General features: G+C 40.5%; 2 protein-coding genes and 1 long non-coding RNA gene across 19 annotated transcripts; 2 read left to right on the top strand and 1 right to left on the bottom strand.

The window, feature by feature from the left end:
- The first annotated feature begins 4,581 nt into the window (after window positions 1-4,581).
- LOC116597206 lies at window positions 4,582-16,523 on the top strand. The gene is made up of 4 exons (XR_004288498.1): window positions 4,582-5,088; window positions 7,108-7,161; window positions 15,477-15,506; window positions 16,123-16,523. It is a non-coding gene; the product is annotated as an uncharacterized LOC116597206 (long non-coding RNA).
- A 47,573-nt stretch (window positions 16,524-64,096) lies between these two features.
- METTL21A (methyltransferase like 21A) lies at window positions 64,097-71,599 on the top strand. Of its 11 annotated transcripts, none has more exons than XM_032354591.1 (4): window positions 64,097-64,189; window positions 65,279-65,458; window positions 65,858-65,988; window positions 70,965-71,599. In XM_032354591.1, the coding sequence occupies exons 2-4, from the start codon at window positions 65,312-65,314 to the stop codon at window positions 71,368-71,370; spliced, it is 684 nt and encodes a 227-aa protein (XP_032210482.1). In that variant the 5' UTR covers window positions 64,097-64,189; window positions 65,279-65,311; the 3' UTR covers window positions 71,371-71,599. The 11 variants fall into 11 exon arrangements, with proteins under 11 accessions (XP_032210482.1, XP_032210481.1, XP_032210478.1 ...); XM_032354590.1 differs by having other exon boundaries at window positions 64,106-64,189; window positions 65,249-65,458; XM_032354587.1 differs by lacking the exon at window positions 64,097-64,189 and adding an exon at window positions 64,312-64,367 and having other exon boundaries at window positions 65,249-65,458.
- An 8,854-nt stretch (window positions 71,600-80,453) lies between these two features.
- On the bottom strand, window positions 80,454-139,225 carry CREB1 (cAMP responsive element binding protein 1). Of its 7 annotated transcripts, none has more exons than XR_004288496.1 (10): window positions 139,025-139,216; window positions 121,347-121,468; window positions 115,187-115,333; window positions 114,409-114,450; window positions 108,350-108,450; window positions 103,104-103,246; window positions 98,278-98,460; window positions 96,116-96,266; window positions 83,732-84,300; window positions 80,454-82,436 (listed from the first exon to the last, which is right to left on the bottom strand). XR_004288496.1 is itself a non-coding variant. In XM_032354579.1 (9 exons), the coding sequence occupies exons 2-9, from the start codon at window positions 121,458-121,460 to the stop codon at window positions 84,156-84,158; spliced, it is 1,026 nt and encodes a 341-aa protein (XP_032210470.1). In that variant the 5' UTR covers window positions 121,461-121,468; window positions 139,141-139,225; the 3' UTR covers window positions 80,454-84,155. The 7 variants fall into 7 exon arrangements, 5 of the variants coding, with proteins under 5 accessions (XP_032210470.1, XP_032210469.1, XP_032210472.1 ...); XR_004288497.1 differs by lacking the exons at window positions 80,454-82,436; window positions 83,732-84,300 and adding exons at window positions 96,560-96,674; window positions 97,078-97,140 and having other exon boundaries at window positions 96,159-96,266; window positions 139,025-139,218; XM_032354579.1 differs by having other exon boundaries at window positions 80,454-84,300; window positions 139,141-139,225.
- Window positions 139,226-144,179: the final 4,954 nt, after the last annotated feature.

Raw genomic sequence — 144,179 nt, 5'->3', positions numbered from 1 at the left:
GTCAGTGCGGGAGCTGCCCCAGCTGGGCCATTCGGTCAACCTCTACTCATGCTCTGGGGCTTGTATCCAGCAGAGCCTGCTGCCAAGCTTCTCGGACTCCCTTAAGCCTGGAAAATTCTGCATCTTGGGTGCAGTCATTGCGTGATGCAGCCTTGTATCACATTGTATGAAAGCTGCTTCCTTGTTTGATCCCCACCCCCCACAGTAAACTAGGCACACCCCCCAGGGCAGAGCTATTTTATTCAGGTTGCAAAACTCAGGCTAAGTAAGATGCCTGGTTTGCAGCCGCCTCAGACACTTCTTGAACGAATGGATACATGAATGAAAAGTTGCATCTGAGAAGAGCAACAATCACAATTCAAGAGCGATTATACCCATTCCTTATTTTTCAGTATTCTCTATTCTCTTTTGTGCCTCTGCTCCTAGTTTCTGCTGCCTGATAGCATTTTTTCCAACAACAGCTATTTTCTGATGCTCTCGAGTGTGTAGGTGAGGACTGCGCATGCGCCCCAGCACCGCCGAGGCCGCAGTGCAGCCGGAGCGAGTCCCGCCCGGGAGCGGCTGAGGGCCGCTCACCTGGGGGTGTAGGTCTGGACCCGCAGTTCTGGCTGTCAGCCGGACTCCTCCAGGTTTCCGCAGGTCGTGCCTTCTGAGGCCTGAACATCTGGGCAGCTTCTTCATTCCTCCAGCAGGGGCCTCCATGCCGAGGCCGGAACACCTGGGACTGGTTGTGTATCCCTCGGGGTGTGATGGCCTCAGAGTGCTCGGGCTTCTTATTGGACACAAATATAAAATCCCAGTGGGTTTCACTTTTCTGGTAAACACGATTAAAATTAAAATGTAGGGAAGGAAGGGAGAGGTATGGGGAGCAACCTTTCTTCTCCCCACCCCCAAAGCTAGCTCCTTCACTTTCTGAAGTTGGTGGAGATCATCACCTTACCGCGGATCGTGGTAAATTTGCTGTCGCCAAATCTCAGTCTTCGGCACTACCTGGCTTCGAGGCAGCCCCCCCCACCCCCCACCACCACTCCCGCTTGTTAGAAATCCATGTTAGGAAGAACATGGATTTCTGCAGGTGCTTCCAGAACCAAATTTGCCATTGGTTATGTGCATTTTGTGATGTTTTGAATTGAACATTTGAAAATAACATTTACATTAAATCAAATTCAGGAGCAGTCAGAGAAAATCTCCTAAAATCTACATGCTGAAAACATCACATTTTTCTAGTGATTACTTCGGTAGAGCAACTTAGAATCTGTGGTTTCAGCAAATGAAGTGTCCAGTGTAAAATGAAACCATCGTGTGAAAAGAAGACTTTAAGTGTTTCTGTCATTGCTACATTTAACTAGTAATTTCCCTGCGAACGTGCACTGGGAAGTTCTTTACATGCATATATAATAATTAGCCTCCAAAATCTCTGGATGCGGTGATATGAAAGGCCCTCAGGGCAACTCTCCACCTGGCACCACTGACCCATCTGATCCCATTACGTAAGGATTTTCCCTTCTCCTGGGAAGTAGGTGGAAGGGGCATGCTGTTTGCTATTGCCTATTTAAAATTTTTTTTTAAATTTATTTGACAAACAGAGATCACAAGTAGGCAGAGAGGCAGGCAGAGAGAGAGAGCGCAGGTAGCAGGCTCCCCGCTGAGCAGATAGCCCAATTCGGGGCTCTATCCCAGGACCCTGACATCATGATCTGACGGCAGAAGCTCAACCCACTGAGTGACCCAGGCGCCTCTACCGCCTATTTCTGAAGCAAAGTATGCCAAGGTCTGTGTGCCCTTCCCCCAGGAATATCAGGGGAGGAGCCTGCCACATCTGCAAACTCTGCTTAGCTCTCTTTGGGGTAGAAATCATGCTTTGCTGGCAATTTATGTTTCTATAAAAGAATAGGGAGACGCTTGCCCCTCAGAGTCTATGGTGAGGTAAGAAGGCTGATTAGTGGGCAGTTGTGATTAGGTCTCTTTAGAGGAGAAAGAAAGAAACGGTCAGAAAAATACACCTTTCCCTGTGGGTATCCCTACAGGAGCTTGACTAGAGGCCAAACAATCAGAGTGAACAATGGCGATTCTGAGGCTTAGGGCCGTTTGGATAATTAATTATAATTAAGCAGTAATTAATAATGATTTGGATAATTGCAGGTTCCCTACCTTCAGGCTGTGGTTTGGAAGCAGCAACACATTGAGCCATAATGGAGCCCGAGGCAAAGGGGAAATTGGCAATACTTATCCCATCTTCACTAAAATTGTTGGTATTTTGTTCAATATAGATTTTTAAAATAATTTTATTTTTCAAAACATGCTATTTATTTGTTATCTTAATTACTGAGTGTTTGTGCCCCCTTACATAGGGATCCTATGGCAGGTGTCTCACTTACCTCTCCTCAGGCCAGGTCTTAAGCCCAGAAACAATAGGAGGGGGTATCTGGATATGGCTTGGCCTGCCCTGGACAGGGAAAAGAGGGAGAGTCAAACCCTTGGACTGGTCTCTCTGATCCTTGGTGTCTTGAAATTGCCAAATCACTGAGATGAGAATAATCCAATTCTAGTCAGGGATGGAAGACAGCCCAGGTCTTCTGTGGACCACTGTTACCACATTATACAGATGAGAAACAGGGGGTCAGTGCATGTGACTGACATGCCTGAGAAGAGAGATCCAGAAAGTGGAAAGTGAGGACTTGATTCCATACCAGGTCGACTCTGGGAGTCTGTGCTCTGAGAGACTGCCCATTCACTGTGTCCCCACAAAAATGATTAATGATGTATTTATTTTCTCTGAACATCAGGCCAGCTAAACGTCACAACAAAAATATCTTCTGTTAATTTTAACAACTTTTTTCCTGGTACAGAAGTAATATATATTCATTGAAGAGAAATAAGAAAACACACAGAAGTGAGAGAAATCAAAATAAATCAAAATTCTACCCCAAGAACCACCATTAGCATTTTGTTGCATCTCCAAGTTTTATTTTAATAAAGATAAATTATATGCATACGATTTAAAAATAAAATGATGATACACACGCAGTTGTTAACATACTTTCTTAACAGCATCCGTGAGTATCTGTTCCTGTCGTTGATTTTTTGCAGAGTAATTTGCAATAGATTCATAATATGCATTCACCCATTCATGAATATTTATTGAGGGCCTACTACTCTCCAGGCAGCGACTAGGCAGGCACTAGAGATGCATCAGTTAACAAAATAAAGAATTTTTCCCTCTAGGGTTGACCTTTAAATGGAGGAAGACCTTTGACAAATGAATGAATGTGTCAGTTAGGGGCACCTGGGTGGCTCAGTCGGTTGAGTGTCTGCCTTCAGCTCAGGGCTCAGGTCATGATCCCAGGGTCTTGGGATCAAGCCCTGCATTGAGATCCTTACTCAACAGGGAGCCTTCTTCTACCTCTGCCTGCTGCTCGTGCTCGCTTGTGCTCGCTCTATGACAAAAAAATAAATAAATAAAATCTTTTTACAGGAATGTGTGTCAGTTAATAGGGACACTGTTTTGGATGTTGTAAGGGAGTCTTCTGTGATTAGAAGCTGTTTGGGGCTGAACTGTATCCTCCCCCACTCCATTCATACGCTGAAGTCGTGACCTCCACTGTATTTGGAGTGTATTTGGAGATAGTGTCCTTATGACTATAGTGTCCTTATGACTGTCTTTGGAGATAGTGTCCTTAGAGAGGTAATAAGTTAAAATTAGATCATTAGGGTGAGCCTTAATCCAAAACTGGTGCCCTTTGAAGAAGTCTGGACACAGACATACATCGAGGGAAGATCATGTGAAGACACAGGGAGAAGACAGTCATCTATAAATCAAGGAGAGGGACCTAGAACAGATTTTTCTCACATGTGCCTCAGAGAAAACCAGACCTGTCTCACTGTCTGGACTTCCAGTCTCTGAAGCTGTGAGCGAATTCGTTCCTATTGTTTAAGTCGCAGTCTGGGGGCTTTGTTAGGGTAGCCCCAGCAGACTAACGGGGGCAGAGAGTGGTCTGGGCGCAGCGAGAGGGTTCAAATCCTGCAGGATCCAGGGAATGGTGAGTGCCAGGGCCCTACAGTGGAGTTTGCTTGCTTTGCTTTAGAGGAAAGCAAGGAAGCCAGGTATTCTGGAAGGGTCACTGAGGGGAGAACGGAAGGAGATGAGGTTAGAGGAGGAAGCAGGTACCACTAGGTCCTAAAGCAGCCTGCCGGCCTCACAAAGGACTTCAGAGTATATTCTGGGAAATAGGAAACTGCTGGAGAACCTCTGGACCTGACATATTTTAACAAAGGGCCTTGGCTCTGTGAGGAGTCCGGTCTAGATGTATCAGAAAGTGTGTAACCCTCTTATCAATCAGTGAAATTATGTAGCAGGGCCTGGTAAAGGTTTGCAGGGAGAGGCAGGGGGCGGGGCTTCAGGGACACTGGCCCCGAGTCCTAAGCCCTGGCTGTTCCTGCAGCATCCCACTGGGCTGTCCCACCCCCCATCTGAGAAACTGGATAAACTATCATTTTAAACCAGCCTCAGACTTTTTTCCATGAGTCCTTTTCCACAGGGTCATTCACTGAGATTCCTCCGCCCTGTTAAGGTGTTAACCCTTCCTCTTGCTTATCTCTTTTCCCTCTTTCTGGAGCTTACACCCAAGTTCCCAATCCTCAAGCTCCCTCTACCCCAACTCAAGCCTTCCTAGCTCACCGGCATCAACTGCCATCGGCCAGAATTCCGTCTTCCTCTCCCCCCCACCCCCTGCCTCCCATTCCCTCACGCCTGGCTTCCTCTAGGGAAAGGAGAAATGGAAGTGTTATCCCAGATCTGCAAGTGAAATTTCAGGGAAGTAGACAGTGTCCATCAGTCAGTCAGGGGACTGAAGTCATGGCCACTCCGCTCAATTTGAAGCCTCACGCCTTTCTGTCAAATCAGATGTAATGGTCCCAGGGGCAGTAACTAGCTTAGGGTTGGACCGAACTTCGACCTGTGCACCCCTCTAAGGAAGCTTTTGTTAGTTTCCAGACTCTTCTTAGGCTCCTGAGGGGTTTTCTGTCTTGGCAGGAGCCCTCATCAGTAGCTTCCTTTAACGATGTGCATACGTTTGCCTCCTGCTGAAGGTCAGTACTGTCCTCCCCACAAGGCCAACTGCCTCTATCAACCTATACTTAATCTGCTCTAGGCTGTGTTTTGACTGTTACTTGCTTCATGAAACTAAGGGATCAATCTGATTCTCTTTCTCCAGTGCAATAGAAACACACAAAACTGGAAAAAAAAAAACCAAAAACAAATGGATGCCATTAGTAAGGGTCCCAGTTCAGCCCAGACGCTTGGGCTGATCTGTTCACCTGAGCACAGGTGACAGCTGACGTTATAAAGACAGGCAGCTGGATAGAGCCAAGGGCAAACACCCCAGGCTTAAGAAAGGGAACACCAGGAGGGTCACTGGCTGGGATCCTTGTGGTCACAAAGGACCTCAGTGCCTCCAGGTTATACCTATAAGTACAGAGAAGCATTGGTGGATTTGAAGAAGGAAGATGATTTCCTCCCAACTTAACTCTGTGTCTCATTACTGGGCCATATCTACCGTGAATGATGAAACAGTAGTTTTAATAAATCCTCTAATAATTCCCTTAATCATCTTGGGAATACCATAACTGCATTGAACTGAATGTGTGTGGGGTGGGTGGGTACACGTGAGTTGAAATTGTTTACTTCTTAGATACATTTAAAATACACCACAAACATGGTAACCCTATTTTGGCATTTCTTTTTCTTCTTCCTTTTGTTCGGTGTTGGTTTGGTTTGCTTTAATATGGAAGTGGCCTGTGCCTCTCTTGACCTCTGAAAGGCCGTATGAAAACCTGAAACCGAGGCAAGGTGACAAAGTCTGGTCATTCACCAGACGGGCCTCCTCATGTTACTTCTTTACTTAGAAAAATAGAGTGTTGTTGCAGAAGATCCAGAGTCGCAAATGTTCTGCCCAGACCAGCCGGTTTCTGAATGCTTAGATTTTTCATTTCACTGAGCTGTCAGGGAATTTTCTAGACTAGAAATATCTAAGCGAGACCAAAACAAAACCTCCAGTGTGAATGCACATCCTCCAGGTTGAGGGAGAATCAGATAAGCCTTTGGGGTGAAGTGAGAGCAAGGCAGCTGATTTTCACCCTCCGTGGTCATCTCACAATCAGGTAAGGTGAGTGGAAAATTACACAGGTTTTGCTGTATATTACCAGATTCTCAGTCTTCTTTGCTTGAGCAAAATGGCAAAATACCTTGTGTACTCTGTGAAGAATGCTCATAAAATTATAGTTTGATCCTTGTAACTGCCATTGCTATCTTAGACACTAACGTGCCTCTGTGTTCAGGCGAGAAATGACAGCATAAAACTTATTAGCGATGCTTGTACTTCAAAATATTGCTGTCATCTTGAGTTTGAGGGATCATGACCCTGGCTGTATGTAGTTTTAGGTTCCCCAGTGATGCCAAATATATTTGTGTCAACAAACACCGTTCCAAAATACCGGAGTTCAATTTAGCTAAATACCAGGGGACTGACTCAAATTACGTTGAAGGAAAAAAAAAATGTATCTTTAACTCAGATGGCAAAACATTGAAAACTCAGAAAATCTGTTTTAGGGACTTGGAAAGTAGTAAAATGAGACATTTCCATAAAGGCTAATACATTTTGTATTTTGTTTAGTTCTATTATTGCAACCCTTTTTAATTCCACATGTGAAAATGCTGTTTATACCAACTCATGGCAGTGTCTAAGTAATTACTCTGTAACACATCATTGTTGTTAGAAATGCACAAGTTTGCCTTCTATTGCAGAACTATACAATATAGTGAGATACCAATAATCATAGTAGTAATCATCATCAATGTAGTAAGTAACTCTAATCGAGTACTTAATATGATTTGCTAAAGGTTTGTTAGTTAAGCACTCCCATGGGTTATTTTATATAAGCCTCCCAACAATCTCATGGGCTAGGAAAAGTAATTTGTTAATTCTTATTCTAGTGAATGGCTGAGATTTTTATCGAGAACTTACGATGTGCCAGGCGCTGTACAGATATTAACTCATTCATTCCTCATGACTCTCCACAAAGTAGGTGCTCTCATTCTTCCCATTTTAGGGATGAGAAGACTAAGGTACAGAGCTGAAGTGACCTGCCAAAGGCCACAAATCTGTAAGTCACATGATGAACCCTTAACTCTGGCTCTAAGCTTTACCTCTTCCTTACTAAACAGCTGCCCAACACAAATTACATTTTCTTTGAGCCTTTTAGGTGCCAGGCTCTGTATCAAATGATCTTCGTGTGGTCATTATTTTTCCTGGAGGAGCTCATTGTTTTCCCATTTTTCAGATGAAAAAAGTCAGGCATAGACCATTTGCTCAGGGTTCAAAGCCTAGTCTGGCCTGATTCCCAAGCTCATTCTCTTTCCATTTTATTGCACAGAAAAAGTTGGTATGGTTTCTAAAGTGAATGGTGACTCCAAGGGAAAAGTCAACACCTAGTGGGAACCCAATTAATCAGATCCTGAAGTAGGAGAAACACTGCCTAAACACAGCATGCTGTCCATTAGACACACAGGAGCGGAGAACTGGATGACACCCTCTCCCTGTGTCACCCTGCCCCTTCCAGGGTGAGCACGTGAGGCTGCCGTCTCTAGAAACCAGCCCTCGCAGGCCTCCAGCAGCCCTGGGGCAAGTCTGACTTGTTCCGGGCTTGCCCAGGTTGGACGACATATGGTCAGAATCCATCCCCACGGGTCCCAACTCCACATGTTTTTAAGTCATTTGTGTAGGCCAGTAGTTGGAAAGGTCCAAGTGACAGGCCAGCCGTAGGAGGCACCGGAGCAACCGTTTCTGCGGAGTGAAAACCAGCCTGTAGCTTTCCTGTTATTCATTTTGGGCTTCCTCTTCCTTACCATTGAACATTGTTTGAGGACTTACTTAAGTGCTAAGCTGCAGTCACTTCTATTTTCTTAAATTACTTCTTGACATACATTCTTAGCCTCAGCTTTTGACAGCAACCTTTCAAAAATTTGGCAATGGTGCCAGCCCAGATGTGTGCACTGCACAAAAGAGTATCACCCCTGAAAAAGAGATGTTGCATTTTCCCGAACTGTATATACACCCCTGTCCCTTTTCTTTTCTCTTCAGCAATGAGTCTTTTCACACAATCATCCGCGTCATTTCTTCTTTCTTCTTCTTTTTTCCTTAGAGATTTTATGTATTTATTTGACACAGAGAGAGACACACAGAGAGAGGGAACGCAAGCAGGGGAAGGGAGGAGAGAGAAACAGGCTCTCCAGTGAGTAGGGAGCCCGATGTGGGGCTTGATCCCAGCACCATGACCTGAGCCGAAAGCAGATGTTTCGCTGACTTGAGCCACCCAGGTGCCCCTCAGTTCTTCTTTCTGAAGTTATCTCAGTCTATTGTAGTTTACATATATGTATAGACATTTACATAATCACAAATTGACTTACAATTCTTGAGGCCTCAGCCGGGGCTCACTGTGAATGATGGCCCCTAGGATTATTCCATATGCAAGTGCATAACCATACCCACCGCCCCCAAACCCCCATAGCTTTGTACTAGAAGAACCAAGCACTGGAGCAAAGAACACAGCAACAGAAATTTCCTTTCCTTATTTCTCCTCTGCTTTATCCACAACCCCTTCCCTTATTTCTAGGTTTTAGCATTGTGACTTCTAAATTCTTTCTCTGCTATTGCAGAACCTGAACAGACAAACAAAATAGTGTATCTACTTATGTGCCCAAGACAGAATCAGTTTTTGGCTTATTTGAAATAGGTTCCATTTATTCGTATTATTTAATTAAGGTTTTCTGGGAGATTATTGCTGTGGAGTAAATTTGGTTCATTTGCCAAGGTTACTGTTGCTTCTCTTATTGGAGATAGGTCATGAAGTGCTGGAGTTTGCAGACTTGGTCCTGAGAGGTGTTATGTTTTGGTTGAATAGATATTTTGTAAAGTTAACATAGTTTTTGAAAGCAGCTACAAAAGTTGTCATCAAATCCTAGTATTATAATAGGAAGAAAGTCTGGGAAGGGGGTCATGTGATGCATTGCTGATTTAACGCAGGCCTATTCTATTTATTTATTTATTTATTTGACAGAGATCATGTGATGCATTGCTGATTTAACGCAGGCCTATTCTATTTATTTATTTATTTATTTGACAGAGATCACAAGTAAACAGAGAGGCAGGCAGAGAGAGAGGTAAGCAGGCTCCCTGCTGAGCAGAGAGCCTGATGTGGGCTTCATCCCAGGACCCTGGGATCATAATCTGAGCCGAAGGCAGAGGCTTTAACCCACTGAGCCACCCAGGCGCCCCAACGCAGGCCTATTCTAAGGCTCAAATAGATTAAAACAACACTCACCTTTCCACCTAATCAGGAAATTTGTTTCGTAAAATTTTTAAGTGCCCCACAAAAATTAGAGTTTTCTCTTTGCTGACTTGGATCCTAAAAGCTGAACATAGAAGGTAGCTGAATTTCCTCATGCTTCCTTTTTCCTACTCTTGCCTTTTTAGACACACACACACACACACACACACACACACACAGAAACATACAAGTATTCATGAATGCATGTCAAATTTTCTACAGGACATATGATGATTCTGACAATCAAAAGAAAAAGAAACACAATAATAGGTATATACAGAAAGGTTACATGGCACATAGCAGGTACTTAATGAATTTTGTTGAAGTGAAGTAAAACACATTTGAAAACATAAATTGTAAAACATCAAGGCTTGTCCCTCCTTCTTTTTAAGAAATTATCTCTATACCCAACATGGGACTTGAACTTACAACCCTGAGATCAAGTATTGTGTGTTCTTCCAACTGAGCCAGTCAGGTGCTCCAAATTGTCCCTTGGTTTAAGAACATGGATATAGCCTCAGGACATAGTCAATCCCATAAGCCAAGATATATGCACAGGTATTTATTGCAGAGTTAGAGCAATGAAAACATGGAGGCATTGTAAATAAATAATTAAAAGAGAATTATGAAACAAATGGTATATCCTTGAGGAAATTTTTAAAAAATATTTTACTTATTTGAGAGAGAAAGAGAGAGCAAGCAGGGAGAGGCGCAGAGAGAGAATCTCAAGCAGTCTCCACGGTGAGTACAGAGCCTGACACAGGACTCGATCTCACAACCCTGAGATCATGACCTGAGCAGAAACCAAGAGATGGATGCTTAACCAACTGGCCACCCAGGCAACTCTATCCATAAGAAAATATTATGCAGCCATGCAAACTATACTAATAGCATGTTTTAGAATATGGAAATATGCCTATGACATAATGTAGAATTTACAAAATAAAAGGAATAACAATTTTATTTCAGTATAAGTTGAGCTCCATAAGGGTACACTGAATAGAAGCGAAACTGGAAAGGAATATGCTAAAATGTGAACAGTGTTTACTGTGAGAACAGTGAGACTCTTTATTTCTGCTTATCATATTTCAAAATTTGTCTCAAATAATGAAGATGTATTAATTTGATAATTAGAAAGAAATTAAAAACTAGAAGACATTCCTATGGACAAAATTTATCCATACAGCAGCTCAAAATCAGTGAAAACATTCTACATTTATGATATAAACTAAGCCCATCGGGGAGTTTTAACTATAATCTTCTGAGAATCACATAATCAAGTTTCCATAATTCCTGCAGGTAATCTATTCTCAAGTAGAGTGATTAAAAAATTTCAAGCTTACCTTCAAATGTTTTGGTTTCAGTTTCAATCCATCATGAACTGGTGACTTACGGGAATATGTGTGCTGTCGTATTCTAACATCTTTCTTTTGCTAACAACCTACCATACCATCTCTTCCTCTGTTTTCTTATTTTATGATCTCTGGATTGTTTTACTGTATCATTCTATTATCTCAAGTTCTTGGGGTGCTCATTCTCCCACTTACTATCTCCTGACTCCCTCCCGTTGGATCCTTTCCCCATGTGGTCTGTAATTTTTTGTTGTGAGCATATCTTTAGCGAGGTGCATTGTTTCTTTAAATGTTCCATGGGCCTTGAGTTATAAAAGTGCCCTCAAAGAGAGATTTTGCATTTGCTTCAGCCACGGCTCTCTGGGACTCCATCCCTTTCAGGCCCCGCCCCCTTTTTTTAAAAGATGTTATTTATTTATTTGACGGAGAGAGATAGAGATCACAAGTAGGCAGAGAGGCAGGCAGAGAGAGAGGGGGAGGCAGGCTCCCCGCTGAGCAGAGAGACTGATGCCGACCTCTATCCCAGGACCCTGGGATCATGACCTGAGCTGAAGGCAAAGGCTTAACCCACTGAGCCACCTAGGCGCCCCTCAGGGCCCATTTTTATACTAACCTCTAGGGTTGGGAGTCTTATCTCATGTGGACAGTATAAATTCAGATCTTAGATCTTTGCATGGGGTTTCCACGTCTTACACACAAAGTGGCAGAGGCATAAGCTTCCTGTGGGCCCTGGGTATGGTGTGGGTAACATTTTTTTCACAGAGGGGTCAGGTCTCCCTGGGCTGTGCTCTGAAGCAGAGGTCTTGATTCCAGCTTCCTACCTGGTGTGAGCCCTTGGTCATAGCCTCTGTCTTCGTAATGCCAGCCCATGGCCCTTAGGACCTATGTCTGGGTATCGCGGCCCTGGGACTTCGTTGTCATCTCATACCCCTGTTGCTCTTGTTTTGAGTTCCATCTTTTGTTCGGTCATCTAGGCATTTCCTTTCAAAAACTATCTATACATTTTTAAGATTATTGCATTTTATTCAGGAATCCTGTGGCTTGGAGTGGAAAGAGCTGCCCCAGCTAAATGTTGAGTCCTCAAACAGTGTTCAAGAGAAGAACGCCTCAGACTGCCTTATTAGCACACCTGCTCTGTTGCTGTCCCCTTTGAAGAGAGTCACAAGAGACTAATCATTAACAACAGTTAGAGCGTCTAAGTTTTCCCAATTTTTCATCTTTTGAAATAAACTCAAGGCTCAGGGCACCTGGCTGGCTCAGTTGGTAGAGCGTGTGACTCTTGATCATAGGTCACGAGAACAAGGACCACGTTGGGTGGAGAGATTAAAATAAATAAATTAACTAAAAAAATAAAGGCTCTTTGATGTATAATAGCATGATCTTCATTTCCTTAAATTCTTCACTGGGTAGAAATGCTCTAAGAAGGTCACACTTTATGTGTGTTGAGGCTAAGAAGCGTCTCTGAACTCTATTCACCACCCTCTTCACGTCATCAAAAGACACCTTCAACACCAAACCATTATCAAATTCATTCTTAAAAAGCAAATACCATGCTTCATCACAACAAGCAGGAAACTAAATTTACCTTCTGCATCTTTCCCACAATTTTTCTTATGATTAATTCCAAAGTGTGACTTCACTCAGATGAAACATATTGCATAAAGTATGTGGCCGTGGCTGCCCAGTTACCATAATAGGGACCTGAACTGGGCTTCCTCCCTCACGGTGAGTCCAGCCCTGGGCTGAGGCAAAGAGCCCGACAGAAGGAAAGTGAAACCTACCTCAATGGGGCATCCCTCACCTTCTGCCTCCGCTCCATGACAGTGGTCACTGTCACTCCTGAGATCTCGGGCATTTGCACCTACGTCCTCCTTATTGGTGGAGGAAAACTCAAGGTAGGGGTGGGGAGAGTCCCGGGGATAGACAAGCACAACCCAGGGACAACTGGTCAAGAGGTTCTGATTTTTATCTACATCAATAAAATGAGTTTTACTCAAATATGTGACACCTAAGGAAAGGGTAATGATTTAAAAAAAAAAAGGCATAAAATTTTATTCTTGCTGGGTAGAACATTACCAAGACTTTTGTAAGCTATTTTTGTTACCTGTCACCTCAGTGGCTCATTACTACATTTTTGTTACCTGTCACCTCAGCAGCTGCAGAAGCTGCTCAGTGCTGAAGGATCCCAGGTGTTTCCCCAGCAAACCCGGGGCATCCAAGTCAGCCCCGACCTGAAGCCTTCATCTGCCGCAAGTTTTCCTTTGCAACCATGATTTCCACTCAGTGCTTCTCTCCAGACTTTCTCTTAGCTCAGTCGGTGGATCTAACCTTCTGATTGCCCCGAGTCCCAGCTCCACCACGGCTAGAATTCCCACAGATGTCACTGCCCCACCACCGTAAATCTTCCCCCTGTTATTCCTGAAATGAGTCCACAGGGGTTTTCACACGAGCCAGCTGTGCATTTGTCACTTTGGCTTCCGTGGACCATTGGCCACAATGTTCTAAGTCATAACAGATGAACCAGTGTGATTCATGCAGGAATGGTAGAAATGACTGTGACAAGTCTTCGGAAAGATAAACATTACTGGGTACCTCACTTGCGATGGAAAACTATTCCGACATAGAAAAGGCATCTGAATTTATGAGGCTGGCATAGCTATGGTGTAGCTACTAATAGATGGGGGTTTTCTCACAGTGTGGTAACAGCTTTATTGCACGATAGCCCTTGTCATTTATTGCTTCCTATGGCTATAAACACTGAAACGAGCATATTAAGCCTTGACTGGCTGACTTGGATTTGTGATATATTGGATCAGAAATGGGTGCTTGAACCATAGCCTTTTAATTTATGGTGGTGATTGGCTGGAGTGTAAATTAAAAACATAACTAGAGAGCACGTAGGAAATGGAGCTGCTTCCCTAAATTAGAATTTCTGATTTGCTTGTTATTTCAGCCCCAAACACTGCTTGAGTTTTGATTTTGGCCCTATAATTTTGTAAAAGTTATATGGACGAGTCAAAAGGGCTAAGTAGATAATTTAGAGCCCGGGAAGGCTCTTCACATGGCTTCAGCCTAAAGAGAAGGACCTGTCCAGGGTCATAGTTCCATGGGTGATGGACGAACAGGAAACAGCAGGGAGTGGAAAGGGAAGGGGCCATGAGCAACAAGTCTATGGTACAAAGAGGAACGGAGCTGAGCCGGTGACAGAAAGCTAGCAGAGAAGAGAGGGGCCAGGCCTCCAGGTTTGGCCCATGCCTGGGCACAGGATGGTGATGCAGCATGGGCCAAGAGCACACGAAAAACGCAGATCTGCAAGGTCATGGCGCCGAGGGATGGCTAGTGTGTATGTTGGAGAGATGGTCTGGGGTCACCTGATGATCCCAGAGGAGAGCAACTGAACCTGGCAGGAAAACCACTCCGAGAAGGATTATTGATTATTGGCTTCTTTGCAATATTTAGTGGATATACTGGATCTGGTTTTAAATATTCCCCCGCCCCCTTTTTTCTCTTTCAATTCAAGGATTGGTTGAAGCTGAGACAGTGACTTTTGGGAATAGGTGGGAAATTCTAAGTTGGCACTCATGGGTCCTTATTCAGAAAAATCATAAAAATCCCGAGTAGACACAAGGTTGAAACACGAGAGGCAGTAACACAAGATAGAAGCTGAAATAGGGGGAGGAGGTCAAAAGAGAAGACACTGAAGTCCCTTCAAATGGTATTTCTCCCAGCATTTGAACTTTTCAAAATCTCACTCTTCTCAGGTGATCCTCAAAAACATAATTCATTTTCTACTTAATGGCTGACGAAGGGCCATCAATTTCCCACACAGGCCACGTGATAGCTAATTTTATGTGTCGACATGACTGGGCTAAAGAATGCCCAGGTAGCTGGTAAAGTATTATTTATGGGTGTTGTCCACAAGGGCGTCTCTGGAAGAATGAGTATCTGATTCAGTAGACTGGGTGAAGGAGACCCACCCTCACTGGGGTGGGTGGGCAGCATCCAATCTGCTGAGGGACTGAATGGAGCAGAAAAAGGTGAAGGAAAGACAAATCCTTGGCCTTCTCTTCTCAAGCTGGGATGTCTACCTTCCCTTGGAGTCAGAGATCTTGGTTCTTGGGCCTTTGGACCACAGGACTTACGCTAGGCCCACCATTACCCACCCCACACACTTCGGACAGACTCAATTATACCACTGGTTTTCCTGATTCTCCAGCTTGCAGAGGTCAGACTGTGGGACTTCTTAACCTCCATAGTCACACGAGGCAATTGCTATAATTCCTACAATTCCTACAACGTATACACTATGATACATGCACATACAATGTATATATATTATCACACACACACACACACACACACACACATTATATCCTATTGGTTCTGTTTCTCTGGAGAATTCTTTTTTTTTTTTTTTAAGATTTTATTTATTTGTTTGACAGACAGAGATCACAAGTGGGCAGAGAGGCAGGCAGAGAGAGAGAGGAGGAAGCAGGCTCCCCGCTGAGCAGAGAGCCCGAAGCAGGGCTCGATCCCAGGACCCTGGGATCATGACCTGAGCTGAAGGCAGAGGCTTTAACCCACTGAGCCACCCAGGCGTCCCTCTCTGGAGAATTCTAACACAGGTCATTTCCTCACATAAAAATCTACTCTAGGGAGAATGGAAGACACACTTAAGAGAATAATCACTCTTCTTCTATTTCTCTTCCTTCCTTTCTCTTCTCATCCTAAATAATTCAGTCTTGAACCCATGAAGTGGAGCAAAATAAGGTATGTGTCTGCAGTGGTAGGAGGTTGTGTGGGGAGCTGCAGTGGTCCAGTGAGGGGTACTAGAGTCTGAGCAGAGAGAACGGGTAGCCCACCAGGGGGGCAGCCTGGTGCAGATGTCAGAGCCGCCCTGGAGGTTTGAGCCTGCCCAGGAAGAGGTGGCCTGGGAGATCAGGGGTGAAGGTCCTGGCCTGTGTGGGGTGAGGAGATAGGGTTACCAGATTTAGGGAAAAAAAAAAAAGAAAGTTAGTAAAGCAAAACATGACACCCAGTTAAGTTTGAATTTCAGATAAACAATGAATATTTTGTTAGTATAAATGTGTCTCAAATCTTATATGAATTATTTGTAGTTTATCTGAAATTCAAATGTAACTGGACAATCCTGTCTTTTATCTGGCCACATTGTGAGGAGGACATCAACACAGAAGGTGGTCTGGAGTGGGGTGTGTTAGCTCCAGTGGGGGGTGAAGAGGGTACCCACGAGGGAGGTGGGAAGTGGCCCAAAATGGGGGGCTTAGAGCCCAAGCCAAGAAAGGAGAGCCTCGGCCCGGGAGATGGGGCAGCAGAGGGACTGTGAGGTTCCTAGGGCTGCTGTAACACATGACCACCTATTTGATAGCTTGAAAGGAGAGAAATCTATTCTCTCCCAGATCCGAAGGACAGAAGTCTGAAAATGAGATGTCTGCAGAGCCCTGCCACCTCCGAAGCCTCTAGGGGAGAATCCTCCTCGCCTCTTCCAGCTTCAGTCCGTTAGCGGCATCTCTAGGCTTACGGCTGCTGTACTCCAGTCTGCCTCTGTCTCTAGGTGGCCTTCCCCTCTTCTCCCTGTGTGTCACCCTGTGTGTGTGTCTTTTATAAAGACAGTGGTCCTTGCATTTAGGGCTTACTTATAATCCAACATGATCTCATCTGCAGAGCTCCATTTTCCAAATAAAGTCACATCCACAGTCTCCAGGGCTTAGGATGTGACCAAATCTTTTTTTTTTGGGGGGGAGGGTGGTGCCTACCATTCAACCAAGGACAGTATCATATAGGGAACTGATCAAATAAGCAAATATTTTAAAGATCATGCAAGCCTGGTTTTTCCTACAGGAGAACAGTATGGAAAGACATTGAATTGGAATTAGGTGGATCAGGGTTAACTGATGGTTTAATAGATGAGAATAGAAATAATTCTAGATATAACTGTCTGCCTGTGTGTGTTTGTGCTGTCTATTGGCCAGTGAAATGCCAATAGCAAAGAGTACATCTAGTGCCTGGATCTTGGCTTTTAAATACCACTTCCCACTAAAGGGGGTCAGATTTCCTTGGAGAAATAGTTGATTCCAGGGTTGGTACAAGGAAAGTGCAAGGAAAGCCTACAATATTTTGCTATACCACAAAACAAAAAGATACTCAAAGAATGAAGGGGATATGCCAGAGGACATAAAAGCCAGCTGAACGGGCTCCCCAATTGCCAAATCAAGGACAATTTGAGCATGAATGAGAATATCAGTGGATTATAACCCAATGAATACCACAAGAATCTACAAATCCACACCAAGGTGCAAGGATGAATAAATAAATGGAAAGTTTAATAAGAAATGGGATCTTTGTATACTTTTAAAGGACAATCCCACAAAATATTTCCCACCTACAAAGGGGAAAAGAGTAGTTTTACAGTGAGGAAGCCTGGCAGACACGGCTTAATGAGATGATCCTAGTGGACGTCAGCAGTAACGAGACAAAGTTAAATCATGCACCACCTGTGGGGATCCAATGAGAGCTCAGCCTCAGTCCTGGGTTCTTCTTGCCAAAAATCCAAGGTAAACTTGAGTTTAATCATGAGGAAACATCAATCAAACCCAAACTGAGGGTCATCCTACAAAATAACGGGCTGTATTCTTCTAGATTATCGAGTCCAGGAGATTAAGAAAAGGCTGAGCCAGTGTTCCAGTGTGTAGCCGCTAAAGAGACGCAGGTTATCACCCAAGGTAAGACCTGATTCTGAATTGGATGCTTCTGCTCTCATGGCAGCACTGGCAGATTTAGGCAGAGTTGAATGAGCACTAAGTGTTATTAAGCGGTAGTGGTATATCAGTGTGACTTTCTAGGTTTGGGTTGTTATTTTACGGTAATGTAGGAGAGTGTTCTTAGGGAAACAAATATGTAGGAGTGATGTAGAATCAGGTTGGTATCTCAACCTGATTCCCTAATCTCAAATGATTAGGGAAAACAAAACTCTTTGAACTGCCCTTCCAACTTTCCTGTAACTGTTTGTTTAAATCTATTGTTATTGCAAAATTTCAAAAGTGAAAAGGTATAGTTGGACAGGTCAAGAATTACGTTCATATACGTCCACCGCAGCATTATTTATAATACCAGGAAAAGGAAAACATGTGACAATTCATACAGGCTGATCTCAGCTGTGTTTAAAAAATAGAAAAAAAGAGGGGCATGTGGATGGCTTATTTGGTTAAGTGTCGGATTGATTTTGGCTCAGGTCATGATCTCAGGGTTGTGAGATCCAGCCCTGTGTTGGGCTCTGCAGTGGGCACGGAGCCGGCTTAGGGTTCTCTCTCGTCCTCCCTCTGCCCCACACCTCCCCGCTTCTGCCCTCCCCAAACCCCACTCATACGCTCTCTCTTTAAAAAAAAAAAAAAATGGGTTAGGCGTGCCTGGGTCAGTCTGTGGGTTAAAGCCTCTGCCTTCGGCTCAGGTCATGATCCCAGGGTCCTGGGATCGAGCCCCACATCGGGCTCTCTGCTCAGCAGGGAGCCTGCTTCCTCCTCTCTCTCTGCCTGCCTCTCTGCCTACTTGTGATCTCTGTCAAATAAATAAATACAATGTTAAAAAAATTTTTTAAAAATTAAAATAAAAAGTGTTAGAAAGAAATAATACATGAGGGGTACCTGAGTGGCTCAGTTGGTTAAGTGTTTGACTCTTGGTTTAGGCTCAGGTCACAATCTCAGGGCTGTGAGGTCAAGCCCCACGTTGGGCTCCTGGCTCAGCGTGGAGTCTGCTTGGGATCCTCTCCTTCTACCTCCCTTCCCGCACTCGCACACGTGTTCTCTCTCTCAAATAAATGAAATCTTTTTTAAAAAAGTATTTAAAAAAAAAAACAAAACATGAACATGTTAAGTCTATGTGTATCTATTTGGAAGGACTATGGCTCCTGTTTTTTTGCAGGGGCACCCATGATATACAGAAAGAATGTAAGGTTCGCTAGGGCTAGACAGTTGAATTTAATCACAAGCTGAACAGAAGTGAGGACAGTGACTAGATGAAAGAATCTGAGGTATAGGGTAGAATTTAACAACACAATGAAATTGCATCATGTATGGCTTTAATTTCTTTTCTTTCTTTTTTCTTTCAAAGATTTTATTCATTTATTCAACAGAGAGAGAAATCGCAAGTAGGCAGAGAGGTAGGCAGAGAGAGAGGGAGAAGCAGGCTCCCCGCCAAGCAGAGAGCCTGACTCGGGGCTTGATCCCTGGACCCTGAGATCATGACCTGAGCCGAAGGCAGAGGCTTTAACCCACAGAGCCACCCAGGCACCCCTGAATTTGTTTTTAAGTTGAGATATAATTCACATAGCAAAAAATGCACCCTTTTAGGGTCTTAATGATGAGTTTAACATGGCACAAGAGATCTACAGAGCAAAGAGAAATCTCCTTTTAAAGTCATTGTATAGATTTTCTTAAAGAAAAGTAAATTCAGATTTTAACATTTGGAAAGGAAAGTGATCAGACAAGGATGGCAGGGCTGTGTTCCTTTTGGAGGCTCTAGGATACAATCCGTTTCCTTGCCTCCCATCTCTCCAAGCTCTGCTTCCACGGTCACATCTTCTTTGACCCTCTTGCCTCCCTCTTGTATACAAGGACTCTTGTGATTGCATTGGGTCCATCCTGATAATCCAGGAAAATCTCTCCATCTCAAGATCCTCAGCCTTCTCACATATGTGAAGCCCCATCTGCCATTTAAGGTGACATATTCACAGAATCGGGGACTAGAACGTGGACATCTTTTGGGGGGGGGGGACATTATTCTGCCTACCACACTTTCCCTTCCCTCCCACATTTCCAAACCTCCATGTGTTCCCCAAACAGGCCCAGATCTCCCTCTCTAGCTTGAGTTCTCTTGGGTCTCCTACTCATGCCTTCTCACTTCCAGCCATCACCACCTCTTTCTCTCCCAGTCCAAGTCCTACCCATTTCACGAGTCCCATCTAATTATAAGTGCTTTGTCAATACCTTCCCAGGCTACCCAACGTATGAGTATCATTTTCTAAATCTCACCGCATGGAGTAGCTGCACAATTCCTTTGGCAAGCCCTCTGTCTTCTGTCATATATTTGTGGCTTGTAGGTGCTGCAAAAATGTTGAAGGATTAAATGAATCTCCACCACCAGACCCATAAGCACATTGAGATCCATGTCTTTTTTCCCCCGGGTTTATTGAGATATAAGTGACATATAACATTGTATTAGTTTAAGGTGAACAATGGTATAATATGACGTAGGTATATATTTCAGAATGATCGTCATAATAAGGTTAATTAACATATCCATCACCTCCCATAATTATCATCACTGTGCGTGTATATGAGAATATTTAAGTGAGAATATTTAAGATCTGCTCTTTATCAATTTTCAAGTACACAATACAGTATTAACTATAATCACTATGTCATACATTAGATCCCCAGAATTTATTCATTTTATGACTGGAAATTTGTCTTCTCTGATGAGTATTTCCCCATCCCCCTAACCTCCAGCCCCTGGCAACCACCAACCTATCTTTAAGAATCATATCTTGGGCTACTTTCCAATCCAGCACTGGAGAGTGGTTGACGGGAGATATGTGGTGATAATGAAAGGAAGAATGTCCAGGAGCCCCAGGGAGGAAGAGTTCTCAGAATCCCCTCTGTTTCTTTAGTTTGGAGCAACACCAAGTCACCCCTTGCCAAAAGATACCTAGGGCATATCTTTCTTCTCTTTTGGTGGATGTCAATGACAAACTTTGGTAACAATTTTGCCTCAACCCTTCCTACCCAACCTCTTACACTTTCTGGACTGGATACCCATGTGTATGGCCAATAGAAGCTATTACAGGGGTCCTTGTAGCAGCTCTGAGAAGTGCTCTGGAGGCCACCAAGGACTGTGGAGGGTAGGGTAGAAGAGAGAAGTGACAAGACTCCTAAAATCCCCTCAATCGATGGCAGGATGACATTCTTCAAAATGTGTGGCTTTCCTTAGTTTTGCACGTTGCTAGGTTATTATTTACTAGCCAAACTATTTTTTAATTTTTTAAAGAGTTTTGGAGAGGAGGCTTAGTGATCCTGCATCTGTTAGTCTGTCTCACCCCTAAAAGATGGATATCACTATTTCATGTGTAATCCAGTGTTTTTCTAGATAATGATGATCACTTTCTATGAGGAAAGGTTTTTACTTTGTTATTCATATTTTGAGAAAAATATCTTTACCAGAGATTTTTCATCAGCAGCTGATAGCATTCATTGGGCAATTCTTCCAGTCGAGGAAAGGGATAAGGAAATTTCTGGGTTACTTCTGGCCTTATGATTCTAACTACAAACCTTAAGTTCACATCAACATACACATCACAAAATGCTATTTGTTGTCTCACAGTTTTGACAGATGAGTTGAAAGCTTTTTAATATAATTCAGCAAACATTTAATATAGGAACTTGGCTGGGCTTTTGTGGAATAAATAGATGAATAAGAGACAGTCCTGGCCATCCAAGAAAGATAAGACACGAACACAGATAACTTGTACGTGAACTATTTCAGGCATCCCTTCTGACTCACCACTGTTGGTGCATTGGGCCTTCGACCAAGAAAAATTAAATCCAAGATTTAAGGGCGGGGGGTAGGGGAAGAAGTCCTTTCAGCTTGGTGGGAAAACAACTAAAACTACAGATTTCTCAGGTTTTAAATAACATGACAGAGTCTTTACCAGTTGTAACTTTGCTTTTCTAGCAATAAAAAATGTTTTCTGTGTTTATAGTCACAGTGCTGTTTCTGTGACTGTGTTTAACCAGTGGCGCATAGATGCAGAGTTTTGCTTGTGTTCAACAGAGGGGAATAACTGTACAGTGCTTTCCCCTCCCTTTAAGGAAAAAAAATCAGGAAGGAACTGAAATACAAGGCTTTTCCTCCCATTTTACATTCAAACATGTCTTACAGGAAATGAACAAATAGTGATTCTCAAATACAACATTGTGCTTCTATGTGTTATAGCGCAAAACGAGCTTTACAGGAATTTCGTGTGTTCCGGGAGTTGAGTTTTTAAGGACAAATGTGGAACTTGGATTGTCACTTCCTGTAGTGCAGAAATGCCAAATTCTTGAGCCCAGACATTCTAAGATCTCCCACATCTCATCCCAGCTCACTTCCGGCCTCCTGTGCGCGTGCTCCTTACTTCAGGAATCCCGTAATGCTCTCGTTCGAAAGGAAAAACTAAAAATTACTTCATAGCTTTTCTTCTTTTTTTATTTAAAAGTTTTGAACTAAAACTTCAACAGAATTTTTCGAAAAGGGCAAGGAGTTCTTTCAGAACCAAAGAGGTTCTTTAAATATTTTCACTAATAAGAAAAAAAGAGATGGAAATTTCAAGCAGCATAAGAAACATTTAACCAGATAGAGTTGTCCCATGGGCCACAAGGAATTATTTCTTTTCTTTCTTTCTTTCTTTCTTTCTTTTTCTTTTTTTTTTTAAAGATTCTATCCATTTATTTACTTGACAGGCAGAGATCAGGCAGGCGGGCAGGCAGAGAGAGAGAGGAGGAAGCAGGCTCCCTGCTGAGCAGAGAGCCCGATGCGGGGCTTGATTCCAGGACCCTGGGATCATGACCCGGGCCGAAGGCAGAGGCTTTAACCCACTGAGCTACCCAGGTGTCCCCACAAGTAATTATTTCTAAAAAACAATGGAAAAAGGGAAAAAAAGCATTAAGAAGCTAGAATTACCTTTGAAAATAAATATAACTTAGAAGAAGAAAATCAAAACCACTTTTTTAAAAGATTTTATTTATTTACTTGAGAGACAGAGATCACAAGTAGGCAGAGAGGCAGGCAGAGAGAGAGAAGGAAGCAGGCTCCCCGCTGAGCAGAGAGCCTGATGCGGGGCTCGATCCCAGGACCCTGGGATCACGAACTGAGCTGAAGGTAGAGGCTTTAACCCACTGAGCCACTCAGTCGCCCCTCAAAATCATTTTAATGGGAGATTTAGAGAATAACCTATTAATGCATGTCATACTCCTGTAAATTATCCTCAAATTTAATACAAATTTTTATTTGTTTAGTACAAATACTAATTAAAATTCCCAAGTGATTTTTTTAATTAGAAAAATGAAGTAAAGTTTATTGAGAAAAACTAAATAGGTAAGAGTTAAAACATATTTTGAGAAAAGAAAAAATAAATGCACTGTGACTAATTCTACCTGATATTAAAAGAAATAAAAGCAGGGCACCTCAGTGGCTCAATTGGTTGAGCATCTGCCTTTGGCTCAGGTCATGATCCTAAGGTCCTGGGATCCAGACCTACATTGGACCCCCTGTTCAGCAGGGAGCCTCTTTCTCCTTCTCCCTCTGCCTGTCACTCCCCCGCTTGCGCGCTCTGTCAAGTAAATAACATAAAATCTTTAAAAATATATACATATATATAAAATCTTCAGTAATTAAAGCAGAATGCTATTAGAAGGTGACTAGAGAAATAAATTAATAGAACAGAACAGATAGCTCAGAAATGAATCCTATTATATAAAAATACTTTAGGGAATAATAATGAGAAAAGAAAGGGTTTTTCAATAAATGGTGTTGAGAAAATCTTAGCTCTTTAAGAGGAAATTCCCCATCTCATGCTTCATACTCAAATGTTTTCCAAGTGGAATTTAAAAACTAGATTCAGGGGCACCTGGGTTGTTACGTGTCTGACTCTTGATCTCAGCTCAGGTCTTGATCTCAGAGCTGTGAGTTCAAGCCCAAGTTGGGCTCCACGCTGGGGTGGAGCCTACTTGCAAATAAATAGTTACATATATACATACAGATACATACATACATATATACTTACAAACTAAAGAGTCAAATAAAATAGAAAAATCTTCAGACAAAGTGGACAAAGAGAGTATTTAATCCAACATCAGGAAGGGAGCATTCTTGAAGGTCAGAAGCATGAAGAGGGATCAAAAGAGGAAACGAGGTAATATCTGATCACTTTGCCAACGAAATGTAAGTGACGTTAACAACCCACGTCCAGTCCAGTGATACAGTAGCCTCACGCTCTGATAGAACGTCTCCTCCCACCCGCACTCCTCACACCCATTACAAACACACAGCAATAATAAATACGATATAAAAAGGGAAAATAGAAATGATAAAATTGGGTTTGAAAGGCATAAAAATAAATACCTCCATGGAATAGAAACAAAAAAATCCCACCGCAAAGAAAGCAGAATTGCTGCTGGATATCAAGTGGCCTTCCATGCCCGCGCCCAAGGCTTCAGCTGCCGAAGGTTCGTGAAGACTAAGTGTACAGACTCAAAACAGATCTTGGAGGACACAGATCACGGCTGGTGCTCCCGCTTGTCACAGAGACTAAAAAAGAAGTTTGCTCACACATTGCTTAGAGGTCTGCGTTCATAGGGAGCTACAGATGTTGGGAAGTAGGAATTCAGACAAGCCTGATGACGAGAAGGAATGGTGGCATCTATAATATCCAACTTAAGTCAGGAATACCAAAATACCACTGTGCACCCATTGTGGATGGGGGCCCCGGGGTGCTGGGTGGTGAAAGCAATTTAGTCAGACAGGAGAAGGTGAGCATGGAGAGAAAAAGAGGAAGAGGAAATAAATAAAAGATGAAACAGTTTTTTATTAAAAATGAGCCTCTGGCAAAACAAAATTCCAAAACCATATTAAAATATCTAACATAAGAAAGAGTATGAGTCCCACTTCCCCTTTCGAGATGAAACTAATTTTAAGGAATTTTTTGAAAAGGAATTGAATATAAATGTGCTGCGTCATATATCAAAGAGATATATGAAGATAACCTTTCTACTAAAAAAAAACACGCGGGGTGGGGGGAGACTGGGGGGCTCAGTATTTGCCTCAGCTCAGGTCATGATCCCAGGATCCTGGGACTGAGCTGTGCATTGGGCTCCCTGCTCAGCAGGAAGCCTGCTTCTCCCTCTCCCACTCCCCCTGCTTGTGTTCCCTCTCTCGTGGTGTCTCTCTTTGTCAAATAAATAAATAAAATGCTTAAAAAAGGAAAAGAAAAAGAAAAAGAAACCCCACAGGGGCTCCTGGGTGGCTCAGTTGTTTGGTGTCTGCCTTTGGCTTGGGTCATAATCACAGTGTCCTGGGATAGAGGCTGGAGTCCTGCTCCCTGCTCTGTGGGGGGCCTGCTTCTTCCTCGCCCTGTCCCCCTGCTTGTGCTCTCTCTGTCACTCTCTCTGTGTCAAATAAATAAAATCTTAAAAAAAAAAGAAAAGAAAGAACAGCAAGGGGAGGCTGAGTGGCTCAGTTGGTTAAGCATCTGCCTTGGCTCAGGTCATGATCCCAGGGTCTTGGGATCGAGCCCCACATTGGGCTCCCCGATCAATGGAAAGCCTGCTTCTCCCTGTCCCTCTGCCTGCCAGTTCCCCTGCTGTGCTCTCTCTCTCTCTGTTAAATAAAGAAAAAAAATCTTTAGGGGGAAAAAAAAAGAACACAAGAGTATAAAGCAAAAAAATCACTAATGAGACAAAGAACAAATGCATCTGAAAGATAAACAAATAGAAACATAAAATACAGACATTAAAATTTAAAAAATTAATAGAAAGAATCAATGTTAGGGTAGAAAATTTCAAAGAGAGAATCACTGAATTGGAAAAAAAGAACTCACCCAGTTCCTGACCAAAGAAAAGAAAAATAGGAGAGAACAATTAAGGGGTGCTGAGGATATAATGCACGGACTTCCGAAGAAGAAAATGAAGAGAAAGAGCCGAAATCCTCACACTGAAACTGTATTGTACACACCAAAAAAAATTAAAAAATTAAATCATTGCAGGGTGAGTTCAAGACATCACGAATGAGAACATCTTAAGGACTATCAATGATAAAAGAGAGATTACATGCAACGGGGCAACAGTCTTCCCATCAGATGACACAAAAAGGCCAGTGAAGAAGTATCTTCAAGGAACTGAGGGAACATAGATGTGTACACAGCTAAACTCTTGCCATATGTATGCAAAAATGAAACCATTTTCAAGTAGTAAAGCAGAAGACCATGAAGACCCACCTGCACACTGGGGCTTCGATCCAAAATGGCACTGGCAAGAGCATTGGCTGCTTATGGTCAGTGTCTGTTCTGGCTGACTACTACCCATGCTATCCTAGGATGGAATATTTTGGTTTTTAATTATTTATTATTTCTTTGACAGACAGAGATCACAACTAGGCAGAAGGCAGGCAGGTAGAGCGGGGGAAGCAGGCTCCCCGCTGAGCAGAGAGCCCAATGTGGGGCTTGATCCCAGGACCCTGGGATTATGACCTGAGCTGAAGGCAGAGGCTTAACCCACTGAGGCACCCAGGTGTCCCTAGGATATAATATCTTTAATATTACTCTTGAGTGCTTACTTACTGGTTAGTAAATACCTTTGCCCCAAACATTCATGTGTGCTCCTGCCATCTTAACCTTCCGTGGGGACCCTACCCAGACTGATCCATATTTTATAACTAAAGAGTTAATGGGTGTCACTGTAGGGGTTCTCCCAAAATCCTGCTTCTGCCTTGTGGGAAGAGCTCATTCTGATCGGTCAACTCATTTTGACTGCAGAATCTTGGTTAAATATTTTGGACAATACCTTTGCAACAAGTCCTCTACAAAAGCTAATAAGGTATATACTTTGCCAAGAGGAAAAGTGTCCCAGGTAGAAGATCTGTAAACAGAAAATAGATTTTAGCAAATGAACTGATAACTTAAGACAGAAAATTTATTTATTTTAAAAAAGATTAGGTTGTGTTAAAGCAGTAGTGGGGAAGAAAGAAGGAAAGTAAAAGGAAAGTAAGTAGTTCCTGCAGGGAGACCTTTTCAAAATATCCATGTTTATTGGAACCCTTGTGTACTGTTGGTGAGAATGTAAAATGGTGCAGTTGCTTTAAAAAAATAGAATTACCATATGACCCAGCAATCCCACTTTTTGGTGTATACCCAAAAGAACTGAAGCAGGATCTTGAAGAGATATCTGTACACCCATGTTCATAGCAGCATTGTTCACAAGAGCCAAGAAATGGAAGAAACCCAAATGTCCATCCATTCATGGATGAATAAATGGCTAATGTTGTATATATATATTGTATATATTTCCACATGGAATAGTATTTAGCCTTAGAGAAGAAGAAAATCCTGGGAATACCTGGATGACTCAGTCGGTTAAGCATCTGACTCCTGATTTCTGCTCAGGTCATGATCTCAGGGTTGTAAGATTGATCCCCACAGTGGGCTCCATGCCCTACTCCGTTTCCCTCTTCCTCTGCCCCTCTCTGCACACTGACCCCCCAAAAGGAAATCCTGTCATGTGCTACAACATGGGTCAACTCTGAGGACATCATGCTCCGTGAAATAAGCCAATCGCAAAAGACAAATATTGTATGATACCACTTATATGAGATTAAGATTCCATTTTTATGAGTCAAACTCATAAAAACAGTGAAACGGTGGTTGCAAGGGGCTGGAGGGGAGGGGGAAAAGGCGAGTTGATGTTTAACACTTTCAGTTTTGTAAGATGAAAAAGTTCTGGAGATGCAGTCACATGACAAAGTGAACGTACTTCACACTACTGAACTCTGTACTTAAAAATGGTTAAGATTGTAAATTTTATGTGTCCTTTACTGTAATAAAAAACACAACAAAGCAATTCTAACATAGTATCTCTGTGGGTACAGGCGGAGGGTAGGAAGGGTAGGCAGTGGGTATTTTTAAAAACTTCCCAGGTGATTCTTAATGTCCTGCTAAGGTGAAAACTGCTGAATTACACCTAAAACAAAACCATATGAAGTTTGAAAGGAAAAAAGAGAACAGGAGAATGACGACATAAAAGACAAATAGAGAAATGAGGAAATATTATTTTTAAAAGCCACTGTAGTAGTTATATCAGATAAAATGGAACATGAAGCAAAAACCTTAGGTAATCTGGAATGCCACATCAGGATCAAGGTGGGGAGTCACGGACCATCATGAGTGGTGAATGCCCAACAACACAGCTACTACATACGCCGAGCAGAAACTGACAGAATGATAGGATACAGTTACAAATCTAACATCATGGTGGGAAATGTTTAACACCTTCCTCAGAAACTATTAGGTCAAGAAGACAAAAAACTTTAGCAAGGATAAGGAATATTTGCAAAGTAAAACTAATGAGCTTTATTTACCAAGTTTGGATTGAGAGAATCCTGCAGGTGGTAAACAGAGACTATTTCTTCTTTTCCCAAACAGTCGAAACAATTATAAAAACTGACAACATACAAGGTCACAGAGTTAGTCTCAACAAGGTCACAGAGTTAGTCTCTGAAAATCAGTACCATACAGATTACATATACTTGTTTGTAATTTTTTATTCTTGAAACATTTTAGAAGTTATGGCAAAATATTATCTGGTTAAGTTGGGTGTAGTTTCATCGATATTTGCTGTATTAACCTCTATATGTTTCCAACATATGAAAAAAATATTTAAAAAATTCAAACCACTAGAGGAGTACGTTTCCAACAAATACAACAGCAGGTTAATAACACTTTATATAAAGAGCTTACAAAAAAGACAAGAAAACCTCTAAAAAGTTCATATGTAAGTGCATAAAAGACATTGAATAACATTCAACATGAAGAAAAAACAAGTACTCCACACATGGAAGAAGGCTTATTCTGAACAGAGTCAAGCAAATTGAAATTAAGATTGTGAAATGCCATGCTAACCAATTTAAGATTTAAAAAAACAGATCATACGTACTGTTGAAAAGGAAGTGACAACACATCACCTCTCATTCATTTGAGGTGGCTGTCTAACTTGGTTAAAACATTTTGGAAAACAATTTTAATAATATGCAACAAGTGGGGTGCCTGGATGGCTCAGTTGGTTAAGCACTTTTTTTTTTTAAAGGTTTATTTATTTATTTATTTGACAGAGAGAGAGAGACACAGTGAGAGAGGGAACACAGCAGGGGGAGTGGGAGAGGGAGAAGCAGGCTTCCCACCAAGCAGGGAGCCAGACGCAGGGCTCAATTGTGAAACCCTGGGATAATGACTGAGCCACCCAGGTGCCCTATAAGCACTGGACTCTTGATTTCTTTTTTATTTTATTTTATTTATTTATTTGACAGAGAGAATGAGCACAGGCAGATAGAGTGGGAGGCAGAGGCAGAGGAAGAAGCAGGCTCCCCGCTGAACAAGAAGCCGGATATGGGACTCGATCCCAGGAGGCTGGGATCATGACCCGAGTTGAAGGGAGCTGTCCAACCAACTGAGCCACCCAGGCGTCCCAAGGACTCTTGATTTCAGCTCAGGTAATGATCTCAGGGGCTTGATCTCAAGCTCCATGCCAGCTCTGTGCTCAGCAGGGAGTCTGCTTGAGATTCTCTCTCTGTCTCCCTCTGCCCCAATTGCCTTGCACGTGTGTGTTTCCTCTCTCTCAAATGAACAAATACATCTTTTTCAGACAAGTAATTACGTAACAAGAGCTGTGATAGTTTCCATTTTTAAAGAAGATTTATTTATTCATTTATTTTAGAGAAAGAGAGAGAGAGCATGGAAGTGGGGGGAGGGGTAGAGTAAGAGAATTTTCAAGCTGACTCCCTGATGAATGCAAAGTTCATGATAAGATCATGACCTGAGATGAAACCAAGAGTTTAACACCTAACTGACTGAGTCACCAGGCACCCCTTCCATGTTTTTTTAACTCCATAACTCCATTTCTGAAGATCTGGCATAGGGACCTCATCCCAGATATATTAAAAACTTTATAAACAATGATGTTCAGAGCCATATTATTTATAAGAATTAGAAAAAAATTAAATATACAAATATCAGGAAAGTAATCCTACAAATTAGGACATATCCTCTAGAGATATTTTGTAGCCACTACAGTTTTGCCTATAAAGGTCAGGTAATAATATCAGAGGAAATGCTTATAACAGCAGGTCAAGTGAAAAGACCATATTCAAAACTATACCTTATGATTATTAAGATTTGTAAGTCAAAAGCTTGGCAAAAACTACATCTTTATGGCAAACCTGATTATTTTTTGGATGATGGGTCACCTTTTCTTCTATGATTCCTATTTTTCTATTGTTCTTTGTGTTTATATTACGTTAATAATAACCTTTACACAAACTGCTTTAATGTCTGCATTCTTCCTTGATTGACAGATTGTTAAATATAATATAAACTGTGCACTTCTCCCCTGGGAGGTGCCCACTGGAACCTTAGCCCAACAAAGTCTCCTTTGGTCTCCCAGTGTTCTCGTGTTAGTAAACCGCATCCAGGCCCTGGCCCAGAGAGAGACTGAGCTGCTCGACTGGCTGCCCGAGACAGCCAGAGCCTCCGCCCTCAGTTTGCAGTGGGCATGATCTCCCCACTTCTGAACTGGTACAGGACGGGGGAGACAGACCTGCAAACGCTCTCAGGTAAAAGACAGGTAGAGAACCTTTAAACTCACACTGTACTGACTGGCTCCCCTGTGATGAAATGGGAAAGCTAAATAGTTCAAATAATTTAGAAAAAAGCAGCAAGTGGAAGGGCCTGGAAAGGATTTTAGTTATTCCAAGACTGGTGCGTGGGTGGCTTTGTTGATTGAGCATCTGCCTTCAGCTCAGGTCATGATCCCAGGGTCCTGGGATTGAGCCCCGAGTTGGTAGGGGAGTCCCTGCACAGCAGGGAGTCTCCTTCTCCCCCACCCCACCCCACCCCACATGCTTGTGTGCTCTCTCTCTCTCTCTTTCTCTCTCTCACACATAAATAAAATCTTTAAAAATAAATAAATAAATAAATAAATAAAATATTCTGGCGATGCTCTCTTACTAACACATTCATAGTCCCCCAAGGTTTTTCCTAAAGAGAGCATCTCCCAGACAAGAAATTGTATTTTGCAAGCATTTGAATGAGAACACTTGTCCAAATCAAACGTTGGTTTTATCGTAATGATTGAAATAAGTTCTCGTTTTATAAAGGTGGATTGGATCCTCCTACCAGATGAAGTATGTTTTGATTATTACAGTGTTTGCCAAAGTAGCTATAGTCAGAAAGAACATGTCCCCGTGCTGAATTCAGCCTTCCTCTCTTCGCTCACTTCCTTGAATTACTCAAATGTCCATAAAGGCAGGCAAGTAACGCAAAGGAACGAAGGTGGTGGATACCAGGGTAGGGAGTGGGGGGTGGGGGGGGCAGTGGTGAACCAGAGAGGACAGGCTCCGTGTGAAGTGGGAAGTCACTGGTCAGCAAGAACCACCAGGCATCTTGCGGCGATCATCCCATTTGCGCAATAAGCCAGAATTCTAGATATTCATACGAACTCTACCAGATTTGGAAATGGCTGCAACTAATTCAAATATTTAAACTGGGAAGGCCCATAGTGAATGGCCAGTTTGCAGTTTCTGATTTCACTTGTTTAAGCTTAACAGTCTCATCTAAATCATGGCATTATTATATGGATTAATACTTAACAAAAGCTATGTTCAGTAAGTGCTTACTTTGTGCTAGGCAATGTTTGAAGTGCTTTACAGTATTCATTTCTTCCTCAAAGCAACGCTATGATGAAAGTGCCTTGTAACCCCATTTCACACACAGGAAGTTGAGGTATAGGAAAGAATAGAGGAGATGAGAGACATTAGCATACTCCGGACGGCAGACTGCGTTACAGGAACACGAGGTAGTCCTACAATCCTGATGGGGGAGAAGAGGACTCCTGAAGCGTCTGAGGGGAAAGCCGAACAACGGTATTCTGAAGAGTCTCCATGTGTTCCGGTTATTGTGCTGTGTAACAAATCACCTCAAAACTTAGTGGGTTAAAACATTTTACTGTTCTCTCTCACGGTTCATGGACTCATCTGGAGAGTTCTTACAGGGATCACTCATGCAGCTGTAGTCGGATGGCTTCTGAGACTAGAGTCATGTAAAGGATTCTTTACTCACAGGTCAGCTGCTTGGGTCAGGGTGCTGCGTGATGGTTGGGCATGTTTCTCCACAGCATCTCTCCACGTGGTGAGCTTCAGCTTACTCACAGCATGGTGGGTCAGGGTAGTTGGACTTAAATGGTGGCTCAGGGCTCTAAGAAGGCACCTTCCCAGAGACAAGAAGTAGAAGTGGCCAAACTATGAAGACCTAGGTACTGAAACTGACCTGGTCACTTCCATTGACTCTTTAAATCATGGAAGGGACATATTGTCCAGATTGAAGGAAAGGGGCATAGACTCTGCCTTCTGATGGGAGGGCTGACAGAGAATGAGCAGCCATCTTTAATCTGCCGAAGAATGGCATCCAAATGGATAATCCATTATCCTAGTGGATAGGTTACCACTGGGATGAGTCACTGGCAATTTCTGTCCCTGTTCTGCCTGAGTTCTATCTCCATGAGAGTGTGATTATCCAGGCCAAGGGAGGGGAAGGCCCTTTGATCACAGTCCCACCAAAGGCACACAATAATGGAGTGGCAGTTCCTCAAAAAGGAAAATCAAGGTGTTCTCACCACAAAAAGGATGTGGATGCTATAGAGGTAAAAACAATGTTTGCTTCAGGCATTTATTGTTTGCTTTAAATCTTTTTTTGTCCAATGTGAGAATCTTCACACAAACTCATGCCCCTCCCCCATCCCCCTCACACTCATATGTATTCTCTGTGTCCCTCATTTTATTTAAATAACAAAGGTCTTGGGGTGTCTGGGTGGGTCAATTGGTTGAGAGTCTGCCTTTGTCTCAGGTCATGGTCCCAAGGTCCTGGGATCCAGCCTGTGGTCCACTGGGAATCGATGCTCAGCAGGGAGCCTGCTTTTCCCTCTCTCTGTGCCTGCCTGTCTCTTGCTCTGCATGTATGTGTGTGTGTGTGTGTGTGTGTGTGACCTGGAACTTGCCCCCGAGTCATTCACTCTCTAAGAGGGGGAAGAGAGAGAAATAACAGTATCATCAGAGAAGAAAGGGGAAAATGTCTTAAGAGGCATAGATAAAGAGCTCTGGAAATTTAGAGAGAGAGAGAGAGAGATTACTTCCAGCTGCACCCTTAATCACATACTGCCTCACCGCAACTCTTGTACTGCTGTCTTGTCTCGTTATTACAGCCTATATTATTGAACAACAGCAAAACAGTCCCGTGGAATAACTCACGGAGTTGCTCCCTCCTCTGCCTCCAGGGCATTAGCTCCTCTGAGGCAGGGCTGAAGCCCAGGTAGTCATATGGCAGGGGTGAATATCTATAGACTTAGAAGAAGACCAGTTTCAACAGAAGAGATCACCGATTAACTATTATCTGAATAAAACCTACACGGGGCCATAAATATAGACCTTTATAGGCCATACGTATAGATCCATAAACAAATAAGAAATTCAAAGGTTGCTTTTCGCCACTGCCCCCACTTTTATTTTCCCGGAAGGAAGAAATGTCTTTCTATTGGCGTCTCCTTCCAATTACTGACGTCTCAGGTGGGCGTGTTTTTCCACCTTGGCTGTGTAAAAATGCCAAATAAAGGTGAGTGACTGTAACCGTAAAACACATCTTGGCGATGGCTCTAGAAGAAACTTTACATACAACAATCTCAGATTTCTTCATGGGAAGTTCTTTTGTGTGTGGAGCCTCAGATTGTTGCCTTTTGGCATCATGTCCAAGTCTTTCTGGAAAATGTACTACGTCTCCTTTTTTGTTTCTTATTTTTCAATGACAGATGGTTAGGAAATATCTTCTTCACTCTTATAATTATTTCCCCTAGTTTTTCTCCATTAAACAGCAATTACCCTCATGCATAATCTAAGTAGTTATTTTCTAGCTCCTGAAGAGAATAATCACAGTGAATGGCATTCATCTTATGTACTTCATGGTTTTTCTCAGCATGAAGCTTCTATTGACTATAATTTGTACCACAGTAACTAACATAGACACTTAAACATGCTTGGTAGTTAATTTTTTTAAGTGGACCAAGTTTTCAGATGAAATATTCATCTGTTTTACAATGGGTAGTTTTCCTGGATTCTATCCAAAAGTACCTTCAAAGAACATTAGATTTATGACTGCTGTGTTTTAAATATTTTCCAAGGGAGCTGTGGAGTGAAAATGTTTTTCCCCTATGGGTTAAATTACCTCACGTTCATACTGTGCTAAGCATTTTACAAAACATGCAAATGATCAGCTTTATAGAGGAGGAAAACCCCTTTTGGATTTACTTCTTGGTGCTAGCAATACTGAAACATGATTTAATTTACATTATACCAAAAAAACCCAAAACACTTTAGATAAGATTGACAATTCAATATATAAATCGAGTCATAGTAAAGTAGCAGAAAACAGGAACAAATAGTTATATCTTTAGAGGAGTTATAAATTCTCTAAGCTTGGAAGCAGTAAATGAAATATCAAAGGACTGAAATAAGAGATTTGATGATTCGTAAATTGTACTATTAAATACAATTTTTAAATTTCTTTTTTTTCAAAGATTTTACTTATTTATTTGTCAGAGAGAGAGAGCGAGCGAGAGCAAGCACAGGCAGACAGAGTGGCAGGCAGAGTCAAAGGGAGAAGGAGGCTCCCTGCGGAGCAAGGAGCCCAATGTGGGACTCGATCCTATGACGCTGGGATGATGACCTGAGCCGAAGGCAGCTTTAACAAAGGCCACCCATGATTAATTTAGAAGAAACTATTTTTGGCTTTTGGCATTCAGTGGTGTCCACATTTCAAAAGTAATTCCAAAAGCTAGTGGTATAAAGAACTTCGTTATTTTGTGGAGTCAAAATGTGAATTGTGCTGAGAGCATGGTGTGCTTGATAGAGTCCCTCAGAGTCCCTCGCCGACCACCCCCCACCGCACCTGACTTTTGGGGTGACCTCACCCTTCTCACCCACTGATGGTGACATATTCCATCTCCAGAAATCACATGTTAATGCATTTGTGAGAAGGAAAACATTCATACAATGGTTTTTCTCAAATGTGGAGATTCAAAAAGGTTTCACCTAGGATGCATTTCTGGAGGATGATAAGAGTTGCTGGGAAATTCCATAGAATGCAGATAAAAGAAAGATAAATGGAAAGTTACCAATTTTCTAGAGATGTTGCCTGAATCAGGACTCTCCTTACTTGGCTTTAGGAGAATTGCAACTTTGATATTCAAGGGAATTGGTGTTACTGTTTAAAAAAAAAAAAAAAAAGGATAGAAAACAAAAAAGAAAGAAAGAAGCTAGAGCAGCAGGATGGGGAGAGGACCCAGTTTCAGAATCCTACAGAGCAAGCAGTTCATGGAATTCCTGACAGGGAGTCCTCTTGAATCAGATGTCTCTCTGGGCACGAGGAACAACTCGCCAAGCTGGACAATACCCAGAATCGCCAGGCGGACAGTGTCCGCGGTCACACACCTCAGGCCTAATGACGGTGGTTCCCAGCCACGCCTGCATGCCTTCCTGCTGTCCCGTCTCCTTCCTCTTTCTCTCTGAGCGTGTCACACCCTCATCCCAGGCCCTGTCTGGACCCTCGAAGGCCCTCCAGCTGGTCTCGCCAGGGCTCCAGTCTGTTCCATCACTAATCCACGAAACGCTTTTCCCGGAGGCTACTCCCAGGGAAGGGTGTGACCGTGTCTCTCCCAGCTTTAAAATGCTTCAGGGAATGGTCCGCTGCCTTCAAAGGACTGGTCCCAACTCCTTCTTTTTCGTTGTGGTAAAGAACACCTAACACGAGATTGGCCATCCTCATCATTTTCAGGTGTACAGCAGTGTAGTGTTAACTCTACGCACATTGTCGTGCAGTGGATCTCGAGAACTTCTCCACCTTGCAAAACTGAAACCAAACCCACAAAACAGCTCCTCTCTTCCACCTCCCCCTAGCCCTGGCAACCGCCGCTCTACTTTCTATTTCTAGGAGTCTGACAACTTTAGATACCTCACAGAAGTGGAATCATGCAGTATCTGTCCCCTGGCTACTGGCGTATTTCACTGAGCAGAATGTCCTCAACATTCACCCACGCGGTCGCGCCTGTCCAAATCTCCGTCCTTTAAGGCCGAACAATCCTCCGTTGTATGTGTTCACCGCATGTTGTCTAGCTGTTCACCATCCACGGATGGACGTTTGTGTTGTTCTCCCCTCTGGGCTGTTGTGAGTATTGCTGCTGTGAGTTTCGGTGTACAAATACCTCTTCAAGATTCTGCTTTCAATTCCTGTGGATAAATACCAAGACGTGGGGTTGCTGGATCATAGGGTAATTCCATTTTAATTTTTTGAGGAATTACCAGACTGTTTTCCTTAGTGGCTGTGCACAAAGGTTTTAATTTTTCCACATTTTCACCAACACTTCTATTATTATAATCATCATCATCATCATTATAATGGTCATCCCCTTGTTATTATTTTTTCCCCCTTGTTATTATTGAAATTGAGGATCTTTTCATGTTTGTTGCCCATTTGTGTGTCTTCTTTGGAGAAATGTTTATTCAACTCCTTTGTTCATTCTTTACCTGGGTTTTTGGTTTTCCGGTTGTTGAGCTGTTATTTCTAGATCCTAAGCGTGGTCTACATCCTTCATGGTCTGGCTGTAAGCCTCTCTTTCCTCCTCTCTGTACATCACACGCTTCTTTGTGGCAGCTCATTTCTATGAGGTTCCCTAATGGAAGAGCCATTTCATTGATCTTTTCACGTGTTGTTCCTGACAGAGTGCAACCCACTGGAGCAACATCTTCTTCCGCCGGCAGGAAACATGACCTTGAAGGAACTGTTCTTGGGAGGCCTTCTATCACCAGGTCCTGACGTCCACTATTCCCCCAAGCACGGAATTCTCTGGCTTCTGGACCATCAACACACCCTGTGTGCAGGGCTGATCACATGGGTCTGTGATTTTTATTATCATCGGTCTCTCCTATTAGAGTAGAAGCTAGTTAAGGAGCAGAACCAGTATCTTATTTAATATTCAAACTCCATGCCATGCATGGAGACTGCCACATCATCTGTACCATTAAATATTTTCTGAAGGAAGGAAGGGGAGAAGGAAGAAAGTCTGGCAGGCAGGTGAACAAGCCAACACAAAGGAAGACACACACCAGGCTTCTCCTCTGTGTCCCACTTCAACTCCCCGTGCCTCCTACTTCTCTTCCCAAAGGACGACAACCCTGAAGACCTGGGGACAAGGCGTGCCGCACGCAGGTGCCACCTGAACTCGTCTCAACTTCCCCAAACGGAAATGGCTTAGTCCTCACAAAGGTTACCCTCTGCTTCCTGCTGTAGGGTTCAGTTTAGATCCAGGGACTGCAAACTGAGGTCCAGGGCAATCTGGCCAATATCCTAACAGGTCTTGGATTAGTGAGGGAAGTATCATTTAGAGCCTCTAATCCAAGCCAGACAGCATGTGAAGGCCTTTGGATTTGTTATCACATTTCAACCCCTTTTCAATCCTAGAATTGTTACCCTCACTTTTCTACTGAGGGAAATGAGACTCAGCCAGGATGCTAGCCAAGTGTTTATTTTTATTTTTATTTTTTTAAGATTATTTATTTATTTATTTGACAGACAGATCACAAGTAGGCAGAGCAGCAGGCAGAGAGAGAGAGGAGGAAGCAGGCTCCCTGCTGAGCAGAGAGCCCGATGCAGGGCTCGATCCCAGGACCCTGAGATCATGACCTGAGAGGAAGGAAGAGGCTTTAACCCACTGAGCCACCCAGGCGCCCCCCAAGTGTTTATTTTTAAAGATTTTTTTTTATTTATTAGAGAGAAAGAGAGCCAACGCAGGGGGAGGAGGGAGAAGAGAGTCCCAGCTGAGCAGGAAGTCCCATGACACAGGCCTTGGGATCAGGAACTAAGCCAAAGGCAGATGCTTAACCAACTGAGCCACCACCCAGGCGCCCCTAGCCAAGTTTTTTAACGCTAAGGCCATGCTCTCATTATTATATCATGACACCTCAAGGTCGAAATCTTTTAAGATTTATAATAGACATGGTTTGTTATTTTGAGAATTATTTATTAGGTATGCGCTGTACAGTTCACAGCCATAGAGTCTCCTAAGCCTGAGAGATATCTTAGAGAACATCTCATCTAATCCCTCCATTTACAAATGAGGAGGTTGACAGCCTGACACAACTTATAAACCGTACAGTGAATAGAATGATATCGTCATGCTCTGTAGAGATTTTTTTCTATTTGATTTTTAAGTGTTCTATTTTGCATTTAAAAGCAATACAAGCTCAATGCTGAAAAACTGTAAATGAGAAATTTTAAAAATTTGTAATTCCTATTTCAATTGCCCTAACTCTTATTGATAAATGAGGCTTTAGACTTAGCTCACTGGTACGTGCTAGACCTTAGGAAACAGATGTATCTATCAGGCAAATGACTATATATTTGTATATATACACATGTACATACATAATTAGTTAACATTATAGTCTTTATAAAATATGGTATTATTCTCACTGAACATCATGAATATTTTCTTATTTTATTAAAATTCTTTAGAAATATTCTTTCTTTTTTTATAATTTATTTGACAGAAATCACAAGTAGGCAGAGAGGCAGGCACAGAGCAGGGCGGGGGGGCAGGCACCCCGTCGAGCAGAGAGCCTGATGTGGGGCTCGATCCCAGAACCCTGGGATCACAACCTGAGCAGAAGGCAGAGGTTTTAACCCACTGAGCCACCCAGGCACCCCTAGAAATATTCTTAAATGATGGAAAGAATTTTTATCATAATCATAAAAATAATAATTGCTCAGTGGGGATAGATTTTTAAAATATAATTCTGAAGTAAAAACTATTTTCCCATCAATAAGAAATAATCATCATTAATTTGGTTGCTTTGTTTTGCTTTTTTTGTTGTTGTTGTTGTGGAGAACGTTTCTTTGCTCTGTTTGTGTGCGTGTATATATAATCGAGACAAATGGAATAGACATTTTTAAACCCTTGATACATTTTCCCAAATTGCTTTCCAGAAAGTTTATGCTTACTTAAAACAGCAGAATTGGTGAATGAGAATGTTCATCTCACAACATGCTCACCAACTTTAGATGTTATCTTTTCAAAATTTTTTGCTAATTTTATCATGGGAAAAATGGTTATGAATGTGAACTTATTAAAAATATTAATTGTGAAATTATTGCTTATATTTGTCATATTTTATGAAGCAAGTAAGGTTAACCATGTAATATTAAGAGCTCTGTATAACTAAACTCTAGCTTATATCATGCCTATTTAGACTAATATTAAACCAAGGCTTTAAATACAAGCCCTAAAACAATGGCTTAAAAAGTTTTGCAAAATTGCATTATATTAAATGGAAATCAACAGAATAAGTACCAGGTAAAGTAGGTCCAAGAGCTTCAAGTAAGAATTTTTTTTTTTGAAGGATTTTTTAAAAAAAAGATTTTATTTATTTATTTAACAGACACAGATCACAAGTAGGCAGAGAGGCAGGCAGAGAGAGAGGAGGAAGCAGACTCCCTGCTGAGCAGAGAGCCCAATGTGCAGCTCGATCCCAGGACCCTGGGATCATGACCTGAGCCGAAGGCAGAAGCCTATACCCCCTGAGCCACCCAGGCACCTTACTTGGGTCTACTTTAAAGCCACCGCCAGCTTGGAGAGATATACATCAAAGTCACAATGCACAAAATGCTACTGTTAGAAACCTAAATGCCTTCAGAAAAAGTTCAATTCCTAGTCCAGTTACTACTTTGCTAAGGCTCCGCAATGTTGCTTTATGTGCCCCTCCTGTCCTTTTGTATGCAAATGTTTTTTAAACAAATATTTATTCCTGTTAAATTTCCAGGACGATTTACATGCCAGCATTGACCCTGATGCTGTGAGGATGCTGTCTGATGAAGGCGAAGGGATTACGTTTACGGGTTTGCAGTGATGGGTATCAGTACTGAAGAGAGGAAAGCTCTCTAAAGGCCTGATGTATGAGGAAAGCCACTTTAGATTTCTTTGTAAGTCAGTATGACTGTACATAAACTTTGTTCAAAGCGAAAGCCTGATTTATGGCCCACCAAGCATACATTGTGAACCTACTTTATAAATGAGTGGCTTAAAGGAAAACCATCTTGTCCTAAAGCTATCAATGTTCTTACTCCCTGCATTCCTTGACGTTGAAACTTGTGATTCCTGGGGCTCAGCTGGTTGTGCATCTGCCTTTGGCTCAGGTCATGATCTCAGAGTCCTGGGATGGAGTCCCGTGTCATGTGGGGCGCCCTGCTCAGCAGGGAGCCTGCTTCTCCCTCTTCCTCTGACCCTTTCCCTGGTTCTGCTCTCTCTCTCTCTCGCAAATAAATAAATAAAATCTTAAAAAAAAAAAAAAACCAACAAACCAGGAGTAAAAAAAAGCTACGTGACTTGCCTCTTACTGGAATTCTTAAATAAACAAACAAACAAACAAATAAAACAAAAAAAGCACACCAAAACAAACAAAAAAACTCACGATTGCTGCCTCTATGTTAATCTATAATCTTTGGAGCTTCTAGTATATGTGCTGCCGAAGCGAGCACACTTTGGAGCTTCTAAAAGATGTGAAAAGTGTATAACCCTGTAAAAATTGTTCATTTTCCGGAGTTCTTTTTTTCCTGTGAAGAGTGTGTTTCCTGGGCAGCTGTCTTAACTTGGGCTGGAAAAAACTCTCTTTCTTACTTTTAGAGATTCTAAAGGGTTTGCTCATTTTGCGTCTCAACAGTATTCAGAGTTCACAGCCCTAAAAAGATCTTCTGCCCCGCCCAAGGGGAGGCCCTGCTGGTTTGTGATGTCAGTGTGTAAAGCTACCCTCCGCGTCTCTAGAGAACTATGTGAGATAATCTTGGGAGAAGGAGCAAGAGAGAAATTAATCTTGCTCTTTTTTTTTTTTTTTAAAGACTTCATTTATTTATTTGACAGACAGAGATCACAAGTAGGCAGAGAGGCAGGCAGAGAGAGAGGAGGAAGCAGGCTCCCTGCTGGGCAGAGAGCCCGATGTGGGGCTCGATCCCAGGACCCTGGGACGGTGACGCGAGCCGAAAGCAGAGGCTTTAACCCACTGAGCCACCCAGGCGCCCCCGCAAGAAAGAAATTAAAGTGTTTGGATTGTATTTTGTAAGTATCAAGACACGTGAGAACAGATGCAAACTTTTGCATCGATTACAGCCTGTGAATGTCATATGATGCTGTTACTAGCATTACCACCTGAAAAATGAAGTCCCTTCATAGTGAATGTATTGTCTGTTCTGTGACCGATACTTGATAATGATTAATGCTGTCACTGTTCTGGAAACTCTGTGTTAAAAATGCAGGATAATCATCATAAAGGAAGCATGGAATTCCAGCTCTTTGTCCTGACATTCAGGGCCTTACACAACAGCGACCTAACAAAACTTCTAAGCTCCATCTCTTCCCTGTGCAAATCTTTGTTCCAGGAACACCAGTTAGTCAACACTCCCTTCCCACCTCCCTGCTTCCCTAGTGGCAGTCACTCGTCTAGAATGCCCCTCTCACCAACACATGGTCTGGCAGGTCTGACAATCCAGGATCATCTCAAATGCCACCTCCTCCATGAGGTGCCTCTCCTGTGCACTCCTTTCTCTACTCTGACAGAGGTTCTTTGAAGATAGAAGCTACATCTCATGCAACAGTAGACCTCTAGCTTGTTCCCCCTCGTTCCCGAGTATCAGGTTGTTGCAGGGAAATGACTACCCAGCCAGGGACCACACTGGCCAATCTCTGACATCCGGGTGTGCCCAAGGGGCTTGTTCTTACAGGTGGATGCAAGTGGCAGTGACAAGTGTCACTTACGGGCTAGGCGTCGTAAGAAGTGCGCATGCCTTCTTTACTCTTCTAATGCTTAGGCAGCTTGAACCAAGATTCTGATGTCCGAGAAGATGGCAGGAACTCAAGACAGAAGGAGCCCAAATCCCTGGATCATCAGGTGGAAGAGAGTTGCCTGATGACCTAGGACAGCATCACTGAGCTGTTGAGTGAGCATGAAATTAAGTTCCATTGGGTTAAGCCACTGAAATCTGATGTTTTCTTTCTTACAGAGCTAGACCCATTTCCTGCCCAATATAGCCTGGTATTCTCAGTATTTGGCTCATTCCATTTTATAAAGCAGGTGGTACAAAAGTATTTGTTAAATCAAAGGGAAAATTCAGAGACAAACACAAAGAAAGATAAATCGGGTTATACTATTAGAACATAGTTGGAGATATCTGATGACACTAAAATGTTCTTTTAACCCTAACTTCTTAAAAAATGTTTCTTGCTCAAGTCATTTGTCTTACATTATGAGTACTTACACATTGAGATCAGTTGTCACTTTGTTCTTGGCAAAGAGAAAATAGGATGTTTTGTGAATTGACGGTCATTCCAGTTGAATGTGGGTGCCAAGTTTCCTCTGGTTATATGAGCCAGATGGCATAACTGTGAACAAATAATGGTGAAATGAAAGATAATCCTTCTTGATTGTCAGATTCTTGGGTCAGACTTTCTAATATGATGTAACTAGTGGATAGGGCCCCTTGGCCAATAGCACTTCCATTCACCCTCCAATTAGACTTACATTATAAAATGATGATGCTGTTATTGGTGGTGTTATTTCTTAGGTCATGCTCAGTCATACAAAAGGGAGATCTCTCTTAGCTCCAAGCTCCAAATTTCATCAAATCAAAACAAGCATGGGTCATCAGCCCTCCAAACCAAACATTAGGCTGATTCAATATGACTGGGTATTTGTTAGATATTGCATTAAAAACTCAAGAGTGTAAAGCTTGAAGAGTAAGAAGAAGACAAGGTAACCAGAAATGTGCTATGTCTGGTCTTTCCCTCCACATTCCTAGCACTTAGTCAAGGGTCAGATCTTTATCTCATCATGTGGATGCAAGTGTAGTCCAGTGTCCCCTCATACAGCCTAAAGAACTCCCTCGAGTATTTCTTGCAGGATAGGTCAATGACTGACAAATGGAATCTTTCAAGTTTTGTTTATATTTGTTTATTTGAATAACTTTCAATGACACATTTTACAAAAAGATTTATCTATTCATTTTAGAGAGAGAGAGAGTGTGTGTGTGTGTGTGTGTGTGAAATGGGGGTGGGGGGAGGTGTGGGCAGAAGGGTGGAGGGAGAGGGAGAGGGAGAGAGAATCTTCAGCAGACTCCCCACTGAGCACAGAACCCGACACAGGGGTCAGTCCCACCACTCTGAGATCATGACCCGGGCCAAAATCAAGCTGGACGCTCAACCAGCTGAACCACCCAAGCACTCCTCAATGATGTATTTTTGATGGATAGTTTGCTGGATGAACAATTTTGTTTTTGTTTGAGCACTTGGAATAGATCATCCCCCTCATGGCTGGCCTCCCCAGTTTCCGGTGAGAAAAGCCAACTGTTTATATACTAACGATCAATTATACATGATCCTGGATTTCTCTCTTGCTGTTTTCAAGATTCTCCCCCCATCTCTGGCTCTAGGCAGTTGGACAGTCCGTCTATGGTGTATTTCAGCATGCCTGTCTTTGGGTTGATTAAGTTTGTTGAGTTTCTAGGATGTGCAGATTAATCTTTTCCATCAAATTTGGGGGAATTTTGGCCATTATTTCTTCAAGTATTCTTGCTGCCTCTTTTTCTCTGGTCTCCTTACAGACTTTCAATATGCATTAGTTGGTTAATTTCCATTTCCTTATTAAATTTTTTCATGCAGGCATAAGTACTCCTGTAGATTTATTCCTACAGATAAAATCACTAGGTTATGACAGTGACATTACAAGTTTTGATAAATATGGCTAATTGCCTTCTCAAATGTTTATAACAAGCCTCATAGCCACAGTGTCCGAGCAAGCCCATTTCTCTTAGGGACTTTTTATTGATTATGTTGGAGATTCTTTTTAAATATTGGATGAGGTAAGTTATTTTCATTTGGGCCATAGTTCCTGAGATGAGTCTTACTGCCTCTCAGAATCTTCCAACGATGTTGTTGCTACCTGCTCTATTAGCTCCTCCTAGAATTACCCTCAGAAAATATTCATGAAGTAGGAAGAAATGATGGGCACATTTCCCAATGCTTTTTTGTTCTATTCTGTTTTGTTTCTCACTGAAGAGAAGTCTGTTCATTCTAAATTACCTCTGTCTCAAATGATAGGGTCAACTGTGACCCTTCTCTGGGCACTCAAGGCTGTAGGGAGACATACAATGTCTGTTTTGTTAACTGTTTTTTTCCATTCAAACTACCTGATGTGAACATTTTCCAATGTCGTCGTCGTTCTCTTCTTATTATTTTTAAGCTTATTTATTTAAGTGATCTCTACACCTAAGGTGGGACTCAAACTCACGACCCCGAGATCAAAAGTAGCAGCTCTTCCACTGACTGAGCCAGGCATTCCTCCAGTGTTTTCTTCAATACAATTTATAATGGCTGCATAGGAATTAATAACTGCAGAACAACAATAACAACACTGATTTTGGTTGTGTTGTTTCTATTTTTCCCTGTTATAAATAACACTGAAATGATTATTAATAATCTTTAGGCGAGCAGAGCCTTATTTTATTTTTTGTTGTGTGGCAGCCCCTAGCATAGAATCTGCCTTGAAAAAGACATCAGTAAGTGTGTGTAGAAGGAATAAGTGATTGAATAACAAACTTTAATAGGTATTTAAACCTTTAATTCCAAATTTGATTATTTTCTTCAAAAAATACCCAGAGGAGAAATTGATGGGTAGGTAGATGTGTATGTTTTTTTAAACTCTTGGTCAGAATTTTCAAATGGCCTACGGTAAGTTTTTGCCAATTTACACACCCACTGGGTGTATATGGGGACGCTTGCTTCTCCACCCCAGCCAAATACTGACTTCTTGAAATCTATGTAACTGATGGTCAGAGAATAGGGTATTCTTACTAGTTTTTTTTTTTTTAAGATTTTATTTATTTATTTGACAGAGATCACAAGTAGGCAGAGAGGCAGGCAGAGAGAGAGGAGGAAGCAGGCTCCCCGCTGAGCAGAGAGCCCTATGTGGGGCTCGATCCCAGGACCCTGAGATCATGACCTGAGCCGAAGGCAGCAGCTTTAACCCACTGAGCCACCCAGGCGCCCCTCTTACTAGTTTTAATGTGCATTTCTTGTAGGGCAAATGATACTGAAATTTTTACGTATCTTTTACTATTTGCTCCTTTGACCAGCAGAACTCATTGGTTTAGGAAGGAGAACTGGTCTCTCGGACTCTTGGGGGCCATAGCCTGGGGCTACTCAGGGAATGAAAGGGCTCTCTTGCGACTCATATGACACCTGCTTCTCAGGCAATTTCTCAGGGTGTCATCTTTATTGGCATAAAAGAGAAGCAAGGAGAGTCCAGTTGTACCTTGCTCCTGGCAGTTTGCCTCTCCCTGTGCTGTGACCCAGGCAATTTTGGTTTATCTTCTAGATTTTAGGAATTTAGCAGCGGGCTTTGGTCACACTTCCACTGATACTCACCTTCCCCTAGGCAGAGGGTTTCCAAGCTTTTTTGGTTTTGTCCCCATGCTGGCAAACCATTGTCAAGCATGTCTTTCTAGGTTAAACCTATTAACTAACAAAATCTATGCATGTAGTATAAATTTTAATGTATTAAGTACATATAAATCCATTACATGAAACTCAAAATTTTACAGATTTCATTTATTTACTTGAGAAAGCACACACGTGCACAAGCTCACGTGCAGGGGCGGGTGGGGGGCAGAGGGAGAGGGAGAGGGAGAGAGAATCCCAAACTGACCTCACGCTGAGCCTGAGGCGGGGATCTCGACCCTGCGATCATGACTTGAGCTGAAATCAAGAGTCAGACACTTAACTGATGGAGCCACCCAGGAGGCCCTGAAAGCCAAAATTTTAAAGGGTGACATTAAAAACATACATAACTGGCAGCTCCATTCCTTCCTGCTGTTCAGTGATGCTGCCTTTTGGACTCTGCATGTTGGGAGTCCCTGCTCTAGTGTAGCTGCATGAAAGCAGGTTGTCTCCCGTCTGGGCAGGTGGGCTGTTGACACATTTATTTATTTTTATTATTTTTTTAATTTTTAAAATTCTTTTTGAAGATTTTATTTATTTACTTGACAAAGATCACAAGTAGGCAGAGAGGCAGAGAGAGAGGGAAGCAGACTCGCCATTGAGCAGAGAGCCCGATGTGGGACTCGATCCCAGGACCCTGAGATCATGACCTGAGCCGAAAGCAGAGGCTTAACCCACTGAGCCACCCAGGCGCCCCTGTTGACACATTTCTTAGGGAGCCAGACCTCCACCACCTCCACCACCTCCACCACAGACCAGTAGGCTGTATAAATCAGCACTTTCTATGGGTGCTGCTGAAGGGCCGCTGACACCGGGACAGGCTGTTCAGCCAAACACAGGCTGCGTCCTCCAATGCACACTTTGTGTGAGGGCAGGGAACCTTTCTCGCTCTGCTTGCTCTCTGCTTGCTATCTCACCATCTGTGGCTAATCTGCTTGTTCAAAGATGGCCTTGACATTTGAGTAAAGGCAGGTGAAGCAGGATCCTGGTCAGGTCGCACCCTTGGCTGTTTCCGGTAGATTTTGCGTCACAGTGATCCAAGTGAGTCAAGTATTTGGTTCACACCATATTGTGTCAACATGTAAAGTCTCTGGACAGAGAAATAAACACACAAAATAACGTAAAATCTAACTGATGTAATGAAAGACACGACACACAAAAGTTATGGCGGGGATGTCTTTACAGTAAAATTTACCACCAAGTGCTTTCAAGGAAATACCTTTCCCGAAAGAGAGAAGAAAACTTCTCGAATAGATTTGATTTGAAAACTCTGACAAGGAGAGAATGAGAACCTCTGGAGCACGACCTGCTGATCCATCCCAAAGGCTCAGCTGTATTTGAAAGGGCAAGTGTCTCTGGAGCCAGACAACTAGGTTTTTTGTTTTAAAGATTTTATTTATTTATTTGAGATAGAGGGAGAGAGAACAAGCATGAGTAGGGTGAGTAGCAGAAGGAGAAGCAGACTCCCGCTGAGCAGGGAGCCTGACACGGGGCTCGACCTCGGGACTTTGGGACTATGACCTGAGCCCAAGGCTCAGCTTAATGGACACTAGGCACCCCGGACAACTGGATTTTGAACTAGCTTTGGATCCCAAGCCTGCTGTGGGCTAGCACTGTAACCTCTGACACGGAGATCTTCAGTCTACAGAGGAGAGAAAAATAATCCTTTCAACTTAGCAACATCAAGAGAGTCAAACAAGAGAATGCTTACCAACCATCCTGCCTATGGTAGTTGCTCAATAAATACGTGTTTTTTCCTTCCTCACGCTCTTTGGGCGACGGGGATTTCTTTCATGCCTGCTTATGCCCTGATTTCAGAGTTGGCCTCTTTTTTCTCTTAGCATTCATGATGTAGATCATTTCTCAGAGTTGCCTTAGCTACCTAAAAAATGCCTTCAATATGAAACTTCTATTTTAGAAGTTTATTCTCCATTTGATCATTTCTAAGTCTGAAATGCAACCAAATGATAGCTCTGGTAAAGTCAGTGGGTATAGCCTCAGGTGCTTCCATAATATGATTGGCATCAGAACTGTTTTTGGCTTCATGAACTGCTTTTTTCCTTGTTTAATTATAGGCAACTCCAGTGTTCCACGAATTCACATATACAGCGAAATGCGCACTCACACCCACCGGAAAAAACCTGTCTTAGGAGAAGGCTTCTCCATCCGGCTCTCTCTGCTCAGCTTTTCTTTGCTCCTTACTCAGTTCTGTAAATACAGGTTTATATTTAGCCCTTTTTTGATTTCCCATATGTTCCTTCTAAAAACATTCCCTATTAAGGGATTTTCACTAGTTGATCTCGTGGAGAACTTCTCAGTGAACACAACCCCAGGCAGGCGTGACCAAGGTGTGTGTGTCGGTGGCATCACAACTAAACCAGGAGGGAAGGAAGCCCCTCCAACGTAGTCGTGCCCGGCAGCACCTCATCTTTTCTGGAAAACTTGCTGCTAATGGACCTGGAGGGTTTAACACGGTGGGTGTGGAGGCCAAATTCATGCCATCTCTGCTCTGTGGGGAGTGCGCAGCCGGAGGATGGGAAAGGTCAGGTCACAGCCTCACAGACCAGAGGTAACCAGCTTACTGGTTGGAAGAAGCCAGGATGCCGACTGGTCCAGGGACAGGGCAGGCTGGAGTGCCTGCCTAGCTTGGCCCAGCCTGGCCCAGTCGGGCCAGGTCTCTGACTGCAGACCAGCCGTTCTCCGAAGGAGCTGCTCCTGTTCTCGGGAAACAACTTACAGGTGGCCCAAAAGGACAGGCAGGGAGAGGGGAAGCGTTTCAGAGCTGTGAGCCTGGCCCTGGGATCCTCTACCAGCCACCTCAAATCAGTCACGCGGGGTCCCAGTTTCCTCATCTGTAAAGGGGTTCACATTACGTGCTTTGCGTGGTAGTGAGTGTGCATGGCACTCACGAGTGCTCCCTGAACAAGGCTATGCCTGAGTGGCCGGCCCAGGACTCTGCTGTTCACCCATCTATGCCAGGTCTCACTCTGGCTTTCCTGAATTTAGCTCCTGTGTCATAAAATACATCTTGGGTTGCCTTTCAGTGCTTTGTCTTTTTGTTCTGTGGCTTTTGTTTTTCCTGCTTTTCATTCCGGTTGATTTACCCCAGTAGAGAGTGAGTGCTGCTTCTTTTTTTCTAGAAATTTGGTTTCTATGGTTGCTAAAGATTACCACATTTACCGACCTTGAGCTAAGGACCCGGGTGATTTCACCGCACTCCTGGGAGAGCATGGGTGTTCTTTGCTCGGCTTGTTAAAGAATTAACCTTCTTCCAGCCTTCACCAGCCCCAGCGGCTCCGAGCGCCTGGTGCTCCTTCCCCTCCCTGGGAGTTCCCACGACTGTCACACCAGGTCTCTGTGCCCTTTGACACACTTTGGGAAGCCTGAACTCCTGACATGTGGCCGTTCTGTCCTTCTTCTGAGAGCATGCCTGCACCCGGGACCCACACTCTCCTGCTCCTCTGCTGTAGGAAGGACTGGGCGGCCTACCTTGAACCCCAATCTCCAGAACCCTGCTGGCTAAACCAGCTTGGTTTTACCGCAGCTGGAGGCCATGCCTTCCAACCTCTTCTCGCTCTGTAAACAGAGCTCTTTTTTGCCTTCAGCTTTATGCACGATCTTACTTCTCAGCTTGTTTAGAACCCAGAGAAGAACAGGAGAGATTCTATTTCTTGAGGTTCCAAGACCCCATTGGTACTGTCAATGAATGAAGCTGGCTAGGGGAAAGGCAGTAGAGAGGAATGTGGGACCCTGAGGAGAAGGTGTGGTCAAGAGGGTAGAGCCAGCTGGTTGCTAGCTTGTGGGCATTTGGACCCACTTTGGCCAGATAGTTCAAACTTTTTTTTTTTTTTTTTTTAAAGATTTCACCTATTTATTTCAGAGAGGGAGAGAGAGAGTGCATGAGAGGAGAGAGGGCAGAGGGAGAAGCGGACTCCCTGCTGAGCAGGGAGCCCGATGTGGGTCTTGATCCCGGGACTCCAGGATCACGACCTGAGCCGAAGGCAATCACCTAACCAACTGAGCCACCCACGTGCCCAGATATTTCAAATTTTTAAAGAAAACCAGAGATCTGGGTTTCTATCTGCTACTTCCCTACTCCTCAATGTTGACAGTGAAACTAAAAAAACAGAACCCCGTGGTGTGGGATGAACAAAACACACTGCCAGTCTGAGACAGCTGCCTGCACCCAGTCCTGGACCCCCAGGGTGCCATCTTCCTGGTCCCCTGTACAGGTAATTCTAATTCCATCACCCAGCTGGAAAAATGTCCTTAGACTTCATCAGGATACTCGGACTCCAAAGGCCCCGTGTCTTCCGCGGAGGGGCACTGTTGTAAGGTTGTGAGTTAGTTTGGAACTGTAAGCTAGCATTTTTATTTGATAATACACCATTCTCCATGTGAAATGCATGTGTAACTTTGAGAGTTACACACGAATTAATAAGCACAGGCAAAGGACAAGCAAACGGTTCCATCCCTTTCCTTGGAATCATCAAAAGATAAAGAGTCCACCATGCATTACCCGAGGAGGCACCATACCTGTGGGTACCACCGAACCCCAGGTTGAGAAAACACACACAGAAGATGACAACCTCTACAAACTCTTGAGCATCATTGACTCAGAAGCATCTAAGAAGTGGAATTTGAACTTAAAACCCCGGAAGTAAGGCAGGCAATAGTTGGGTAGGATAGCTCTCAACTGTAACTTTCATGCCATCCGTTGTCAGGTATTTCCTCCGCTGTTCTCTGAAAACTGCCCCTGGGATGGCCGTGCCCACCGGGAGGCAATGCTGGAAACTTCTCCCCCAGGTGCGGCTTCTATTGCGTTGAAGGAGAACACATGGGGGCTCCTGGGCCCCGCTGCTGGGAATAGGCACGACTTCCCCGGCAAAATGAAAAACCCCAGTGTCGCCACTGAGGTTGCTCATGCCCTCTGGGTACACGGGCAGCAACTCTCCTCTTCCCGGTGCCCGGGAGGGCCTGTGAGCACTCGGACAGGGAGAAGCTGCAGAACTTAGGACTGGAGTTACGCCGGGACTCTACAAGCTTATGTTTCAGTGGCACCAACTGAAGCTTTATTCCTTCTGCTGTCTTGCATAGCGTGAGGCCTGCACCTCTTGGACTCTGTGACTCCCACCCAGGGGCCCGGGTAGAAGACGCAGAGATGCCTCCCCAACAGCCTGCACGCTGTTTGTGGGGTTTGGGGACTGCAAAGGCCTCAGTACCCCTGGGACTTACTCTCCACACTTCTCTCTCTCCACTTCCCCCTTGTTTGGGGCCTGCCAGTCTCTGGAAAGTTCCTGGCGTCTGCCTGGGGGCTTTTGCGTTTTCTAGTTCCCTGCTGGGAAGGCCTCCCTGCCCCCACATTTAGGTAGCTCCTTTCTTCAAATCTTTTAGTTTTGGAAGGTTCTATGCTTCCAAGTTTCCATTTAAATGTCACCCCGTTCACGTCCTCCCCTCCCCGTGTGTTAGCGAAGAGGCCAGGCTCCCACGCAGGGGGCGTCAACTGAAACCCTGTCCGCCGTTTGCCACCACAAAGGCTTACTTCTTGCTCACGTCACAATCCAGGGACTCAGAAATCCAGTTCCTCCAGTTTGTCCGCTGCTGAGGGTGTGAGATGGGCAAGAGAGGGCTCTCCGGCAGGGGCGATATGGCCCAGAACCAGGCACAAGGCCCCAGGTTCCCTGGGAGGGGGCTGGGAAAGTCATCTTCCCTTACAGAGATTATTCCAGTTAATGCTCCCACAAGCCTCTGAGGTCCGGAGGAGCGGCCTGCTCATTTTCCAGATGGGAAGCCGAGGCTAAGACGCTAAGTGTTAAGGCCACGAGGCTTAAGTGGCAGTGCTGGGATTAGAACCCTGAGTCCTCTCAGAGCACGTACTCTGTACTGCCCACATTGCTTCCATGTTAAAGACAACAAGAAGACTGACAACGTATCAACTATATATTTTATTCAGTGCTAGCAAAGCCGAGTCTTACAAGTATGCTCGTTCCTTTTCCTTGAATAGTCATAGTTTAGACAAAAAATACAGTTTTGCTATGAAGGCACGGGAACCACCTAGACGAATGGTTCTCAAAGTCTGTTCCGGAGCTCCTGGGGAACACTGAGACCTACCTAGGGAATCCACAAGACCAAAACTGTTTTCATAATAATACTAAGATGTTTGTTATTTGTCTTTTTCGATCTCATTCTCTCACGAGTGTACTATGGAGTTTTCCAGAAGCTCCCTACATATGATGATGTCATTGCTGTGATGCTAATATGTAATCGAAGTATGATTGTTACTTGAAAATGAATTAACAAATGATTGCTTTAGGTTTTAACTTCTTAAAATTTCTAATATGGTATGTATCAATAGATAAAACCCACACAAACAAAAGTTCTTTGGGGTCCTCAATAATTTTACAGTGTAAAGGATCCTGAGACCAGGATGCCTGGGTGGCTGAGTAGGCCAAGCCTCTGCCTTCGGCTCAGGTCATGATCTCAGAGTCTTGGGGCTGAGTCTTGCATCGGGTTCCATGCTCAGTGGGGAGCCTGCTTCTCCCTCTGCCTGCCCTCCCTCTCTGATAAATAAATATAATCTTAAAAAAATAATAATCCTGAGACCATAAAATTTGAGAAGTGCTATTGGGTTAGAAGTTCAAGGCAATGTATTTTCTGATAACACTTTAAACTCTAGTGTATAGCACTTAGGAGTCTCAGCTTAAAAAATATCTTTTAAAAATGTCTATATCTCGCCTGGGTGGCTCAGTTGGTTAAGCAGCTGCCTTCGGCTCAGGTCATGATCCCAGCGTCCTGGGATCGAGTCCCACATCGGGCTCCTTGCTCAGCAGGGAGCCTGCTTCTCCCTCTGCCTCTGCCTGCCATTCTGTCTGCCTGTGCTCACTCTCTCCCCCTCTCTCTCTCTCTGATAAATTAAAAAAAAAAATTAAAAATGTCTATGTCTCAATTTCTATGTCTTTAAAATGAGGTTATAGCACAACTATAATACTAATCTCTATTACAACATTAAAAAAAATATAAGCTAAAAACATTAACCATAGTAGCTTGGATGAGAACTAAGCAGTCTAAAGAAAAACTAAGAGAGGAGCATTAACAATAAATCAAAAGAAATTTCCCCAACTTCCTGCTCCTTTTCTCACCTCCACTCTTGCTCAAGAGTAGTAGGAGAATGGGTCCAATTTGCTTTTAGCACAACATTCCGTCCATGAATTCTTCTACTTTTTGGAGACTGGTAGTCTAATCAATTTGCCTTGGCCCACATTAATGAAAACAGTCACTACAGATAAAATTTCATGGTAACAAAATTCATCTTAACTGCATACTGTGTAACGAAACGGCTCCGGAGCTTGGGTGACGGCTTGGTGTGTTTTCTCACGCTGCTGTCACTGTGGTAAACTTCAGTTTAAAGAAACCAAGTAGCCATTCTCTCCCGTTCACGGCAGTGGTATGCGATGCCCCACGCTCTTGGTCTTTATAATCCATTTTACCTTTAAAGGGTTAGCCATGTGGGCAGCACATTCACTGCGACAGAATACAATGTCTGATAACTTGATATTATAATCCCTGTTACTTTAATAGGAGGTAAGCTATGCGAGCACAGAGCAGCCCATTTACAAGATGACAGATAAGACCTCCTTAAGTATGCAATGATGCTTGATTTAAGGCTTAATAACAGTGGATTTATTTAAAGTGTTCTCATATTTGCAGATTTTAAGATTCTAAATAAGAAATGAAAAAAAGTAAAGAATAGGTGGTCTCATTAAGAGATTACTACGTGCAGGTGTTACGGTGTTACATGTGGTAATTGCCATGTGTTAACTTACTGCCCGCCTCCTCCTCCAAACAGTCCAAAGATGTGGGCATTATTACTATTATTCTACTTTTCCTACACTCTCAAACACTGTCCTATACCATTTTCCACTATAAAATTGTGAATATTAGTTATTTTCTTTTAAAAAAATGTTTGAGAGAGAGAGAAAGCACAAGTGAGGGCATGAGCAGGGGAGAAGGTCAGAGGGAGAGGCAGACTCCTCACTGAGCAGGGAGCCTGACACGGGGCTTGATCCCAGGACCCCAGGAGTATGACCTAAGCTGAAGGCAGACACTTAACTGACTGAGCACCCCAGGTGTCCCTAAAAAAGGTATTTTCATTTAAAATTTGCCCTCATTTATTTGTTTCTTGCTGCTTTGGCTGCTATAATGGGTTGAATTGTGTCTTCTCAAAAGATACACTGAAGTCTTAACATCTAGCACCCATGAATGCGACTTTATTTGGAAAGAGGCTCTTTGCAGATGTAATCAAATAAAGATGAGGTCCTACTGGATTAGGATGGGCCTTCCATCCATGACTGGTGTCCTTATGATGAGTGGGAGATTTGGAGACAAAGACACCCAGGGAGAAGACTGCCACGTGAAGATGGAGGCAGAGATGGGGGGAAGGCTGCCACCAGACAAGGCAGGCCAGGGGCCCCCAGGAGATGGAAGAGGCAGGGAAGGATTCTTTCCTTAGAGCCTTTGGAGAAGTTATGGCCCAGCCAACACCTTGATTTCAGACCCTTAGCCTCCTGAACTAGGAGAAAATACATTTCGGCTTTTTATAAGCCGCCCAGTGTGTGGTGCTTGGTTATGGCAGCTCTTGGCAACGAATACACCAACTTCATGGGCTGGAGACCCAGCTGAACCCAAGACCCTAAGAGCGAGGCCTCCACGACGGCCCTCCTGTGCCTGGCACCGTGCGGACGCCCCCTGTACAGACCCCATCAAACCAGTGGGTGACAGGACCAGACTGAACTGATAATGGGGTCTGGGTCCAAAGACTATTTTGAAGGCCTAGTTTTGTAGTGAGAGATCACAGAGCATCTTCAACAAAAATGAGATACTGCCAGGTATCTGAATATCTTCTGGAACAAGGCAGGATATAAAGAAAAAATTAGGTCTTTGAACTGGATGCCATGAACTTGTAGGCAATGGGGAGCCACTGATATGCAACTCTAAAGACGGTGTGCAGGCCAAGTGACGGCGGCGAGCTATCAGCCGGAGAGGCGGCGGGGTCCTGCGGCAAGACAGGCCTTGGGAGGACACTCTGGTCACCGCAACTGCCTCGGCTTACATGGACAGTGACCGAACAGAAATTTTAAATGGGCACTGAAAAGCAGGAAGGTCACCAACCCTGCTAGGCAGGAGAAGCTGGGACCACAGTGAAGGAATTGGTAACAACTAGGATTTGGTGAGTGCTTACTGCAGGTCAAGCACTGTGGTCAGCCCTGAGCATGAGGGCACTTCCTCCTCACATCAGTGTGGCAGCCTCAGCCTTGTGGGAAGATCCTCCTTTTGCAGAGCAGGAGAATGAGGCCCAGAGATACTAATCCACTTTTACAGACTTCCCCTCCTCTGGGGCACACAGCAAGCCCTGAATGAGGTGGGCATTATCATCAACCCCATTTACAGGTAAGAAAATGGAAACCAGGGGAATGGCAGTAAAAATGCAGCCTAAGGCTGCATAATTAGACACTAGCGAGAGGGGAGCTAGCATTCAAGTCCTGGCGACTCTAACTACCCCCGCCCCCCAACCAACTCTTGCACTGCACAGCGAGGGAGCTGGTACCTTTTTTTATTTTTCAAGTTGACTCTGCACTGAGCGCCGAGCTTAATGCAGGTCTTGATCCCATGACCCTGAGATCATGACCTGAGGCCAAACCAAGAGTCTGATGTTCCCTTGATAGAGCCACCAAGGTGTCCCGGAGGTGGTACATTTGGTATGGGGGGGGGCACCTCTTCAGCCTAGAATGGGCAGAAAGATGTCACCAGAGATCAGGCTTCCTTTCCACCAACATTTATCATGGTCTGGGCTAACTCAGGTCATCTGTTGACCACAAGTGTGGAGAGGAGTCAGACTTTTGTTTTTCAAACACATGTTCATCTGTTAGGATCATATTTGCTCTTTGGCAAATAGGACAGTAAGCTAGCTATCTCTGAGTTATATGCCAGGGACTTATAGAATGTATTCTGTGTACTTCTTCTTCCTAAAAACAACGGAAAACACATCACTCATTAGGACTCCCACGATTCTCGGGGCGCCTGGGTGGCTCAGTGGGTTAAGCCTCTGCCTTCGGCTCAGGTCATGATCTCAGGGTCCTCGGATAGAGCCCTGCATCGGGCTCTCTGTTCAGCAGGGAGCCTGCTTCCCCCTCTCTCTGCCTGCCTCGCTGCCTACTTGTGATCTTTCTGTCAAATAAATAAATAAAATCTTTAAAAAAAAAAAAAAAGGACTTCCATGATTCTCGAGGTGTGCATCGGGCACTCAAGCCAGCTTCAGCAAGAAAAGGAAATGTATTCTCAGGTTACGCCGGTGTCCCGTAGGCTCTGGGAAGCCAAGTGCAGGTTGTGGCGGGGAAGCCCCCAGCTGCTCTCCGCGACCAGCCTCTCCATACATACATCGTCCAAACCGAGACGCCCTGAGCTGGTATGACTTTATATCTCCTTTACTCAAGGGACCAGCCTGGACTGAATGTGTCAGGGCTGTTTGGCTCCTGCAGGGGACAGAGAAAGCTGTTCGACCTGGCGTAAGTGAATTGGGGAATTTCACGGCTCAAATAACTCAAACTTCTCAGTCCACTGGACCCAGGTGGTCACAGGGCACCCTAAGCAGCAGCCTCTCCCTCCTCTGGCACCACTGCCGGCTCCATTCCCGGCTGGCTCAGCCCTCGTGGGACCAGATGACCAAAAGGACCTCTAGACTTCTACCCTTTGCCAACACTCTGCTTTTCTGAGAGTCTCAGCAAGTCTTGGGAAGGGCTGCAAGTAAGCGCAGCTCTGGTCACGTGCCTGCTTCTGGACCACCCATGGCAGATGGAAGGAAACGCTCACTGCCAGGTCTGGAGCCAGGGCCAAGGCTGGCTCTCCCCCAAACACATAAGAGCAAATGATACATGAAGTTGACTGTCGGGTACAATTTTAGGTGCGTTAGAGAAGTTAAATTGTTTTAATCTTATCTTCTTTGTTTGCTAATTTAATCAGCACATTGTCCCCTTTTGTAGGTGGGGAAACTGAGGCACAGATGAATGTGTATCAGCTAAGGCCACGCAGCTGTAACCTGCAAGAGCTGGGATTTGACCTGAACCGTCAGGCCGCAAAAGCTGGGCTCTTGACAGCTAGCACAAGGGATCTGCCACCAGCAAAATGCGACACGGATGCTGGGCTAATAACAATAAGAACAGCTGTCCAACAGCTACTCTGAGTTTTTGCTCTGTGGAGAGAGTTAGGGATCCGGCCTGGGTGGGGTACCCACCGTGACCCAGGGTGGGATCATGTTGTTCCAAGGTGGCAGCTTCTACAATCCATGACCTAGTACATGGACTAGTTCCAAAACACAGGAGGGACAAAAGAATAAGCACCCTTCCACCATTCTTCTTCGGGGAGGTGGTTGGGGAAAGGCAATTAATCATGCGGATAAAAATAAAAAGCTATCAGCCATAGGCCTCTGGGTGGACTTATTTATATGTTAACTCTTCCTAAGTTCTGCTTTCCTGCAAGAGGCTGTGTGGGCATGAAGAGTTCCATGATGCACAGAGAAGTTCAACAGTGCACCATGAAGGTGCAGAGGGAACCCCCTGGGCTGGGGAGATGCCCGAGCACATTCCCTAATTAGTTAGCAAGCTCCTCTTGCTATTAGGAAAAAGCCCATCATTTTTGGATTGCTATATTACGGTTGAACTGTACTTTGAAATGTGGGTAATGCAAAAATGGGATCTCTTTTTTTGGATACCTCCAGCAAGGCTGTCAGTAGGAGAATTGCCTTCAAGTCTTAGAATCCCAGCTGGAGAAAGGGGGTCAGTGGTCTCGGCTGACGTTGATGCTGGGGGCCCAGGAGACATTATGAGATGGGCAGAGCTCCAAAACAGGATCCACTTTACTGGAAAGCTAAACTGAGCCACCCGCTAAAAACCTGTACCTAATGCTTGAGATTCCTGTCTCTTTCACACCTTGTTTGTCAGCTTCTGCTGAGCTACGCTGCAGTAACAACCCCAGATCTTAGTGGTTAGCTCCACAAGGCTTATTTCTCACTCCCGTTTCCCCTTTCGCACAGGACAGCTGTGGTTCTGCTCCATGGGACCCGCAGTGAGGCTGTGTCCTGCTCTGAGACACACAGTTCTTAAGCAGGGGAGAAGCAATGACACAGCTGTGCAAGGCACCTCGTGCTCCTGCCTGCAGGTGGCCAGTGTCATTTCTACCCATGTTCCACTGGCCAGAGCAAGTCCCACAGCCAAGCCTGGTCCTGTCCTGGCCCAGGGTGGGTGGACAGACATCACTTCCTCCAGAAAGGACACCAAGGACAGGCCTGGGGAAGGTGGACTGGATATTTAAAATAATTATCATCTACTACATACCCAGTATTTTTTGAGGATCAAACGTTTATTTTCAAGTATTCACAGAGAACCAGCGGCTGTTTGGTTTATTCTTATAAAAACACGAGCTCCACTTCATGTCTACACTGCTATACAAGTTGCATATGCCCTAAATGTTCTTTCTGGTGCTTCTTGAGCCAAGTGACACCAATGAGAACCTTGAGAGGGCGATGGGACACACATTTCGAGATGAAATGTAAGTAAATATAATGAGACGGATGTCCTGTGTTAGTGGAGTGCTGGAGAGGTCCGGAAGGTTCTGTCTCGTAAAGTTCTGTGCATGATTTCAGCAAAAACAATGGAGAGTGCGAGAAGGAGGGAGGAGGGGTCGGGATCTCTGTGGCAGCCTTCACACATGAGGAGCCTGGGAGCTAGGGAGCTGTACACATTGCTCAGGGTCATCCCGATGAAAGGGTCAGAGGCAGAATTTTACTTTCATGGTCTCTCTGGCCCCAAAGCCCGTCCTTTTTCTTGTGCCCAATCCTAACTTCCCAAGGGAAAGGGACCCAGAGAGGGAAGAAGAAAATGGGGTGGGAGGCAAGCTGAGAGGCAGCAGCCACACAGAGACAGGGAGGAGGTAAGAGAGAGGAGACCCTGGGAGAGGGGAACGGAGGAGAGAAGGCCGGAGAAGGAAAAATAACTCTGAAGGAGAAGGATCAGTGGAGGACTGCCCTACCTGACGTCAGATTTAGCACAAGCCGCAATAATCGAGACAGTGTGAGGCTGGCGAGAGGACAGGTGAACGGACCGGTGGAGCGGCGCGCGCACAGAAACACCCACGGAGATACAGTCAGCTGATCCCGGACAAGGTGCAAAGGCAATACAATGGAGAAAAGGCAGCTTTTAAAAAAAATGGTGCTGGAACAACCGGGATGTCCACATGCAAAAACATGAATCTAAACACAGACCTTACAAGATAACTCTGACAAGATAACAGCAGAAAATGCAGGCAACCTTGGGTTTGCAATGATTTTTTTCAGTGTGAGGCCAAAGGCAATATCCATGGGAGAAATAATTGATAAGGTGACTTCTTACAATAAAATATTTCTGGTCTGCAAAAAATGCTGTCAAGAGAAGGAAAAGACCAGCCACAGACTTGGAGAGAATATTTGCAAAAGAGCTATCTGATAGAGGACTGTTATCCAAGATATACAAAGAATTCTTAAAACTCAACAATAAGGGGCGCCTGGGTGTCTCAGTCAGTGAAGCAGCCGGCTCTTGATTTCAGCTCAGGTCATGATCTCAGGGTCCTGGGATTGAGCCCCAGAGCCCCGAGTCTGGCTCTGCGCTCAATGGGGAGTTACCTTAAGGATTCTCTTTCCCATTGCTCCCTCCCCACGGCCCCCCCACTGCTAGCACTGTCATGCTCTACCTCCAAAATAAATGAACGAATCTTAAAAAAAAAAAAAAAAAAAAAAACAACCTCAACAATAAGAAAATAATCAGATTAAAAATGGGACCAACAACAGGTACATGAGAAAATGCTCAGCATCACTACTCTTAAGGGAAATGTAACTCAAAACCACAATAAGATATCACCTCACATCCGTGAGAGTGGCAACTATCAAAAAGATAAGAGATAACAAGTGTTGGAGAGGATATGGAGAAAAAGGGATGCTAGTACCCTGTCGGTGGGATACAGTGTGGTGTAGCCACTATGGAAAACAGTATGAACATTACAGAAGTTCCTCAAAAAATTAAACACAGAGCTACCATATGATCCAGTAATCCCACTTCTGAGTTTATATCTGAAGGAAATGAAATCATTATCTCGAAAAGATACCTATACCCTCATGAACTTTGACTATAGCATTATTTACAACGTCCAAGACAAGGAAACAACCTAGTCCCATTGACAGATGAATGGATAAAGAAAATGCGGTGTGTGGGGTGATATATCTCATATATAATATCATATAATACATATCATAGGCATACAAATATATGTTGGAATATTATTGAGCCATTAAAAAGAAGGCCATCTTGCTATTGGCAACAACATAGTTGGATCCCAAGGGTCCTATGCTAAGCAAAAGAAGCTAAATAAATATTATATGATCTTACTTATATGTGGAATCTATCTATATTTTCAGAGTGAATAGCAGGCGGGGGGTGAGGGGAGGGGGAGAGGGAAAGAGAGAATCTTAAGCAGGTTCCACACCCAGTGGAGCATCTAATGCTGGGCTCAATCTCACTATCCTGAGAGCAGACCTGACCTGAAACCAAGAGTTGGATGCTTAACCTACTGAGCCACTCAGGCACCCCTATGTGGAATCTATTTTTTAAAAAGCTAAATTCATAGAAACAGAGTAGAATGGTGGTTGCCAGAAGCTGGGGGTGGGGGAATGACAAGATGTTGTTCAGAGGGTACAACTTACAGTTGTAAGATGTATAAGTTCTAGGAATCTAATATTCAGCATGGTGATTATAGTTAACAGTACCATATCATATACTTGATAGTTGTTAAGAGAGTAGACCTTAAATATTCTTACTACACACATGCATACACATACAAATTATAATTATGTGAGATGATAGATGTGATAACTAACTTTATTGTAATAACAATTTTGCGATATATACATGAACCAAATCATCACATTATATATCTTGAACATAAATATGTCAATTATATCTCAATACAGCTAGAAATTAAAATAGGACCCCAAAAAAGGGGCCACCAAAAATCACAAGATACTTAGGAATAAACCTCATCAAAGAAGCAAAGGATCTGTACTCAGAAAAATGGGGAACACTCATGAAAGAAATTGAGGAAGACATAAAGAAATGGAAAAACATTACATGCTCATAAATTAGAAGAACAAATATTGTTAAAATGTCTATGCTATCTAGAGCAATTTATATATCCAATGCAATCCCTATCAAAATACTATCAACTTTTTTCACAGAGCTGGAACAAATAATCCTAAGATTTGTAAGGAACCAGAGAAGTCCCCAAGTAGCTAAGGAAAGGAGCTGGCGGCATCACAATTCCAGACTTCAAGCTCTATTACAAAGCTGTAATCATCAAGACAGTATGGTACTGGCACAATAATAGCCTATGTGTTCCAGATCAATGGAAGAGAATAGAGAGCCCAGAGGTGGACCTTCAACTCTACGGTCAACTAATCTTCAACAAAGCAGGAGAGAATGTCCACTGGAAAAAAGACAGTCTCTTCAACAAATGGTGTTGGGAAAATTGGACAGCCACATGGAGAAGAATACCTATACCATATACCATAAACAAAAACAGACTCCAAATCAATGAAGGACCTACATGTGAGAGAGGAATCCATCAAAATCCTAGAGGAGAACATAGGCAGCGACCTCTGTAACCTCGGCACAACTTCTTGCTAGATACATCTCCAAAGGCAAGGGAAACAAAAGCAAAAAGGAACAATTGGGACTTCATCAAGATAAAAAGCTTTTACTCACAGCAAAGGAAACATTCAACAAAATCAAAAGACAACCAACAGAATGGGATAAGATATTTGCAAATGTCTTATCAGATAAAGGGCTAGTATCCAAAATCTATAAAAAACTTATCAAACTCAATACCCAAAGAACAAATAATTCAATCAAGGCATGGGCAGAAAACAGGAACAGACATTTCTGCAAGGAAGACATCCAGATGCCCAACAGACAATGAAAAAGTGCTCAACATCATTCAGCATCAGGGAAATACAAATCAAAACCACAATGAGATACCACCTCACATTAGTCAGAATGGCTAAAATGAACAAGTCAGGAAATGACAGATGCTGGTGAGGATGTGGAGAAAGGGGAACCCTCCTACACTGTTGGTGGGAGTGTAAGCTGGTGCAGGTGCTCTGGAAAACAGTAAGGAAGTTCCTCAAAATGTTGAAAATAGAGCTACCCTACGACCCAGCAATCTCACTACTGGGTATTTAGCACGAATATACGTATGTAGTGATTTGAAGGGGCACCTGTTTATAGCAGCAATGTCCCCAATAGTCAAACTGTGGAAAGAGCCCAGAAGTCCATCGACAGATGAATGGATAAAGAAAATGTGGCATAGGGACACAGTGGAATATTATGCAGTCATCAAAAAATGAAATCCTGCCATTTGCAATGACATGGATGGAATAGAGGGTATTATGTTAAGTGAAATAAGTAAATCAGAAAGAGACAATTATCATATGATCTCAGTCATATGTATAATTTAAGAAGCAAAATAGAGGATCATAGTGGAAGAGAGGAAAAAATAAAGAAGCAATCAGGGAGAGAAACCGTTAGAGACTCTTAATCATAGGAAACTTGAGGGTTGCTAGAGGGAGGGGGTGGAGGGAATGGGGTGACTGGGTGATGGACATTAAGGAGGGCATGTGACATAATGAGCACCAGGTGTTAGATAAGACTGATGAATCATCGACCTCTACCTCTGAAACTAATAATACATTATATGTTAATTGAACTTAAATAAAGATCTAAAAAAATGTGCCAGGGCACCTGGGTGACTCAGTGGGTTAAAGCCTCTGCCTTCGGCTCAGGTCATGATCCCACGGTCCTGGGATCAAGCCCCGCGTCAGGTTCTCTGCTCAGCGGGGACCCTGCTTCCTTCTCTCTCTCTCTGCCTGCCTCTCTGCCTACTTGTGATCTCTGTCTGTCAAATAAATAAAATCTTTAAAAAAAACATAAAATAAAAAAGTGTGCCAAAGACTTAGCAGACACTTCATTAAAGAAGATGCAGAGATAGCATATGAAAAGATGCTCCACATCATATGTCACCAGGGAACTGCAAATTAAAACAACTAATACACACCTACCATAAAGGCTAAAATTTAAAAACACTCACAACACCCAATATGGACAAGGATGTGGAGCAACAGAAACTCTCATTCGTTGCTGGTGGAAATGCAAAAAATGGTACAGCCACTTTGGAAGACAGTCTGGTGGTTTCTTGCAAAACTCAATATACTTTTGCCGTAATATTCAGTAATCACAGTCTTTGGTATGGACCCAAAGGGTCTGAGTAAAAAGATGAGTGGTCATGGCAGAAGGAGGGAGAGGACTAGGTGGAGCACAGGGGAATTTTAGGGAGGGCCCCATCTCTGTATGATGTTATTATGGTGGGTATATGCCATTACAGATTGGTCCAAACTCATCAAATGCTCAATATCAAGAATGAATCCCAAGATAAACTTGGGGTGATAATGATGTGTCAGTGTAGGTTCATCGGTTGTAACAAATGCCCCACTCTGGTGGGGGGTTACTGATCATGGGCGGAGGCTATGCGGGTGTTGGAGCAGGGAAGTGAATGTGAAATCTCTGTACCTTCTTCCCAATTTTGCTGTGAATTTAAAACCGCTCTAAAAATAAATTCGATTACACACATTTTTAAAAATAAAAATAAATAAATCGAGCAAAAAAAAAAAAAAAAGTGAAAGAACTTCGCTGCAGATCTTTGAAGTTGATCAAGTCTCCTTCGCAGCCCCCCCTTCCTTTGGAAGGCTGAGGTGTGCAGAGAGGCCGGCACGCCCCCTGCAGGCGGGGAGAGGCGAGTAGCGGCGGGGTTCAGGCTTGGCCTCAGGCCCCTACAGCAGGTGGCAAAAGGGAATTACCAGGAAGCGCAGAAAAATACCAATGCTCGGGGCGCCTCACGCCAACCGCGACTTCCCAGGGGCAGAGTCCAGGCCGGGGGAGTTGAAAATAGCTCGCGTGCATTCCAACACGCAGCCGGGGCTGAGAATGCCCGGGACCGAGCGGCGGCACGTGGGGGAGGAACTGGGGCTCAGGAAGCAAAGGCACCTTTCCCGGAGGGGCGGCCGCCGCTCCCCGCGGGGTCGTGCGGTGGGCTGCTCACTCCAGCCGCGCCTTCTAAGGGCCGGCAGCTTGGGTCAGTGGCTCTGGCGTCAAGCACAGGGGTCCCGAGGCCGGTGAACCAACCGTCGGCCCTCCTGGAGGGACGCTAGGGCCTTGGGTCTGCGGCAACCGCCCCGCACTAGGTGTGGGGCCACGTCCCGCGCCCCCCGGCCCCGCTGCCGCCGCGGGACGCTTTTCGCGATCGGGTCCCGGGCGCAGCGTGCGGCTCCGAGTTCGCGCTAGAGCTGACAAGGGCTTTGTCACTTTTCCTACTCTATTGCCACCAAGTGGCGATGACACCACTTCGGACTTCGCCTGGTGACGCGAGGACGCACAGGTGACCGTGTCCACTTCGGAGCAAACTTTTATGTACACCTGCTAATTCGTGACCTTTAACACTAAAAACGGGCCGGCGTACAGACCAGAAGAAAACAAAACGACGCGCACACAGAGCGCGGGGCGCGGCGGGGGAGGGTTGAGAACCAGCTCACCCGCAGAAAAGTGGAAGCAGCAGGAGAACGCCTCCCCCGCCGGCCCGGTGGGCTCCCTCTCACCCCGCCAGGGCAGCCCCGCGCACCTACCCGCGACTCCGCACCTCGCTCGCCTCCGGCTCCTCGCCCACGCTGCCCTCGGCGTCCCGGAAGCTGATCGGGCGGACCGGGAACCCCGGGGACCTCGGGGAGCCCCCGGAGGGAGGCCGGATCCCCTCTCCCTCAGCGTCCACCTCCAGCGCGCGCCCCGCACACCTGCGACCCTGCGCGCCGCGGGGCCCCTGTCCGGGGTAGGAGGGACCGGAAACGCGTGTCTCCCGGCGCGCGCGCCGCCCACCCCCGCCGCCTGCCCGCGCAGCCCGCGCCCCGCCGGCTCCCGGCTCCCGGCTCCCGGCCCTTTAAGGCGGGCGGCTGCGGCGGCGGCGGCCGCGCTCGGGGCGGGGAAAGCGCGGGGCCGGCTCCCCGGCCGTAAGTAGAAGCGAGGCCCACCTCGGGCCCCGCCGCGTCGCCGGCCCCGCTTCGGGGCGGCCTGGGCTGGGGAAGTGGGCGGCACTCCCGGGGCGGGGCGCGTCCGGCGCGGCTTGCGGGGGGGGGTCCCTCCCCAGCCCCCCACGCCCACCCCGCGGGCTCCCGGAGCTCTGGGGCCCGCCGGCAGCGAGTACGTACGCGGACCCTTTGGAGGGGACTGGGCGGGTGCTGGGGGACTCAGGGCAGGCCTCTGAGCCGCGGACGCCCGAGGCCCCCACCCCCGGACCCGGGCTCCGGCTCTCCCCGCCCGCGACTCGGGGCTCGCGAGTGTCTTTCTCTTCCAGTCCGGGCGAGCTGGAACTGCGACCGCGACAGAAAGCCGGATGACCAAGCCGTTAACACTCAGTCCGAGTGCAGCTTCGGGCCCGGGGCTGTCGCGGTTGAACGCGCTGAATTTCGAGGGGGTGGAGGGGAGACCGGGACGCAGCAGCGAACACTGTCCTGCCGACCGCCGCGAGCGGCAGCCGCGGTCCACACGGGCCGGGACAGGGTAGGAAGCGCGACTTCCACCGAGGCCCGGGGCCAGCAGCCCGGCTGCGCTCTCGCTCCCACCGCGGCCCCGGTTCACCCGGTGGTGACCGCGGAGTGCCTCGGGCATCCTGCGGCAGCCGTACGGCTGTGCGTGCTTCTGCCCGAAGACCTCGTCTGGCGGGCTTCAGAGCGGAATCGCCCTTCCCAGAAGCGGAAGAGCCCTGCAGGGAGGAATTAGACAAAGCCCCCCGCCCGCCCCGTCCCCTTTGTTGTCTTCTTTTGAACCTGTAAAAAAATGGCCTTAAAAAGCATTTGGGGCTACTTAAGAGAGTGCATTTTTTTCTGGCCAGAGCGTCACGCAAGCTTCTTTTGCCCAACAGCTTTGAGGGAGCAGAGAGCGGAGTGCAGGCGAAATGGCCCTGGTGCCCTATGAGGAGACAGCGGGAGTGGGCTTGCAGAAATTCCACAAGCCTCTAGCCACCTTCTCCTTTGCCAACCACACCATCCAGATCCGGCAGGACTGGAGACAGCTGGGAGTCGCAGCCGTGGTGTGGGACGCGGTAAGTACACCCCTGGGCCTCTGAAGACCACTGCAACTGATGATCAGACTGCACTTTATTTACTTATTTTTAATAACAGCTTTATAGTAAGATATACCAGACAGTAATTAAACTTGCCACACTCAGCAGCACCCTGTGTTGTGTGGGCAGTGTCCTTGACCCCTACTGTCCTGAGGGGGGTGGGATCTTGTGGGGCCTGAGGCCTCAGTATCTGTGCCCGATTTAGGGGGTCACCGCCCAGCAGCAGCTGAGTTTCTGCCTGTTGTTGCTAAACTGGGACTGGAACCTTGCAGGGGGGAGAGGGGTATGTGATGTCTTCCTGCTAGTGGGAAGTCTGCCTGAAATGGGGGCTCCTAAACCACTTGTTGACTTGACTCATCCCGCTGTGCTTTGACTCAGGCTGTCGTTCTTTGCACGTATCTGGAGATGGGAGCTGTGGAGCTGCGGGGCTGCTCTGCTGTGGAGCTGGGCGCCGGCACCGGGCTGGTGGGCATAGTGGCGGCCCTGCTGGGTGAGTGCCATACGTTGGCTCACTTCTCTGTGAGTGGAACTCATTGTGTGGTGTGATTGCGGTTTCCTTGAGACAGACTCAAACTCGTTTTCCCCTTGCTGGACTCTTCTGTGCCCTGTGCTTATGAGTCAACTGCTGGTGCCCTTAACTCCAGTAAGCCTGGTTTCTTCTCTCTTGTTCTTGCTCTCATCCTGTTATTTATACTTCTCATAAAAGATTGCTTTGCCTTCTTCAGTTTTTAAAAAAATTTTGTTTTTTTAAGCAAGCACATTAATTTGGGCAATTAGAATTGCAATTGGGGGAGACTATTAGGTTGTCTGAATTAGGTTCCTGCCCCCCTTCAGTTTTAGGCCAGTAATATGATCTGAAGGCAACTTTCAGTTCAAAGAGAATTCTCATATTCACGCGCACAGCTTTTTTTCCAGTTTAGGGTCCTTCCCGTACTCTGTTGGATTTAACCCTGTGACGCAGGTTGAGCAGGTAGTCTCATTCTTATAGTTTCCTTGCTGAGAAAACTTTGCTGGTTTTTCTCTTCTAAGAAGGGTCGGCCCTGCTATAGTTTGTACTGACATATTTAAAATTTGTATTCACAGTATGCAGTCCTGAATTGATACCAGGGTTTGCTATTTTTTGTTTGGTGTACATACATTAACATAGGCCTAGAGTATTTTTAAGCCTTTTTTTTTTTTTTTACTTAAAGATTTTATTTATTTATTTGAGAAAGAGAAAGAGCACTGAACAGTGGGGAGAGATAGGGGTCAGGAGTGAGGGGGAGAAATAGACTCTGTGCTGAGCAGGGAGCCCACTCAGGACTCCATCCCAGGACCCTGAGATCAGAACCTAAACCAAAGATGGACGCTCAGCCGACTGAGCCCCCCTGGTGCCCTTAAGCTTTGTTTTTATTTTATAATTAAAAAAAATCCTTTGTTGACTCCTTTCTACAGCTTCTGACTCATGCAGTTCAAACTATCCAACGAGATATAACATTCATTTCAGTATTGTCACCCGGGGCTCTTGTTAAAATGCAGTTTCAGCTTCTGTAGGTCTGCGGTCAGGCCCGAGAGCCTCCATTCTGAAAAGCTCCCAGGGGTGATGATGCCAACACTGTTGGAGTTAGACCACACTTTGGTGGTCAGGAGCTAGAATTCCATCCCATTACGTATAGGTACTCAAGGACCCACAAAAGCCCGTCCTTTATTGTGTTCTTTTTCTGGTAACTTCTTTCTTTTTTCAGTCTTCCTTTCTCTGTTTAGCTCTTGCCTTTCCAAATGTGACGGAGAGCGGGGCAGTGTGGTGGAGAGCTAGGTGTCCATCGCCGCACACCACAGCCCTTGCAGGCACTGATGAAGCCCTAGCTCGTACACTGCCTTTTGTTAGCTTTGTAACATCCCCATGGGTGTTAGGTCTTATTTTGAACTTCTTATTTTCCAGTGAAACTGGGGTTCTGGGAGATGAAACCTTTTGTGAAGTCCTGGTCAGTGGAGCCCCGAGAGTCAAACCAGGCTCCTCAGACACTGCGGTCCTTTATTATCTTTCCTTGATGCTAACTTTGCTGCTGCGAGAGGAGTTATCTGGAAGGGAGATGAGGTATCTTCTGTTTCTGCAGCAGCTGGCACAGAAACGGGTTAGTTGGCCAAGTGCATAGGTTTAGAGTTATACTTGGTTTTGACACCTCCTTTAACTCTTACCAGCTCTGTGACCTTCGGCAAATTGCTTAATCTCTCAGCTTCAGTTTCCCTGTAAACTGGGGATAATAATTAGTTCATGCCTGAGGATCCAGTGAGATCAGGCACAGGAAGCAGTTAGCTCATTAACTGGCACAAAGCAAATGCTCAAATAAATGTTGATTGCTCCTCTGAGTATTTCTTTTTGTGATCTAGAAGTCTGGATCTGTGGGATGGGGAAAACCGGATGAGCTTTTTCAAAGACTAGGGCAGAGCGAGGGATGGTTAGTTGTTGCCTCATAAGAGGGATAGCTCCTGGAGTGGCTGGAGGGGAGCCGCAGACCCTGTGCTCCTGATGGGGGACGTGTGCTTCCTGGCCGGGTTTCACTGTCACCTCTTGGAATCCTTTCCTGCCCCACAGCAGAATTCATTGCAGCCTGATTTCTTCTCCCCACAGCGCTTGGTCGGCTCACCACCTGCGTCCCCACTGTGTCACATTTTGTAACAGGTGGTTTGTCCTTGTGTCTGTCTGTCCTGGCTGGCTGAGGTTCCTGAGACTCGGGACTGCACCTTACTCTGTGTGTCCTTGGCCCCACACACCACTTGCCACACAGTAGATCCTTCAGTAGCTCTGGAATCAGAGTTGAACAAACTAGAAGATCATGAAAAGTCATGTTTCTTTTACAAAAGTGATGTCACTCTCTTTCAAAGTAGACCTAGAAGCAGAATACAGAAAGGGGATGACGAACTCATCTAATGTCCTAATTATTCATGACTCTGCAACATACATAGTGTTGCCATTTTGGTATATTTCCTTCCATTCCTTTTCCTCCCCCTGTATTTTTTTTTTTTTTTAAGATTTTATTTATTTAGAGAGCATGAGCAGGGAGGAGAGGGAGAATCAGACCCCCCACTGAGCAGGGAGCTCACTGCAGGGCTCCATCTCAGAACCCCAGGATCATGAGCCTAAGCCTATGCTTAACTGACTGAGCCATCCAGGTGCCTCCACCTCCACCTGTATTTTTAATCATAGCTGTAGTTCACTGTTAGAGAGTGTGTGTGTGTGTGTGTGTGTGTGCGCGCGTGCGCGCACACACACATATGTCTCATTTAACATTACATCGTGCGTACCTCTCTGTGCTATGTGATTTGCATACCTATTATTGGTTGTGGCTGCAAAGTATTAGGTGTTAGTTTTGAGGCTGAAACCTGAGACTAAAGAAAAGGTCTCTTTAGAAAGGTGGCAGTGAGAACAGAATAGGTAGTGATTTTGAAATGTAAGAGGTTGATCATTCCCCTATTTATTTATTTATTTGTTTGTTTATTTTTAAAAGATTTTATTTATTTACTTGACAGAGATCTCAAGCAGGCAGAGAGGCAGACAGAGAGAGAGAGGAGGAAGTAGGCTCTCTGCTGAGCAGAGAGCCCGATGCGGGGCTCGATCCCAGGACCCTGGGATCATGACTTGATCGGAAGGCTGAGGCTTTAACCCAGGCGCCCTGATCATTCCCCTTTTTAAAGTATTTTTGTTTTTCGTATCCTGAGTCATTTATTACTGAATTCAGGGAACACCCAAAAAAGCCCTGGTGAGTTTTCTGCAGAACTTTAATAATGAGTGATGAGATTTTCCTGTTAAAAGAATAAAAACACCTGTTAATGCCTAGGCAGTTCCCAGGTCTTTAGTCTGTGCTTCTCAGCGTGCCCCTGTGTGGTGGGTGGGTCCAGTTGGAGCTCTCTTCAGTGGTGAAATGAAGGCTTGGTAGAGGTTAGGTAACTTGCCCAAGGTCATGAAGCTCATGGATTATGGAGTTAGAGTTGGAATCTAGTTCTGATTCTTAAACCCTGGTTCTTGCTTTGAAAATCTCTTTGTACTGCCTAGAAACTATTCTTAGAAAAAAGCATCCCATTTTAAAGATAGGGTTCTGTACATTGGGGTGGGGTCAGGGAATCTGGATTTTAAAAGCTTTTGAGGTGATTTGATGTCCACCAAGTCTGGGGAACAGTCTGACTGTTAAGAAAGCCAGAGAGAAGTTTTGAGTTAAACCAGGAAAAGGCTGTCTGTGACTTTCTTACCATCAGGAGAGAGGAGCAGTATCTCTGGATTCTGCTCATCAGGCAGCACGCTGTGTCGCACTGAATGGTCCAAGTGGTGGCAGCGCTTGTAAAACCCAGCAGCTTGAGCACTGTCTTCCGTGTCACACCTGGGACTGTAAATGTCAGATTGAATTACACGCCCTCCTAACATCACAGGCCAAGATAAACACCAGTCCAAGCTGCCACTGAAATGGTGTTTGCTGTAGCTGGTCTGGAGCCCCATGGGGAATTACCCATGACGATTCCAACTACAGAAGGGTGCAGAGGAGAGGTCATCTCGTAAAAGAAGAAGCCTAGTGTTACAGTGTTCAGAATTCACTAGGCCCAAACCGAACAGGATTACGCACGCTGTATTGTTACTGCAGCGCAGATGATCTGTTTCAGGGCTGACCTTCCGTGCTTGTTTCACCGTGAGAGTGAACTGCCAGCTCAGTCTTCTCCCAGCCGTACTGGTTCATGGTAAATAACTCACAAGAAACATGAACAGAATACTGCCTTATTAACTGTATACACCACACGTAGAAACTTAGCATTTAGGAAACATGATCTCACATTTTAACCTATATAGTGCTTTGATACAATCTAGTATTTGTATATACTCCTCTAAGTATACCATTTTTCAGAAATGATATAAGTATATAATTTAAATTGATATATAATTTAATTGATACATAATTAAAAGGATATAAATATATAATGATATAATATATAATTTATATATACATAAATACATAAAATACATAATGCTGCTTCCTAACAGCAGGAGATATGGACTGGGATTTCATAATAGCCAGTTAATCTCTCCCTTGATTTCTTTTAAAGCTTAGACTCCAGAAAGTAGCCTTTCCCTGTTTTTGGTATCTTGTCATCTTCATAATCATTTGCTCCTAAATTTTTCTTCTGTGGATTCCATTTTACTCTCAGGTCTGTTGACTTGAAGATCATGACCTAATGAATGAATGAAAGTAGTGGTAGACACCTGTGCAGGGTGGGCCAGCTCTGTCTGCAGAAGGTGTGTCAGAGAGACAAATCAAAGATTCACCTTTGCCAGTAGAGTGTGTGGAAGGAGCTACTGGTCGTTGTTCTGCTCTTCTGCAGCCATCCCTGAAGGCCATGATCTTCTGGTTATGCGGTGGAATACTGGAGACACTCACTCTGCTGTTTAACTTGATACCCCCCCCGCCCCCGGCCAAGCTATTAGTTGTATTGATGTGTACATGACTGTCTTTCTGTCCCACATTCTAGGTGCTCATGTGACTATCACGGACCGAAAAGTAGCATTAGAATTTCTTAAGTCAAATGTTCAAGCCAACTTACCTCCCCATATCCAACCCAATGCTGTTGTTAAGGAGCTGACCTGGGGACAAAATTTGGGGAGTTATTCACCTGGAGAATTTGACCTGATACTTGGAGCTGATATCATATATTTAGAAGAAACATTCGCAGATCTTCTTCAGACTTTGGAACATCTCAGTAGCAAGCGCTCCGTGATTCTTTTAGCTTGCCGAATTCGCTATGAACGGGACAACAACTTCTTAGCGATGCTGGAGAGGCAATTTACTCTGAGTAAGGTTCACTATGATTCTGAAAAAGATGTACATATATACAGAGCACAGAAGAGAAACCAGAGGGAGGACTTATAGTTGGCTTTAATTTATAAGAATGTTGTTATTGAGTGCCAGTGAAGGTCTTTGACTGGGAATTGAACCGTATTTAATGGAATGGATTACTGAACGAAAAGTCCAACCAAAGGTTCTCAAGGGCCAAAAAGCACATGGTTAAAACAAAGCAGCATTTTGTCCCATTGCTGTGACATTTCAGTCCTATTTGACTCTGAAAAATTCAACTGCCATTAAAGGAATATATGAGATATTTGTGTCCCATGCTGTTCCCTCTTGATTCACAATTTCCCTGATGATGTAAGGAAGGGTTGGTATAAGCATGTCTTTAAAGCAGCAAGCTTGTTTTGGGAGGTTAACCCATGCAAATTATTTGACACACATTTGAGATGTATGTTTAGCCCAGTTTTCTAATTTTGTGAATATAAAGCAAGAGGCTTAATGTATATCCCCTGAGCTGTTAATGCTCTTGAGAACTTTTTGTCTGCCCCATTTAGGGCTAAATAGTTTTGGTTATTTGAGAGTAGGATATGAGTTCTGAGAGGTTCTCATTTCATGCTTTTTGGCTTAATTTCTTTTTCTTTCTTTTTTTTTTTTTTTTTAAAGATTTTATTTATTTATTTGAGAGAGAGACAGTGAGAGAGAGCATGAGTGAGGAGAAGGGCAGAGAGAGAAGCAGATTCTCCGTGGAGCTGGGAGCCTGATGCGGGACTCGATCCCGGGACTCTGAGATCATGACCTGAGCCGAAGGCAGTCGTCCAACCAACTGAGCCACTCAGGCGTCCCTGGCTTAATTTCTGATTTGGGTATATAAACAAAGGATTAAATACAAATAAAATTTTAGCTGCTTTTTGAAAACTAAAATCTTGGTCCCCCATGTGCTGTGCACAGGCTATCGTCCTCAAAAGCTGTAGGTTTTCCCTTAGCACTCCCCTTTTTCAAATGTTGTTCTTGTGTTTCTTGCTTAGGCTTTCCCCTCCTCTTTGTAATGCATAGGGTGACAATGAAATCGGTTTTAAATCTCACTCCTTCATGGGAGGTTAGCTCCCTGAGGAGAAGCTCCTTCCATACTGGATTCCCTGAAAGACTGCGGCGGGGTCCTCTGGAGAACCAGGACTGTTCTGTGCCTCTTCCCTGGCTGCCTCCCAGTAGCCAGTGTCTCAGAGCCATAGTGTTGAATGAAAAAGATACATTCCATTTAGAGAGGACTGGTCTTTGGGGTAAATGATTGCTTCGTTGTTTTATGATTACCTTTGACAGACCTTATGAATGAAGACACACATTTTTTTTTTTTTAACAAGGTACAAGATTAACAGCTTCAGCAAATTTAGGTAAGAAGAATGTTATAATCTCAGTATGGTATTTGGTACTAGAGATAGATTTCCTTTGTAAAACATTAGAAACAAGACTTCTTTCCTCTTAACCTTTCAATGACTATCTTGGATGTGAAAATACCCAACATGTTATTTTCTGCATATATTTTAGAGGTTTTACTTTAATAAAGATTAATTACGAATTAAAAGTTCTGAGCATTCTATGATGTACTGGTTCAACACAGTTCTTATATGTGCACATGAAAGAGAAATATCCATAACTTAGCAAATCTGTAAAATACCAGTAGTGTGCCATGAACATGGAAGGTCTTTGAAAACAAGTGAAGGAGGAGCTGCGCAGTATCATCAACGCTGTAATGAAAGACCAGTCCCATTCAGGTATGTTGTTAGTTTTTGGTTTTTTTTTTTTAAAGATTTTATTTGACAGCGACACAGCGAGAGAGGGAACACAAGCAAGGGGAGTGGGAAAGGGAGAAGCAGGCTCCCCACGGAGTAGGGAACCGCATGCGGGGCTCGATCCCAGGATGCTGGGATCATGACCTGAGCCGAAGGCAGAGGCTTTAACCCACTGAGCCACCCAGGCACCCACTTTTTATAAGTATTTTAATTGAGTTCAGCTCCTTTAATATCTTTGGCTTTGGAGGACAGATATTGAAATAATTGTTGGTATAGATGGAGACAGGTGGGATGGGGTGGGGATGGGGAGCTTCAGGATGCCTGGATGCGCTACCCGTGAAGTGAAGCAAGCATAAATTGGTGGTTTTACATGTTCATAATAAGAATCGGAAAAGGTTGAAGGTAGCTTTTTGTTGTTGTTTTAATAGAAGAAAATAAAAGGCAAGAAAAATTCATCTGGAATAGTTGGGTGGTTTGTGGTATTTTTTGGCTTTGGGTTTCAAATGTTGTTGCAGGCTAAGTTCCCTGGGGAAATAGAGGTAGAGGTTAGGGTGCAAAGTTTAAATGGGACTGCTTCCAGATCGACATCTCTGAGGAGGTAAAAAGTATCAAGCCTGGGAAGGAGGGGGAAGTTGGGTTGGGACGCAGTTATGAAATCCTCTGAGAACGGAGAGCGAGAATGGCCCTGCACTTGGGCCTATTAAGGCAAGGGGGTGGGACTTTATATCCCAGTGGAGGAGATTAGTCGTATGACCTGAGGGGCCTGACTTTAAGGGAAAGAAAATAACTGGAGAGGATCTCAGCTCAGGGCCATCAGCCAACATTCCCACTGCTTCATGGGGGTGAGGGGTCGGGGGGAGAGGCTATCCCTGGATAGCATGCCAGCGTCCACCATAAATGTCAGTAAAGTTGTGACATGTTTCTCTTATGTTCAGGGATTTAATTGATCCCCAAAGTGTGCATTCTAAGTGTGCTTGTTTTACCCTCAAGGATAGAAACCCAGTCCAAACTTACTATACACTAAGCCTTGATTCTCGCATTGCTCAGTTTCTTAGAACTCTTAGACAGTTATCCAGCGGCTATTAGTGACTTTTCCCAGAACTAAAGCCAAATACTGGTGCCAAGATGCTATGTTAAAATATATGTATATATGACATTAGGTTCTTAGAACTACCATTACTATAAAGTATGCTGTCATCTTCTAAGTGGATTACTTCTTGATGGTATCTTGCTTTAGTTCATGATAGATGTATCCGAAGCCCTGGTACCATCTTTGGTTAGTTTCTAGTGGAATATTTATTCCTTCATACAGAAGGATCAGAATTCTAATCAAAATACTTTATCTAAATTAACTGAACATTAAATTGAAAACTCAGGGCAGAATAACAACAGTGTCTGGAATGTTTCATCTTACCAAATACAACTTATGCTCCTAGAAGACAATACCTCTTTCAAGTGTTAACATGGTGCCTTCTTCATAAAAGGCAGGTGTTTTCAAAGGGGTAAATAAATGTTTACTCATGAAAAATACAGATTCAAAAAAACCCCAACAGATTCCTTTACAGACGAGTTACCTTATTGCTTAATTTCTGTGCTTTACTTTCCCTTGCCCAAGGTGTAGGGATAATGAGAGATCAAAAAATAAAGCCTACTCTCAAAAAGTTACTATCAACTTATAGAAAAAGATTCACCTCTAATATCAAATCTATTTACTCTCTATGCTTTTAGTTTGTGGTGATTGATAGGAGGATTTATCAATTTTCAAATCAAGAGAACAAAATTTTAATTAAAAAATCACTTTTTAAATGTACACATATAGGTAAGAGGCCCTAGATATAGGGCCTGACATCGTAGTTGGTGAAAGTCATGTGATTTATTTTAACATCAGAGATGTGGTCACAGTTCTGCTGCTACCCCAGAACCACTACCGAGGCAGACGTAGTGGCATTTTCAAGGTCTTTAACAAGAATGAGGCAAGACACGGTTGTGCGCATGGAGAACCTTGTTCTGGGAAACAAGAGGCTTTGTTTCTCTGGACAGACAAGCACTGCATGAAATCAGGGCAGATTTCTTCTTAGTTCTTTGTCACTTTAAAAACAGGATTTGCTAGCTCAGAAGTTTCTTTCCACTCCTAAGTCATGTTATGCTTTTCTTTCCACAACCAGCAAAGTGTTAAAATTTAACACTAGAAAAGCCGGGACAATGAGAAACTCTTTCCTAGCTAAGAACAACTGCTTCTGAGGAAGATTAGAAGGGAAAACCCTGTGAAAGAGGCGTGAAAAGAAGGCCTACCTACTACAGAGCCTTGTGTTAAGGCTGGTTCTGCTATTCTTAACTCCTAAAAAAAAAAAAAAAAAAAAAAATTACATACACTATATTTGAAGTATGACATTAAAAAATACTAACCAACATATTTTTTTTTATTAATTTAGCAGATTCTTAATGCTTAGGAAGCAACCTCCAAATATGAATAAAACCATATTTAATAAATGACAATTTCCACTTCTTGGTATCTATCCTAAAGATAAACTAGCTTGTATTTTTACTAACGTGTGTATCTGTAACAGTGAAAAGTCACAACTTAAGTGTGCACAAGAGGGTCCTTACTAAATAAACTGAGGTATCTATACAGTAGGGCAGTGCACACTAGTTAGCAAGACTGAGGCAGATGTACATATACTGAAATAGAACTGACAAGACACATTCAGTGAAAAAGTACCATTTATGTAAAAGGGAGAGGAGGAGAGAATAGACATTGCATTTGCATGTGCACGCACAGATTGTCACTAAAAGGATACGCAAGAAACTGCTTTGTACTGCTTCCCCCTGTGTAGTTTTTTCCAAATGTGAAGTGAAAAAAATGAGAACATTATCAAGAAAGTGAAAAGGAAACTTAAGAAAATGGGAAAAATAACTGCAAATCACATTACCTGTAAGAGTCTAGTATCCAAAAATATTTAAGGAACCCCTAAAACTCAACAACAAAAAACACCATTAAAAAATGAGCAAAAGACTGGGACATTTCTCCAAGTAAGATTTACAAATAACCAACAGACCCATGAAATGATTCTCCACATCATTAAAGAGCTGCAAATCAAAATCACAAGATACCTCTTCACACCCATAAGGATAGGCACAATTCAAACAAAAACAAAGAACAAATGTTGGCCAGGGCATGGAGAAATCGGGACCCTCATACATCTCTCGGAGGAGTGTGAAGTGGTGCGGCAGCTCAGGAGAAATCTGGCAGTTCCTCAGAAAGTAAACCCAGAGTTGCCATATGGCCCAGCAATTCCACTCCTAGGTAGCTCTCCAACAGAACTGAAAACGGGACTCAAATACTTGCACATGAATGTTAATAGCAGCACTATACACAAGAGCCAAAAAATGGAAATACCCAGCGTCCATCAAGGGATGACTGGATAAACTGTGGCTCACATAATGGATTATTACTCAGCCATAAAGAGGAATGAAGTAGTGGTAAGAACTAGTGTGGAGGAAATTCAAAAACATGCTAAGTGAAAGAAGCCAGACACAAAAGGTCACATATGGTTCTATTTACATGAAATATTCAGAACAGGTAACTATAGAAACAGCAGATTGGTGGATGCCAGGGCCTGGAGGAAGAGGAAAATGGAGTAACTCTTTAATAGGGACAGGCTTTTGGCAGTGATGTGTTGGAACTGGATATACAGGGGGCGGTAGCACATTGCGAAGGCACTAAATACCACTGAACTGTTAACTTAAAAAAAAAAATGGTCAATTTTGTTACGTGAATTGCAGCTCAATTAAAAACAAAAGTAGCATTCAAGTGCCTAGAAATACCTCTCCTCTCTCCTCTTCACTTGTTAGGACTTCATGAGAATTCTAAGTCCCAAATTTGGTCAGTGTGCCTAAGAAAGATGTGGAGAGTGGAAGGCTATTGCTGATTAAGGCAATTCTGGGCTTTTGCCTTAAGCAGTTGAGTGGAACAGTGGCATCTTTTATAAGATGGCAGAAACCAGCTGAAGAATGAACAGATTTAGAGGAGAAATTAGAAGTTCTGTTTTGGACCTCAGTTTTGCAATCTGAGTAGAGATGACAAATCGGAGTTTGTAGCACAGAGTTGAAATTGTATAAATGTTTTAGAAAGGTTTCTTTGGCTGTCTCAGCTTCTTGAGGGCAGGGACTTCTTATTGCCCAGAAGTGTGTCTTCAAGTATTTGTGAAAAAAGAAAGAAACAACAAAGGTATGGGCAAAGAGAAGATGGGTACTCTAAGGTACCGTATGGTTTTATTGGAGGCCCAAGCACCTGAACAACACGGGTTACAAGGAGGATGGCCATAGGTCCTGATTTACTCAGCACAATCCTGCTGTCCCTATTAATTAGTATCACCTTTTTACTCTTAAAAATGTCTGCAGAATAACTTACACGGTCATGCTCTGTAGAAAAACAATAAGATTTATATAACAAGCTTCATAAACACGTCATGGTAATTTTTAAAAAAAAAGTTCTTTAGAATAAATGCAACTGCTTATTTTCAGAAATTGAATCAATAGGAGAATCTTTTATTATGCTTTAAGCAAAGAGCAGATTAACCACACCCTCTCCCATTTCCTTCCATTTTATATGATCACAGAACTTTAGAATTACAAAGGGACCTGAGAAGTTTTCTATTCTTATTGTTCTTCCAATGCAAACACGTATTTTATGACACTGGAGACAGCTCCTTGTTTGTCTCCCACCGGTTTTCTCAATAGGGTGGTAATATCTCCAATCTTCAAATAGGCACCTGTTCAATCTTACTGAACAAAAAAATCTTGTGCTAAAAATGAGGAATACAGTAAAAGTAAATAACTGAAGATATGTTCTTGTTGCTCACATTAGTTTTGTTGCTGTGCAACAAGCCTGTGAAATATTCTAACATAAAATTTGCTCATTTAACAAAAGTAATAAACCCAAGTTCAAGAAACTATAAGTCAACACTACTGACAAGAGAAAATAGAGAGATCCCATCCCCAAAAAAGAGACTTACAGAGTTTTTAAAAGCATGTTTATGTGACTGCACATAAATGTGTGTAAAAAGGGCATTATGACAGTTGATACCACAAAGATTACAGTAAGAAAAAAGCACTTTATGACAATATTTCACAAATTCACAAGGATCACTTTAATATACAAAGCAATTGCTACCATTCTGAACACAAAGCAGCTAATATGTACATAGTGTTAATAAAATGCATTATAACTCAGTACATTTTCTCTCTTTACACAGAGCACAAAAGATTTAGGTAAAAAAATTAAAACAGGGATGTTTCTAGAATGTAGGGAATTTTATTAGAAATGTATTTCCCTCATTATAGTTATTTATTTAGTATTCAACTCCAATAGCAACATCAGAGTTAAAAATCAATACCCTGTTTTGTGCTGATAGTTTTGTGGGGGAGGTATTCTTTACCCCAGTCCTCAAGGAAAAATTAAAACAAAAACAAAAAGCATCTTTCTCTCTAGAAACTTCCCTGATTATTTTGTTTCTAAAAAGTTTCAAGTGATACATCTAGGTTAGAAATCATTCCTTCTGTGGGTGGGGATGACAAGTGACATGTGGACACATCAGCTAGAGACACTCTCCATGGAAAACTGCTAACTAGCACTCTTCTTTGCCACCCCTAATAAATCCATACTCACAGAACAAGGTTGACAAATTATTTCCCACTTTTAATATAAATAATTTTATTACATACACAAATTGGAGTGGCACCTGGATAAAAATACGTCTATAAAGCATTTACCAATTCAATTTTAAAAACATAAGAAAATAAAACCTCCCAAACACAATGACAGATCATTTCACTTGGCCAACTAACATAAGATGATTACCTGCAGGGATTTTCTTCCTTCCCCACCAATTTGTAAACTACCTCAGATTTCCTCTCACATGTCTCAGATGCTCCTCAGACAGAAGCTTGGAAATGCCATACTTGTGTAGGCAAGTATCGTATAATGCCTGTGTAAAGTAGGTAAATCTAAATTTCCTACTCTTTGACCCTTTTCAAAGACATTTCCCACAGATTGTTCATTTTTCTTTTACTTGCTGGTGAGAATAATTAAAAACGTGTCATGTTATGCCCAGCTAGGACCTGCACCCACAGTACCAGAATGCAGACAGGTCAATATCTTCCCTCTGTGCTAAACAACTCTGCCTGTTTATAATATCATCTTGCTTCACAGGCTTTGTTCTATTTTTTTTTCTATTTTTATTTTTTTAAAAAATAAATTTCAAGCTAAAACACCTGAAATATAATCCCTCCATTCAAACATTATCTGGTCCCTCTCAAAGTTTGTCTGCCCCCTGAGGACACATACAAAGGCTTAAGCTACATTCACTAATCAGTAAGAACTTATCAGAAGCATATGAGACAGATGGAACTTCAGCACCCTGTTTGATTTATTTGAAATTCTTCCATACTGACTCAGCTTCATGATATGTTCAACCCCTCAGGGATTAGTGCCTCTCCTACCCATCGATTCGAGAAAGTCAAGGAAACCAGTTCCCAGTACATACAGTGACTGTGCAGTCAACTTAAAAAAGTCAACATATCAATATTAAAAGTATTCAAGATGTATGCAAACCATCCAACAAAAGTTCTAGTTGTGCTTTGTACGATTGAGTGAGCAAACATATCCCCCAACTCTTCACCTACAGGCTTGCTAAAGCACACAGCACTTTCTCCTGTCTCACCTGACATCAGTCAAATTTAGGCAGCATTTCTTTGATGTTAAGAAAGCCAATTTTAAAGTGAAAAAACCTTTGTCAAATGATTACACGTGGTCTCCATCATGATAGTAATTACCTTGAAAAATATTTTACTGTTCTGGACAAATTCATAGATACCTTGGCATCCTATAGACAACATCAATGTTGGAAATTAACATCTATTCACTCGAGTTGCTTTTCCTTCTATCTTTATCCATGATGAAAAAGCGTAACATTAGATCCCAAATCATCTTTTAACTAACTGGGCCAGGCAAATCTAATTTCCTCTTATTTTTCCTTTATAGCTATTTAAAAGACTAGCCTTTAGGTGCTAAAATATTTTAATGAAAAGTTTCCATTTTAAAAAGTCACATGATTTGAAAAGAGGAGAAAGACATAAGTCAGTTGACAATTAATTGATGAGGGAACTTCTCAAGTTGCTAATACCCAACTGGGTCATTTTTAAAAGTGCAAGTTACACCAAACATTTACAAAGAATACAATGTAAATATAATCCAAATAAATATACAAGTTTTGTATTAGGTCAATGGGAAACAATATACCAAAAGTTTTCAGAGCCACAAAGGCAACAAAATAAAGCCTCCTGAAATAACTGAAAAGGTGTGTAACTACTGTTCTTAAAACCCACTTTAATTAACTTTACCATATTAGTCTTATTTAATCCTGCAAAATGAAGCAGCCTTTTTGATCTTCAAAATAAAGAGACCAATTTATGCTAGTAGCTGACTGTAGCAGATGACAAAATTAGGTACATTTTGAAAATGTAAAGAAGAAATCTAGATTGAAGTCACTTCAAGTAAAAGCATCCTGGTTTAAACAAACTTGTTGTTTCTTCCTAAGCCTTTGTATGATTCCACATGTCACCCCATATGGTCAAAATGACAGTAGGGATGAGGCCTGAGAGACCGAGAGAAACTTCAGCCAGATGACCTCTGATCACACAGCCTGCCCCACTGGTGTGTGCTTTCAGACACTAGCGCTGCCGCTGACCTACCATCAAAAACACATTTTCTGACAAAATCCCTGCTCAAATGAAAACACCAAAATTCCTCCCCCAGGATGAGTTTTGAAAAATCAGTGGTACCTTTTAGAAGCTATCTTCAAAATGTTGTTACCACTGTTATAGCTGCCAGAGACAAAGCATAAAAATCAAATACTTGGGGGGGGGGGCGGGGGAGTTTTCAAGTGACTAGTAACATATGTAAAAGTATCCAGCCAAAGAAAACTAACAATTAAAAAAAAAAAAAAAAAAAAAGGAAAAACTTGGAAGAAAATTAGAAGACAAAAATCAATCATGAGTGCTGAAGTAATGCAGTCCAAGAAACTACCAAAAGGGATGCAATAGAACACACAAAAATGTAAAATTTCATCTGACCTCAATATACTATAATACTCAGCATTCCTGACTTAAGAGCTCTCAGAGCTTCAGATTATATACTGTATGTATTTATATATATTTACACATATATTATACAAATGCCATTCCCCCCCCAATAGTATCTAAATGAACAGAGCACCTATGACAATATGATGGTTGCCAATATGGTACTTGAGTTTGAAAAGAATGAAATTAAAATTATATCTGATATCAATTTTTTAATAATGTGAACACATTGGATCTAGCCCTTTCTAAACCACTTTTCAGTTAAACACTATCAAAGCTTGAAAACTCATGAGAGTAATATATCAAAAATAAACCCCTCCCACTTCATTTTTATTAGAGTTAATCTGTCCTATAGATAAAAGTGCCACATGGCCCTATATTTGCAAAGTAAGCGATATCAAACTTGCTATTTTCTAGGCAAATCAGTAGCATATGTACAGATTCCTATGATGTTTTCATTCCCTTTTGGCCAATATGAAAAAACATTACTGGTAATGTGGCCCATATATGTTCTTGGCTACAAGATTTTTTTTTTTTATTATGTCATTTTCTTAATAAAGATTTTCAACGTTGCATGCTTAAAAACAAACACCTTTTTTCCAATTCTTGTTAAAAAAAAAAGTTGCATAAAAGATGCTTATCTGTATAAACTGAAATATCTTCAAGTCTCTTTAAGGGTCTAAAACAGATTTAGCAACAGAATACATTTCTTACCTCACCATGAAGTAATTGACTTCAAACCAGTGCAATCATCCTCAAGGTACAACGGACCTGGTATTTATAAAAACTTATAAATTCAACCAGCTCATACGGGTGTGACTGCCTTGATTTATCAGGGACTAAGAGGACCACCAAATTTCTAATTAAACAGAATGCCTCAACTTTTGGAAAACGGTTTAGAGAATAACAACTTGCTAAAGCCTAGGCAATTTTCATTTATAAAGTTTATGACATTCAAAACATTTCGACTCATTAAGAATTCTAGTTTGTGAACAGATTTGTGATTTTGCTTAGTTTCTGTTGAAGTTTTGGAAAATGACAGATCTATGCTGATATACAAATAATTTTTATGCTACAACTTTCCCCATTAGCTCAGCAGGATAAACATCAAACTTTACAGTCGTTTGAAAGCCTTCTTGAGAATCTGGTGAATTGTCCAAATATAAGACTACATCACTCAATTCTTAGAATGATGCTCCTTCATAAACTCTGTTCATCCTTGAAAAAAGACAATGGTTTGTTACAAACAAAAATATACCATATACAAGTATTAATTAAAAGCCTTATTTTTCAAAATGGACCTGATAACACCCAAATGCATATTTTGTTAACATATTAATAAACTTAATGTTTAAAAAAAAGCCCTCAAGACTAAATATAAAACATCAACTTTCTATAATCTTCTTTTAAAAGGAATAACCTTCTTAAATGAGAAATTATATCTAACATTATGTCAGTCTCCAATTTTTAAAATCCACCTTAGTCCTATTTTTCTCTTAAAGGGTAACTTTTAGATTTATCAAGCTTAGTGAGTGAGTAATTAATAATTAGAAGTAGTACTGGAAACAATGTATGATACATATAAATACAGACTGTTATAGTCAGGGGTTCAAACAGGTAGCTCCTTTGTAGAACGACAAAGGCTATATAGTATATCGGAAAGCTAAAGCAAAACTGTCCTTTTTAGGAGAAAACAAACCAAAAATATGTTTTGCAACAATGACAATCCAAATATTGTAGTACAGCAGTCATTCAAATATCTCTGAAGAAAATAACTTTCCTTGTGTACATCTAATCCTGTACTTTTTATAACTATACAACTTTTTATTAAAAAATTCACTAGAGATACTCTGTTAAAGTATGTTAATATGGAAAAGATTTCAAATCAGTATTTTTCTACAACACATAACATTTTATAAACAAATATAATCATTTTGTTTTATTTAACATCTTGAAGGCTTTCCTGTTGGTGGTATACTGTAAGTGCAAATGGGAACAGTTTAATTAGAAGTATCTTTAAGTAAATGAGTGACATAAATATTTTTTGAAGGCGATGACAAAAACATTTATTTAAAAACCTGGTCATATAACTCAAGGGGCTGGTTTACTAATGAGCATCTTTTTACTAATTAGAATTTGGTACTAACTAAAACAAGCTTTGTACTTTTACTTCAATTTAAAATTCAAATACCATGCTTTTTCATTCAGTTGGTTACTTCTTTTAATGTATTCAAAAATGCTGAACACATACAGAACTGAGTTAAGAAGCAACAACTGCCCTACGGAAGAGCTGTAGTTAATACAGAACGTTTTTAAGAATCAAGGACAAGTTTTCAGTATTGAAGAAGAGAATGTACATAGAAAGCACTCCGAATTCATTCTTAATTTCTTCAACACCATACTAAAATTCTTTTTTAGAGGGTATATCTCTTAACAATTTTACATAATTCACAATGAAAATGTGAAAACATGTCAATTTGGCAATCAACACTTCTTCATTGCACCTTACTTACTTTATGCATGAGGCCCACACATTACTTCAGCTCAAGAGGCTGGGGTAATTCTGTCCCTAAGGCAATCAAGGAGCTCAGCACAAACCTTGAAATCATTTTAAAAAAGATTTTCTTTTCCTCATTTCCCCCATCAATTTACAAGTAAACAAATTATTACTCCTTGAAGAGGGAGGGGGATGAAAAACAGAAGTCTCTTCATGATTCCTGGTGCTGAAAATTTCTTGAGGGGAGAAGTGGAGGCAGGTGTTGGAACATTCACAGTTTAATGCAAAAGCACAAATGAATGAAATTCTGTAGTTGCTTTCAGGCAGTTTTGCGAATAGAAAAAAAGAAATGTTTAGAAAATAAAATGTTTATTTCGTCTTTCTGGTTGTGGCCAAGCCAGTCCTTTTCCACCGTTAACAGGTGAAATTTAAATCCCAAATTAATCTGATTTGTGGCAGTAAAGGTCCTTAAGTGCTTTTAGCTCCTCAATGAGTGTCTTATTTTGGTTTTCAAGCACTGCCACTCTGTTTTCTAAACATTTCACATATTCTTTCTTCTTTCTACGACACTCTCGTGCTGCTTCCCTATGAGCAAAAAAGGACAGGAGAAATTATGCAACATTTGTTTATGTATCATTTATTTTGGGCTAGAGTACTTTTAAATATTTAGTTCAAAGCAAAACACATTTTAATATATTAAAGACTAAGCATTTGAAAAAATGATACAGAATGATTTGGAGATGGCCTCATATAAAATTTTAATTAAACATACCATGTAAGTATGACACGGAGGACACTAGGAGATGGAGAGGAGAAGTGAGTTGGGGAAATCGGTGGGGGAGACAAACCATGAGAGACTGTGGACTCTGAGAAACAAACTGAGGGTTTTGGAGGGGAAGAGGGTGGTGGGTATTATGGAGGTCATGTATTGCATGGAACACGGGGTGTGGTGCATAAACAATGAATTTTGGAACACTGAAAAAAAATAAATTAAAAAAAAAAATCCAAATGTGAAAATCCCACGAACAACACAAAGGGCTGAATGATCACTTAAAATTTAAAAGTGTATCACTGTTTGTTGATATGTTCTGAATCACACCTATAAAACTTGAAGTTCTATCAATAACTGAGAAAATATTAAGGCTAAATGTCAGTGTGAAAAACATCCTAAGTCAAATACAAAAATCTCATAAACTCATCATTTCAGGGTATTAAAAAAAGCCTAACATGGGTCTCTTCCACAAGTGACACTGAGAAAACTGTATACCCACATACAGAAAGAATGAAGTTGGATCCTTACCTTATACCATATGCAAAAACTAACTGAAAATAGATTAAAGAACTAAATATAAGACCTAAAACTATAAAACTTAAGAAGAAAACAGGGGAAAAGCTTTTTTTTTTTTTTTAAAGATTTTATTTATTTATTTGATAGAGATTACAAGCAGGCAGAGAGGCAGGCAGAGAGAGGAGGAAGCAGGCTCCCCGCTGATCAGAGAGCCTGACGTGGGGCTCAATCCCAGGACCCTGGAATCATGACCTGAGCCGAAGGAGAGGTTTTAACCCACTGAACCACCCAGGCGCCCCAGGGGAAAAGCTTCAAGACATTGGGTTGGCAGGGATTTCTTGCTATGCCACCAAAAGCAGACAACATAAACAAAAATAAAAAAATGGGGTGACATCAAACTTAAAAACTTCTGTGCATTAAATAAAGGGCACACAATCAATAGGGTGAAAAGGCAACCCATGAAATGGGAGAAAATACTTGCAAATCATCTATCTAATAGGGACTTAATATCTAGGACATACAAAGAACTTTTACAATTTAACAAAGTAACTTGATTAAAGAATGAGAAAGGACCTGAATAGACATCTCTCCAAAGATGTACAAATAGCTAACAAGCATATAAAAAGATGCTCAACACCAATCTAATTATTAGAGAAATGCAAATCAAAGCTACGCCGATGTATCACTTCACACCCTTTAGGATGGCTACTATATTTACACAAAATAAAACAAAAAACAATTTCCCCTCCAAACCCAGAGAGAAAATAAGTGTTGACCAGGACGTGAAGACATGTGAACCCTGTGCATTGTCCGTGGGTTGTAATATGGCCCAGCCACTACAGAAAACACTATAGCAATTCCTTAAAAAATTAAAAATAGAATTACCCTATAATCCAGCAATCTAACTTTTAGATATATATCCAAACAACACAGAACAGGATATTCAAGAGATATGGGCATGCCTATGTTCATAATAGCATTATCCACAATAGCCAAGATGGGGAAGTAAGCCAAGTATTCATCAACACATAGACACACTTTAAAAATGTGGTGTATATATACAACGGAATATTGTTCAGCCTTAAAAAAGAAGGGAATCCCACCAAATGCTACAACATGGATGAACCTTGAGAACAAAATGCTAATAAGCAAAATAAGCCTGCCACAAAAAGACAACTGTATGATTTCACTTATATGAAGTATCCAAAGTAGTCAAACTCCTAAGAACAGAAAGGAGAATGGTGATTGCCAAGGACTCACAGAAGAGGAAAATGAGGGAATTTGTTTTTAATAGAGTTTCAGTTTCACTAGGTAAAAAAAAGTTATGGAGATCTATTGCACAACAGTATGAATATACTTCACACTACTGAACTGTATATTTAAAACTGGTTAAGATGATAAATTTTAAGTTTTATACCACAATTAAAAACTATTAAACTATTTTTAAAAATCTAGCAGATTAAGAATAAAAAATATTTTTAGTGAGCCAGGAAGTCCAAACTGGTAAATTTTTTAGCTCTATGGAATAAGGATCGCATATTATATCCTTAGTCACTAGCCAAGGGCCTGGCATAATGTAGGTCCTTATTCCTGAGTGGACATAAGAGTTGAAAGAAAAAGGTTCTAAGTCTTTAAAAAATAGAAAAAAGCAGCAACTTACAATCACTCACTTACAATAGTGGCAACACAGCATAGCACTTAAGAGTAGTAACTTCAGTGTCAGGTTCTTAGGTTTAAATGGTTACCTCTTACCAATTAATTATATGACCATAAGCAAATTAAGGCAATTACATGACCTTAGTTTCCTGACTGTAAAATAGAGAAAACACTAACTACCTCAAAAATTTTATGAGGATTAAAGAAATTAATATATAAAAAGCGTATGAAATAGTGGCTGGCATTTTTTAAATGCTGTTTATGTGTCTGCTGTAATTATTTCTAGATAACTCCAGTACCTTCATTAATGTCTTCATCCCCATACAGCCTTCTCAGTCAGAAAAAAGGAGCAAGCTGACTTTTGGAATAAAAAAATGCTGCACCTAATGTTCTATTATCCATGACATATGGACGATATATGATCCACTGCATCACTGTACCACTGGTGAAAATTTGGGGGGAGGAAGGACTTAAAAATGGCCAAACATTCTCATGCACAGTGAAGACAACAAGCCAAGAAGTACGATAAGGCCGTGAGTGATGTAAAAGACCGCAGGTGGGAATGATTCTGAGGTCAATCTGGATGTTCTGTACGTGGTGAAATCTAACAATATGGAGAGTCTGTGGGATGTATGTACACACTGACAAATCTACTTCTATCCAGGGCTGTTATCTTGTTTTCCTTGCTTTCTCCCGCATCATTTGAGAATCTAGAGTTCACAAGTGCTCATATGAATGCAGTATCTATCTATATGCTAGTTTCTAAAAAGTTAAACTAATATGATCCCATAGGTTAGTATCTTCTAATTTTGCTCTAGCGAAGTTAGTATACTATAGTGTTGCTAAAGCTTAGGTTTCTCAAAAGCAAAAAGCAAAAAAACAAAAGGAACACTGGATTAAGATAATTAACTTATTTCTTTAATGTTAACACCTTTGATCCTTTCAATATACTTAATGTAAATTGAGACTCTCTCCAAAGAGGAATTCCAACTAGCAAATGCCAAGCTCATTATGGGTATACAATACCTTTTTGGAGGAACACCAAATAAAGTTCAAGTACTGTCTTGCACAGTGACGCTCACAGTTTAAAATAAACAACGTGGATACAAATTTAATATAGTATGATAGAATAGCAGGACTTCTAAACTGAGGATCAGAAATCTTAAGTTCAGATCCTGGCTTTGAAACTAACTAGTTCTATAGTTTCCAACAGGTACCAGGGAAGAACTATTTCTTTATCTGTTTGTTTTTTGTTTTTTTAAAGGACTAATCAAGATGTCTCCAACTAGGACCGTTAGATTTATATTAAGGAGTATGCAAAATCAGGGAATAAATCCGCCATGTCATTCTAAAGCCAATTCTGATTAATGGGTCAGAGGGGTGGCAAACATTTTCATATTTTAAAAAACATTATTATATTTTGGAGTGGAATACAGAATACAAATGAACTTTAAATAAAAATTTTAAAGAAATCCTTAGCTTGGAGAATACTACTTAAAGCTTCTCAAGAATTTTTAGATATATATTAAAAAAGAAGAAGAAAATGAAAGGATTCTCCCAGCGGATCGGTCTGACAACATGGTGTGAAGATTAAATTGACCACTGATGTTTCTTCCAGTACAGAAATAGGATTTTATGATTTTAAGCATTCATGCAAACAGATGGCTTATAAATTCTGCAATTGATGTGATAGGCATATTTTTAGAAAAAGTTCTTTCACATAATGTGTCCCAACATCCTCCTCCATTCACTGAACTAGTTCTTTGCCTCTAAATGATTCTTATTCTCTTGTTTTCAGCATCCTCCATAATTCTAAACTACCTGATTTTTTTCTCTTTTACCTTCAAAGTTTATCAATTGTACTTTAAGAAACAAACAAAAAACAGGCTTTTGTTACACTGATTTTCCTCTATTGATTTTCTCTTTCTCTTTTCAGTTTTATGGATTTTATTTATTTATTTATTTTTAAAAGATTTTTATTTATTTATTTGACAGACAGAGATCACAAGTAGGCAGAGAGGCAGGCAGAGAGAGAGAGAGAGAGGAGGAAGCAGGCTCCCTGCTGAGCAGAGAGCCTGATTCGGGGCTTGATCCCAGGACCCTGAGACCATGACGAGAGCCGAAGGCAGAGGCTTTAACCCACTAAGCCACCCAGGTGCCCCTATTTATTTATTTTTAAAAGATTTTATTTATTTGACAGAGAGAAAAGGTAGGGAGTGGCAGGCAGAGGGCAAGGGAGTAGCAGGCTCCCCACTGACTAGGGAGACCGATGTGGGACCTGACTCCAGAACCCTGGGATTATGACCTGAGCTGAAGGCAGACACTCAACCTACTGAGCCTCCACGCTCCCACAGTTTTATTAATTTTAATTTGCTCTTCTTTTTCTAGTTTCTTAAGATGGAAGTTAGGTTGGCAAGCTTGTTTTTGTTAAATATGTTTGGCTTCTCAGGCCAAATGGGCTCTGTCACAACTACTGCTATTGTAGCATGAAAGCAGCCTTAAATAACACATAACTGAATGAGCTCGGCTATGTTCCAGTAAAACGTTATTTATAAAAAACAGACAATGAGGTATAGTTTGCTAACCCCTGACAGATGACTGATTTAAGACTTTGTTTTCTAACATTAAGTATTTAATGGTATAAATTTCCCTCTAAGCACTGACTGAACTCCCACAAATTTCTGTCGTATTTCAATTTGCACTTAGTTAAAGATACTTCCTTTGAAACATCCTTTTTGACCTACAGACTTAGAAATGTTTGATACATAATTTCCACACAACTGGGGATTTCCTGGATGCTTTATGGGCCAAGAGCATATTCTAGTATTTCTATTCTCTTAAATTAACAAGTGTCATTAAAATGCCCAATACGTAGAGTTGGTGGACTGTCATTCAGGCTGTCTATCTTCTTTCATCATTCAGAAAAGAATGCTGAAGTTTTCTTTTTTTGGTGGGCAGCAAAGCAAGGTTTACTGAGCAATGGTGAAGTGATAGTACAAAGCTCCCGGAGAGGGAGGGACCTGCGAGGGTTGCCCGGAAGTTTTCAACTACTCAATTCTGTGTTTAGTTTCATCATATTTGGCCTCATTTATGTTACAGCTCTGTTAGGAGCATATACATGTAAAATTACTATGTTTTTTAGAGAAACAGTCCTTTTATCTTTACATATTGTCCTTTTTTTTTTAATCCCCAACAATGTTCCAGCTTCCTTTTGATTGCTATCTGCATGCTCTATCCTCTTCTACTCCCTTCCTTCTCATTTATCTATGCTTGGTATTTGATATTAAGCTTGATATTTGCTTGATATTTGAAATGAGATTCTTATAAATAGCATATAGTTAGGTCTTGGTTTTTTGTCTGGTCTTTTATGTGGGTTAGACAAGGTTTAGCCATCTATGACCCATGGGTCGAATCCACACAGTCTGTTTGAAACAATTTTTAAACTTCTAGCCAGACCAAGTGAGAGAGAGAAAGGCCACAAATCTCAATATCAGGAATGAAATTCCTATTAAATAGTCCCCTCCACCAACCAAGAAAACCACAACCAAAAGCCCAGAAGTGTTTAGATATAAATCTAACAAAAAAATGTACAGAACATTGTGTTCCCAGAATGGAATACTCAATATTCTTTTAAGATATTAATTCTCCTCAATTTGATTTATAAACTCAACAAAACCCTAATCCAAATCCCAGAAAACTTTCTTATAGACATCAACAAACCAATTCTAAAATTCATATGAAAATGCAAAGGAACCAGAACAGCCAAAACAATTTTGCAAAACAGCAAAGTTGGTGGACTCACCCTGTCAGATTTGAAGCTTACTAAGATGCTACAGTAATCAAGACAGCACAGTACTGGCTAAAGGATACACACAAAGACCCATGAAACAAGCTAGCCAGACACATACGCACACAAATATGGTTAAATGATTTCTGACAAAAGTGCAATGGCAATTCAATAATCTTTTTAACAAATATGCTGAAGCAAATATATATCCATACACAAAAAATATGAACCATGACACACCTCACATCTTATATAAAAGTTAACTCAAAAGGGATCACAGACCTAAATGTAAAACATAAATTGTAACATCAGCCACTCCAGAAAACAATTTGGCCATTTCTTATAAAGTTAAATAGACGCTTACCATTCTACCTGCCCAGCCCATTGCTACGATTTATTCAAGTGAACTGAAAGTTCATACTAACTCCTGTGTACGTTTATAGTAACTTCATTCATAATCCTCCCAAACTGGAAACTATGATGAACATCAAGGTCAACAGACAAATAAACCACAGGATATGTGTACAATGGAATACTAGGGATAAAACCAAATAATGATCCATGTAACACTATCAATAAATCTTGAATGCATTTTGCTAAGTGAAAGAAGCCAAACCCTAAAGGCTACATATACTGTATGTTTCTGATTATATGAGATTCTGGAAAAGGCAAAATCCCAAGGACAGAAAACATTTCAGTGCTTCCAAAGTCCGGGAAAGGGGGCAGAAGCAGACTACCCATGGGGTATCAAAGAGATTCATTCTCGGGTGGTGGGACAGTTTGGTAAGGCACTGTGAGGGTAGAAACATGGCACCATACATCTGTCAAAACCAAAAGAACTATAGAACTTTTATACTTTTTATAGTAAACTACATGCAATCCCAGTATTGAATGAAGATGGCGATGAATATTTCATACTACAAGTGTGTGATATAATCTTAATCTTCTGGGGTGGGGGGAGGAACAGAACTAAACAGCTTGGAAAACAGTACTTTCACTGGTACTTTAAGGCTAAAAAACGATAAGAAACCATACATAAATACTGTATTGTATTTGGTAAATTTGTTTCTCACAGGTATACAAGTTAGCAATTTTGTAACTATTTTAAATGTATACTAGAGTTAAACATATATGTAAATAAACTATACTTAATGGGAAGCCAAATATCTATGAATCTGTCTATTCATATTCTTAACTCATTATTAGTCTTCTGACTTGTTAAACATTTCTAGCTTGTCATTTGCTTTGCTACTTTATCTTTTTCTTGGCTAAACAGAGGTTTTATATTTTCGTACAGTCAAACTTACCTAACATTTACATCTATTATTTTGCCTTCAGGAAATCTATTAAAATACTGCATTCTAAAATTGTAAGACAAGGATGTAGACTGCATTAATTCCGTAATTTTTTATTCCACCTTTCCTATGGGAAGAACACACGTTCCCACTCCACTGACACTGGGCTTCTCCTTGTCTGTACTTTGGCCAGTGGTACGTAAGTGGACATGATGTTCATCACCATCAAGCAGAGGATTTAAAGAAACACTGCCTTTTTTCCTTTGCTACAAAAATGACATGTCTCAAAAAAGGTGCTCCTCCTGTAGCTGCGAGCATGTGGAAGAAAGACACAGGAGCTGGCCTGCAGCTGTCAATGTAACGTGAGGAAGAAATTTTGTTGTTCTAAGACACAGATTTTGAGGTTTCTGTTGTTACTACAGCAACAAAAATTAAAATAACAACCATCTATCCTTTCTTTTAGACCACTTATCACTTCATTTCTGAGTAAATGGTAATCTGAACAGTGTAGAATTGGGGGATCATAACTTTTTTCATCAAATTTCAGTTTAAGATAGGCTGTGTTTGAGGTACATATAAGGGACATTCATCCTAGTGAGTATGTTCAGGAGGAGAGTGATCCCCTAATTTTTCTACTGAAGTGTACCCCTAATGGAAGAGGAAATTCTGGGGACACAGCCCAAAGCAACCACTGCTGGTGTGAACTTCTTTTAAGTCTCTTACCTTAAAGATATTTCTAATTTTTGAGCAAGATAAACATTCGAGGAGAGCATTCCATGTTTACCTCTTGGGGCTACATTATCTCCAGCATACTATCATAAGCTCTGGTTTGAGAAGTACAGCAGGAGAGAGCTGTATACTGAGATCTCAGAATTAACATGTAGACAGGGCTTTGCCCCCAGACACAAGCTCAAGCCTCGGGTCTACCAATTTAAACGAAAATTTGAAAGATTTTATTTTTAAGTAGCATCTACAATGTGGGGCTCAAACTCATAACCCCAAGATCAAGAGTCATAGGCTCTACTGCCTGAGCCAGCCAGGCAGCCCTGTACCTAATTCTTTAAAGGTGTGACCTTTGGCAAGATACTTAACTTCATTCTGAACTATAGCGCCTCTGTAAAAGGGAGATAGGCTTCTCCCTCATTGTAGGCAATATAAAATATGTAAAGAAACTACGTGTGATGTCTAGCATCACTGGCCCTTAGTAAATAGTATCTTAGGAAAAAGGTCAAAGCCAGCATTTAGAATTAGAAGGTGTCAGCATATAGCTGATGCCTGAAATACATGGTTATGAATGAACATTCTAAGGGAAAACTTCAAAAGTAGTCGGAAAACCAGATGAATAAATCAGAGTTCAGGAGAATAAGTCAAAAGTGTCAAATATGGGGCACCTGGGTGCTCAGTCATTAAGCATCTGCCTTCGGCTCAGGTCATGATCCCAGGGTCCTGGGATCGAGCCCCACATCAGGCTCCTTGCTCCACAGGAGGCCTGCTTCTCCCTCTCCCATTCCCCCTGCTTGTATTCCCTCTCTCGCTGTGTCTCTCTATCAAATGAATACATAAAATTAAAAAAAAAAAAAGTGTCAAATATTCCACAAAAGTAAAGTGAAATGAAAAGAGAATACCAGATTGCCAAGTGCGAATCTGTATTTTCTGAAGATATTAAGAGTACTATGGTGAGCATAGAGGCCAGATTCTAATGAATGGAAGTTGGAAAAGAGGAAGCAGTAGTAACGTGGGAATAAAGGGTGAAGGGAACCACAGCAGAGTCAACGGGAAGTCTCCTTAAAACTAAATCCAAGCAAAAGTATTTTATTAAAGAGACCATGCTAAAGATTTCAGACCAGCAAAGGTTGTTAGGAACTGTAGCTTTGTGAGCCCTGTCCCTAACTTGGAATATAAGTATAGGGGTGGGGGGGATACATAAACTAAAAAAATAAAGAAAAAAGGAAATTTGGTTTGCTAGACAAATGAACAAGTGTTCATAAATGGGCAGCTCTCTGCTCCATACAACAGAGCTGACAAGAAGCCATAGGGCCACCTCCTCACCCACCCACCAACTACACCACCTGTTGGTCTTTTCTGTATACGGGGAAATGTCTATGGGGCACTTGTGTGTGGTTGAGTCACAGACTCTAGGTTTCAGCTCAGGTCACAATCTTGCGTCACGGGAAGTCTGCTTGAAAATCTTCTCCATCTGCCCCTTCCCTACTCGCACTCACTCTCTGAAATGGCTAGATAAATCTTTAAATAAAAAGGTGCAGGGGGGATGTTTCTGTCCCACAGAGGCAACTACAAGGACACAGCATAAAGTCCTTCTGCTGTTTTTATAATCAAGAAGGTTTTTTTTTTCCCCATCTGATTGCTTTGCTGTGTCTTGCCTAGAACTGGTTTATTTAGCAAACGCTTCTGTCTTAACTTTTAAAACCTGGCCTTTACTTAAGACTTCTTAATCGGACTTGCTTCTAATTTTAGAACGGGTTAAACATTTCTTCACAAACATTTTAAAGCTGAAAAGATTTAAATACAGAATTTAATGTATAATCTAGAATACATTTAAATGAATGCACCTTTGATGCTTCTGTTTATTATTATTACTACACCTAAGGAAAATCTTGGATTGATAGAGCACAACTAATATTCCAAAAAAAGTCCTGCCATTTCCCAGAGCTCAGATGTCATTTACTGATACTCTATAACAGCTAGGTATTTTAGGGACAAAAGAGGTTGAGCTGAGTGGAAATATGAAACTTCATAAAAACAAACACTTCGATAAAGCACTACAGTTAAAGTGCTTTGAGAGGAATGATATTTGTCCCATAGAACAGCCATTTGGATGGGTGGCAGAATCTTTTTTTCGAAGAAAAAGGAGGTTTAGAGGGGGTTAGTATGTTCTTCCAAAGTCACAGCAAGTAGAGTAGATCCAGGACTTGAATCCAGACTGTCTAAATTCAATCCCTATGTTTCTTTTACTTTATGGCAGTGTTTGAAAAATCTTGGGGTCAAGAACAGAGGAGGGGCACCTGGGTGGCTCAGTGGGTTAAGCCTCTGCCTTCGGCTCAGGTCATGACCTCAGGATCCTGGGATCGAGCCCCACATCGGGTGCTCTGCTCTGCAGGGAGCCTGCTTTCCTCCACCAATTGCCTGCCTCTCTGCCTACTTGTGATCACTGCCTGTCAAATAAATAAATACAATCTTTGGAAAAAAAAAAAAAAAAAAGGAACAAGAATATTTTCACCAATTTCAAATTTTATCTTTATAAAACTTTATTTTCATTTTCTATAGCTTGTCTTAGGTCATTTCCATTTTAAATCCTCAGCTAAATATTTAGATCCTAAACTAAATAAAAATACTAAAGTAAATACAATAAAAACATTTTATGGTTTTTTGGGGGGAAGGGGCAGAGAGAGGAAAGAAAGAGAGAAAGAGAAAATCTTAAGCAGGCTCCACACCCAGTTTTAGAAGTCCAACCATCACACAACCCTGAGCTCATGACCTGAGCCAAGATAAGAGTCGGATGTTTAACCTACTCACCCATCCAGGCGCCCCTTACTAATTTTTTAGATGACAAAACCATTTACAGCTGTAAATTTACTTTATGAGAATTACTTTACCCACACTTCATACATTTTGTTGTGTAGCATTTTCATTGTTGAAGACTAACTCTATTTTAAGATTTTGTCTAATAACAAGGTAATCTTAGATTTAATCTATTTTTGATGACTCTTTAGGTACTAAATTGTCAATTTTGAGTGAAGATAATATTCATTAAAACATGAACTGGCCATCATATTTCCTTTCTTTTAAATAAACTTAACATAAATGAAATAGGTGATATTAATATACATACCTGAAACTCTTGATCTTCTTGAGCAATACTATTCATGAAAAGAAACAGTATTTAAATAACCTAGGCTGCTGGTTAGAGCACAGTGAAAATATAAGAGTTGTGTATTAAATCTTTCATGGAAAAATTACACAAAAGAAAACTATGATTACAGATTGACCCATGGGGCTCCTGGGGGATCCGTGGGTTAAGCATCTGCCTTCGGCTCAGATCATGATCCTGGGGTTCTGGGATTGAGCCCTACATCGGGCTCCCTGCTTAAGTGAGGGGGTGCGCTGCTTCTCCCTCTTCCTCTCCCCCTGCTTGTGCTGTCAAATAAATAAGTAAAATCTTAACAAAATAAAGATTTGACCCATAACCCCATTAGCCATTTCATAAGTGCAGCTTATTAAAAAAGTTTTAACAAATCCATCAATTCCACCAGAAAAAAATTCATTGCAAAGATCCAATCAATTATCAAATTCATGTCTGACAGAATCTGAAGATGACATGACCTACCACAATCTAAGTAAATGCAATAGATGTACCTGTTCTTCATTAGGCGAACCTCTCTCTTTCGTGCTGCTTCTTCAGCAGGCTGTGTAGGAAGTGCTGGGGAGGATGCCATAACAACTCCAGGGGCGATGGTGCTAGTGGGTGCTGTGCGAATCTGGTATGTCTGTACATCTCCAGAGGCAGCTGAAAAGAAAAACAGTGAATATGGCATAAGACACAGAAGCATATGACTCAGTAAAACTATGTGTGTCAATCATCAATTTAAACATATACTTTGGATTGAAAAGGGAAAAAAAGGAACATGATTCTAACTAAAACACTGAAAGAATCAGCACTCTTTGGGTCATTACTGACAAATAATTTTCAATTTAATGTATTTATTAGTATAGACACTTGGGTTAACCTAGGTCTGCCGGGTCTTGTATTTATCTTTCATTGGAATGTAGTTCTATTCTGTTGTTAACATGCTTACCAACCTTAAGTCTAAAAGGTAAGTAGGGCACAGCTTGGATGATCTTCCTAGATAGAGTATACTCCTCAATGTCTTCCTTTGATATTGGTAAATTCATATTAAAAAATTTCAAGTAGACTCTTGCCACGACATAAAAACGACCATGATTTTTCATAAAATAGCAAAATGGGAGAGAAAATAAAGCATTATGGTCAACTATTATAAATTTCTAATTGAAACAAAACTGAAAGTATGAAAAAGTGTACCACTTGATGTCAATTATATTACTTGTTTTAATGTAAATGCTAATTGCTAAATAAACTGAAGTTTTTTCTAAATGATCCATCACTTGTAAAAAGAAACACAATCATTATCTGTCAAACTGCTTCTAAAAACAGCTTAGTAATATGCCCTACTAAGATTAAGGAACCTAAAATTATCTGAGAGAATTTGAAGGTCTTTATAAAATTATCCATTTTTGTTATTAATATCAATTAAAATGTGTGGTTTGAGTGGAAAAGATTTATATACTAAACATGTTACCATCTTCAAACTGACGTTCAGAATTCAAATTCACTGACATCCTGCTTTACAATTTTTGAGTACCTGCATGTAAAGTGAAAAGGTGTTTTACTCCCATTAATAAACAAAATATTATCTTCTTCAAATATTATTGTTTAGTAACAGAATATGTTCTGTAAATACATTAGGGCCTTTAAAAGTAAACGATGACTCTCTAGTTGGTGTTTTAGGATTATTCAAAAATTATCATCCATGCTGAAGGGGTACAATGGTCATTATTTAACAGAGGCAAAATATATTATTATTAATAAAAATACTTTGAGATACAGATTTTAACATTATTTCCTCAATATGCAAATTTCAATCTGGCATAAATTATATTCTTAAAATATTCAAATGGAAAAAAATATTCAAATGGATTCAAAGAAAAATGGTCAACTCCTATCCATAAAGATTCCTAAAGCAAGATAAATAAATAAATAAATAAATAAATAAATACAGAAAAAAGCTATTTCAATAGTTCACCAAGGATTTAACTACTACTTTTTCTCCATAGACCAGTAGACATGCATACTGGTATAAGATTTTTCAGAACATACTGTTTTCATTTGAAATAAAATGATGATCTTAGAAATGAGGATGTAAATTTTCTGAGCAAAAATCTGAAAAACAGAATTTTGAACCTTCAAAGATTTCTTTTTTAAAGTAAGCTCTATACCTAATGTTAAGACTTGAATTCAGTCCCAAGATCAAGAGCTGCATGCATCAACTGAGCCAGTCAGGGGGCCAGAACCTCTAGAGATTCTCACCAGTGATTTAGTATAACTCTTTATTTGACATGTTTAAAAAAAAAAAAGAGGCACAGAGAGGTGATTCTTACTCAAGATCACATAGCAAATCTATGCAGTTAGATCCAGAATCTAGCTTTTCTAACTCTGGATTTCACTGTCATGCCCTGTAACCTACCCTGATTCTCCTATCCCCAAATGCTGAAAGTGTTAAAGATGTTATATTTTTAAAAGAGAAAACAGTTGTTTTTATGCCATGACATTTGGGTCCAACTGGAATAATGGAAGAGTTCATGGAGAACATTATTTATAATTAAAAAAATTAACTGCATTTTCATAGTGCTTGGCAGTATCATACTTACTTTTTCTGAGTTTATAAAAGTTTTAACCTTTCAAAGAATTTACCACACTTGTGAATTCTGAATTCTCTCACCTTGAACGACGACTTGGTTGCTGGGCACTAAGATCTGCTGTCCATCCGTGGTCTGTGCGTACTGTAGGATGGTAGTACCCGGCTGAGTGGCGGCTGCATTGGTCATGGTTAATGTTTGCAGGCCCTGTACCCCATCGGTACCATTGTTAGCCAGTTGTATTGCTCCTCCCTGGGTAATGGCAACTAAAACCCAATGGATTTTATTGTTATCAGTTTAATTAATGCCATGTAAGACTTACAACACACTAAATTCAAAGTAGAATAATGTGTAAGAAATAATCGAGGAGAAATTATTGTAACAAATAACACTAGCAAGAAGATTTCGTATACTCAGGTAACTTTCTGCTCTGGAAACCCACATCCAATTGCTATAATACAAATGCACTCTATGAACTGTATTGTAATTTACAGTAATACCCATTAACAATTAAAAAAAAATAAATGAGAAGATGTTAAATTCCTTTCAAAGTTGTTTGGTTCAGAAGAGGTAGCACACTGTGATCCATACTTCCTTTATTCTAGTCTTACTTAGGCCATATTTTAACTGTTTGATATTTGCTGTTCCACTAGCAAATAAATTTCTTGAAGGCAGGAAATGTGATTTTTCTTCTCTACTTTCACATACTTAGCACAGAAATGGGCAGTAATAGGCGCCCAATAAATGGTTATTTTAATGCATAATTAAATAAAAACAGTTCAGTAGTGCATTCTGTTCTCTAACTCGGCTACCAATGCATAAACTGTAAATTACATATCCATGCATTCTCATACAGGATCCTTTGATTATTCACTAATTAACCACACATCATTCATCTGTTATGAAGTAATCTACTTTGGCTCACACTAAAAGATATTTCACTTTATTAAAAAAATGAGTTCACCTTTATGCTACAGTACATGGAAAAAGTTAACAGAAAGAAGTAGGTTATTATTTTATTTGAACGAAGCAGTCCTTCAGATACTACAATCAAGATAGGCAGTTGGATCCTCTCTAGACACTCTCCCTATTAAAAGTTTTCTGGAAAGAGGCCTAAAAATCACAATATTACATATAAAATTGCCTAATGGATTTTAACTAAATAAGTCAACAAATGTGCGACTTACTCAAGTTCCTTTTATTTTGGTCTGTTAGAAGGGAATTATTTGGGATCATTTGTTAGCCAGCTCTAGGCCACTAATATCCTGAGTCGCCTATATAAAGAAAATGGATTATCTACTGTTTGGTCAAGAAATAGTAACAGTAAGTAAGTATGATTTGGTTTACAAATAACAAATGATACCTATGGAAATTAAGATACTGGCATATACAATCTATTCACTTTAGCCATTCCCATAAGTTTTACTTATCTTCGACAACTAAAAAGGAATATATAAGAACTATTCTGAGATTAATATTGCAGGTAACTTGAAGAAATCAGAAGGTTAACAGAATTAAAACACAATTTCTCATATAGAGTTAATAAGCAAATTCTACTGCCCTTAACATACATAGCTTTCTTCTTGGTTATATAACAATAAATTCAAGGGAGAAAAGAAGTAGGAAACTAGAAATCAGACCTGGGTTCTAGTCCAGATTCTATCACTAAATTATTACTTGAATCTGTTATCTCTTTTATAAAAATAAAAATACCTGGTTCTAGGCACTAAATACAACTATAAAAATTAAATGAGATCACGTAGGTCAAAGTATTCTGAAAACGCAAGTCTGATCCTATCAGATGTGTTTTTCCCTATAATACATATTTATATACTTTATTATTCCAAAAGGATTTGAGAGGTCTTTCAATAAAACTAAATTCATTAAAACAAAAAGAGGAAGCTAGAAGTCAAGTAACTGATGTCTCTAACCACAGAGATTCTACCAGAAAATCTAGAAGAGAATACAAGTAAACATGAACTTAGCCAAGATTTTGAATAGCCAAAGTAAAGAGGAAAACATCATGGGTTACACTTGTATTTAGTGAAACAAAAAATTCAAGTTCAAAATGATAGACACATGTGTATTCTACCTTAGAAGAGAATTTCTCAAATAAGACTTTATCAGGAATAGTAAACCAAGTAATAGATAAAACTACTGACAGCATTTAAAATGTAAAAAAAAAATAACCAGTTTATGGAAGGAATACAAACTGGTGCAGGCACTGGGAAAGGAAATTGGGCAGGATGTGCTTTGATTCAACAGTTCCACTCTTTGGATCCTATCCAACTGAGGCCCTACTACATATATAAGAATCTTCCTGTCACAGTGCCTGAAACAGCAGAAATGCCTTAAATGTTCATTAGTGTGTGTGGGGGTGGGGAGGGAATATTAAAGGGGGGGAAATGTTTAAATAAAAGTTATATTTATTTTTATTAATTTTTAATTTTTTATTAACATATAATGTATTATTAGCCCCAGGGGTACAGGTCTGTGAATCGCCAGGTTTACACACTTCACAGCACTCACCATAGCACATACCTTCTCCAATGTCCATAACCCCATCTCCCTCTCCCTACACCCCTCCGCCCGGCAACCCTCAGTTTGTTTTGAGATTAAAAGTCTCTTATGGTTTGTCTCCCTCCCAATCCCATCTTGTTTTATTTATTCTTTTTCTACCCCCAAACCCCCCACCGTTGCCTCTCAACTTCCTCAAATCAGGGAGATCACATGATATTGTCTTTCTCTGATTGACTTATTTCCCTAAGCATAATACCCTCTAGTTCCATCCACATTGTTGCAAATGGCAAGATTTCATTTCTAAAAGTTATATTTATACAGCGAAAGACAATATAGCTGTTAAATTGTATACATCTGTAAATATACATTTGACTATAGTATATAAATAATGTAGGTCTCACTTGTATCAAAATACACGGTAATATATTTATGTATAAATAGAATGAAAAAGAATGGATATATACTAAACTTTTAACTACCAGGGAGAGATGAAAAGGATTATAAATTAAGAACTATATAGGGCACCTGGGGGCTCAGTCATTAAGCGTCTGCCTTCGGCTCAGGTCATAATCCCAGTCTCCTGGGATCGAGCCCTGCGTTGGGTTCCCTACCCAGCGGGGAGCCTGCTTCTCCCTCTCCCACTCCCCCTGCTTGTGTTCCCCCTCTTGCTGTGTCTCTCTCTAAAATAAAAATCTTAAAAAAAAAAAAAAAAAGAATGTATAATGATGTATATATTTAAGTAGTCATTAGATTGACTTTTTTTCATTAGAATGATTCTTAATGACAATCAAGAACATGCCACATCAATTCTGTCAAGGCTCTATGTAAATAAGGGATATATATAATGTAATAAGGCTTTAAAAAAATCTGAAGTATTAACCTTTAAAACCAGCAATTTTTAGTTCCTGGAAGAGAGTGGTGTGTCAAATTAAATATACACATTTCTAATTTCACTTCCCTATTTGAGATTCCGATATGCCTATTTCCAAAAGAGCATGCTTTCTCCTGCAAGCAAGAATCCCTACAATCACTGAATCACTGTCACTAACAGAAGTACACTGTATCCCTCAGGTTTCTCTTGAGGCAGGGGAAAAGTAAAGTTCATGTATCAATGTCTCAGCATACATACATCTGGAGTAACTCAAATTATCTGGCTATAGGGCTAAAAATACACACATCTGTGTCCAGAGATAATACCTGTTTCTCGTTGTCGACAAAGAACTCAAGAAGGAAAAAGGGGACTGAACTCCAGTAAGCACAGAGTGGATAGGAAGGTTAGTCAAAAATGCCATCCTTCTGCTCACTTTCCAAAGTTTCAGCTTTGGGAGAGCTAAAAAGTCTGGTACTTGGGAATCTGCTTTTAATACAGTTAGAAAGCAAATTTGTTATGGTTAAACCAAGGTTGAGCTGTACTGTGAAAACTATTAACTTGGGAGTCAAACTTTTACACATATTCCTGACACAGACCACCCCAGGGTATTAGAAAATTAATGCAACAAGGGAGTGTCAATGTGTACATTTGATTTGTAGTAGGAGGAAAAAGGGGGAAAACCACATAATGGGAAGTACTGGATTTAATGGATAAATCAAAATGAAGAAATCTATGTAAGAGGCACTCTGGGAGTCAAAAGGTATTGGGAACAGATAGAAAAACATACCATTCACACAAATGCCTCTGATCAAGCAAAGGCAGAACTGGAAAGACAGTTAACAGATTTGGGTGAAAGATAAGAAGAGAGACCTAAGTGTCAGACAGAAACAAAGACTTTGATTAATTTTGCACACACACAATAAAACCTTTACTTTGTGTGAGCCAATTTCAGCAGTCCTTGTCTATGTTACCATAATTCACATTACATTTTATATTAAAAAAGAGTAACTGAATGTCCTGGTAGACTGTGACCAAGCCTCTCAACCCCCACCAGAAAAACATTGAACTATGACTTTAAAATGCTACTTTTAGAAGGGAAGGTGAATTAATAAATAGATGAATAGTGAGACCATTTTTGTCCTTACACATAACCATGGAATGGTTATCTATCTTATCTGAAGAAGTATTTCCTTTATTAGCGTCATATATTACACAAGGACTAAAATCTAGAGTTTCACGCAGTGGTTCAAAAAACTTCCAAGACTCTCCTGACATCTGCACAAAACAAAGGACCACTTGAAGGGCTAACATGCTTGAGCAGTTCTAACAAAAACCCTGAAGAAAAGAAAATACTTCTGTTACACAACTTTGCATACTGAACAGTAAAGGAAATACAATAATGGCATCCAAAACTGAGAAAAGGTTGGCACTTGTAGGATTCCCTTAAGGAGAATGCAGCCATTAGTTTTTTTTTTTTTTTTAATCTCATTTTCCAAAGCAGAAATATCTTTTACTCACTATACTGTCCGCTGCTAGTTTGGTAAATTGGAGTTGGCACCGTTACAGTGGTGATGGCAGGCGCTGAAGTCTCCTCTTCAGACTTCTCTTCTTCAATCCTTGGCACTCCTGGTGCATCTGAAGATAAGTCATTCAAAATTTTCCTAGAAAAATAGAAATCTACATTAATCAAAACGAAAATGACATTTACTGGCTAAATATACATAATAGTAAAAGAAAATGGGCAGAAAGCTGCTAATACTTACAGCAGCAGTTAAAAAAGACTGTATTTATTTATTCATTTGAGAGAGAGAGAGAGAGAGAGAGAGAGAGCGCGCGCGAGCAGGCCTGTGGGTGGGCAAAGGAGCAGAGGGAGAGAGACAAGCACACTCAGTGCTGAGTGTGGAGCCCCACACAGGGCTCAATCTCGCGATCCTTGAGATCATGACCTGAGCCAAAATCAAGAGTTGGAGTCTTATCCAACTGAGCCACCCAGGTGCCCAGGACAGTAGCTTAAAATGTAAGAACAAGAATAGATCATACATGGATGAGAGATCTAAATGTCAAAATGAAATCATACAAGGACTAAAAAAAAAAAGAAATGAATTTCTCTTTAATCTGAATGAAAAGGAAGGCTGTGATTGGAAATACAGGTGTAAGCAGAGATTATTAACACTGACTACAGTAAAAAAATCCTTCTGCAGGGCAAAGAACACCAAAAAAAAAGTTAAAAATGATTAACAATACTAGGAGAAAATGTTTACATATATTACAGATAAAGGGTCAATAGCCTTGATATATAAAGAACTCAGAAAAATTTAGGCAAAAATAAATAAATGAATGAATGAATGGATGAGTAAATAAATAAATACCAAAAACCTGATTAAGCTTTTCAATTCTCAGACTGGTAAAAAGTAAAAAAAAAAAAAAAAATTTAACAATACATTCTCTTAGCAAAACTGTGAGAAAACAGACACTCTTACTGTTTTGAGTATAAAATTGGCACAACCCTTCTTGGAATGAATTTGGTGACATGTAACAAAACTACATCTTTACACAGCAATCTTACTTCGAGGAATATATCCTTAAGATATACTTACTACAGTACAAAAATACATAAGGTTATTCACGGTAGCACTGTTTGTAGCTGAAAAATACTGGAAACGGTTTACATAGGAAAGCAGCTGAATAAACTACAGTTTATCCAGATAATGGGTATAGCATGGTACCTTTTTTATAAGAAAGAAAGTAAAATAATATACATGCATTTGTTCTATTGAAGAAGAAACTCAGAAAGAATAAACCAGATAAAGTTAATGAGATTGCTTAATCCACTGGGATTGGTAAGAAAGAAGTTTTAAAAAAAGACAGGAAAAATTGGGAGGGAATACTTCTGAGCATGTGCATTTTTTGGTATGATTCTGACTTTTCAAAGAACCATGTTCATGTTTCACACATTAAAAAAAAAAATCAAGGAGGATGGAGAAAAAATTCTAAAATGGAATACAAATAAAAATAATAAACCTTACTGTATTCCAAATAAGTGACATAATCACAGAAGAGGGGGGAAAAAACCCACCCAAGTAATTTCTGACATCTTAAACTTCTAACAAACCAGCATGAATTAATAATTTAGCTTCAACAGTCTATCCAAACCCCACTGCTTTATGCTGCTATAGTCACAATTACATTTTCATATACTGTGTGTGCATTAACAAAGTCATAATTATTATTTTATGCATTTGTCTTTCCAATCACACCGGAAAAAAAGCATTTCAAAGCAAAGAATTATAATATTGGCTTTTATATTTACCCATGTTAATTGCCTTTACTGGAATTACAAAAAGTATTCTACTATTATCTCTTCTAATATTTCTTTTGGCCCTATTTCCCCTCTGAAAATTCTGTAAATGCTTCTTCTACTGGAGCGCCTCACTCTATTCCCCATGACTTTTCACCTGTCTTTCTCATTTTCTCTCTATTTCTGTTCTCTATTCTCAGTAATTTTTTTAGTTCCCTTCCAGTTTACTAATTCTCTCATCAGCTACTCAAATCTTGTTTATCCCACTAACTGGCTGTTATTTTTCTTAATTCCACTCATTGTATCTCTCATTTCTCAGACTTGTTAATCATTTCTTTTCCACATTTGTTTGTTTTCATTTAGCAAACTCCTATTCTTACCACAAGGATGATTTTTCTCTCCCTATCTCTTTGCGAATAAGAAACACAACTATTTTCAACAGCTTATAGACTAACAGCTGGTCAAAAGATCAACTCTGGGTTTTGGCCCAGGTTGTGATCTCATGGATCATGGGAGGCCTGCACTGGGGCTCTGCTTGAAGATTCTTTTCCTCTGTCCCTTCTCCCATGCATGCACTCTTTTTTCTCAAATAAATAAATAAATAAATAAATAAATAAATTTTTGGGGGGGGGGGGCCGGCGGGGAGGATACTCTGAGCATCATTGCTCTAGAATATCGTTTCAAACTTTAGCACTGAAGCACTTGAAGAGCATGTCAAAACAGATTCCCGGGTCCTCACTCCACAGATTCTAATTCATTAGAGTATGTGGTAGCGGCACAAGAAGTTGTACTTCTAACCAGATTCTGATTGCCAGTGTGGTCTCTGGACCACATTTTGAATAGTACTGGTCCTCAGTGCAATGTTTTTCAAACCTATCCCAAACTATGTATGGGTCACAACCCATACATTGCCGTGTAAAGAGTTATGTATGTTTGCAATCAACGTGAAACAAATAAAAAAACAGCTGGACATCATACATGATAAAGGTGAGTACTGCTGTATATTTTGCTTCAGATGCCTATATATAGGTAGAAATATGTATGTACCTGTGTGTGTGTATCCATAAATGAATATAGATAACTATATGTATATACAGAGAAAAATGTAAAGATATATCTCTTACTGTGCATTGTGGTCAAAATAAAAATTTGAAAGCTAGTACTCTAGACTCACAAATAAATCTTATCTTTTGCATGAAGCCAGTAATCACATCCTGTCTTCTCTTTCTAGTATCTAATATTGTTGACCTAGACCATTTTGGTCATTCTTGTATCTTGGGCATATATTTCACTTTCTCTCACAGTATATTCCAGATGTGGTCTGAGCAGTGAGATAAATTCCCTCCCTTAATGTAGACTGTATATGTATATCTTAATGATAATTAAAGAGCATAATTATCTTTTAAAAATGAATTCTTAATCCAGAATCTTATACTTAAAGAACTGGTTTTATTTTAGACTCAATTTCAGAAATTATATAATTATCACCAAAAACTGACAGAATTTTCCTTGGCTATGATCTTTCAAAGCACTTATTCTCATATCCATTAGGGCACTCTCCCTTTAAGTTCTGCCACGTGCAATCTGATAAGCATGGCTTCTGTGTTTTTCAGCTGAACTGCTGGTAAAAATACCAAGCCAGGGGAGATGAAGTGAGAGCCCTTCAAGAAATTTCTCTGTATAATTTAATCACTATAAAGCTGGGTGTATCAATTAATCCCCATTTCTCCAACTTCACAAGTGTATCATAAGGATTCTGTTAAAGATGCTGATATAGTCAAGACAGAAAAGCTAGGTATCAAGAATTTGTAAGCCTAAAATAAAATAATGATACATAATGATTTTAAGGGAAGATGTATTATCTTTCATGAACAGAACTCTCTAACGGAGGTGTGGTCTCAGGCATCTTCTATCTGATTATGAATTAAGGTGTTACTATTTAAGTGATCCTTGCTAAGATACAGGTTATAACAAAAGATCTTTTTCAGCATAAAGCTCTTATTTTATTTTACTTTATGTTTTTAAGACTTCATTTATTTAGAGAGAAAAAGCACAAGTAGGTAAAGGGGCAGAGGGAAGGGGAGAGATAGAATCTCAAGCAGACTTCACATTGAGCAGAAGTCTGACTCGGGGCTTGATCTTTCGATGAAATCAAGAGTCCGAGTCATACACCTAACTAACTGAGCCACCCAGGCGTCCTAAAGCTCTTATAAGGTCTATAACTAGAATTTACAGAACTTATTTCCAACTATTTGCCTGAAATTTATATACAGAGAAGGCTTATGTCTCCAAAGCTGGTTGGATTTGCTTCAAGATTAAAAGTGTTAAAAACTAACATGAGATAGATTTCATAGTTCAAATCTAAAATTTGCTATATTAAAAAAAAAATGAGCATAAATGCATACAACATATACTTGGTATCAAAATTTCTTAAGAATTCAAAGTCAGTTTGTTGATAATCGTTTAGGATCCTTCATTTTAAAAGAGAAAAGGGTTAGATTAGTAGTCGAGTGGAAAAAAAATTTTTAAGCATCCCTTTGAAAACAGAAATAATTTAGGCTAATAACAAGAAGAAATAGTAGAAGTTTGAAATTTGTTGAACTTTGAAGCAAGCTTACGAGTATTTATGGAATTGCTCTTCCTGGAGGAATTTAGCATGGAGCCAATTTCTACATATTAAAAAAACGATTTTGGTACATCTTCGAGGCAGGTCATAGACTAGACAACCTCCACAATTAAACACAAAAACTATAGTAGGGTGCCCTAAAATTAGGGGATATCAGCAAAGCATCATCCTGAAACAAATACTAAATTAATAAATAGCCACTAAATACCATGGCACAAGAAATGGTTTGCAAATGTACTGTTAAACAGATAAATAGTATCGTGTCAGAACTGACAAATAACTAGAAATGCTATAACTTAATGAAATACATTCCAAATTTTTAAGCAAAAAAGCAGCAGCTGGCATAGTCTATAAAAACAGAAGCAGAAAAGAAAAATCACTGTTGATCCACGACTGTTCAGAGTAAAATGTTCTCTTATTCTGTACAATAAACTTCAACTTGAGAGAGAGAAATACCTCAAGATGAAGAGAAGTAAATTCTGTGGTCCCGAATTGAGCACCTAATTGGTCTTCTGACATCTTTTCTATTTTTTTTCTTTTTAGAATTTATTTGTCAAGAGAGCGCGAGTGAGTGAGTGAGAGCGAGTTTGAGTGTGAACCAGTGCACAAGAGCGCACAAGCAGGGGGAGTGGCAGACAGAGGGAGAAGCTCCCTGCCAAGCAGGGAGCCTGACATGGGGCTCAATCCCAGGATCCTGGGATCAGGACCTGAGCCGAAGGCAGACATTTAACCAACAAAGCCACCCAGGTGGCCCGATCTTCTAACATTTTTTCACCTCTAAGTACCTAAGGCTTACTGACATCTCTGATTCTAAATTCTTTAAACAATCAAATTCCATACCTGTAGGAAGGCCTCCTTGAAAGAATTTCTCTTCGTTTTTGGGAATCAGTTACACTATCCACGGACTCTTGTGAATCTTCACTTTCTGCAATAGTTGAAATCTGAAAATAAAGAAGAACTTTATCTTGATAATCGAGTTTAGTTCCCATAAAATTTTTATGAATTCTAAGAAAAAGTTAAATGTAAAAGGACATATATAAACCTTACACATGCCAGTAGAAAAAGGTCAATTTTTACGGGAGACAACCATAGAAGTCACATTCCTTTCCCCTTTACTTATACTACAGAAGTCATGGGGCCTAAATTTTTTTTTTGGTCAAAACCAAGCTGATGTGATATCCAAGTTCAGTTTCACCTCTTTCAGAACCTCATGTAACCAATCTTGAATGCAACAACATTACTGTCAGTTGTTTTCTTAAAATTGTTAGAACAAAACTACCAAGTAAAATAAGGTTTCTGACATGATGGAGCATATATTTAATCATAAGTCTACATAGTGACTATACAAATATTTTCCTTTAAACACTTTTATATATATATTTACAACTGTATAAATAAGGATTGGTGATCCCCCATCATGTTCCAGATGGTTGTTCCTAGCAAGTTAGTTAACATATAGACTTTCAAAATTGGCATTCGACAATTTTTATTAAGCAAAAATCAAGGTAAAGAACTGTGCATTTCTGGGAAAGTATCCCTGGACTGAAAAGTAAAAGATAAGCTGAACAAAGATTTTACATGGGATAATATTAATAATAGCAACTAGCATTTATTGAGAACTTACTATGTGCCAGATACTATGCTAAAGCACATACGCACATTACATTTGATACTAATACAGTAATATCAGGTTCTAAACAAGTACAATTACTATATTCATTTTGTAGATGGGAAGAACTAAGGCACAAAGAGGTTAAGTAACTCACCCAAGTCACAAAGCTAGGAAGTAGTGGAGCCACTGTCAATAGTTGGCATCTCAATTTTAGAGATCCTTACCAGCATCAAAATCCTGTTGGTTCCAATCTCAAACCAGTTTTGTCAGAAGGAACAATCCAGAGATGTTTTAGACTAGAAGTTCACTCACCCACGCATATACATCAGAATATATACCATGAAGCTTCTCTAGTCTAATTAGCAGGTGTCTTCTGCTCTTTTCTAACTAGATGTGCATGATGCCGTCACAGAGAGAATAATTAGATTTAGTGAAGGCTAAAGAGTCTGTGTGGTTCAGCTCTGTGTCGAAATTTAGGGCAATGGCAACAAGAAAAAACGTATTCAGAGGAACCTGAGGAATCCCACACGGACTCATATGTGGTCTGAGCTTATGAGTTCTGGAGAGTAAGACTCATTTTGACAGGGCACTTTGTAAAAAGGTACTCACTTTAAAATGAAATTAGGTAAATCTAGTCATGCCTCACAGAATTTACCTACAATCAAGTAACGTACCCCACCCAAACACTTTAAAGTTTAAGAACTACACTCTTAACGACCTACACATTAATAGGCAACACTTAATGAATCCAGGAAAGACAGATAAAAAGATGTGTGAGTCTGAATTTAGTCTGTAACTCTGTGCAGAGTAATAGTGCTACCCTTCCTGCCAAAGGAGCACAGAGAACAATTCCCACCAATCTCAGAGGTATAGCAGAGGAGGAGCTATGAAGACCTTAGAAGAGCGTCTGAATTTCAAGGAATAACAAGACTGAACAAAGTGGACAGTACTGTGACAAGTGTTTACCTTCATAGCACTTCTCAGAACCTCAGTTCCTCTACTGTTTTCTGCCTTCTTTGCATGACTCTCATCCTTACAATCTTTTTTTAAGGACAGATAGTGACGCAGGCATAATCTCCCACGTTGAAAGTCATTAAAATAATAATTTTAAAACATTCTATATAAACTACCCACAGGGAAGTTTTGAAATGAAATAAATTAAAGTTGCATTTTAATATATGGCCTTTGATTGTTTCTTTTTCCAAACTCCGTGGATCTACTGCTCTTAGCAGGAAAAAAGCCTCCTTTTCTCTTATCTAAAAGACTTTGTGATTTCAGATAGAAGGAATTAATTTGTCACTATGTAGTAATTACAACTATTTTCATGTAAAGGGAATTCAGAATTATTCAGTAACACATAGCGAATATAACATTCCCTCTTTGGGAATATTATCCAGGGAGAATTTACAAGCTATGAAGCCACTTCCTATGGACTGCCTACCAAAACAAACAAAAACAAAAACAAAATCCAAAGCACACACTGAACCCACATTTCTGAGACTAATAAAAATGTCAAAAAATCCTTTTTATAAATAACAACTATTAATTACAATTTAAAATATAATTAACAGTTATTAGACATACCCATATAAAAATGATATCCCAACCATAGGTATCACAAACTACCATCACATTCCACTGGTAGAGGCCCTTCTTCTGGTCCCTTACCTCCTGTCACCTCTTTCATTAACCCTCTTCTTAGCTCCTTGAATAGGTCTTTAACCTTACCACTTAGAAGTTTGAGACATTTTCAAAAGCCATATCACAACTTGTAGATGTAAAGTTTTAGATCTTTATTTCTCAACTTTTAGTTTGTTAAAAACCAATACCTCCTATTTGTAAGGAGGACAATCTTCCCATTTTGAAGCTATTTGAAATTTCAAAATTAAATATACAGTGACTAAAACCAAGTTAGATGCTTTCTCAAGTTACACACGGTCCCTTTGAAACTCAGACTTATGGTTTAGGTATAGTTATTTACTCCCTGGATCAAGAACATTAATAAACATCTAGAATAATGATTTCCAAATTCTTTTCACCTGCAGATCTTCCTTATAAACAAGAAAATTTTACATAAGCATATATATTCCCTCTGTAAATTTTAACTGTTGTTTTTATAATAAAACAGTTTTTAAAGAGAGGAGTAGAAGTATCAAAACATTTGTAAATTTCTTAAAACGTAAATCATCCCACTTTTTATAGAGCAAGAACAATGTGATTTAATATGCTTCATTAAAAAATCACTTAATATTTTATAACAGTGCCTCTGATTCTAAGCTTGGGCTTTTTAAAAACTGATTTAGCATTTGCTATTGTTGAAAAAGGGAACTCATGAGAAGTAGACATAAAAGTAAGTGCATTTTTGACTGGGCTTACTAAATATAACATCGTTTTTTCATTTTCATCTACCAATTATACAAACTTTTGATGAGATTTACCTAGTGCATTTTCATCTCCCTGGCTTTTAATAATTGTATGCTAATAATAATAGGTGTTACAGTTTTGTATTTTAACAAGTACAAAACCTACTGAAATTCTAGAAGACTTATGAATAGTTTAAAGAATTCTATTTCCAGAGTTTTTTATATATATATTTGAGTTTTGAGCTGACAAATTTATACTAACTGCAATTTAAAAAAAAAAGAAGTATGAAAACATTTCCAAACTTCTTTCAAAATGCTCTCTCCACAGCACAACTTTCTTTCAAAAAGCAGTTAGTTATCCTCTTGCATTGTTAAAATGTCACTTTCTCCCAGGGTAGTTGAAAGGGATTTCTTCTTTCAAAAGTATAGATAACACATCCCTTCCAAATCCTTACTCACCATCATTAAGAAGACCAGAAACTTTGGAACACTTGTTTCATGTAAAACACAAACAAGTAACTCAGCCTCATGTTAGACCAGTCTTCAATACTTTGCTGCAATAATAACCACTGATCCTATTTTTGCACAAAAACTTATTATTGTTCCCATCATATTAAAAAGTATTATAAAGATTCTATCAAATGTTTCATCCAGCCACTCTCCCTTCTGTTCATTCTATCTGAACCACATCCCTTTACTATACCTTGATATATGAAGCACATTCGTACTTCTAAACCTTTGGGACTTGCTTTACTGCTTGCATGGCTTAGCCTCCTGCACTGCCTTCTGGTTTCTTCACTGCATTCCCTGACCACCCTACAGAAAACAGAGCCCCCTGCCCTCCACATTCTCTATCCCTTCCCCTGCTTTCATCATCTTCCCAGCACTTATCCTCACCTGACATATTTTATTTTTTCATTGTTTCTCTTCGCTCAAATGTGATCTTCATGAGAATAGAGAAGTATTATTTGTTCACTGCTGTCTTTCATAGCACCTAGAACAGTGACTGGCACATAGCATGTGATCAATAAAAATTCGTTGAAGGAATGACTGTAATAATTTAAGGTAACATAATCCATAATCCTGACACGTTTAAACTGCACTTTATTAAAAATGCATTTAAAGCACAAATTAAAAGTGAAGATGCCACTGTTAACTTCTATACGTTCGTTTAACTCCCACTGTTTTTGCAGGAATTCTCATATAATCTGTGAGACTTGATACACATAAGGATAAAATTAGGGCACTAATGTCAAGCCATATATGAAACACTAGCACAGTGTAATTTCTAATATTCTTAGATTAAAAACAGAAACAGACCCTAGTATCTTATTCTCACATCAAGAGAAATGTGTCTTGTATTTTTTGAAAATGATGTTCTAGAATACTCATATTTTCCCATGTAGAAGTTCACAGGATCATTTCTCTCTGTTTAAACACATCTCTTCTGATGTAAACTACTTCCTAGTTACCAAAATACTAATCCCTGTTAACCAGCTCAAATGACCCATAAAGTTTAATATATTCTTCATGATGTAGGCCCTTCAAAGAAAAAAATAAAGTAAAAAAATTGTGTCTCTATTTGTAGAATTCAGGTTTTCAGTTATATAGCTCACCTTGATGGAAAAATGTGCTCTTGAGAAGATGAATAAATATTTCTACAAAGTTAATAGCCATATACTCCCTAGGTCCAAATTATTATTGTCACAAAATAAAGATTAAAATTAAAAATATAATTGACAATTAAATATCACATATTATGACAAAAATTATAATCTTAATAAGTTTAGAAAATTTTGGTGTGTTCTTTATAGAAAGGCCTCCTACTCATAAGTGAAAAAGAGAAAGTAAGGATTAATGTGATCGGGAATCTAGGTCTCCTGATTAGCAGGTCAGGTTCCTTCCACTATACCAAGAAGAAAATGAGTGGGGAATTAGTAATGGCATCGTATGGAGAATAGTAATGTAGCACTCAATGAAATAAAAACTGAGGCAAAGGATCGGAGACTATTGGTCACTGTGATTTCACAGAAATGTCTAATTCTTTAGTTTTCACCGGGATGACACTGTCTCCATCTTGGTAACAAATTCCATTCCGAGTATCTTTCAGTATGTAAATTCACACGTGCTGGTATTTTTACATGAAAACATTCTTTTTTTTTTCTTCTTCCATGTAAGTGTCCAAGCGAACCAAAAGCATAAGTAGAGGTGGGTAATGGTGGCTCAAGGACTCAATAATATAATACGGCTGACTAAATCGAATATACCGTTGGAGGACATTAACAGAATGCTTCCAGGGCAAAGGAAGCACTTATCCCATCTACAAATATCAATCAGTCTGGCTACCATACTCGAGGAAAACACAACAGCTCTCATCCACAGGATGATAGCAAGGACAGTAAAGAGCAATAAAAGCTACATCATATAATAAATGACTGAAGAAAAATAGACATTTGTTTAGTCTGGACATTTTTTCTTTCAAAGGAGGAAGGGTGCAAGAGACAAGGGAGAAGAAGTGGCCCAAAGGAGAAAGAATTAAATTTGCTTAATAAGTTTCTAAGGATGGAACTGGGACCACTAGTTAGATGTTTTAGAAAGGTATATTCTGGCTCACCACAGGGAAGAACAGTTCAGCAATCACCCCTCTTTATAAATTGGTTACCTCGGGAGACAGGGGTTCCATTTCCCTAGTGTTCAAGTAACGCTGGACTACCATTTGGAGGAGAGGAGAAAAGATACGCAGGGAAAGTAAGCAATACACTAAGGGCTCGGCAGGTAACAAGTCCGGCCTAGACCTAGATGATCTCTAAGATCTTTATGCAAACCTTAAACTGCATGTTTATAGAAGGATAACAACATAAAGAATAATTTCTCACCTTCCTTTCTAAAAATAGTTCTTTCCAAATCTAGGACCTAGGACTCACCTGAGTTCCGGAGAAAAGTCTTTTTAAGTCCTTACAGGAAGACTGTGAAGCAAAAAATATGAAATGGGAGGCTGGGGTTATGGCCTACTTGAATGAACATTCAAGTCTTTTTTTTTCTTTCAATAAGCTCACTGCAAAGATGTCTACTACTTGAGGTTCCCTACAGTTCAGTAGAGTAGTCACCTTCATTCAGAGCTCTGTGTGCTTTTATTTGCCCTGGATTCAATCCAAAGGAACAATCTCTCCAAAGAATTAGATAACATGCGCAGTGTAATCCCTGAATATATCATTATTTCAAAATTATATACTCTAACTTACACCCCTAGACATAGCTGGTTTTATAATGTTTTCTATGATCTCCAAATTCAAGTTAGTATCTTAGGTAAGGTTATTAAATTTGACAAGGGCTTACTTTTTCCAATTGCATGTTTAGAAAATAAATACAAAGTTATTTTTGTTATCTCAATTTTCCTGAACTAAGGTATATCAGCCTTGGTCTTTCCCAAACATTTCCACTTTACCCCATGTACTTTAAGATTTTCCCCAATCAAGTCTTTTTCTTCTGTAGCTTAAGAAAAAGTCTTTTTTTTGGTCTGTTCTTATGTGTATATATGTTCCTATACATAAGGTGACTATACAGACGCAGCATATTCCTTTACCGTAAATAAAATAAACTCTGAACTAGATATGTTCCTATTTCCATAACTAATGAAAGGAGAGAGATATGGCTATAAATGACAGTTATGAAAGTAGATGCAGAACTTTTTTATACACATACCTGAACTGTCTGGACTTGTGGAGACTGAATAACTGATGGCTGGGCCGCCTGAATAACGCCATGGACTTGAACTGTCTGCCCATTGGGCAGCTGTACTAAAGTTACGGTGGGAGCAGATGATGTTGCATGAGCTGCTGGCATAGATACCTATGGTGTTGAACATGGAAAAAAATTATCATCACAGATACCTCTTTGAGAGTAGTCACGTTCAGTACGAAGCAACTTTTTTAGCAGGGAAAAAGATGACTTCTGCTAGCCAAGTATTTCACTGGTGTGAAAGAAACTAATGATTACATTTAATATATATTTAAAAAAAAAAAACAAAACTGTACATGCCCCCTCCCTTTCAAATCCTTCCACATGACAAAAAACTATTTTAATGTAGTATTTACAATTTAGGTTTTTTTGGTAATATTTAAAATTTGTAACACAGACTTCCTCTGAATACTAAATACACTTTAATTGTATGGTGCTTTAAATTATCCTACCTGCTTTCATGTCCAGTTTCTCATTTTGCTCTTCGAAGAAATCATGACTGGATAATAAGGATTAGCTCCATTTTAGAGTCAGAAATATCAACTGCTCAAGAGATTTAGTAACTTACCCAAGGTCAAGAGCTATGCTAGCTTTGAAGAAACATAAAAGTCTTCAGAATATTTTGTGTTAAACAACTCATATTCTAAAATACAACCGCTCTCAGACTTGGGCAAAACTTAGCGAAGTCTAGAACAAATATATATCTAAAAATGTATAGCACAGTCTTCTCTTTTAAACTAATTACAAGTATGCCTTTTATTAGTGAGAAAGTATTAATACGTATTATAAACTGAAAATTTCTACCCTTCCTAAATCAAACTGATATGATAGTTGATATTTTAAGGATTTATTTTCCTCTTAAAGGAATAAAAGAACTGAACTGAGTGAATTTAAGAGATATTAATTTTCTCCTGAGGCACAAAGAAAGCAATTTTAATGAATCAATATCCAGGTCCAAAGAGCTCTTATGTCATATCTATATCTATCAGATAGTATTTCTTGTTCCTATGCTTGAACACATTCAGATGTTCAATTAATTTTTGCTCATTTGGTAAACAGTAATTGTGGACCCATGTGCTAAGAGCAATGTCAGAACTGAAACTACAAACATGAAGGGAATTACTGGGGTACATGTATGATGAAGGCATGGGGAAAAGAACACAAAAAAATAAAATCCAGTGAAGTAATGAGGCTTGCCAAGAGAAAAATACACACACTGAGAAAAGCTACCCCACCTCCCCTAAAAAGGGAAGAACGCAAATTTGAAATAAAGATTACAAATTAGGCATATTTTGACTCCCAGGGGAGAGGCACAGAATTTTGGGGAAGAAGGGATAAATGACAGTTAGCACTACTAAGTGCGTTACCGTATGAATGCAGGAACCAGGGCAAGATAAAATTGTAACACAAACAGGCAGGGGCTAAATGAGCTCGTCATGAAAAACCATATATATTCCATTAAAAAAGTTGCACTATATCTTGAGGAGACTGGGAAAGGCACTCAACGGCTTTCAAACTCTGGAATATCACATGGTGAGGTTTGAATTTTAGATAGATCACTTCAGTGGCAGTATGAAAACCATTTATTTCAGAGAAAGAACAAAGTGGAGGGGAGGAGACTGAGAAAGCCTATCTAGTAGTTAGGTGAGATGATAAAGCCAGAAGTAAAGTACTAGCTGTGGTACACAGGAGAATGAGAGAACTGATTCAAGGAAAATCCAGGAGGCAGACTAGAAAGAGCTTCATGAATGACTGCTTGAAGGAGGTGAGAGAGGAATCCAGGATGACTCACATATTTCATGTTTGGGTAAGAACCGATAAACTATGCTATCAACTGAAACAGAGAACACAAGAAGTAAGGAGAAGCTTGGGCAGGAAAGATCCCTAATGAAATGAGAAGTTAAAACTATGAGTATCCATCTTTGGGCAGTTAGGACCTCCCTCCTTAATATAATCATTCTCTCTCTGGCCACTATAAATTTTGTTTGGTTTTATCTGGTTCTCAAAATGTGGTCCATGGACTACCTCCAACAGAGTTACAACATGTGCCTATTTATAAAGTCAGACTCTTGGTGGACCTAAGGACACTTTCCCCTATACTGAAATTTGAGAACCACAACCCTAAGTTATTCAGAATATTTCTTCTTAGTTCCGTACAAAGGCTCTTCTGATATCTGAAGCAATTATTATATCCTCTTCTCTATTTTATAGAATAAATATAACAAGCTAACTCAAGGAGCTAGTTAATCTCTTCTCTACCCGGATCATTCTACAGAACAGGTGTCTCATCATAACTTTGTAAACAATACAGATATACAAATAAAAATCTCTTATGTTCCTACCACTCAGAGATAATTGCTGTTAATATTTTTGCTGAAGATCTAGGTGCTTTTAAAAGTGCATACTCACACTCAATTTTTATAACACACAATCATGGAATCTAATTTAATCTTTCAAATCCATTATATCTTTTTATACCATTAATAATTTTCTTTAGTGGTTTTAGGGCTGTACAATAAAAATTACTTTAATAAATTCCTTATTATTGGATATTTAGGTTTTCAAATTTGCCTGTTACAAGGAAGCTGCAATGATCATCCTTTTACCCAACTCTTTAGTTAAATCCATAAAAGTTTACATTCTCATAGTCAAAACCAATATTGTTTTTTTTCCTTCCCATTAAAAAAAAATCTCTGTAGGGGTGCCTGGGTGGCTTAGTTGGTTAAGCATCTGATTCTTGATCTCAGGGTCGAGAGTTCAAGCCCCACACTTTTAAAAGAACAAAACTGTGCAAATTCCAAAAGTAAAATAAAGCATCTCATTATTGTTTTAGATTGGTTTTCTTCCTTTGCTAGCTCGGCTGAATTTTTTCCTCTTCACTTCAAATCACTACAGTCTTGGATTTGGCAATTTTATTATATTTTTCCATTATTAAATACTGACAAAAAAATACCAGGTTTCAGAATTATGAAAGGAAATTATGACAAAAATGCATCATGTATGTGTTAAGGACTTGGATGACCAAGTGAAAAAACTCTGTAGTTAGGAATAAAAAGAACAAAACCTACACAAATAGGAATAGAAAACCAGCTTTTCTAAAACTCAAATATCACGTCATTCTGCTCTTCAAAGTAAATGCTAAAGGACTGCCTGATAAGGATGATAAATTAAACATGTGTATATTATTTTGCTCCTTCCTGAATCTTCAATTAAACTTCATAAAACTGATTTTGTTTTTAAAGGCACACTTACATGAGCAAAGAATGGGACAGAAGATAACACGAAGAGTTTTGGAGGTTGGAAAGAAGATTGGATGAATGGTAATGTACTTGGGAGACCTCAGAAGGACAACTCATGACGTATAAACAGGGAAAGCCTGATTTGAACCACAAAATCCTTAAGAGGCTCAGGATCTAAGTCATCCTGGAAGGTGGAGTAAAGGGAGAAGCTGAAAATAAGGAAGGCTAATTGAAGGCTCTTTGAAAAGCAACTGGATCCCCTCCCCACAGCCTCTGTGGAAGGGTAATTAATCTACTCCATGCTGACAGAAAAATGGAGAATTAATTTCTGGGTAGTGGATCTCCTGACTGCCTATAACAGACACTGCTGAAGGTTGGGTTACTAACCTCCAGTCTACTCTCTCTTAGCTCCCTGTTCTTTACCCTACAAGCAAGGGATCAATAAAGCCTTCCCGTAGGAACCTAATCAGTGACAAGGGGCTAAACAAAGACTTAAAAGATACTGACATTGGGAAGGCCATAACCACCCTATAGTGAGGCTCACACACAACACGTAGTTGTTAGGCCTCAGCACTTAGAGCTTCCAATGTTTTTTTGGTCCCCTACTTTAAACTTGAGCAGACAACCACAATTATAAAACAATAGAGGAAAGCTTCTAATATGAAAGATGGAGACCAAAACAAATTGAAGGGCAAAAAGCTATACAGAAGGAAAATCTATGTGGGGAGAAGAAAACTTAAAACCTAATTAATATTCTCAGAGACGACAGAAAATATTCCCTTTGTTAAACATAAACAGGATGCTATTAAAACACAAAAGGACTATTCAGAGAACAAAAGGAACTCTTGGAAACATGACAGCAGAAATAAAACGTTCAACAAATGGGTTGGAACATCAAACTGAAAAAGTCTCCCAGAAAGCAGAGCAAAAAGACAAAGAGAAAGCAACAGAGAAAAGATGAGAAAATCAGAGAAACAGTCCTCTAGGTATAACATCTAGATGACAAGGAAAAAAGGAGAGAGAGAAAAATCTTCAACCAAATAATTTAAAGAAATTGCCCAAAATTGAAGACATGAGCTTCCACTAAAAAGGGCCCAATGAAAATATACAGCACAATGGATAAAAACTATTCAAACCAAGACCCTAATAATGAAATAGTGAAGCACTGTGAACAAAGAGAAATAAGATACCAGAGAGGCAAAATAAATGGACTTAGTCTTTTCCAAAAGCAACACCACATGGTGACTGTTCAAACTTTGAAAGAAACTTTCAAGCTTTGGAAGAAAAATCATTTTTTAAAAAATAATTTAGTTATGGATTTGAGAGAGAGAGAGAGTGTGTATGCAGGTGGAGAGGGGTGGAGAAGGAGAAAAAATCTGAAGCCGACACCTCACTGAGCATGTAGCCTGTCATGGGACTCCATCCCAGGATTGGGAGATCATGACCTGAGCTGAAACCAAGAGCTGGATGCTTAACTGAGCCACCCAGGTGCCCCAAGAAAAATGATATCCTTACCAAGAGTTTTTTACCCAAACTTGCTCAAGAAACCATTGGAAAACATGCTTTATTATACCAAGAACACAAATTCAGTAAGAAAGCAGGGGGAAAGGAATTTCCAGGGCTGTATTGTATAGCAGACTTAAGAGGACAACCGGATCAGACAGAAAAGTGCCCCCCAAGAGACATTTATTTGGAGGGCTGTCATCATCACCAAGATCCTTTCTGGGATTGTATCTTATTTTTACCACAGGGTCAAATGCTTAGGTGAGCCCAGATTCTGATCTGTGCATGTGTGCCTTGACCATGTACTGATGAAGTCCTGGCTCTTTCTTCTTCATTCCTCCATCTGCCTTATCCAAGCATTTACTTTATCCCCAGATACTTTCTGCTTTGCCTTACTGCTGAGGGTTGGAGGTAGACCCTAATACTCTCAGAAGAAAACACAGAGCAGCCCACTTCTGACCATATTCCTGCTAGAGGTCCAGTATTTGGGCCATACGTTAATACTACACCACAAATGGTGTAGTAACCATTTGTGGTTAGCCCCCTATTAGCCAAGACTCATTTTTGCTCAGGGACTTCCTTAGTAGGGCTTTTAAATTCTTCAGGAAGCTGAAGCTCAACACTGTAGAGCCTCTGCTAAGATTATTTTCTCCTGGGAGCCTTTATCAAAAAGAGGCAGTAACATATTCCTTTACCTAGCAGGTTTATGTCTGTTATTTATCTATATATCTATAACTACCTTTCTTATATAAGGCATAAGGTTATATAATGTTCTTATATTAACTTATTTCTTATGTATGCAAATAATGGTTAATAAAATATTTGAGGAAAAATAAATCAGAATAAAAAATAAGGATGAAGGAATATAACTTTAGAGGTAGAATGTTTAAGACAAAGACAAAATAAAGGAATCATAAATTATATGCAAAAGATATAGGAAACAAAACTTATCATCCTTGAAATTTACTTTTGTGTCAATTTATCTGCTTACCCTATTTTTTATTTTAAGCACATAGAAAACTTAGCCTCTCAGATTATCTAAATTCCCATGCCTCAAAATAAATCTGTGTGATAAAAAAAAAAGCAGTTACCATATCAGGTTTTCTTCCCTCGTTTAGGAGAGACAATCTCTACCCATTAGTTAAAATGTCATTATTCTAAATCAGGTCACTACAAATAACGTTTTAACAATACATTTTTCTGTTCTGTTAGTGAATCATTTCTAAAATTATGCTAATACTTAGTAAATAGGAATTTCAGTATTCTAAGAATGTCTCTGCTCAATTCTATGTCTATCTCTGCAATAAAAACTAAATCCTCTTGTCTAAAACATATTTCTCTTGGAGGAGACATAACTTGGAATCTCTCCATGTATTTTATACCTGGGCTAATGTGGCAATCTGTGGCTGGGCTTGAACTGTCATTTGCTGGCTTTCAGCTTCTGTTACAGCTGCATCTCCACTCTGCTGGTTCTCTGCTCCAGATTCCATGGTCATTTAGTTACCTACAATAATATGGAAGAGTGTTACAAGCACTACAGTGCTTTGTGCTTTTGTGACTTTAAAGGCAAATTTCAGGTTATAAATAGGTATATGTGTGGTTAGGTTAGGAAATGCACTCAGAAATCTAGTTAAAAAATAATCTAGCTCAATTATTGTAAACTTATCCAAGTCTGCTGAGCTGTAAAATTCTAACCCCTTCAAAAAACCTCCCCCCCAAAACCCAAAAACCCAAAACACCCCTCTCTTTTCCCTTGTTATTCCATCTAGAAAGAAGGAATTCCTCCCTTTAATGAATCTCCCCCATTAACAAGGGGAAGAGGGTGCCAGTAAAATTCTAATTTTTTTCAAATTGTACTCCTCAGGTATGGAGAGAAGGTAGAGAATAGAAGTGAGCTGATATCAGGGTCTATGAGATATTGGCTTCATGGTACTTCGTATGAGGGCATTCCCTTCTATTATAGGGCAGAAACATCAAAGTATAAGCTACTTCCAAGATAATTACTGGTGGTGGGACAAAAGCAGCCCAGGTTATGGGGCATCAAGATAGAAAGGTGGGATAAATAGACACAAAGCCAAATCAGAGACCCCAAACACTGCAGATCTTAGCCTTCTGAATCCTCACCCATATACAGTGTGCAACACTATACATGCCCACAAACATGAAATAAAATTTTGAGTAAGTTAATCAAGGCTGCTCTTTTTTACTTTGGGACCCTGCTTTAGTAGTATATTTGTTGGGTAATCTGGCACTGAATGGCAGCAAGATTTAGTGGAGAACAATTCAAAGCAGCAGCAGCTACATGCAGATATTTCTGATAACAGAAATAAACTCCTGGTGATAATCATGTCTAAAGGAGTCACAGAAAAAGGGATTATTTCTCACTTGTGTTCTATTGTTATCATTTAGTGCCTGGCATATTACCTGTCAAAAATGAATTTATTAATAGTGATGACTACCTATAGCAATTCCATAAATAACACAAAACCCCAACACTTTTCCGGAATTTATTACATTTATTTTATAACTCTGAAACTGATCATCAAAATTGCAACTGATCCTTATATCATTACTACACACCATCGGAACATATCACATACTAATATATTTTCCATCATTCACAGGGCTCTATAAAAAGTTTTACAATGACAGGTAAAAATGGAAGTAAAAATACCTCTGTGGAAAGAAGTATAAATAATTTAGAAATACAGAATCCATAAAAGAGATGACAAATGAAAAGATCAACAGACCTGACTACATAATTATTTAAAACATTCAAATGACAAAAGACACCAAGACAAGCGCACAGGGAGAAAATACCTGCCACGTATAATCGACACAATAACACCTAGAAAACGGAGAAACTACTAGTCAATAAGAAACTCCATTACTGACTAGTTCACAAAGATGTACGCAAGGATATGCATTGTAGAATTTTTTTTGTAATAGTGAAAAACTGGAAAAAGTATCCATCATTCAAAGGACCTTTAGAGAAGTCATAGCAATGAAAGAGAGAAAAATCTAGCTGTAATGTAGTAACATATAAAGTTTTCCAAAACAAACTGAGAAGGGCAAATCACAGAGCATACTGTAAAAAAGAGAATTCTATTTATTTTAAAAGAAAAAAAGTAAAAACAAATTGTTATAAAACGTTTCCCATGTATGTGCATCAAAAAAGGTATGGTAAGTTACATACTAAATTGTAAGTGGTAGCTCTGAGGAGAGGAAGATGTAGAATTGGATAGGATGATGACTTTCACCTTTTACTTTTTACATATTTTAGTATTTATTTTCTTTCCATCAGCATTGATTCAGGATTACTTGTACAATTTAAGATTTTAATACCAGAAGTCATGAATAACATTTTGAAAACTATGAACCAAAAACTGTATTTCAATCATGATTTTGAGATACCTGTTGAAAAAAAAAATTTTAAGTCCTAGATATTTTTATATGAAACTATTTTTACTTATATCTTGCCTAAATTGTTTACCCCACATTTCCAAAGAGTAAAAAATATCCAAAATACCCCACAATTCCAAAGATAAAAAATTATCAAATAATTTTATTTTAATTGTGATAACTGGAATTATATACTTACAATCTGTGCTCTTTTAAACTAAAAAATTTAAGAAAGACCTCAAAATAACAAAACAACATCAACAAAAAAATGGTTTACGTATCCTAAATGTTGTTCATTGCATTTTGGTCTGCAAGAAAATAGCATGTGAAAACATTAAAACCTAATCTCAGGAACAAGCAGTGAATCCATTTGAGGACAAGACTGAACTGAGTCAAGCTAAATAAGGGCAGAATTCCATCAACTTTTTTTCATCCTCTCCCTACACCATCATTTTAATGAAAATGAAGACAAATACAAATTTATCATCGTATCATCATAATATATCCTTTGTAGAGAGTATGCACCAACCATTTTTGAAAGACGATTTCAGGCCACTTTTTATTTTTTTTTTAAACTTGTGCTGTCATCCATATATTTTTAACTTCCCCATTTGATTAAAAGCAATCTATGGCACAGATCATATTTCTTTTGTTTTTGTTTATTATACAAGAATTAGGACTACTTTTTTCCTGATACTTCAGGGATAGGACATCATTATAATTTTTTGTTGCAAAAAATAAAATGTGACGTTATTATAATAAAGACACAAAACCACTAGTTAACATAAATAATTATAGCTACAAGGACACATTCAAAACAGGAATGTGATTTGCATTCTTCTTCACTCCCCAACTTGGTAAATTCTTAAAAAAAAAACCCCAAAAAACAAAAAAAAAACCCCAAAACAAAAAGAGTGGTATTTCCAACGGATACGATTCTCTCATTTAAACTGCCAGGGTTTTATCATCATTTCTTTCATTCAGACAGAATATTTTTTAGAGAAGGGTACAGCATTCTTAATTTTTACAACTCTTAGCTCAAGTAGATAGCAACATCCAAAGCAACAGTACAAATACTGTCTTTCATCAGAGAATTCTCCAAGTGCAGGTAAGATATATTTAAGGAATAAAAATTTGTTTCAGATAAACAACTCACTGACTGAACTAACACAGACATTATTCTTTTGGCCTTTACCACGAAGGTACGGAAATGGCCTCTCAACTACACTAAACTAGTATTTAAAGTGGGTGTATTCTTTTTGGACTTCGAAAACTTTTGTTCTTTTCTATCTTCAGGTGGTAAGGGAAGAGATGGATGCAGAACTTGATCCCAGGACCCTGGGATCACAACCCAAGTTGAAGGCAGATGCCTAACCAACTGAGCCACTCGGGTGTCGCAAGAAAGGAGATTCTTAATTCACTAACACAAATGAATGCTTTTCAGGAATACAAAAATAAAAAAAAAGACTGAATACTACTATAAAATAAGTAAAAGATCAGGTACATAAAAACTCAGAAAGAATGTTCTATAAATACTGGGCCTAGAATATGAGAAATAGATTGGAACTTAGAAATCACTGAAAATCTAGTATTAGCTTGAGTTTGGGGATTCTTGTTTTTCCAATAATTCAGAGTTACAAAATTTGGGATATTTAAGATTTGGGAATTTTCATGATTTATCCCCTAAATATTAACATAATCCTTTGGAAACCATATATTTATAATAAATTTCAAAACAGTATCATGCGTAAAGGAAACAAAATGTTTAAACCAATTCACAAAGATAAGTGTCATTTTGCTATGTAATGCTCTTTAGAGTTATCCCTCTTAATATGAAAAATAAAAAGTGAAGTGGTTCTTAGAGTTACTGAAAGAAAGAAACAATGCTGCTGTGAGTAGTGGGGAAAGAGAGCCTAACACTTGGTAGAAAGCTGGATCTGTCACCAAGTGATCATTGGAAAAATTAAACTTTTTGTGCTTTAGGTTTCCTCATCTGTAAAAACTAGGAAGATGAATTAAAGAGCTCGTCCAATTTTATATGCTCTGATCCTAGGAAATGACACAAGATGTATGTACGCAAAGATAATTATGCAGGCCACTTAATAAAATAGTATATATAATAAATGAAGTATTTCCTTTTACTCTATAGTAATATATGTAGACAGTAAAAGAAGACAGATTCACTAAGAATAGGTCATCTAGCCTCTTGATCTTGGATTAATACAGAGCTATCACCACTTACTGATTTACAAAATCATGAGAATGCAATACAACTTGACATAATTAGCAGTACCTTTAAAAAATGCTACAAGACCAGACTACTAGTCAATAAAGATTCTCTCACATGTTGGAGAACAACTCTTTTACGCATTACATTGATCTGGTCACAACTATTGTTCGTTATTAAATAGTTTTACAGTCCCCTTTTGTTAATTTTCAGAGGACAGAGTTTTTCCTTCCCATCTTAGAAAGCTTCAAGAAACTTCCCTAAGACTGTACCACTTTTGTACCCTTTACACAGTAAAGACAGTATTTAAAACCTTAGAATGTAGTTTAGATAAACCTCTCAGTAAAGTGTCAAATGAGTGCTTCCGTGACATTTAAAAGAATCGAAAACGTTCTGCAATAGTAAAGAGAGTGGGGGGAATTCCAAAGCAGCACTGAGAATGGACACAGCACCATAAATCTGGGGAAGGAGGGTAACTTCTCTGATCAGAAAAATGGTATGAGCAAAGGCTTACGTTAGTATGCCTTTAGAGAAATGAGTGAATCAGTGGCTAGTGCCAGATTCTATATAGAAGGAAGGAGAGAGGACAAATGTTAACAGAAAAGTCACTCAAAAAGCAATCAGCAACTGCCTACTAGGAAAAAATGAAAATTGAAAATAATGTCTCTTTAAAGTAACTGTTTAGAACTTTCATATCGCAATGAATTTTACTTCTACTCTATATGGCAACATATCCTGAGAGAATTCACCACTAGTAACTTTAAATAAAACCAACAATATCTTCAGTTTTAACAAGTGGCATTATATATATTACACTTGTATTAGGTCATCATATCTGAGAACTTATATTTCAGGCACTGTCAAATTACTGGGGAAAAAGAAATATACAATATTAATTTTTAAAACTTTGTGCAACTTACATTCCCGTGTGTGGAGCAGGGAAGAGAAAGCAGGTGAAGTGTGTAATAAATCAGATGGTGAGAAGTACTGCATATAAAATAAAGCTGAAGGGTACCTGGGTGGCATGTCAGTTATGTGTCTGACTTGACTTTGGCTTAGGTCATGATCTCAGGGTTGTGAGATTAAGCCCCACACTGGGCACCATGTAGAGTGTGGAGCCTGCTTACGATTCTCTCTCCCGGGGAGCCTGGGTGGCTCAGCGGATTAAAGCCTCTGCCTTAAGCTCAGGTCATGATCTGAGGGTCCTAGGATCGAGCCCCGCATTGGGCTGTCTGCTCAGCAGGGAGCCTGCTTTCCCCTCTCTCTCTGCCTGCCTCTCTGCCTACTTGTGATCTCTGTCAAATAAATTAAAAAAAAAAAAAATTCTCTCTCCCTCTACCCCTCCCCCCAAAATAAACAAACATACATATAAATAAATAAAAAGCAACCTGAGAAGGATGCTGGGGGGATTTTTCAATATTTTTAAAGCTAACAAGTGAAAATCTTGTTGCTAAAGTAGCATTTTAATTCACCTACTAAACACCTATACAGAACTATACCAAATCACGGACAATTTCTGGAAGTACTATTTCCATACCTACCTGCCTCTACCAAGTTAACCAAAGCTCATCAACAAGAAAGCAAGCCCATATTCTCACTTTCTGCTAAAAATCATTAAACAAAAGAAACGAATGCTGTAGATCTTTACCTTGTTCTTTCCTCCTGAAATATTCTGACTTTAGGAAGTGCCCCAGTCCACAGGATCCTAAACATTCTATTCAAGTTTATAAAAAATAAACCCATCTACCCCTCACAACCTAGTTTACTTTTTAATCCCTTAAATCTAAATCTCAATCCAGTTTAGGATGAGATGGATAACTACCATATTCAGAGAAATGAACTAAGAATTTTGACTGAAGAATAATGCATCCATAACTAATGGAACATATGAATACTGTGATTGTTAAAAATGTAAATGATCTTCATTATAAAAATGAGAAAAAACCTCCCCCTACACCCTAGCAAGTGGCTGACTCCTCCGAAACTCAAAAGCCCAGGGATTTAAGGAAATCACACAAGCAGAAATCTAAGGTCTCTAGGGTAACCATAGCAAAAGGAACATTTGGGTACATGATTTTAAAACTATATGACTATTTTGTTGTCAGAGTCAAATACAGTACTAAAAATATTTTACAGAAGTATACCTAGAAACAGCCATGAGTGGTACAGAATATCTTGTACATATTTTCTACCTCTTATTTAGTTTTTAAGATAATATAACTGACTCAAAGCATTGCTAACACATTCTCAACTCCAACAGGACTTGATTAATTTTCTAAAGTGTTATGATTAGTTTATTAAATAGTTACAAAATGTCCAGGTGTTACACAACAGACTTTGGCTTTCCAAGAATCAGTAACTATGTGGCACTGCCTTTTTCCCTCTATCCCCCACCCCCCACCCCTGTACATTTTTGGGTGTTGTTAACTTGGAAATAGTTGTCACTTACCATATGCTTAATCTAGAGCAACTGAGGTGTATGCAATCAATACTGGAAATTTAGCAATGCTCCAGGTTTCTGATGCTAATAATAAATAGTCTTGGGGTAATAAATTTAGCATATCTTCACTGAAACCCGAAAGGAAAACAGCTGATTCAATGTTGCATGTGTATACATAATGTGTAGGTATGTGTACCTGTACATTACACACACACACCCTGCAACACAGATACCAACTTCAATTCTAAAATTTTATTAAACTAGATTAATCACACACTATCAAAATGAAGTTAAATACATTTCTGAGAGAGAGTATGGAGAGGATATGTGATAAGCTAAAATAAACTGGTGTAAATTCTGACAGAGTTTTCAAAAAGTTTACTCTGTGCTCCTACCAAATTCTCCCTCCCTTAATTAGGAGAATAAATCCGTATTTCTGCCTATAGTCTAGATATTAAAGGCAAGAAAAGTTGTAACTGAAGTTAATTGCGTGATTTGAACTCGAGATTTAAACATTTACAAAAGAAAAATAAAAGCCTAAAAATTTGTGTATATATTTTAATAAATTCTTTGTATTAATAGTAAATATCAGTATCACCCAACCACTACCACCAAAAAAGGCAACATACAGTAACAGGGAAACTTTTCAATGTTATTTAATAAAGTTAATTCCCTGACTTATTCACTGGATTGAACTGAGAGAAACTGCTTTAAGTTCAATATTCATATTTTACAATTTATTGCACTTCTGTAATCACCACAGTATTTGGATGCTATTTTTAATAAATTATTTTAAAATATGTAGCATGTGCTACAAGAAAGAGGGAGGCAAACCACAAGGGACTCTTAATCTCACAAAACAAACTGAGGGTTGCTAGGGGGTGAGGAGGTAGGGATAGGGTGGCTGGGTTATGGATATTACGGAGGGTATGTGCTATGGTGAGTGCTATGAAATGTGTAAATCTGATGATTCACAGACCCATGCCCCTGGGGCAAAGAATACATTATATGTTAATTAAAAAAAATTAAAATAATAGTTAAAAAATCAGAAAAAAAGACACTGTTCTCAAAGAAATATTTTAACAGAAGTGAATTAGAAAAATATGTGATTTATAGAAGTGAATTAGAAAAATATTATGTGATTTATTGAAATGTACTGCATGATGACAGCCATCCTATAACACGTGACTAATTCTATAGTAACTTTCAAGAGAAAAGCTTTAATGCTTTCTCAAATCAAAGTCATTATTTTCTAAGTACTAGCAAATGTATTTGCCTTGTTGCCTTCAAGGAAGACGGACTACTCACAGCTCTCAAACAAGTCTTCATGTATCTGGTCACCAAGAGACAGTGTTGCTTAGCAAGGCAGCAACCATGACTGTGCATTATTTTAGACAATAACATTTTATCCCATTTCCTTCCCAATTTCCTTTCTTTCTCATCCAATACTATGTTTACAGCTTTTCACACCTTAAGCATTTCAAAGATGTGATCCTACATAAACTTCCTATATGAAGTTCTATTAAACCGATTTTTTTTGGAGATGATTTTTTTTTTTTTAAGAAAAGAGGATTATACACCTCCTACGAGCAGTTACTTATAGAAAAGCAATTTCTGTGTTGACTAAAGAGTGAAACTGTCTTCATATTTTAAGTTCTGATTCATAAACTAGCTCAATGCTAAAACTGTAAGGACCCACAAAAGTTATGCCTTGAAGTTAAATATTTAAAGTCTACTATTCCATTTGCTCAATAAAACCAGAGGAACTATGTGAAAATCACTAAATTCAAATGGAAAATGAATATCCAAGGGTGTTTATAAAGTTAACATTCATTATTTTGACAGGTCTATTTTGAACTATATTGTAAAATGCTATTTTTGGTGAATTATTTACAAATTAGACATGGAAGAGTGACAATTCACTTTTCCTGAAATGAGACAGCACGTGTTACAGGAGGAGTTATAAAACAGGAATCCTGGTTTTAGCTCTCACTTCACAGATGGAGAATTAGACATGTTAAGAGATTTGCAAGGAGTTTATAAGACTGCAGAGGTATACCACGTAACCTCCAGTATTATAAAGTGCGAAGAATTCTTTGTATTTGGCAATGGAATGGCATGGATAATTAAGCCACATGCTAAGCCTTTTTTTTGGCTAAGCATTTTTATTATGTTTTGCTTGCTAGAAAAAGCCAAAGCACCTAAGGCACCAAGAATATATTGGACTACATTTAAAACTTAGCCATGGTAAAGCTACAAAGCTGATAAATTACATGCAGACAATAGCAAAGACTTTATGTATAGTTCTGATAAAATATTCACTTCAAGTTTAGGTATCTTTATTCCTGAAAGAATCAAAAACAAGTCCAATCAGTGATGTACTATTTTTTTTTTCCCCCCAACCTGGTAGTGATTTCTGGTAAGGTCGTTTTGATTAATAATACACTCTCATGCCATTTCTCATGTCTCAGAGGCAAGAAGGACTGGTAAAGCATCAGAGTGTAATGAAAACTTTAAGTAGAAAAGCTTCTTTTTAAGCTATGGAAAAATGAGCCTAATTTCCTTGGCTTTTTAAAAAATAAATCTGGGGGCACTTGGGTGGCTCAGTGGGTTAACCCTCTGCCTTCAGCTCAGGTCATGATCCCAGGGTCCTGGGATCAAGTCCCGCATGAGGCTCTCTGCTCAGCAATGAGCCTGCTTCCCTGCTCGCTCTCTGTCTGTCTCTCTGCCTATGTTATGATCTCTATCTGTCAAGTAAATAATAAAATCTTAAAAAAAAAAAATCTGTAATTTCAATTAGTTTTAACTGTCTGAAGCATGTATGTCTGCTTCCTTTACTTGGTGCATCCCTACAGGGGGACTGTTTTTAATCCTGCCTTTCAAAGCTGTGACCCTCCCAAGAGGGAATCATTCATTAAACAAATACATTTTCTGTGCCTATTACATAATAAGTGTTCTGCCAAAAACTATGGGGACTAGAGTTTAAAACAGACAAGAAATTTTCTCTCAAAGAGCTCTCAAGCTAACAAGAGATAAAATATGTGTTCTATAAAAAGATACACACACACACACACACACAGAGCTGGGCAAGTATAAACTAATTTTTATAACCAGGTTGCCTACCAATTCCCTTCAAACAGATATTTAATAACAATGATTTAAAACCATAAAATCCCAGTTCGAAATGAAAGATATACAATGAATTATGGAAAAAAATAAAGCATGAGCTGGCTATTTATGGTAATCTATCTACTGAAGCAGATTAAGAAAATATTTATTTATATATTTATACATTTATTTATTTATTTATTTACTTATTTATTTATTTATTTAAAATAAGCTCCATGGCCAATGTGGGGCTGGAACTCATGTCCCTTGGATCAGGAGTCAACAAACTACTGACTGAGCCAGTCAGGCATCTCTCCTATTGATGTAGATCTAATTAGTAAGATAATGAAACCAATGTATTTTTTTAATACCTTGGCTAGAATACTCCTTCCAAGTGAAATTTTATAAACCTAAACTATTACTGTTTAGGAACAGAAATCCTAGTAATCACCAATAAAGCCAGAAACATGAAAACTTTCTTCAAAAGAGATAATGCTAGAAAAACAGTGATGAAAACTATGCTTACTGTTATGTCTTGTTCAGAGAAAAGGCTCTACCAGCAAATAAATCGTTTAAGCTCTCCAGGGCTCAGTTTAGTCATCTGTAAAAAATGAAGGAGTTACTACTCCCTCAATGGCAAAAGTGTGTTAAGTTTGAATTCCCCAGTATAGTAGAGTTTATGAGTAATACCCATAAAGACATCATAATAAACTGTTCATAACAAATCTCAAAATATGGTACTTCAAATCAAAATGTTTCACGGCAAGTTGCGGTATCTTGATTTTTACCTCACTCTACTTCCATGTCTTCATCTTTGTTGTCCTTGCTACTGCCTAGAAGATACTATCACTACCCAACCAAGTTCTTTAGTATTCAATTTATATTTTTTCTCATAAAACTTTTCCTCACTAAATTCCTGCCTTTCAAAGCTGTGACCTTCCCAAGAGGGAATCATTTATTAAACAAATACATTTTCTGTGCCTACTACACAGACAGTAGTGAAGAACTGACACTGCGCCATGCCTACATCCTTCCTTACACTCCTTTTGTCCTCGCCACTATAGCACATGTAGGTTCCCCGAGGGCAGAAGCGACACACTCAGGTTTCACTGTTTACAAGCAACTAGCACAACACCTCATTTAATATCTATAAAAATCCTTACCTGAATAAATTTTCTTACAATTATTTCGCTTAGTATAAAGTCAATGGTCAATAAATGTTCACCAAATAAATGACTAGACTGATAAACGACAGTAAATTAAACCAAAGCATTAGTATTACTGGTCATAGCAAACAAAGCTGCTACTGATACTTTCAAGGAAATGATACTCCTTCAGGAGTACAAATAGTTCGGAACAAATAGCAATTTTCACTTCAGTGATAACGCACTTCTGAGTCCCCTATTTGCCAATCATCTACAGAAACAGGGATAACAACCCTCAGAAATAATGGTTATTCAGCTTTGGCTAAATTACAAGCATTTTTAGTTACATCTATACCATCATATAATTATAGCCAGAAACCCAGATAACCAGCTCATTAGAAATACTATTAAAATTGAAGAGAGAAATCGTAGTTTCAGAAAAGATTCACTAACCTTTGGGAAAAAAATTTCCTATTACCATCAACTTTCAGATCTATCCTTTACTACTACACCAAGGTCATTTTTAGCAATTTTAAGTTTCTACTTAATTCTCTCTTCTGTAACAAAGTATCAGTCTTTACTTCTAGTCTTTTGGCAAAAAACTCACCATCAATCCCTCAGATCTCTCACTCTCTAAACTGTGCTGTTTATTAGATTATTCAGAGATCATAATTTTCTATTTTAATTCAACCGCAGAAAGAACACTGCTTTCCTTTCCTTTTTTTTTTTTTTTTTTTAAGATTTTATTTATTTGACAGAGATCACAAGCAGGCAGAGAGGCAGGCAGAGAGAGAGAAAGGGGGAAGCAAGCTCCCAGCTGAGCAGAGGGCCCAATGTGGGGCTTGTTCCCAGGACTCTGGAATTATGACCTGAGCCAAAGGCAGAGGCTTTAACCCACTGAACCACCCAGACACCCCAGAAAACTGCTTTTCATTTTTGTTCAGACGGCCTATCTCATTCACAGTAAACTCCCTTATTATTTCAACTCAACCATAAGAAAAAGCAACTCAGGCAATTAAAAGTTTATCAAGGAGTGGTACTTTTTAAGTTGAAATTCATGTCACTAAGCCCCAAGAACTGATTACATATTAAAGGTAATTTTTTTAGCTTTGGAGGTGTAAAATAGCCTCTTTCACTTATCTGCTTGAATAAACACCAGAATATGAAAGACTTGCCTCACCCCCTCCCTTCTTTTTGATAACCTAGAAGTCAGGTGAGCAAGACTCTAGGTGAAATATAACAAAATACATCTCAACAGGGCCATATCTGGCAGAGCTAAGAACGCAAAACAGAGTATATATATTTATTAAGGGGAGAGAAGCATTCTGAGTAAGAAAATCCAACAGCTACTCTTTATCCAGGTTTCAAACATGTCTCAAAAAACAATACTGATAGCTATCAATATAGAATAAGTTTAAAACCATCTTTCTTCTTATAGCTTCAGAGGCTGACTAGGATTAAGCTCTTCTATCATGATTGAGCATATAAAATTGGCAGAGGAAAACAGTCATTTTCACATTATGAGTTTGTCCCTTTAGTTCATGATCTTTACCTCTACCACAGAAGACAATTTACTGATTCCAGGATACTGTGAGAAATCATTTAAGCCCCTGGTTCCCACAGATAGGTTCTAGAAGGAAAATTCTCTGCCTTTACAGATTTCAATTATGGATCTCCATCCCCTCAAATCCGTAAAGATGATTGCTTTGTAAACATTTTAGTCTCTGAGCAGGTAAAAACCAAATATGTCAGTATTTTATATAAAATACTATAAATCATGAAAATATTAGTAAGACAATATTCTTACACTAAGAACTTTCACACATGTAACTGTCAGCTTGAGCATACAGAAAATGAAATATACCACAAGAGTTTCATTTAATGGCTTTTTTTGAGAGATAAGAGACTTATGTATGTCCCTACTGCTGGATTATTAGTTATCATTTTCTAAGTTTAATCAACTTAAAACACTTACAGAATTTGTATTTTAAAGATAAATATACTAACTGCATGTAAAATGTACTTTAGTTAAATGCTACTTAACAGCCAAAAAGAAAGAGAAAGGTACTGAAACTTGTTTTGTGTTCTAGTTGAACTGAGTATTACTTTGTCCAATTGGCTGACCAGGGACTTACACACACCCCGCCCCCACACACACACACACAATCACCTAAGCAGTAAAGTCTAAGTACTCAAGCATATAGGTGAAACTCATTTATTTCTTGCCATTTATATATTATTAGCTATTATTTATTGCTATTTACCTAGGTATCAAATATAAAACTCACTGACAATAACACTAAGAAATACTGGAAAATCATGAGAAGCGAAATTAAAAAAGAAAAAAAAAAAAAAAAACAACCACCAGGGAAAAAGCTGCACCCTAATCAGCACTGCTGGGCAGTAATACTGCATGAGAATAGTCTGCTTAAAAAAAAAAAAAAAAAAGACTGGACTATATGAGATGTTCTTTCTCATTTAGAAAAAAAACTATAGACACTTTTTTGGGCTGCAATAAAAGGAAGTCTGTTCAAGGCACAAGAATCTTAACAAAAAGAGTTAAATTCAGACAACACAGTTTGTGAATTAACTCTTACACACTTGCCTTTTTATGCACATCTGAATCATTTCACTAAAACTTTTAAAAACTAGAGCTTAAAAAGTAACAAGGCAGTTCAAATAACCATTTCCTGTCAGAAACTGGTATTTCTCATTCAAAAGAAATAAAGACATAATGACAGAAGCTCCTCGCTTAAAAGGTCATACAAGACCTAAAAATAAAATCAACTTACTAACTGGTTACTAAATACAGGTATATCCATACAATAAGATGCCTCATTAAAAAAAAGTGAAGCTCTTTATGTACTGATACAAACCAATGGCCAAGTCATTTTAAGTGAAAAAAAAGGGAAGATATAGAAGAGTGTATATAGTATACTATCATTTGTTTAAAAAAAAAAAAAGTGTGGGCACAGGGTGGGGAACACAGAGTATTTGCTTTTATATGGATAGAATTACCTCTGAAAGGACAAAGAAAAAATTGGTTAACACTTGGGCAATGGGAATGAGCACGAGGGTGTATCACATGACAATCTGCTGTATTACATTTTATATGCTTTGAGTTACGGACTTCCTGAATGAATTACTTATTAAAAAAATAAAATTGGAAATATAAATATATAATCTTCCTTTCTTCCATTATTTCACCAAGGGTGATCTCTCCTTTGATTGCTTTCTTATGACATATATTCTGTCTCATTAGTCATCGTGTCCCCAAAAGTTCCTTGAGGGTAGAGATAAAACAGTGTAATTCATCTCTGGATTTGTTGCAGTTTCTGGCTGGGTGTATTAAATGTAGTAATAATGAATAATTTTAAAATTATAGGAAATGTTTGTTGAACACTTGTGAAATGCTAGGCATTTAATATGTATATTATATAACACCTACATTTCTATGACGTAGGTATAGTATATTTGTGACCAAGGAAATTGAGGAACGGAGAAGAAATTTACTTAAGGTCCCACAGCCAAGAAGTTAAAAAAGCTTTAAAATGAATAGCTATCATGAAGTCCCTAAGGAGGTACTTTATAATTTATCGCACAGCCCTATAAAGTAGGTGGTATTCTAATTTAACAGATAAGGAAACCAAAGTTGAAAGATTAAGAAACTCCCACAGGTCACAAAATTTCTTGAGGGGTAGACACATGATAGCAGTGGCAACAGAAGGAATGAAACCCAGGCCTTTAAGTCCAAACCCAATGCTCTTTCCACTAACTACATTCTCTGTCGCAGGCAACTAAATATTTGAATTACGACCAACTACTGCCTCAAGTGATTCTGCAGTACAGATGAGTTCACACATGAGTAAGGAAAAAAAACCCTTGCATTTTTTCCATTCCCAGATTATCTAGTATATTCTTAAATTCAGATTAGAGGCATAAGTATTCAATAAAAAAGCCATCACTGGAAGCAACACTGTACATCAAGAAGCACATGCTTGTAAAAGACTGACACAGGCTGTTATAAGCAAGTCTATATAACCATATTTGCTAAATTATTTTATGGAATAAACTGAATTATAAATTTCAGCGATACACTGAAAGCCATTATGTTACAATTTTTTCTACTGTGGAAAAAAATGACTAAAACTATTAAAATAAGGTGAAGAGGGCATACTTGGTTTTATTATAACCACATTATATCCAAAAAGTAAAACCCAATGCTTTAGGATGGGAGATTATAAAATAAAGCTACTTGTCTATAAAAATGAAAATTTCTATTAGTCAGATATAATCAGGAAAATTAATTTCAAAAGCAGGAAAAGGAAGGTACCATATTATGAATCAGGTTTCTAAGTTCCCCTAGGTTCTTACATGGGGGGAAAATCATTCAAAAAGGGGTATCACCAGAATTTTAAAATTGAACAAGAAGTGGCCCTTTAACATTTTTCAGTCTGGGTCAAAGATTTTTTATTTACTTTCTGAATAGATGTAACCACTTAAAAAAAAAAAAGAGTACAGATTTAACTGTAATTTTTCGTGATTCCCTGAGAAGTGACATAAGTATAAGTTATAACCATGCTCCAAGTGAACATTCAAAAATTAATGAATATAAAAGTCTGAAACATTCCACTTGGAACTGCTAAGAATTACAGATTATGACTCTATGAATAAAACAAAATTTAAAAGACCTTTGGATAAGACAAGAAAAAATCCATCTGAAAAAAAATTCTTTCCCTTTAAATTCACACAAAAAAAGAGTCACTGGCATAGTCTGTGTAAGGGAAAAATATTCTACTCAACTGATGCTGGCCTGCGAAAATCAAAGGAAAAACAGTAATCTATGGCATCTTCGATACTGTAACTACTTCAGTGTTGGTAAATAAAATCACCTCCCCAATCCTTATGTAAGCACTCTTAACTGCATCTTAATGAAGTTTCTCAGCAATAACATATTGTTAAAATGTTTTTTGTTGTTGTTGTTTTTTAATGACTTACAGTAGAGTAAAGTAGTTTTGAAAAAGTGACTTGGATACAGAAAAACCAAAAGACAGGGCTTCTATTATCAATCAGTATTTATTCTTAAGAAACCTTGTATGTATCCATCACTATGCCATCCTACTACGAGAGTATTCTTACAACGAATAACTTGTTCATCTTTTTGCACCACCTAAAATAACTGTTTTGGCTTTGCTTTTAAAGCAGGAAATGAGCCGTGAGTGTAAAAAGATTTCAAGAGCTGACAACCAAAGTATCTTTTACACCAACCCTTTAGAAGGCTGAACCGATGCAAGCTAAGGCTAGGATAAAATTCTAACTTCTTAGGAAGCTATCACAAACTTAAATAGGTCATATTCCAGGTCCTTTCAAAACTGTCTTTTAATCTTTAATGTGTCAGTGACTTCTCTGCCGTTCCTTTTTCCCAACAGGCAAAGAAAAAATAAGCCTTGTGGCTTAAACTATGGTCGGTCCCCGCCGGAGTTACTTCTTGCCTGGAAGGCAAACACTGGATACTTTTAAATGCCTATTTTTAGAATTAGTATTAATCCATCTCTTATTTAAGTTTAGACAGAAACGTGGGAACCTTGGTAGGGGGTGGGAGATCCAGAGGACCCAAACTCGGTTACCCCTAACCCCCAAAGTGAGGCAAAACAAAAGTGAGTCGGCTACCCTTCGTTTCAAAGAAGTGTTTCAGAATGATAGCTCTCAAGGATTACTACCTTATTGAAAAGGGTTAAAACCGAAACTGTTTTCAAACACCAGCTTCCCTTTTACAGGATCCCAACAGCTTTTTAAAAAAGTTTTACAAATCTGTTTTTCTTAGCACCCGCCTTCCTCCCCAAAGAATGCATTTCCAGGACTGACGACTGACTTAAAAAAGAGTGAGGGAGAGAGTCAAAAATTATCTTTAAAAGCACGGCTCTCGTCATGTCAACTAAGCAGAAAAGAAGAGAAAACAGTGTCTCCCCAGTGGGGTGGGAGCGGGGGGAAAGGGCACGAATAAAATACAGCACGAGAGGAAACCTTTGGTTCCGAACTTTATTGCACAAAGAGCGTGGAGAGAAGAGTAGGTCAGACGTTGCAGCGCTTCCCCTCGCGAAGCGGGCATGGCAGGCACCGAGGCTACCGGGAAGGCAGGCACCTTCACCTCCTCTGCCCTCAACTGTCGCCTTCTTCCTCCTCCACCCCCCGCGGGCACCCCGGCGGCGCTGCCCCGGCGGACCGTCGGGCCAGGTCGCGCCAGGCCGGGGGCGAGGCGGGCGGCGGGGGCCGGGCGGGCGGACGGGCGGCGCGGGGGGCAGCGCCGGGCCGGGCGGGCGGCGGGCGGCCTCCCCCGGGGCGGCTCCCGGCTCCCGGCTCCGCGCCCGGCCCGGCGGCGGCGGCGGGAACGCGGGCGCCAGCTCGCCGCGGCCGGCCGCCCGCACACACCCCCGGCCGCCGGCTCCCACCCCGCCCGCCGCCCGCCGCCCGCCGCCCGCCGCCCCCCGCCATGAGCGCCGCCGCTGGCTGCAGGCAGAGTCGCTGCCGCCCCGGCCGCCGCTGGCTCCAGTCCGCCGCCATTATTCTTTGTTCGCTGCGAGCGGCGGCGATGTTGTGGGGCTCGGGCGGAGGCTCCATCTTTACCGCGGCCCCTCCTGCGAGGGGAAGGCCCCGAGCGCGGGTGTCCGGCGCCTCCCCGTCCCCCCTCCGTCCCCCCGGCTCTCTCCGGCTCCTGCCTCCTCCTCCTGCTCCTCTTACCGGTGGTACAAGCTCCTCCGTCACTGCTTTCGTTCGCGGCCCGGATCTCGCTGGAGTTTTATTCTCTCCCCCACGTAACACACCGCGTCAAACTACACCTCCGCCGCGTCACTCACCAACACTCCGCTTCTCCCAGCCGCCCGGGCCACAGGCAGCAGCAGCCGCCGCCGACTGAGGAGCCGCAGCCAGGGAGCCAGCCAGCGCCGCCCAGTGCCGAGTGCGCAGCGGCCGCGCACGGAAACAGCCGAGCTCGGCCCGGAGGAGCTCGAGCGGCCCCGCCCCCCCGCGCTGGAGGCGGAACTTGCCGAAGGCCTTCGGGGTCCTTCGGCCGAGGCGAAGGCGTTCCGCCTGGAGTTGGGTGGTGGCTAAGGTGGGAAGGGACGGGCGGGGGAGGAGTGGTCTGAGCCCCACCTCGCGGTTTTGGCGGATAAAACCCGGCGGTGGCAACGGGCGGGAGGAAGGCGGCTTGTGTGTGGCTCTTCGGGGAATTCCTGACGCGTGTCGACCGTTCGGTGGAAACCCCCGCGCCTGTCTGCCCCTGTGGCAGCAAGCGGCGGGCTCTGGGGCGGCTGCGGCGGCGGGGGCCCGAACCCCGAGCCCCGAGCCCCGGGCCCCTGAGCGCCTGAGGCCCCGGGAACTTTCAAAAACGCGGCGGGGACGTGGCCGACGCGCCGCCAGGTCTGGGACGCGGCTGAGAGCCAGAGCCGGGCGAGCCGGGAGGGCGGGTGGCGGAGGCTCTGCAGCCGCCCCGCAGCCGGGGGCCTGGGCCGCGTGCCGGGATCCGGGGCCCCTGCGCCGCGCGGGCGTTGTGGCGCGGGGCTGGGAAGGGTTTGCCCGGCCCGCGGCCTCTTCTGTCCGAGAGTCCGTGGAGCTGCCTGGCGGCCGCCCGTGCCACTGTTCGATCTCGGGGGACGTAGGCCCCGGGACTTGGGGCGCCTCGCGGGGCGCCGCCCAGCAGCCAGGCCGTGATAACCTGTTCGGTCCCTGGGGATCCCCGAGCAATGACCTGTCTCGACCGAGGTTGCTCTGGGGCTCTCCGAAGTACGAACCCCGCCCCCAACCTGCCCGCCTTCCTCCGCCCCCGCCCCCCCCCCCCGGGCATCGTCCCGGGTCGCTGTCTTTTCGCCGCTGTTTCTCACCGCCGCGGTTTGCAGCCGCGGCGCCCTTTCCTGCACCCGCGCGGGGAACCCGACGGCGTGACTAACGTTCCTGTGACTCTGACACTGCTTTCTCGGAGGTCGCCCAAGGCCACGTTTCTGGCTCTTCTTTTTACTGAGCTCTGCAGTCCTCTCCCCGGGCTCTCCGGTCTTACGGTTCTTCTGTCCTTTAAAGCGAATCTGTCTTTAGGAAGCCGAGGGGACCGAGTCACATCGGACGGAGCCCCACCCGCTCCGGGCTTCCCGCCGCAAAGCCGAGTTGCCCTTCCGGGTGCTCTCGATGTCCTGCTTTCCCGGGACTGGGGGCTGGAGAGGGTCCCTCTTTCCCTCGGTTACCTCCAACCCTTCCTTCACTTCTGGCTTTTCTGTTACTCGAACACGCTGAAGTCTCTCCTTTATGTAAAAATATTTCTCTCCTTAAGTCTTTCCCCCGCTGGGACTGCAGTTGTGTCTTACCCACGGGACATTCTCACGTGTCCCTTTCCTCAGCCCCACCCCCCCATCCCCGGTCTGGCTTCTGTTCCTTCCACGCACCCGAAGCAGTTCTGAAGTTTCAGTCCTCCTCTTCCAAGACCTCGTTCTAGCGTTGGAAACTATTGACCACACCCTCACTGTAGCATTCTCTTCCTTCTGCTCGTATTTCAAAGTTTTCCTCTCATTTTTCTGATGGTTCTTTAACAAGCAGCTTCGCTATATTGGATAACCCAATATTTATCCAAGTATTTGGATAACCCAGCCCTCATGTACAGGTACCCTCTGCCAAAGACGGTCCAACTCATTCCTCAAGCCTGATCTTGCTCTTGAGCTCTGAATTCATATTTCTAACTGGCTTTGTGACACTTTCATTTGGATGACTGGGCCATGTCAGACTCAACCTATATATCATATTCCCTCCAAAATCATCTTCTCACAGCCCTTGGATCAGTAAGGGGCATCCTATTCATTTACTCAGTTCAAGCCAGAAACTTAAGATACTTCTGACACACCCAAATCACCTACACGTGTCTACCTTAAAAAATTGGATTTGTGGGGTGCCTGTGTGGCTCAGTCGATTACGCATCCAACTCTTGATTTTGGCTCAGGTCATGGTCTCAGAGTCCATGGGAATCAAATCTTGTATTAGGCTCTGTGCGGAGTGCTGTGTCTACTTAATGTTTTCTTTCCCTCTGCCTCACCCTCCCCAGGCCCCACACTCTCTCTCACTCTAAAATAAATAAAATCTTTAAAAAAATTTTAAAAATTTGATTTGCGACCTCTCCCTTCCTGTGGCTCCTTTTCATACTCTAGTATAATCAACCTCCATTGTTTGAAGTCCTGCAATGATTACCATCGAGGTCCAACAGAACTGCTTTTGGCTTATTCCGATCCATTTGCCATGCTGTAGCCAGAGTCAATTTTTTTTCTTTTAAATATAAATCTGACCAAGTCACTACTCTACTTGAATTCTTAATGACTTCCCTTTGCTTACTGAAAACAGTCTAAGGTCCTTATCATGGACACCAGACCCTCTACCATACCTCATACTTCTCATTGTCTCCAGCTTTCCCAACTGTCCTGCTCTCAGCACTCCAGCCACATTAGTCTTTTTATTTTTTCTAGGCTCTTCTCTCTCTCTCTCTCTGTTCCCTACTGCAGGCTCTCATCTCAAGGTACTTAATGATGTTGTTCCCTTCCTCTGGAATTCTTTTTTTGCTACCCACTCCCCATGCCAAACTGTAACTTCTCACTTTGTTTTTTAACTCACCCTACATACTTATCTGTGCTGGTAGTGATTATGTCTGTCTTGTTCACCACCAGCTCTTCCCCCTCCCTTCCCATTCCTAGCACCAGCAACAATTTCTAGAATGTAGTGGTACTTGTTATTTATTGAATAAATAATGAATATGTCTGGTCCTGGGCAAAGTTCCTTAACCTCTTGGTGTTCAAGTCCTGGTTCAGCCACTTAATAACTATGTGACACTGGGCAGATTGTTCATTCTTGTCCTTCAGTTTTTCCATCTGCAAAATAAAGATGATAATAGCTCCTACATCCTTGTGTTATTATGATAAATGAGACCATTGGTGTAATGTGTTCTTGGAACAATCTTTGGCATGTAAAATAAGTGGATTAAAATGTTACATATTACTGGCTTTTACTTGCACATCTTACCCTTGTGTCAAATATGTTTTCAAAACTGAGCTTATCATCTTCCTCGCCTTACGCTATAGATGATACCAAGTTCTTGGAATTATTTACTCATAGCCTATTTTTATCACCAATCAAACTGGTAATTTTTTATTTCAAAGTTTCTTCACATTCTTCCTTTCTGCTCACGATGACCTTCAGTTAGGCCCTATCTCTTCGTATCTTACTTTGCTAACTTCCTAGGAGCGTTTTGACTGCAGGCCTACTTGCCTTATTCCCTTGTGCCCTGTGGTCAGACCTATGGGCCACCAACAGTTATAAACCCTATATTCTCCTTGAGTTCTGCTCTCTTGGCCTCTGTTCTCACCTAAGTTTGTTCATTCACTCATTCATTCAATCATCCATTCATCCAAGTGCAAGTTATTTTACTAAACATTTTGGATATACTCCCGACTTGAAATTGAGTCTCTCAATTTCATCTAGTCTTCTCCAGCACCTCTATGAACCACGAAAATGAAGGAGAAATGTCAAACTTCCAGCATCCATTTTTTGTCTCTGTGACTTGGAAGCTGCCTTTATTTTTGACTCAATCATAGCCTTGGAAAATATGATCAATATTGGGAAAAGAGGAGAAGTTTTGTGCCCTGAGACAGATCCAGAAAAGGGGGAAGGTTTTATAAGTTGATTATAAAAAGATTCAAGGAGAAAGTGATATCTAAGAGCTTCTCTCTAACCACGGCTTCCTTTTCCTGTTATTTTTCTCTCTTGCCTTTGCTGTTGAACCTAATTATCACTGTCACTACAAAGTCATTTCATGAACTCTGCCTATTCCAGTTCATCACCTCTCGTGACTTAATTTGCTTTCCTACCTAACCCCAAGGCCATAGTGAACTATTTCATTTATTCGAAAAGTATCGGTTAAACACCTACTTTGTGCCATGCACTCTTAGAAACTGAGGGCAGAGTAGTGAATAAAACATTGCTCCTATCTAAAGGATACAAAAATCCTTAACCTCTCCTTTTCTGACATTTCTTGTTCACCATCGTGCTCTCCATTGTGCTCTTATCCAGTCTCAGGGTTGTAAACACTAGGTATACGCGGACAACTTTCACGATTATACCTTCCCCACAAGTCACTAGGGACCCCAGGCTCACAACTTGACTTGGTTATTATCTTAAACTGGGTTGATACACACCTCAAACTCAAAATATCCAAATCTAAATTGAATTTCCCCTTCACATTTTTACTCCCTGCTTTTCCCACCCTAATAGCTGAAGTTAAAAATCTTGGCATGACTCTTAGTGCTTGCCTTTCTCTCACACCTCACATCTATTCCTTTAGGAAAATGTATTGGCTATACCTGCAAAATGTATCCAAATCTGACTGCTTACCACCTTCACTGTGAGTGAGCCAAATCTATAATACCTTCATTTCTTGCCTGGATTACTGCAATTTCTTCTGAAGTTTCCTTACTTCTTGCCTGGCCATACACCAGCCATACTTCTGCCTTAGCGCCTTGGGGCTGTTTCAGTGCCTAAAATGTTCTTTTTCCAAATATGGAGAGAGTTAACTCCCTCACTTCAAATCTGCTGAGGGAGAAAGCAGTTTCTCACTGACTTTTCTCCCTCCGATCCTCCCTTCCTCCCTCCCTTTCTTTCTTTCTTTTTCTCTTTATCTATCTATCTGTCATCTATCTATCTATCTATCTATCTATCTATCATCTTTTGCTTTATTCATGAAGTTTTATTTAAAGATACTTCCTCAGAGTGGAAGTAAAATTACTGGGGCAAAGATCATGAAGCATTCCTAGTCCTTGATTATCAAATTGCTAATCAAAAGGGTTATAACAATTTACATTCCTTTAAGCAATGT

The sequence above is a fragment of the Mustela erminea genome, chromosome 8 (genome assembly GCF_009829155.1).
Source record: "Mustela erminea isolate mMusErm1 chromosome 8, mMusErm1.Pri, whole genome shotgun sequence".
Lineage (NCBI taxonomy): Eukaryota > Metazoa > Chordata > Mammalia > Carnivora > Mustelidae > Mustela > Mustela erminea.
This window is presented reverse-complemented; position numbering and strand designations above follow the sequence as displayed.

Coding starts and splice junctions, on each gene's coding strand:
- METTL21A (XM_032354591.1), top strand. CDS start 65,312: ATGGCCCTGGTGCCCTATGAGGAGACAGCGGGAGTGGGCTTGCAGAAA. Junction 65,459..65,857: donor CAGCCGTGGTGTGGGACGCG/GTAAGTACACCC, acceptor GCTTTGACTCAG/GCTGTCGTTCTTTGCACGTA. Junction 65,989..70,964: donor GGTGAGTGCCATACGTTGGC/TCACTTCTCTGT, acceptor CTTTCTGTCCCA/CATTCTAGGTGCTCATGTGA.
- CREB1 (XM_032354579.1), bottom strand. CDS start 121,460: ATGACCATGGAATCTGGAGCAGAGAACCAGCAGAGTGGAGATGCAGCT. Junction 114,451..115,186: donor CACAAGTCCAGACAGTTCAG/GTATGTGTATAA, acceptor TTTGCTTCACAG/TCTTCCTGTAAGGACTTAAA. Junction 98,461..103,103: donor AACTAGCAGCGGACAGTATA/GTGAGTAAAAGA, acceptor ATTGGGTTTTAG/TTGCCATTACCCAGGGAGGA.